Source organism: Poecile atricapillus, chromosome Z (genome assembly GCF_030490865.1).
Source record: "Poecile atricapillus isolate bPoeAtr1 chromosome Z, bPoeAtr1.hap1, whole genome shotgun sequence".
Taxonomy (NCBI): domain Eukaryota; kingdom Metazoa; phylum Chordata; class Aves; order Passeriformes; family Paridae; genus Poecile; species Poecile atricapillus.
Window position 1 is genome coordinate 62,008,994 of NC_081289.1, and position 144,179 is coordinate 62,153,172.

Genomic DNA, 144,179 nt, shown 5'->3' on the forward strand with positions numbered 1-144,179 from the left:
AACATGGTTTAAATGTATTCATCTTGCCATGATTTCATTTCCTCAAGAAGAACCCTGTGGAATTCACCTTTTCTGTCTTGCTGGACCATTCCACATTCCAACTTGCTATACCTGTTCCAGGAGATAATAAAGCATGTGTTTGGATGGGAGAAGGTTTCTAGATGTGTTACTCATGGCCACTGGTTAAGGTTTTATATACGAGTAGGAAACTCTAACAACTAAAAAGGAGCTTGGTGAGAAACAAACAAACAAACAAACAAACCAACCAGTACAATCCTTAAAGTTTTTTTATGGTTTCTGCAAAGGATGCACTTTCTAACTGAGTTGGAATTGCAGCTGGGCTGCAAAGTGCATTGAGAAACATAGTCTTTCCAGCCTAGCGTATCTTCTGGAAAATCTGAGCTGTCTTCTGGCTTGTCTTGTGCCTTAATTTTTAAAAATAATTGTCTTAATACACTGTGTTCCCTAACAAAATTTCTTTTTTTAACACAGACTAACTGCATTCTCTTTTTTTAAAATGGGAATTTGAAAAAATGTTCCAATCAGTTCTGGAGGTTTACAGTTCAGTGCTGGTTTAGAAGACAGTAACCCATCAAAATTATTTCAATTTTTATCAAACAGGGTAAAAACTTCCTCAGGCAGTGGAGAGAGGCATAGTTTGAAAGGCTGCTTTTATCTGCCCTCTCAGGAACTCTGGCAGATGCAGAATGACTTCTTTTGAAGTTCTCAAGTATGTTGTATTTAACAAACCTATATTAAATTTTCAGCTGCATACAAAGATCTTGCCCTTAATCCATCATCAGTGTTCTCCTTTCCATGTCATTCTTCCCTAGTACTGGTGTTTGTGAGCCTTTTGTGTTTTAGCAGATTTCTCAAGCCGGGCAATGTTGTCCTCTTGAGCCTGAAAAGAGAGAAAAAGGTGGCACCATTCCCAAAGCCTTTCAGTCACTCGGGAGTTTGCACCAAAGAGTTACCTCTGCACCCTTCAGAGCTTTCAAAGGAGGGAAGGGCCATCAAGGCTTCCTGGTGCTGATTGCAGAAGGATGTGGGACAGAAAACATCACAAAATCAGAAGAAACAAAGGGAAGGCTAAATGTGAAGCTCAGCAATTCAGTCCCTTGGCCCAGTGTTGGGGAGGATGAAACAGGGAAACCTTATGAATGTGATTGTTTGGCAGAAGATTCTGAAAATATGTAGCCTAGAATCGAAGTAGAAGTGAAAGCCTGCTTTGAGTCATAAGATGCTGAGTACTAGTTACTATATGACCAAAGAACAATAGCCTAGCCAGCTAAAGGAGAGTCCCTGATGATGAAACGATGTCCTTCTGCAGATAGAAAGTCCAAAGGTCAAGAAGCAAGGGAAGAATTTGTAAAGCTTTTAGAGTTTGAAATGCAACACTCTATGTTAATGTAGTAATTCTTATAGGCTGTATGTAAAATCTTAAGTGGGTGTATCTCATAGTGATTGGTTACTGGGAATTAGAATACTCACTATAGGAAAGCATATAATGGACTGTAACAGGAACTTTCCTCTTAGTCCTTCCCTGCCTTACCCTCTTAGATTTTCCATGCTCTCGCTCTCTTAGTTTTCCCCTGCTCTTACTCTCTTGTTTCTCCCTCCCTTACTCTCTTGTTTTTCCCTCTCTCCCTCTCTTACTCTTACCCTCTTGGTTTTTCCCCCTCTTACCCCTCTCTTGTTCTCCCCCCTCTCTCCTAAGCCTCCCCGGTTCTCCCTGCTCTCCCTCTGTTGCTCTTGTTTCTTCCCTCCCCATCTTTAACCTCACCTCTCCTGCTCTCTCCCCTCCCCCCGACCACCTGGATGCCGAAGCTGGCAGTGGACACGGGTCTCTCTCTCTCTTTACCCATGTAATAAACTGCTTATACCTGAACAGCATGACCCTGGAGGAGTCTCTCACCGCGAGCGAGTGTTTTGTACTTCAATAGCTCAGGAAAGTGTGGGTGACAAGAGTGGACAGAGTTTAAAGAGGGTGTTTGGAAGATCAGTGTAAGAGGAATACTGTTGCAGGTCAACTAGAAATGATGCTCATGAGCCACAGACTTAGACATTGGAAGAATATTGCAGAATTTTCCAAACTTGTACTCCCCACAGAGAAATAATTCTGGCTGTTGTTGAAGATCTTTGGTTTGACCCAGGATAGGTGATCTCACATTCCTGAGCAAGTAACCACACTAACCAGAGGAGACTGGGAGGGTTATTTTTGGCTTGGGTTCTTTTCTGGAATGGAAGGTCAGAGGCCAAAATGGGACACAAAGAAGAAGGGACTGAAGTTCTTCTTTGAGGTGTTTGGTTTTTCTTATCAAAACTTCAAACACCAAGTGTGCTTGGATTCTTTATACACAGCATGACTTCCCATTTCATCTTGCCTTTTTTCCCCCTCTCTAATCTAAACTTATCTATCTACCTAGAGAGTCCTGGATCTCTTTAAACTAACTTCAAGTACCTGGCTGAAGAATCTATATCTGGATTGAGGTCACTTGGAGGGTGCCTTTGCAGTCAGTGAACCTCCAGTGGGTGATTCATTTCTGAGGTGGGCTGCACTGAATTAACTATGTGGGAAACCTAACCTGACCTTGTTTCTAATTTAAGCACTAAGTGTCTAACTTGTCAGAGCCTCAAGTCAGGCAGGAACAGAATTTGCCACCCTTGTACCTTCTATCCTTTCAGAGATTTATTATACACATTTGTCCTGAAAGTTATCAGCTCTTTCCAATTTCTAATCCATAGAAACCATGGCACAGCTGTTGTGACATGGGTATAAAATCAAAATCTATGACAAATAAAAATAAAGCTTTTTTTAGGGATCCTCCTATTTCCAGATACTTTTCATATACAAAGAACATTATCAGGGTTAAAACAGAACAAGTTTAATTGGCAGAATGGAGATATTTAATTCCCTTTAACATCCACAATTTTGCAGTCTACAGCCAACAATGCAGGACCTGCCAGAACATGTGGCCAATCTTCATTTTCCAAGTGGAAAGGGGAAGAAGGAACCATCAGGATTTTATTTGCCAAACTATTGTTATATCAGTTTCTATTGGAATTCTTGTCTGATTTAGTAATCAAGCTAATTTTGCACACAATAAAATACCGTCATGATGACTTAATTTTGCATTTTCCTAGAGAAAAAAAAAAAGAAAAAACAGATGCATAAATGAGGTTTTCTGTAAGAAATCTAATGAAATGGGACTCTTAAAAATGAGCACTTAACAGTTCTTATTTGTAATACAGAGTACCACTATGGTTACCTCAGCTTTCCTTCTTGAAGCATGCAAGAACTTACAAAACTATTCCACCACAGGCAGCAAAACTCTACAAAGCATTGCTATGATTTTTAATTTTCTCCTCAAGAATTTCTTTAGATGAGCAAGAGCAGTTCTGAGTCTTCAGTTTTGGCAGCATCCACACAAACAGTGTGAGAGTTAAATGTCGTCTCTCAAGATTTTACAGTTCAGCTTTTATTTGATGAAGGGATGATTCATATATACTTCATGTTTTCAGGGGGGGTTTATCCAAAAGGGATTTTTCTGAGTGAGGTTTTCATGCTTCCTTTTTCTGGAAGGTTCAAGTATCATTTCACAGATGAGAAGATTCCTGTCTGAGCATCCTCAAATGTACACACTGAGGCTCATCCCTGTTTCTTTACCAGTTATTGTTCCTTTCCCTTGAGATGGTCACCAAACACCAACCAGCACAGGTCTTCCTACAAATACTGGTGGTCGCATGTTTATATTTTAGAATATAAAATATAAAGGATCTCACCTTTCTTTTTTTCTTTTGTATCAAAGATGAATTGGGTTATTATTTTTCATGGTGTCATGTTCCTTATAAAAGACAATGTGGTAATAACAGGATATTTTCACATTCCTATTTTATTTAGTACTTCTCTTTCTGAGTCATATAAAGGGCAGGGCAGGGAAGGGAAGGGAAGTGGAACCATTTCCTAAGGTTCTACTGCTGTTGCAATACTCAATGAGTATGAAACTTTGCACAAAGTATTGAAAATACTGGTAGCAAAATTGAGCAGTAGTGTCAAATATTAATTAACCAGACCAGATTCCTGCTTCTTCCTGGGAAAAGGCTCTTGGTGACTGAAATATGTCTCATACTGCAGGTCTGGTTTTGTTAGTGAGGTGCATGAGTAAGTTACTGCATAAGGCATGAGATGCTGCCTAAAAGAGCAGTGTCTGCCTCCTTGAAACAGCTTTTCACACACTTTCTCTGTGTCACTCTATATGTGATATGGCTCAGCTAGTTATCATCAACCAAAGACCATAAATAGAGAGTAAAAGTTAGTATAGAGAGTAAAAGCTTGCTTAAGAAAGAGAGAAAGATGTTGTAGTTAAAATTTATTTGTACACAATCTGTGCAGACAGAAGAAATTTCAGATACATTTTGGAGAAAGGGGGGCACAGTTCTTGGATCTGCCATCCAAAGACCATTATCTTACCAGATTATTTTCTTGTTAATTAAAATGAAAGGTAGGAGTCTAGCTAAATCTCCTTCCCCTACTTTTTTCCTCATGATCTCTCATTTTTTCTTTTCTCATAAACAGCTGGATTACTTTTATCAAGTAAGTATTCTTAAAAACAACGATATCCATTGTATTTGCATGCCAGCTAGAAGAAAAATAAATTATCTTTCTCTCATACTTCCATGTAATTTCTCTTTTTGAAAATAATTTTTTCTCCCTTTGTGACTTTCTTCCTGGGAATTTTATTGTACATCCATACTTGAAATCTTCCAAAGAACATAACATTCCCAATAGGAAAGAAAAAAAACAAAACTCATTATGATAAATGCCTTCCAAAGAGATTTCTTTTCTTTACAGGAATATAAATACAGACACTTTCATCAGAATATTATAACTCAGATCCTCACATTCCTCTGAGCTTGTCATTATTTGTAAAAAAATTATGTATCATTACTATACGCTCCTGATTTCAGCTGCAATTTAAGCACTCTAGGGAGGTACCAGCAGTGCCTAATCTTGAACTCTTTACTCAAAATGCTGTTTCATTTGGGCTGTTTTGTCCTGTCCTGCAATACACATGGGCACTGGGGTGATCCTTGGCTCAGCAGCTTTGCTACCCTGGGAGCTGGGAAAGGGTGGAATAAAAGGTGTGGTTAGCCTTTCCTAGCCAGGAAGGATTGGCCCATTAGAAAGGTACTGCAGAGGCCCTTGGGAGATGCTGGTTCAGTTTCTAATCTTTACAGATTTCTTGCAAAACGTGAGAAAATCATTCACTGTGTTTCAGCACTAAACTTCTGACAAAGCAGATTTTGGTCTTCTTTTACTCCTGTCTTTTTAAAGCACTCCTATTATGAGGGATTCTAGACAGGGAGATTAGCTTTATTTGCCCAAAATTTAATCCAGTGGGAGCCTCGTATCAGTGGGGAAGTACTGTAAAGCAATCATGGAAATATTAGTGACTATTCTTCAATTGCTTCTGTAATTCAAGGTTAGATATGCATTCAGAGCTTCACAAAGAGATGAAAGTCAGCCACATTTCTAAACAAAGAATGATCTTAGAAAATTGTGACAAACAATATTTTGTTTTATTCCACTAGAGTGGAGTGAATCAGACTCATAAATTTTACTAATCTCTTATCAAAAATGCATTTGTTGGACAGTCAGAACTCTTCACTGGTTTGGTTGATGGTTTAAAAATAGAAACAATGTTATAAATATAAATATGCTGAACTAAACAAGGTTTTTCAACTTTTGCCTTCAAAATCAGTTTGAAGTTGCCAATTTTTTTTTTTTTTTTTTTTTTTTAAACAGAGGGGATTAAAGAATTAAAGGTAGCACTTCTCTTCTGGCCAGTGAAAACATTCAGTAATTCCAAATCATTCCTTTTACAACCTGTGCTACTCCAAAAATTTAAAAAAAAAAAAAATAGGTGAGTTTAGACCAGTGAAAATGTGAGGTAGCAGATATTTAGCTCATCTGGCTTAGACAAGGCAACTAGCAATAAATTTGGCATTTTTTTCTTGGTTGAACTGTACAGCTGGCTGGATGTCCATGTATTTTTTTCATAAGCCAGACTGTTAAGAAATTGTCTCTACAGGTTTCCAGGGCTTTAGTGCCATGAATATAAGAGCAAATGTCAAGAACAGAGTCAATTTTCTCAAATAAACAACCAAGTTATCTCTAGACGTATAAGTAGCTGTGTTACTGTCTACATTTCTAACTCCATGGAGGATTTCAACTTTCTTTTTTTCTTTTGTATCAAAGATGAATTGGATTATCATTTATCATGGTGACAATGTGGTAATAACAGGATATTTTCACATTCCTATTTTATTTAGTACTTCTCTTTCTGAGTCATTAATTGTTTTTGACAGTCCCTGGTGTTTCAGGTCATAGAGGAAAAATTAGCAGACTCAGCTCACTTTTGCCCAAAAGTGAAACATTTCTACTGCCAAACAGATCCCACACATTTCAATGGCTTGTACTGATCCTCCAGTAGGAGACAGGACTGAATCCTGATCAGCAGAAATTGCAGGAAGCTTGTAGAAAAGGGAGGAAGGCCAGAGGGATGACTCTCCCAGGACATCTTTTTGGTGTCTTATTTCCCAGACAAGCACAAAGGCCTCATTTTGTGTGCCTTAAGATAATGTCCCCTCTGTGCCGTGACAATGACACACCAAAGATTCTCTCTCAGCATAAACCATCCTGTTGCTGACAGAGTCTGAGCAACTATGCACCTGCATAGTAGCAGCCTGGTAAACGGATATTGTTACTGCTGCCCATCCAAAGCCTCTCATGAGAAAGCTGCTCGGGTTGGCACAGACAGTTACTGTATCCAAAACTCACATTCACACCACGGATAAGTCAGCAAAGAAAGAGGAAAGGGTCTCATGTATGGTATTCCAGAGTGATGTACTGCAACCCCACCAAAGGAGTCCAGTGACAAAAGACCAAGATTTCCTGCCATGTCTCAGGTTAAGTATAGGGTCAGGAGCCAATAGTCCAGGGGCACAGGGGTGTCACAGGGGCTAGGCAAAGGTCAATGACCTATAGGGGATGAGCTAAATTTATCTAGTGTTGCATAGCACCATGGGAGAAGCATTTTGTCTCATCCTAAGCAGTCAGGCTTTCTTGAAACCTGTGGCAGACTCTTCCAGGGCATATCCCAGAAATTCCCCTAGTAGGCTCAAGAGCTTCCCCACTGCATCTCATGTAAATGAAAGAGATTATTTTGACTCTGTAAGAGGAAGGGAAGTCACTCCTTTCTCACTGAAGCATCACCAACCCAGCCAAACATTGTTCCTCTCCTCGCTGAGCAGTACAATGTGGAACAATGAATATGGAGTTATTTGAAAACTGCCTGCCCACCTTGTGGTCTCAAAAACCCCCACATCTCTCTGTTCCCTCTCTTTTAACGGCCACTGAGGTTTCTGTTTGCCTGCCAATACTTTTCTCCCAGTCTGTACAAGGTTTGACGTTTTGGCAAAGCAACTGTTTTTTTCTGCTGAAGGAATGAATTAGACACCATAGCAGCTTTTTGTCATGGGTAATCCAAGTGAGCTGCAAACTTGAATTTAGCATGAACAGCATGGACATTCTTCAGAGACCGAAAGGTCCAGCACTAGCCATGGCTTTTTGTTGAATTCCCATCTCAGTTTTCATTGTAATGCCAATTTAAGCTATTGCCAAGAGCAAAATGAAGGAGATCAGTAACAAGATTTGCCTCTAGATGAAGCACATGGTACAAGTCCCTCCTAGAGATAAACACCAGACTCACTGAACTATGAGCATGACTTATAAAAAATAATGATTTTGTATAGCCTCTAGGTCTTCCTGCTGCTTCTACATTAGTACTTGGATGTTTCCAAACTCAAATAGTATTTCAACTGGTGCTGCTCCGAAATGGCTTTATATGTGTGTCTTCTGTAAAAAGGAAAGAAATGAACCTTAAAAATACACTCTGTAATAAAGGATAGAAACTTCCTTCTTTCTGGTGTTATTGAAAATGTAATTATGAGAACTTATCATGAAGGGAAAACAGGAACATCATTTAGGGGAGACAAAGAACAGAGGATATCCTACTAATAATTCAATATAAAAACATCTATCATAATTGAGTCTGAAAGAAAATACTGACTTCAGTTTATGAATGCAGTGACAAAATAGGAGAATGGGGGAATCCTACTGCTAAAATACCACTTGTCAGGAAATTGAGGAACCTGACATTTGCTTTGGCTTCATGATGCATGCACTGTCATGCCACATCCCCTAAATAAAGCCAGAGGCATTCAAAAGTGGCAATGTGGCATGTGCTGCATGCATCGACTTTATGACAGCAGCATAATTCTACTCACTTTAATCTGCAGCTCTGGTCATATAATATCACTCAGACACACAGATCTAGACATATTGAGACAAAATCTGGATTTTTGGTGCCTTCCATCTTAAGTTTACAGCTCACCAAGCATAAGGTGCCAATAATCTATCAACCAGCTTAAGGAAAAAAAAAATAGCTGGAACCTCCTTGTTTGTCAAGGGAGTAGAGGGAAACTACAAAAATGGCAAGAAATTAAAGGACATTATTCTAGTTATTTATGTTGGTATCAGGTTGTTTTGAAATGCTAGTCATAAAGCTGAGCAGAAAGCTAAGACTGTTAGGTCTTATTTCTGTAATATGAGGTTTCAATATCAACTAGGGACCTTTTCCTTCTTTAACAACTGTACAGCCACCCAGGCTTCTGCAGCTTCAGCCCAATGTGGCCTTTGTTCCTTTTCCAGAAAGGTTAACAGTGCTTGCTCCAATGGGAAAATTCACACTCCCTGGAAGAAGCTTGGGAAAACTGCTTTTCCCATGTGGGACTTACCCATTTTCCACCTTTCTCAGTGGCCTGTGTGAATTTTCTCTCTGCGTGCTGGGGAGGTTTTCTTTTTTGTTGTTCCTTTCGTACCATTCCCATGAGCAGCTGGATGCTGGAGAAAAGATATTGCATTCTGGGGTTCAGGGACTTGGATGGTGTTTGTGGACTTGTGTTGACATCGTTTATACTTTTCATTCAGACACTCTTTCTTGTTCTTTTTGGAGTGTAATGGACCACAGCAGGCAATCTCCTCATTTTGAGTTAGGTACGCTGGGAGAAGGGCAGGCACCTGGAAAAATAGGAGAGGATGCAATTTCATTATGGGATCTTCCTCTTGAATTCATTTAATAATTTAAATTGCATGGGTGTCAGGCAAGGCTGCTCTGAGTGCCCAGTCAAGGGGAACTTTCTTTTAGAACACACTGGATTTCTTGCACAATATTCAGATGTTTCTTCCAAAAACTGTGATTGAACTGTTTTCCAGGGAAGTACATTAAATATACTGCTCCCTCCTTTCCTCCTCACTCATGGACACAGAGCTAGTTAAAAGGCACCTGGGAAACAGAATAAGACCTCACAGCAACTGAAAACATTAGGAAGATATAGACACACATACACATAAAATCCAGAGGAAGTGACTATCTTTAATAAATTCTTCCAGTATTTGCAATTCAAATGCTATATTGGTGCATGAATGTCAGAGAGAGACCTAAAATGAAAATGACTGGGAAGTCACTGTTTTTATTGCAGACAGAAAGAACAGTACAAGGTAATCAAACAGCATACACAATGAAAAGCAAATTAGATTTCTGAAACTCTTCCTGTTTCTACTGACTCCCATGTGGCACTTGTAACATGAGCAAGCAAACTTGTTTATTTTATAAGTAGCAGGCCAAATCCTTACACCATTCCCATTCTCCTCATGCCAATCTAACATCACAGGTGATGATAAATTGATATAAAAGCTTCTTTCTCGGTTGGCTTGCAAAGGGATATTACTTCCCTTCAGCCGCTTCCTGTGAAGAGGGTAAACTAGAGAAAGGAGGAGCGGTGGTCACAAACAGAATATAATTTTCTGGTTTGAGCTGGGTAAGGGGTAAAATCAGAAAAGAAAAATTAGGTACTCTCACATTTTGACTATAATTCCCAATTAGATGGGAGAGAGGTGAGAAATATTGCAGGGTTTATATCTTGGTAGGGATAAATATTTAAATTGATCACCCCAGACAGATTGCCTGGAAGCCACTTCAACTAATGGTTCTAATTTCTCACTATTCTTCAGCATTTCTGTCTTCTAAGTATTTTTGACTTTTTAACATCAGGGAACTTGGCAGTGGCTCGTAATCTGTGTTCTACCCCTGCCTCTCCCATCATTTCCCTGGGTGATCCTTGAACAAGTTACTTCATTAATTTTAATTGGATGCTGTCATGAGGAAAGACTTGTCGGGCTGGGCTGCGAGTCTGCACTTATTCAACTCTTGTTCACACAAATTCCTGTCAATTCTAGTGGGAATTTTCTCTGTGTGAAGACTGCAAGATTTGCCACAACTGCATGTGCTTGAAAGGTGACAACAATTGGATGTGGTTTCTGGTCATGTGCAGGTTTCTTAGAATCTGCTATTAAGACTTATCTTCTTGTTTGACCTTGAACAAATTCAGGCCCTTCCCTGGCTGATTCCAACCACAGCAGGCATTGCCAAGTGAGTCTGTATTTCTATTAGCAGCTCTTTCCACTCCATTCAAACTTTAGGCAAGTTCTTGCCATGAAAGAAAAAAGCAAAAGATTATGCATGATTATTTTTTAACCTACCACTGTGAAGCAAAAATGAACAGGTAGATACAGCTCCCACCTCTAAATGAAGAGAAGAGCCCAAGAGAAGGTGGCCAGGCTGGCTTCCACTGCAGCAGAAATCCAGCCAGATGTGATTCTTCTGCAGAGGAGAACAGTTTAAACAGCTCTTACAAGGTTCTTAAGAATACTGCAAATAAATGGGATGTGGAAACACTAGATCAGAATGTGAGTGTGCCTTATTTACATAGCTCTGTAGAGCAAATATTGCTATTATAATGAAAGCAGTGACAGCTTCTGATTAAACAATATCTATTTAAATACAGGAGTACTAGAAAAATACAGGAATCAGAAAAACTACTGGAACTGTGTAAAATAAAGACAAAAATAATAATAATAATGATGATGCTAATAATAACAGTAAGTAGTAGTAGTATTCAATAATTAATTATATTAGTATTATGTTCCACCTGCAATTCTTTCCCACATTAATTTCTGATCCTCAGGAGGCTGGGACAAGGCCCTGACATGTGGGAAAGGGGGAGAGGAGATATTCTTAAGCATTGCCTTCAACAATGAGAAATAGCTGTGAAAACACTTGTGACTTCTTTTTATTTACTCCTTTTCTTTGGAAATGTTTTTGTCCTAAGAGAATGTCCAGAATTCCCACAGGAATGACCAGTAAGGCTGGTAGCATTCTCTGGCTGCCCTGAAAGGGCTTCAGTGTGAGAGTCTGTGCAACAGGATTTGGAAACCCTGACATGTAAATCTGGGTAAGAGGCAACCATGGTCACTGTCACCATGATTGGCATAAAAGACTTCCAGCCCTCTAATTATGCACATACATTACACGGGAGCCCTGAGATCCTTATAACTTGGACAGGACAAGGGGACACGGCCTCAAGCTGTGCCAGGGGATGTTCAGGTTGGACATCAGGAGGAATTTCTTCAGTGAAATTTCTTCTTCTTGCACTGGCAGAGGCTGCCCAGGGAGGTGTTTGGGTCCCTGTCCCTGGAGGTGTTCAAGGAATGACTGGACAAAGCATTCAGTGCTCTGGGCTGGTTGATGAGGTGTGAAAAGATGGCAGGAGGTAAAATCAGAGGAAGCTGAGGAACTTTATTCATATCCCAACACAGCCTGTAAGAGTACAGAAATTTTAGGGTAAAATTCAGCTGCTGCTTCCTGGATGGAATGTGATTGGAATACTCAAAAGCTATTTCACGATGATTCCCACAGCCACAAACTGTATCCACAGCACCTGCTGAAGGGGATGCTGTTGGTGTGTGTCCCTGAATAAGTCAGTCCAAGCACCTTCTGATCCAGCAGGCCTGTCCAGGAAAAAGGTTCCCAAAATGGGATGGGACTGGTCAGGCACAAAGGGTCTCGGCTTTCCTGTGCACTGACAGACAAATTAAACACCAAGGATCAAGGAAATATCCCCTTTTCACATGACACAAGGGGGTGATGGCTCAAAGTTGGACCAAATGATCTTTGAGGTCTTTTCCAACTTAAATGATCCTATGATTCCATGAACTACTGGTTTCTCTTTCATCCCTTAAAATTCCATGTGTGTTATTTGTTGAAAAGGAAAAAGAAATACTTTATCCAAGAGAAAGCAAACTTTCCCCAAGAAGCAGCATGAACAACAGTCTTCTATTTTTATGAAGATTCTGGAATTGCAAGCCTAATATTATGACTTCAAATGCCTGGTGCCTACTACTTGCAGACAGTGATCTTGTGTAATGTGCTTCATCCTGAAAAGGAATTCGACCAGCCATGGCTCACAGAACACCATGGGTTTGCAACCATCCTTTAACAAGGCACAGCAGAACCACAAGACCTTATTAGGTTTGTGTTGAACAGAAAATCACCTTCATTTTAGAAGTCTCATTCACAAATCCCTTCATTTTTTGTCAGTGATTTGTGGTGTCTTAACATAGGTGTGCCACCCCTAAAAAGGGATATCCTCTTTATCCTCAGGATAAAGAGTGGCCCAAAATTTTGTGGTTAAGGGGCTGAGATACCAAGTAACCTATTTCTGTTTCTTTCACTAACAAAAAGGTTTCTGGTATAAATAAACAGGAAGTGAGGGAGCAGCAAGGAAGCAAGCAGATTTGTATTGAAGATGGACTTCAAAGTGAAGATAACATTTTCTAATTCCTTTCTGACCTGGATCCTCAAGGATATGGAGCAGTGTTACTCTGACGCCTAAATAACTTTATGGGTGTGGACAGAGATGGTTTAAGAGAGCATGTAAATTTGTGTCTTCCAATCTGCCCATGGTTGGTATGCTGGTTTTTGCAAAGGAGAAAATACACAAGTGAAGTGTAGAAGGGAGGATACAGCAGTACTGTGAGAGAGGGACATACCATCATGGGGGAAGTACCTATCCCAGCTCCTATTTCAGGCAGGAGAATAAATTTCCAGTGGAGTTTAAAATTTCCTTTTCCAGTCCATCAGGAAGAAATCCTAACCAGGAGGAGGGAATATGGCTCTGGATGTAATCACTTATTAATATAGAGGTAATTTTGATTATAAGCCATACCCATGCAACAATAAAGGCACATTTCCTGTCTGCAAATCCTAGCCCAAGGACAGCAATCTAAAACCTGTGACCGCAGAATATTGTGAAAGAGAAACCTATTTACATTATGGTTTTATAGGTTATTTTCTCTTGTGTGTATGTTCTGCACTGACAGAACCCTTGGAGTTGAATATAAAGGAAATCATAAGCAACTCTGCAAATAATGCTTCAGGCTCTGGGTTCCACTGACATTAAAACCCCTTTCAGTGAACTTTTGCTGTTCATTCCCACACAAGAGAAAAATCCCTTTGCTGGTATGGTTCAATGTTTCTCAGTTCAAACATTTTCTCTCATTTTTATTCCTTTTTCCTTTTTTTTCTGTGCATACTAACTTCAAGGACTATTTCCAGTGAACTGCTAAGGCATAAATGATGTAAATCTTTATTATAGTATAAAGAGTAGGGAGATCCAACATCTTGGCCTTTTCCATACAGCAGCATGTTTTGAAACTTTCCATGTTTGAGGTCCTCTCTGTAATAACAAGGATTAATATGATGTGCCTACAAAGAGATTACGCCAATGAATTACACAGAGGATTAGAGAGAAATCTCATTTCGTGCGCCCATCAAAATAAAACCTTTTCCGACTCATTTAAAAGCAGCCTTCCTTTCCTCCCTCATTGCACCAGATCCTTAAATATCCTGCAAGAGGACTGAAAGAGACAAGAGAACCCAAAGCTAAGCTATATTCCCAGCAAACTTCCAACCAATCTGTCCTGAAAAGGTCATTTATGCTGACAAACATGAGCATGAGTCAATCCCCTGTCTCATGTCCCACCCTGCAAAAACCCCCCAGTGTGAGCCGGTGGTGATGGAGTTGGCCATGGAAAAGTTCCTGCTGGTTTCTAGTAAGCAAAACACAACAATACAAATTCCTTCTCATTTAGAGAACCTTAAAATATTTGACAAACAGTATGTTCTGCAGCACATCTGGGAGACCAGATATTTTTGTGTTTATATTGTGGATAGCTAAACCAAAACATGCTCTACTTGTCAAAGACCCACTAAGGGGGAAAAAAATATTCCCAAGAACCTTGGGAAACTTCATGTCCTGTAAGGACATGGAAGTCCACCCTGCTGGCTCTCCTCCCTGCTTTGGTTAGTATCTTCCAGTAAAATATAGTCAGCACACATCTGCATAGCTTTTTTCCATGTCAAGGATCTCAGACTCCTTTAAAAATTGACACAATTCAGCAATAACAATCTCTCCCCTGAAGTGCAGCCATATTTGGAATGAAATGTAGCCACTGTTCAACAATCCAACCCTGTGTAACGATCTCTGACAGAAAGTGAACAGTGACAGAATTGAACTTGTGGAAAAACTAATAGCTGATATGTGTTGTACAATAATTTACACCATAAATTGTGGAGAGCATAAAACTTGATCCAGAATTTGCTCCCTTTTCTCTTCACACTTCTCATTTGGTTTGCATAGATCTACTTATATTGCAAGTGTTCTTCTACCACTTTTTTCCCCTTATTAAGGATTCTACATACAAGTCCAAATACAGCATCAAGCTGCATCTCTTTCTTTCAAAACTGGAGGCTTTGGCTGAACACCATGACCACAAAGATCTACTTTCATTTTATAGAGTCAAATCCTTCCTTCCTTCCTTCCTTCCTTCCTTCCTTCCTTCCTTCCTTCCTTCCTTCCTTCCTTCCTTCCTTCCTTCCTTCCTTCCTTCCTTCCTTCCTTCCTTCCTTCCTTCCTTCCTTCCTTCCTTCCTTCCTTCCTTCCTTCCTTCCTTCCTTCCTTCCTTCCTTCCTTCCTTCCTTCCTTCCTTCCTTCCTTCCTTCCTTCCTTCCTTCCTTCCTTCCTTCCTTCCTTCCTTCCTTCCTTCCTTCCTTCCTTCCTTCCTTCCTTCCTTCCTTCCTTCCGCCACTTCCTTCCGCCACTTCCTTCCGCCACTTCCTTCCTTCCTTCCTTCCTTCCTTCCTTCCTTCCTTCCTTCCTTCCTTCCTTCCTTCCTTCCTTCCTTCCTTCCTTCCTTCCTTCCTTCCTTCCTTCCTTCCTTCCTTCCTTCCTTCCTTCCTTCCTTCCTTCCTTCCTTCCTTCCTTCCTTCCTTCCTTCCTTCCTTCCTTCCTTCCTTCCTTCCTTCCGCCACTTCCTTCCTTCCGCCACTTCCTTCCTTCCGCCACTTCCTTCCTTCCTTCCGCCACTTCCTTCCGCCACTTCCTTCCGCCACTTCCTTCCGCCACTTCCTTCCTTCCGCCACTTCCTTCCGCCACTTCCTTCCGCCACTTCCTTCCTTCCGCCACTTCCTTCCGCCACTTCCTTCCTTCCGCCACTTCCTTCCGCCACTTCCTTCCTTCCTTCCTTCCTTCCTTCCTTCCTTCCGCCACTTCCTTCCGCCACTTCCTTCCGCCACTTCCTTCCGCCACTTCCTTCCGCCACTTCCTTCCTTCCTTCCTTCCTTCCTTCCTTCCTTCCTTCCTTCCTTCCTTCCTTCCTTCCTTCCTTCCTTCCTTCCTTCCTTCCTTCCTTCCTTCCTTCCTTCCTTCCTTCCTTCCTTCCTTCCTTCCTTCCTTCCTTCCTTCCTTCCTTCCTTCCTTCCTTCCTTCCTTCCTTCCTTCCTTCCTTCCTTCCTTCCTTCCTTCCGCCACTTCCGCCACTTCCGCCACTTCCGCCACTTCCGCCACTTCCTTCCGCCACTTCCTTCCGCCACTTCCTTCCGCCACTTCCTTCCTTCCGCCACTTCCTTCCTTCCTTCCGCCACTTCCTTCCTTCCTTCCTTCCTTCCTTCCTTCCTTCCTTCCGCCACTTCCTTCCGCCACTTCCTTCCTTCCTTCCGCCACTTCCTTCCTTCCTTCCTTCCTTCCTTCCTTCCTTCCTTCCTTCCTTCCTTCCTTCCTTCCTTCCTTCCTTCCTTCCTTCCTTCCTTCCTTCCTTCCTTCCTTCCTTCCTTCCTTCCTTCCTTCCTTCCTTCCTTCCTTCCTTCCTTCCTTCCTTCCTTCCTTCCTTCCTTCCTTCCTTCCTTCCCTCCCTCCCTCCCTCCCTCCCTCCCTCCCTCCCTCCCTCCCTCCCTCCCTCCCTCCCTCCCTCCCTCCCTCCCTCCCTCCCTCCCTCCCTCCGTCCCTCCCTCCCTCCCTCCCTCCCTTCCTTCTCTTCCTTCTCTTCCTTCTCTTCCTTCTCTTCCTTCCTTCTCTTCCTTCCTCCCTCCCTTCCTTCTCTTCCCTCCCTTCCCTTTCTCTCCACTTCCCCCCTCCTCTCTTTACCAACACAAAGTTATCCAGCCCCATCCAACTCAGACTCTTTTGGAACTGATAACTCCTCTGCTGTGCACAGAATGACTCAGAAGGATGGTTTGTCTTTTTACAGAGAGCTGCAGAGGCACCTTTGCTTTTAATGTCAGCCTGGAAGGCTACTCCAGCTCTCCTCTCTCTGCTTTATGAGAGCATGGTAGCACAGCTTAAGAGCACAGGTCTGTTAACCTTCTGGGAGCAATCACACATTTTCTCCTTGTCAATCAGACACAGAGCAAAAAGCATCTAAAAGAGAGTGTGGAGAGGGATGGCCTTGCTGAGCTAGGCAGGGACAATCCACATGCTGTGTAATATTTGTGTGACAAGTGTGAATGTGTTTTAAATGTCGGCTGCCATAGCAGAACCCACTGTCTACACCCAGAAGCAACCAGTATTTTTGATTTGCTGCCACAAAAACAGCTCTCTTCCCCTCTTGCCCTTCTGAGCAGCAGCTGCCTGGAGTGCATATGAGGGGGAGAGAGGTGCTGCAGTCTGGCTGGCTTAGGAATGAAGGGGAGGAAAGAGCATTGTGAATTTTTGGTAGGCTGCTCTGTGGGAGGAGGAATGAATGTCCTTCCCTCTGGGATAACAGGATTAATGCCAATCCCACACATTTGTGTGTGTTCTGGGATGGATCTACCAGTACAAACCCTTACCACCAGCTAGCATGGAGTAGCATCTGCACTGTGTAATATTGCAACCCACTCTACTTCCCTGGATGTGGGCTTGAAAAATGTGTATTTATGTATATGTGCCTATTATGTGTGCACAAATCACACAGATAAATGTCCTTACACTGTTATAATTAACTATTGTTTTGCCTCTGTTATTTTCCTTTTGTTTTTGTTTTGGAAACCCCAGCTAATTTAAATGATACCCAAGTATTTATGTTAGAGGTAGCCCTTTCCAAACTCACAGCTTCAAGAATGTTTTTAGAAGTATATGCCAGGGTTCTTGGTTCTGATCTACTTTTTAAATATAATTTTTTTCCTGAAAATGAAACATACATACATTTATATACACATGTACAGCCTGGACAGCAACAGTAAGGGCTGTCCCCAAGTAATTTCTTTGACATTTAGCTTTGAAAAACCATCTTTGGCAATCTTCAATGACCATGTGATAGCCAAGGCCATGTCCAAACCACCTGAGTTTGGACTGCCCTTTTTGCAGTCAGCAGTCTGACTGTTAATTCACTGCAGATGCCAACACTTTTCATCTGGAATGATCTAATGCACCTTGTCAGCATGTAAGTCCCTCACAAAAGAAAACCCATGCAGGTTTCCCCCTAGGTAATCTTTTACGATGAGTTATGAAAGATGAGTGAAACAATATTTGAAACACTGTCTTACAGTATTTTCCAAACACTGTGTGGAAACAGAGCATTTAATGTCATTATAGTCCAATGAAAACTACTAGGAATGCTAGAAGGTAAATTAGCCTTTTCAGAAATGAATCTGATACTGACATGCTGTACTTCTGTGCATATAATACCTTATCAAGATTTCCTGATGTTACCAAGGAAAAACTTTATGTTAAACATGAAGTTTTTCATCCTCATACAGAGGATGAAAGTGAATGGGATTCCCAGGATGGAACAATTAAGCTTTTGGCCTTCCATCTTTAGTGTAGAATACCTGAGAAATTTGGGGTCAGACCCACAAAGGCTTAGACACCTGCTTATCTTCATGTATAACTCATGCCTGCAGATCTTTGCAGCATTTGGCCCCTGACACAGTTGTTCCAGTACAGAATCTGCAGTGTAAAGCCTGGGGTGTGAACTTGTCCTTGCTGTAGTCAGTGGGACGTTCCCTGTGAGCAAAGTTAGTTTATGTGAGCCAGTAGAGCTGGCCTGTAAGGGCTAAAATAGCAAATTAGCTGCTCAGATATTGTGAACTTGAAAATACTGCCTTTCTCTAACTCCAGGTAAGAGAGAAAAAAGGTTCTTTGAATAACAGTTTTATGCTATTTTTCATTATTTTACTATTTACTGTGGTATTGTCTCAAGGCCCAAATGAGGTTCCTATTTAAGGTTTCTTTATACCACATTAAGCAAATGACCACTTCTTGGATTCTAACCATCTTCTGTATTTTTATATAGAGCTTTAACATCAAAACCTTGAAGCAGTATAGGCTGGATTGGGAACACTGCCACACTCAGTGGGATTGAATCCTAACACCAATTCCAGCACTGGTTTTGGCAAGAGTGATAGTTAAATCACTGTCTTTTGATTGGTGACACCTTCCACAGCAAGGCAGGTATTTGAAGTTTACACTGGGGCAGAAGTCATGATTTTGAACAGCTTTTATTTATGAAACAGGGGTGCTAGAGTGGGAAGACTTGTAGATGTTTTAGAAAATAGAAAGTGTCTACCAACTCGCTAAAATATAATATTTGTTTTATTTTATATTTACTGCAAAAAGAGCCACACAACATCAAGCAGATGATGAGGCTGTTGGGACACAAGCATTTGGTTGCTGCATCTGGTACAAGCATGGGATGACAGAATCATTGATCGGGATTAAATTTTAATATCTTGTCTTAATTTGCATTTCCCTATTACTGTTTGCTGTGTTTCAACCCTGTGGGTTTGGGATCTGACCAAAAGCCAATTGAAAGCTCAAACCATGAAAATCCCAGCATTTCTCTCTTCCCTCCAAAATATTGAGCAAAAATAAACATTCTTCATCCTGATCTTTCCCCTCACACATTTACCCACTGAAAAATGTCTGCTCCTCACAAAATAGGCATGAGTACCACAGAGTTGTTTGTGTCGTATTTAGAGGAGACTCTGGCCATAGCTTCTCCTTTGGTCACTCACAACAATGAAATGGGTGGGGGTGAGAGTGTCACTCTCGGAAGGAGAAGCACAGAACAAAAGGAGTAGCTGAAGCCTGAGTTCCTCATAGGAATGGCTTTGAATCTTTGTGTATGTGTGGGAAGAGCTTCCTTGATACCATCTGCTTGAAAAGAAAAAACAAATGAAGAACAGGGAACAGAACAGCTTATTGCCCTTGTACTCTGGAGACTTAGTGAAATGCAGGAATTGGCAATAGTATGGAACTGCAAGAAGGAAACAGACAGATGAACTGATGGTTCACCGTTTCTTTGCCCTGTAATTATTTTATGAAAAAATAACAGCAGCCCACCTAGCCATAAGGAGGGGGTTTTTTTTGGTGTCTGGAATAGAATTAGTCCCAATAGGATGGTGAAGCCTAGTTTAACAAAGCTGTGTAATAAGACAACCCAGTATGTGAAACTAGCACAAGCTGATTCTGTTTGAAATTGTTGAACTCACAGTTTTTATCTGCTAATGTGCAGAAAGCCATGGTTTACATTCCTGCCTGATCTGAGAAGTACATCTGTGATCATTCCTTTCCACATGCAGTGCCTGTGCAGAAAGAGCACTCCACCTGCTAGGAAATTCAAAACATGTAGTTCCACACAAGATTAAATTAAAATGTGTCAGGGCGAGAGACTAGGGTTAAGAAATGATGCTTTACTTTCTCCAGAACATAATTACAGGGAAGCAGTTGAGAACATTCGGATTAGGTTATCAACCAGCCTAATTTAAACACGGTCCCATCTTCGGACAATAAACAATGTACATGTGGTAGGCATGAGTCATCATTCTTGCAACAGCGTCTGGAGCTCCCTACTTTGCATTACATTAAAATGTAAATGAAAAATCTCTTTTTTCTTATAATGTGAATTCATGAGAGAGGTCACTTATAGACACTACTTAGATTAGCTTAGATCTTCTCTGAGGCTCTGAGATGCCAACCACCTGTTGAGCTCTGGAGGTGTGATGCAGAAGGAAGGAGGGGGAGAAGGGGAAGCTTTAGCCATTTTTTGAGGGTGTCTATCCTTCTCTTCCCATCTCGGAGTTGCTTCAGTCTTTGTCTTGGAGCCGCGGGTGCTGCAGCAGCGAGGGGCCGCCGGGTGCGCAGGTGAGCTCGAGGCTCTTTCTGGGAGCCAGGAGGGCTCACATCGCGCTGCCTGTCCGTGTGTCCGCTGGCGTCACGCCGTCTAAGAGCCACATTTCCACAACTCTAAAGGCGTGCACTTCCTCCAGCGTCTAAACTCCGGCTGCACGGCCAGCCCCTGCCTAGCCCGGGCTGGTTTAGTCTCCAGTGAGACGTGGGACAAACTCTGGGGCTGTTCTCAGGCGGAGGCCGGGATTCTCCCGGTGCTCCGTCCGTCCTTCCCGCCGGCAGCTGTGCGCGCACCTCCTTCCCGAACCGGGCAGGGCTCTTCCGTAAGGAATTTTCCTAAGGAGCCCCACAGCAGGCGGGCGTTCGGCCGCGGCTTCCCGGGCAAGCCCCGCCGGAGGCACCGGAGGACGCGGCGCCCGCGCTCTGATCCCTCCGATGCTTGGAGAGGATTCCTTCTTAACAGGCTGCCGGATGGATGCTCGCAGAGTAATTTAAAACCACCGAATCGCTGTTTATTAATATAATGCTCTTAAAATCGAACGTACACTTAATCCCCGGTGCCATCGTAACGCCTGGGAGGGAGGGCGGCGTGCGGGAAGGGGGGGGGGGAAGAAGAAGAAGAGGGGAGTGGGTCCGGGTCGTAGCCGGGCAGGGACCAGCGCCTGGCTGGGAGCCCTGGGGAAGCCGCAGAACTGTCGCCTCCTAGTCCGGCCGCCCGCTCGCTGGTGACAGAGCCCAGTCTGCCCAAGGGAAGCCGATCCTTGTGCCCCTCAGAGCGGCACCGCACGGCTCAGCTCCGGCCGCACCCGCCCTGCCAGCGCCCCCTTCCTCATCCATCCTCCCCCCGGCTCCGAAGGGCGGGCGGCGGCCACCGCAGAGGCGGCCCGGCAGTGCCGGCAGCGCGTCCCTCCCCGGGGAGCCCCGCAGGAGGAGCAGGGCAGGGAGAGGACAGGGGGAGCGCCGAGCGCCCCGCGCCCCCGCCAGGTTTCACCTCCATCGGTGACGCCGCCAGCGCCACGTCCACCCCCATCCCCGGAGGGCGCCGCCGGGCTTTCCTGAGGTGAGTGGCCACCTCCGGGCGGCTCTGCCTGTCCCCGAGCCGGGACAGGGCTCCGCGCTGCGATGTCCCCGGCCGAACAGAACAGGAGCGCCGGCAGCGGGGAAGTTTCCGTGCGGGACAGCGGAGCCAGCGCGGCGAGAGGCGGAGCCGCCGCCCCGAAGCTCCAGCTGCTGTAGGGGACGCGTGTGGGAGCAGGGAGGCACCTGGAGAGCCAGCCTAGGTGGAACGAGAGCAACTGGTTGGAGCGGGGGCGGGGGCAGGAAGAGAGAAGGTGGAGAAGCAGGCGGGGACAGGAGGGGATGGGGGAGCCGGGGAAGGAGGTTGCAGCAGCAGCAGCGGCAGCGGCAGCAGCAGCCGCAGCAGCAGCAGCAGCTGCTGCTCCTATGCATCGGTGCCTCCTCCCCCCGCTCGCCGGCTGAACCACTGTGCTCTGCTCTCCGAGGTCGGAGGTGCCGCCGCTGCCGTCCCCGGGCACAAGCCGGAGCCGCACTCTCCTTCGTGGATTCGCCGTGCGACTGTCAGGAAAAGTGGCTGTGTGCGGGCAGCGACTTAGCGCAAGGTGAGGGCTGGTGTGTGTGTGCGGGTCGCGGGCTGCGCTGCTCCGTGCGCTGCCGGACATCTGCGGGCACTGTGCCCAGCTCCAGGAGCGGGGCAGAGTGCCCGGCCCGGCCCGGGTTGTGCTGTGCGGTGGCCGCCGTCGCTCCCCCGCGCAGCGCGGTGGCAGCAGCGCTCGGGAAACTTTGTGCGGTCCCCTTCGTGCGCAGGGAGCCGCGGCGAGTGCGCGCTGCGCTGCTGCTCGCCCCAACCCAGCGGCTGCCTGTGTCTGGGCTCGGAATCAGTGTTTATTTACAGGGCTCGGGCATTAATCACTCATGCCGTGGAAAGCTCATTAGCGGCGACTTGTTTCCATGACGACAGGACCCCTCTGAGCCTTCGAGGTTGTCTATTTGCCTGATTTTCTCTCTTTTCATATTTGTACTAGCACCGTGTTTTGTCACCGGGGACAAAAACAAGCAAATAAACCTTGAATGAGTGATCCTGTAGCCCCTCTTCCGCTTTTCCTCCAACGCTCAACGATTTCCCCAGACTTAATTGACGATATGTGGATGTAATTAAGCAAGTGTGAGAGTTACACAAGGTTTCTGAGTACTTGTTCTGCTGCATTACCTCATTTAGCTATAAAGCTCAAACTAAGATGTGTTCTGACTTGTCTCGTGTTCAGAGTAGTCCTGAGAGGTGTTAGTGCTAAAAACTGTGATTCTGATCTTTTTTGCTTGTATGCCATTTGGCAGCACAGAGCCCTTTGAGGAGATTCGTTTTGCAGTCTCTGATACAGCTGAGCTGGGAATTAGTGGTGACTTCCCCTCTAAGTTTGTTATCGCGTTGTAGTGTGACCTTGACAGGTCTCTTTAACTTCTTCCTACCCCACTGTTCTCAACAGAAGGAAATGTCACTAACTTGCACCTGTGCTCAGAGTTAATCCAGCAAAACACTTTATCTAAGATGGAGTACTGTTAAAATCGAGTATACTAGTGTGTTGCCCTCTGTTACGAGGAGAGAATATACATGATAAGTTCCTTTTCCTTAATGGTAGTGATAAAAATCCTCCTTTTTAACTCCAGTCTTTATTTAACATAGTACAGTCTTGCTGGCCTTCAAAAGGGTGAACTGTTAGCATCCAGCTGTAAACAGTGGTTCTAATGTCATTTTTTCCTGGTTAACTTTCCTGGGTTAACTTCATCAGAACAAGGTAAAAATGAGAGTCTTTAGCATTCTGAAATTTGTAGGATTATCCACTGTTATAAAGAGCACACCTCCAGTGAGAAGATGTAAGAGTAAGGGAAGAAAATGCTGTGAAACTGAATGACAGTCTTGATCACTTGCCTTAGCATTGCAACCTGAGAGGGACTTAAAAGCTCTTTTTAGAGAGAATGATCAAACATACACTTTTAACTTAACTATATGTTAGGTTAAACATCTGAAACTCCCCTGCAAATTTTCATGGTTTTGCAAGATACAGTTTAATATGTAGTGTTACGTTGAAAAGCATTGGGAGTGTGTACGGAATCTTTCGGAATATTCAGTTCTGAAATACTGCCTGAGAGACGTTCAGTTGTGACTGTTTCAGATTACAGGAGTAGGAAGTTATAATAGTGGGGGAACTTCTATATGAAGCATACATTCTTTCTTCTTTCTTGAAACACTCTTTCTGAGTGAATAAACTGTTATAACTCATGAGGAGTCTATCTTCAGCTCATTCCATCAAAGTACTAAAACATCTGCCTCATTCCAAATGCATTGGAGTAGGCAAATCACACTTCAGGCTTTTGCTGAAATACCCTAAAGGTATTTTTACTGAAATACCCCTATGACTTGTGACCTTGAATTTTGTATTCTATATTTTAGCAACTCAGTAGTGAGATACCTGTCTGAAAATATTTCTTGTGATTTGAGGACCATTACCCGCCCCTAGTTACCAGTGAAATAATTTTATGACAATCCCATTAATAGAAAAAAAAAAAAAAAGAAAGAACAGAAATATTACTTTTTGTCTTGTCTCCTTTGGATGTCATTGACCTAAATTTCCTTGCTGAATAACTAAATTTTTACTACTTAGTGCTATACAGTCAATACAAGTAGAGAGAAAGCGATACAGGTTTTGCTGTGCGTCCTCTGTAAAGCTCAGCCTTTTATTATTGGTGGTAGTAAGAGCAGCAGATATTCCAGTTCATTTTCAGACCCTAGGTACCATGAGGGGGTAAAAAAAATTTCTTAGCTTAATATTTTAAGAGTGGTAGCAAGAAAGATAACTTGTAACAAGCTTTTATTATTTTTATAGATATTTTCAGAACAATAATCACTTTAGTTTGTGAGAAGATACCTGAGTATGTAAAGCTGTCACTGATAAAGGGGTTTTGTTTGAGGGAGTGGGGAAAAAAGTACACAGACATGAAGGCTAAGTCTATAAATATGGATAATAATATTGGTTTGCTCTGTGTTTTACTCAACATTATACCAAAGTAACTTGGATATAATATATGCTGGTTTTATAAACAGAAGCGCTTCTAATGGTGTTCATATTCAAGATACCTCAAACTGGTCAACCAGCCTATTGCTCAAATTTTGCTGTCATGTGGAAATAGACTTAATATTCTTTGTTTCTCTGGTGTTGGAAGTCCCACACCTGGGATGAATGATACTGGACCGGTATTTAGAGGAGGTGGCAGAGTTCCTTTCTCTGTAACTGATGTACTCGGGAAAAGTCATTTTATCCCTCTGTTTTAACTTTTTCATATCACCATTAATCATCATCCAGTGTTGCTTATTTGGAGTGTGGAGTTTTGCTGTGTGCCTATATTGTGCCCAGAAAGATCTCTGGAGAAGCAGTAAAATGTTAGTGCAGCACAATAACAAAGGGGAGCCAAGATTTTTCCTGTCTCAGTCCTAGGTCACTGGCATCTGTACACCAGTGGGATTGTTGGAGATCAGTGTGAAGATGTTGTGGAGGAATTGCTTCCAGTGCTAGTTCCTTAACATTCATCTTGCTGAATATATTTTAGGGAAATAGATTTCAGAGAAAAAGTTCACAGGGTATGTACTCCAAGGACTTGAAAATAAAGAATGGCTCATCACTGCATTTCCTCTTTGCTGTCAGGTTGAATGTACTGGATTTTCTGGGTGGAAAAATAAGTCCATTATGAATTTAAAATAGGCATACTGGCAGCAAGGGGCTCGTGAAGGGCAGAGATCAGCACTAAATATCCAAAGTGAAATTTTTAATTTTTTTCTATATTTTTAGGAGAGGGTTGAGCAGGTGAGTTTCCAGGTATACTTTCTGAGCTTATAAAATGCACAACCTCATTTGAAAGGAGTGAGTAATGGTGTTAGGAAGGTATGAGAGATGTTTCTGTTATTCCAGTTGGGTGCTCAGTTATGTTCTTCATAAGCTACTATAAAGGGTTTATACCTCAAATGGTGGTGTACTTGATTTAGCTATAGGGTTTTTAGTTTGGTCTTAATTTCAAAATCACCCTAATAATCTTTCTGATAAACCAATCTTTTAGATTGAGGCAGGATTGTTTTGTATGAAAGGTTTGCAGATGAAAAACTGACTTTTAAAATGGTATCTCTTCTATATGGTAGACTTACTTCTGCTTTTTATCAGAATTCCATGGCCAAACTTAAGATAAAACAAAAACTATATTTTTACATACCAGTGGTAATGTAAATCTCTCCTGTTTCTGTCATTTTATTCTTTTAAAAAGTGAAACTTATTAAACGTGAAGATGTAGAAAAGCTCCTTTCTAGCCTTTCACTTACTCGCCATATTTTTAATGAACAAAGTATAATAATTTAAAAACTACTTAGGCTTTTAAGGCCCATGTTTGAAACAACCCAAATAAATCTGTGTTTTAAAAAATGCATTCTGGAGAGATGCCTCCCCCCCGTCTCTGAGGTGCCTGATTACACACATGCAAATTCACATGCTCAAACTCCCTAGCCATTTTGGAATTTTTGGACCTGGGTGTGTTTTCTACTTATAAAATAGAGATGTCAACTCAAATTTCTTAGAAATTCAAGTTCTTCCCATACCTGTATCACTCAGAGGAGTGTTGGATTCAGCAGCACCTCAGCCATGAGATGCTGCTGCTGCTCTGCCTTTTACCTTCAGCTGCCTGGATGGGCTGGCAGGGGGAAGGAGCCGAGGAGTGGATTTGGGATTTTCTCTGGGGATAAGGCAGGGAGAGGCCTCCCCTCTGCGTGTGTTGGAGCCCTCCTGCTTCTCCTGTGGGAGTCTCTTGATTTGTAGGCTGACCGTCCCACACCAGTGAAGCTTAGCAGGCCCTCCCAATTTTCTCGCTTTATGCCAAGATGTCTCATGTTGCAGACAGGGAGTCTGTTCCTGCTCTGTTTGGAGGCAAGGGCAGAATTCTCACCAATTTCCATAGGAACAAGATGTATTCCTAAACATACTTCAGTAGCTAGAAAGAAACTTCCTAATAAAGAACCAGAGTCATATAACACAGAACATGAAGCATTGTTCTGAGCTTCACTTCAGAGCTCTTAGCAGTAACATGTCTGCAAGACCAAGCACTGCAAACAGCAAATCTCAGGGCATTCCTTGGAGCATTGTAAAGGATTATCCACTCTCATTCAGCCCAGAGAAACAACTGAGGCTTCAGCATGTTACTGATAAAATATTGTTTATTCTAATGGATGCCATTTTGAGCCCCTTAGGTCATATCAGGAGTGGAACTCAAGGAGCAGCAAAGTGTGATGTAGTAGCTGTGGTACAAAGGATTTTCTACATCAAGCAGAAAGGGCAGTGGGATTTCAATTTACCTGAACAAGCAAAATGCCATCTCCCACACTGATGTGGGAGACTTTTGGAAGCTACTAAGGAAAACTTTGGAATGCAATTCTGCTGCTATCAGTTGTCATACTCTAGCCAGATTGGTTCCTAACTAAAACTTTTCTTTCGTCTTTATTTGGATGTTATTGTTTTTAGGTGGAGATGTTCCAGCCCTCATTTTACTGACATTCCTGTATTGCTTTTTCACCAGCAGTGAATCCTTTACAGTTACAGGCTTTCTCTTTAAGAGGAGTCAAAATGAATCACCTAAAGCTTGTTGGAAGCAAGGATTTCCAAATGTACCTCATAGATATCTGCAATTCTTTTCTTTCCCAAATCCATGTATTCCATTCATTTTGCCACTAGAAAGGCACTGTTCCAAATGGAGCTCTATTCCAAATAGAGCTGTCAGGGTGCAAGGGAGTGGTGAAAAGATACAGATCAGTGCTTTTGCCATTTGTGTTGCATTCCCATACATGAGAGCCTCAGGGCTCTTTTTTCACACAATTTTCAGCTTGTGGTAGTCAGAGTATCATTTTCTCTGGTTATCTCCCATCTTGGACTGGTTTTTTTTTTGTGTGTTGAATGTTTGTGAAAATGCTTTTTTTTTTCCCCTTTGGTGTCTTAACAGTACCAACATTTGTTAAATTCTTCTTTACTTAGTCCCCTGCCCAATAGTTATACACTTATTAAAATTTAAGGAACATTTTGACTTGTAAAGCCTGTAGCATACATACTTCCCCTTATGTCACTTTCCAGGTAATTACTATTTTAACATTTGAACATATAGACAAAAGTCTAGAGAGAGAGACTTTTCCAAGGAAATTGCATACACTTTATCTTGAATGGCAAATATAAGTGTTCGATATGCATTAAAATCCAGAGTTAAGCTTGGGTTCTTTGTTCATGTCTTGTTTTTTTCAGTATGATCATTACATATGATTGGACAGAGGGCTGACAAGATAATAACCAAGCTTCCTATCAGCAAGACACAAAGCATTTCTATTTCCATTTCATATCCCAAAAAGCACAGGTTGAAAACAGGACTGCTTGAATAATTTACTTGAAAGCTGTGGCCCAAAATTTCACAGTCCTGAAGAACTTTTTGTCCCAAAGTGGGGAGTTGTCAAGCATGTGTAAATTGAAATAATTGAAACTGATTAATTGGTTTAATTTCTATTAATTAATTTAATTTCTAATACTTTCGAATAATTTATTTTCTATCTTGTCATGAAAACAAGACATTCATTCTTCTAACATTCATATTGTCAGTTAAAATCCCCTTACAGATTAGTGGTGAAGGAGCCCTGACCTGAATAAAACACCGGTGCAGTATCTGGCATCTTGAGAGACAGACAGTATCACAGATAGACAGGGCAGGAATATAAAAGTCATGGCAGGAATCAGTGAGTGACTGCTCTCAGTACCGAAACCATTCTTCAGAGGCAAGTTCAGTATAATGCTCATTACCCTGTTTAATTGTGTGGAGTTCTAAGAGTAATTCATTGTGATTTTGCTGTAAAGTGTTGTGATGTGGCAACATTTTGTTGATTAAGATATTGCTGGAAATTAATTTTGAGATACTATTGGCAGGGATTTAGAAACCTGGACCGCAGCCAGGAAGTGAACAATCATTGGAGCCAGCTCTACAAGGAGATTCTTTACACACACAATGGAGATTTTTTTATTATTATTTTGTGTTGCAGCCCCTCTCATCCCTGTTTGGGCAAGTGTGTGAATTCTTGTGAGAAATGATGTCAGGGGCTGGCAGAGGGATTGCTGTAGTGCAGGGACACAGGCCAGGGCAGTGGCACTGAGCAACGTCCTGACCCCCAGCCTCTTCAGGGCAGGTGGTGAATGGAAAGAGTCCCGTGGCCTTGGTGATGTTGTTCTTCTTCCCTGTGGGTTTTGACAAGCAGTTCCACTGCTGGAAGAGCAGCAGAGTGCACAAATCACTGTGCTCACCTCTGCTGCAAAGATCCCATTTCTCTTCTTCCTTTTCACTGTTCATCTCCCAGCTAGGGTCAGTCAAAGGCAGCTCCTTGAAACTCCTGAGGGTTTACCTCAGAAACAAATTTTACATAAGAAACCAGCTCATGTTGTACATTGCTGGTGATAATTGCTTTTTAGGAGCCTCACACATAGAACTATATTGTTAAATTACAAGCTTGTCTTGCAACAATTTGCCTTTGTTTTGGAGCAGAAGGGGACAAGTGAAGAATTACTGAACAGAGCTCAAATACATCTTTAATATGAAATAACTGTTTTCAAGACAGGTATCCTACTTTTGCAAGTCCATGGGCAGATTCTTATTTATTTGAATGGGAGCAGGGTCCCATGTACCTGAGGGCTGCTATTGTTAAAGTAAACCCTTGCTGAGTCCTCTCTGCTTGAATTGGGATGCACTCCTGGACAGTAAGCTAAACATAACAATGAGAAATTAATGAGGAAGGGATTTGGTAGCAGTGGTACTACTTTTGCATTTCTGCTCTTTATCACTGGGGCCATGGTCTCATTGCAGCCACAGAGACATGGTGGGAATACAGTCATGGATGGCTACATTCCTTCTAGGAAAGCCAGGGCAGCAAGGCAGGGTGGTGGAGCTGCTGTTTATGTGAGAGAGCAGCTGGAATGTGTTGAGCTTTGCCAAGAGCTTATGGGTGTGTGAGGGTGACAGAGCACTGGAACTAGCTTCACAGAGAGGCTTTGCAGTCTCCTTTTCTGGAGAGTTTCCAAACCCACCTGGATGCAGTCCTGTGGAACTTGATGCAGGTGACCCTTGAGCAGGGTGATTGGGCTGGATGATCTCCAGAGGTCCCTGCCAGCCCCATCCACTCCCTGTTTCTGTGATTAGATTTCCACACTTTTGTGCCATGCACTTCATTAATTCAGTCTTTGTTAGACAGTCTCCTCTTTCTCATAGTAACACATTAATAGCAGGGAAAGTTCTATCCATCATTAGTCATTTAAGCCCTAAGGCCAGAATCTGAAGTTTGCTGGTTTTTTTTCCCTATAATCTATTGGACAAGAGAGAAGTAAATATGGATCTACATGCACACATAGCTCTCCTTAAAATTAATTTGCATCACCTGTGTTCATTTTTTGCTTCTCTACTGGTTTGCTCTCTCTGTGATTAGAGTTGCAAGAAGGTTAATGCTGATGGCAAAGTTTAGTTCAGTTTTCAACCTTTATTGCTATCCCCTAACTCCACGTCTCCCTAAATCTTCTGAGTTTGGACTGCTGTGGGAAATTTTCAGTAGCATGAACATGAGTTCTAGTGACTGAGAACTATTAAGAATACAATTTATTCCTTTGTGTTGAAGCTAAGTAACATTGCTCCAAACTTACTGCAGAAATGGAAATGAAATACAGAGTGAACACGCTCACAAGGCTTCACAGTTTGAAACATTTAAGGCATTATTTTTCTCTTTTTATCACTGAAATTTATTCCAGTAGTGTTAAACCAATGGGTAATTATGGAGGAACCTTAGAGCCTCAAGCCAGAGCTCCCACCATGGTTTTCAGGAGCAGCCTGTACTGTGTCTGTGCCATAGAAAGCCCCAGTCATAGCTCTTGGTGCCAGTTGTTTTTCAAGGAAAGATAAAAGAGGAACAATATTCTCAAGGAAGTCAACACTTTTCTTAAGCAGGATGCGTTTATGTTACTGTGTTATGTTACTATGTTTTTTGATAATTAGGCACAGAAAGAAAGTATGGTTTTTGCTACCTCCTGTATATTACAACAAACAGTTAAAAACCCTGTATGAAATCAATAATGCAAATGAAACTGTAGTGCAATCACTCACCATGATCAAAGCTAAAGTTTCTTCTTAGTTTCTGAATTTGTTCTGCCTTCCCTGTTCCGTGTTGTCAGCCCTGTATCCTTTCTTGGGCGGGCTTAGGCAAGCAAATGGAAATCTTGTAATTTGCTTTAGTTACCAGGGTTGGGACTGACTGTGTTTTGCAGTTTACTGCTGGCATGGGCTGGCTGCCCAGCAGCTGGCAACAAACTTCCAAATGAGCTCAGCTTCTATCTCAGAAGTATTTGTTGGAGTCTTCTTCCTCTTCAAGTCTTCCATGGGAAGTGGTGCTGGGGCTGGTAGCAATGATTTTGTTTCAGGCAGTACTGATCAGAACTTGGAAAATAATTTTCCTGTTCCATGAGCCTAATTCCTCTTTCCTTTGCCTTTTCCTTTCTTCTTCCTTTCTGCCTGGCATGATGTAAATGTTCTGGTGTTTTAGTTTCAAGCATCAAAACCAAACAAATGTTTAGCCCGTTTAAACATTAATTTCTTTGCTAATTTTCTTCCAATTCAGCTGCCAAAAAAGCAAAAAACGCCTGTCAATAACCCTTATGGAGAATTTGTATCTGGCACAGAGCAGCCCTCCACAAGAACATGTTTTCTTCTGTGAATTGAGATGCTGTGCACAGATATGATCAATTTGTTTCCAGAGCCATCATCATCACAAGCCCTTAGAAATCCTATGCTCTTGGACAAGAGCATTTTCCATGATTGAACAGCCACAGACTTAGAGTTTGAAGAGTTTAGGAAACCACTAAAAGAACCCCAAAGCTTGGTTGAAGGGAGTGGATTACCTGTGTCCTTTTCTTGAAAACAAAGCTGAGACATGGTCCTCAAGGAATTTGGTATTTTCAGTTCTTAAGCCCATAACGGCTTAAGAATCACATTTTTTTTAATCCTCTTTCAATAAGTGTAAAGAGTATTTAGTGATAAATACCTCTTGGGTTATAAGGTGAAATTATCTTGCATGTTGTTTCTGTATCCAAGCTGAATGCAATCCATCAGAATGATGGTTTTAGTCATTTGCAGGAAGAAAGATGTAACCAAAATTGAGTTTTCTAGCTATGAGTAGCAAAGCAGACCCAGTAAAGCGAGCAGCATGCTCTACTGCTTGCTACTGCTAGCAAATGTAATGATACACCAAAAACAAACACAGTCACCCAGCAAGTATTCATAGCAAGGATTCAAAAATACAGAGCCTGAATTTTGAGGTACTAAATTACAATGGATGTAATGGGAATTAATTGGGATGTCAGTTTCTCCAGTCTTCCTTCTCCTGTGAATAGGATCTGGGATTTCCAGCAAGGCTAAGCAGAAAGCCCAGTGCCTTAAAATATGTAAACCAGCACCTAAACCTGAAGTTTGTTTTGTCACAAGAGTGAATGATCTCTGCAAATGTACTGATATGAGTAGTTAGGAGCAGTTCTGGCACATCAGAAGGAAGAAATAATGTTTGAAGAACATACTGTTTTAAGACAGAAGTAGTAAAGTGCCACTTGAAATTTAAAGAAATAAATTCTTCTTCATGGTCTGACTGTTTTAGTGGTGTGATGTGGCAGCTTTTAGTCAAAGATGAAGGTCATCAGAACACAAACCCTTCGTTGCTTTGCACCATATAAAGCACAGTGCAACAGAAGGTAAAGCTATCAAAACACAAGTGATCAGCAGATCCAGTAAGGCATAAATATCTATACAATGTTAGGTTCTTTAAAAAGAAAAGTGAGATATCATTTCTGTTTCATTGTGACAGCAAAAGGGAATAGCTGTGTTCCTATAAACAATTTAATGACTGGTGTGATTCTTGGGTCGGCCATGACCCAGGAGAAGGGTGAAGGAATGAATGTTTGGGTCAGTTAAGCATCCTTCTAGCTTGTTACTATTGCCTGGGCTAGGTATTTGTGGAGGAAGGCCAGTCCTCGGAAGGGCTTCCACCTTGGAGATCTGTTCCCTGGGATAAAACAAAACTACTTAGTCATGGTGATTAAGCTGTGGAGCCCTTCCTGCTTCAGCACCCCATGTTATCTCCTTGTAAACTATTGGTCATTTTATCCCTGTCTTAAACCATTGGTCCTTTTCCCAATTCTCCCCTTCCTATAAAACCCCAGCTTTTGCCCAGTTCAGGGGAAGACTGTCACTGGCCCCCTTTGCTGAAGCCTGCCCAGAAAGGACTCTGTGGAATGCTACATGGCCTCCCGTCTCTCGTCCACGCGTCAGCTGGGGTAACCCATGAGCTGACCACTACAAGAGCTGAAATCACATCTAAAAGAGCTAATCACTTGAAGCCTCAGGCTGAGCTCATAGGGGTTACCCCCAGCTGAAAACTGCCTGAGACCCCTGGACAGCCATTCCTTGTGTGACCCCTGTCCAGGAAGTGTGTGGCGGCAGCTGGGGATTGGACAGACCCCCAGAACCAGCCACCAACAGGTTATTTTATTATCTAAGTATGGGGAAATTGTATTTCTCCAGTTATACCCTCTCAGCTTCTGGCTGGCTGCCTCACAGGTACGTTCTGTCTGGCAGCAGAGTCACAGTTTTGTGTTTAATAGCTACTGGTGGAAGTTTTTATCCATAGAATTTTCCTAATTGTTCTTGAAAGATAAGCAACCTTCTGTCATAAAGAGAACTGTGTGGGAAAACCACCTCCTTTTGTTGTTTTTCATAGTCCTATTTGATAATTCTTGTATTATGAGAAGTGATGCAGGATTGCTGTCTATTTAGGTTGTCAATGCTGCTTGTAAATTTTTGTAGACTTTTATCAAATTCCTTCCCAGCTGAGTCTTCCTAGTCATTTCAAATGCTTTACATACAGAAAACATTTTGCAGCTCTTACTATCTTCGTCATGCCTGATCCCTTTCCAGCTCTAGAGATGTACAAAAATCATGCCATGGTATAATGAGCTTTTCTTTCCACCCCTCCCCACGCCTTTTTTTTTTCCCTCATCAGTTTCTGAAATGCTATCTGCTACTGAGTACTAAATCACTATCTGCATAGAATTGATGTGCATAATTTCATTATAGCTTTCCTAGCTCTCTAAGATGCAGTAGCCTCCCCAGTGCTGAGAGAAAGTAATTTCCTTCCTTTACTTTGCATTTACCAGCATGAATTTAATTTACTGTTATCACCCTCAGCTCCTCAGTGAGTGGTGGATCCTGTTAGAATAATTTCTGGGTGAAGGCAAGGAAGTGTTCTCCAAGCTGTGGATGCTTTGAGGAGGGAGTCAGCTCAGTGTAAGAGAAAGTGTGTCTTGGGACTTGTAGTTTTGAGGAATTGGAATGCCTAAATTCTCTGAAGTAAAGTGGGTCAAGAAATTCTGTTAAGCCTGTGCAGTTCTTTGCCATCTGGCACAGAGTCTTTGAAGGACTGAATGGGCAAAGCTTGACAGTAGCAGAGGGAATATGAACTGCTTTACTAGTTTTCAGCATCAAGTTCAGCAGTGGGACAGGAAAAGTGACCTGGAATCACAAAAAAAAAAAAAAATACAGAGGTTGGTTTTCACTAGAAATCCCTTAACTTAGAAACAGCATCTTGATGGCAGGATGACAACTATGGTACGTGATCCACTGACAGCAGAGACATTGATTCCCTACATGCACTCTGATCATCAGGATTCTGTCGATGTTTGGCATTTCTCAGGTGGCAGCACTGAAGCTCTTTTCCACTGTGGCATTGTGCTGTGCTCCTTTCACAGGTCTAAAGTGTCTGTGACAGAAATGGCTCTTGCTTTTTGCTCCCTGTGTAGTGTTTTGATCAGCAGTAGGAATTGGGCTCCTTGGTGATGAGAGAAGGGACCTTCAACACGATCAGATTTCCAATGTTTATTCAGGCTGCTTTAAAACTTTGTGTTCTCAGGGATGCAGTAGTTCCTCATATAAAAGATTCTTAAGATGTGTCTCCTCACCAAACAAGAAGAAAAACCTTTGAGGATGTCAAATCTTCCTTCTATAAACCATAAGTTTTGTTCATGTGGAAACTAGCCTTGTTTTCAGTGAGCCATCAGATATTGAGGGATTTTCCCTCCTAGTGTCCTTACCTTGGCTAGAGGACAGGTAATCAGCACCTCCTTTTATATCATTAAAATATCTAGGCTTTTCCTTTATTTGCTTTCTTTGATGGGAAAGTAATCTACAGACTACATTTCCTTAATGGGCACCCTAAAAGTATTCTGAGTTTCCAACAGTTTTATACGTGACCTTGTGCTGTCTTTAGGTCCAGCAAATACATGGAGTCATTTCTCTCTTCAGGTTTTTCCCCCACATACTCTTTTTACATATTTGGTTGGTTCATTTCAGTCAGTATCGAAGTTCTACCTCCTTTTGAGCTGTAGCGGCATTCGCTCTCTGCTTGTACAGGTTATTCTAACAGCTATATGACAAAAAACCCTCTGCTCTGTGTCCTAAGGCACAGACTGCTGAGTGCTTGAACTTTTGAGATCTGTTCTGTTATCATGGTAATATGGCCCTTAGACCCTGGGTTAGCAATTTGATATATTGCGGGAATGGCCTGGCTAGTGAACAACCAGTTAATCTCAGTGAGGGGTAATTCCTCCTCCACTATGTGCTATACCTTTCTCAGTTCATTTACTGAAGCATTTTATTCTGTATTCTGCCATGGCAAAAGCAAAGCGCTCTTGAACCTCAGTTTAACTTTTTTCTGTGAAGTGCTTTTTCTTTAAGTTTGTAGGCCATGATTTGGCTAACTATGCTGACTTGGGTATGCCAAACACAAATGTAATAAGGAGCCTGTTTAATTTCAGGCTGATAGTCTTATCTTCTCCTAAAACCTTGTACGTAACTCTGAAGTAAAATACTTTTGAATTAATTCTCCTACTGACATGGTTCTCAGCCACGTTATGTAAGCTCTGGTTCTTCCATGCTCTTGTTAAGCAAAGTAATCCTCTTGCAGTCCCAGCATCTGTCCTTCACATGGCGGGAAGTTATCGTGCTCTCAATTTGCCAGAGGTCCATGGGCAACTTTCAGCATCAGATTTCTTTTGCTTGTAACAGTCTGGGTTCTTTGCAGTTTGCATAGTTGCTGTCAACTGTGTATAGTTGGATTTTCTTCACTTGGCGCATCCTCATTTCCTCAAGAACGTTCAAGGCTGCATCTTCCAGTGGTCTTTCTGTGCTTCCCTGGTCTCTTGTCAGTGCAGTATTCCTTATTTACCTCTAATGATGGGGACAACCCATAGTTGGCCCCCTCTGTCACATTTGACTACAAGACAATCAACTGCTGGCAGAAATAAGGTTTCCTAAAGCTGTCTCACCCTTAGCTGGTGCCAGTGCTAAGTAGATGAGGTGTAACTCTTTGGACTTGATGTTTTCATGCACAATGGAGTCCTCTCCACCCAACGGAGCCAACAGCACCTTCTTTGTCTTCCAAATGGAGATATTCATATTGATTTGCATGTGGAAAGCCCCTCTCCACTGAACTGAGTATAGATACAGTTCTATGTGCTGCAGGAAATTTCTAAAGATAGGTGAGTGGTGTCCCAGGAATGTCTGAATATCTGCTGGAGTTCTGCTTAGGTACCCTTAATTCACCCCTCTTCTACTAGAGTCATTGTGTGGACAGCAGGTTCCTTGTCCTGGTGTAATTCTGGCATGGTTTGGTTAGCTTTGTTTCTCTTCCTAGAATACCATTCTGTGCTTGATTTTGGAAGTGAAGCACGGGGCACAGCAGTCTGTCCCCCAGAGCTGGGCCGTTCCTAGGGCTGTGTCTAGAGATGGGAAACGAGTGACCACATGTGATCAATTCATCAGCATGGGCCAGTAGGCAGCTCCTCTTAGGTAATGTGAGCTTATCCAGAAGTCTTGTTCCTACCATCTCTCTTATTACTTATTACTGTCAATTATTGGAGAAATACTCAGCCCATCCTTTTGATGAAGCTGATCTTGGCCAAGGAAAGAAGATGAGACAACAGAGCTCTAACACATAGAAAACTCGAGCCTTGTGTATTCACTGCTGCCTAACAATAGCAAGCTGACATTTTGAATAAGGCCCTTCACAGATATGTGCAGCATTGTTTAACTAGTAATTCATTAAGTATGTTAATAGTTTGTTTCTTAAAGTTTCTTAAGATCTGTAACTTGCTGATTGGTCATGGTTGTTTAACCTTTGAATTCTCTGGAGATGAGAGACTGGGGAGAGGTGATATATCGGTAAAAATCACACAGAGGTGCCTGTTGTGTGGTACCAATTGAACAGACGTGAGCTAAAACAAAGCAGACATCAGTTGTTTGGATCCGAGACTCTGGGCAAAAAAACGGATGCTGTTCCAAGTGCTCAAGGAATTCTTTCCAAGCCATTTGTAAAACAACTTTAAACTTTTCTCAATTACGAAGTATTACAAAGATGATTACTATGGAAATAAAAAATACTACCCTTCCTCCTGTTTTCAGTTACGTTCTCCCTTAGCTACACTGAGGCTTCAAATAATTGGAACAGGCTTTGATTTTTCATCCTGCATTACTAGCTTTAATTGTTAAGTGCATTTAGGACAGAGGACTCATTAACCATGGCAGTGTACGAAATACCTGTCCCATACCTGGCAGTCCAGTTATCAGTAGTAAGTGCTAGTGTTTTTTGCCTAAGTGCATTTTTCTAAACATGTGAAATGCTCTTTTGTTACTCAAAGGCAGATATTTGTTCAATTGTACTCCAGCCTGTGTTTTGCATAAATTTGCTTCCTGTGTGCAGCATCCTTTTCATTCCTGCACCCTTATCGTTGCTATGCAGCTTTCTCAGTTGTTGATCCGTCTTCCCACTGCTCATTTTTATTAATAACCTATCTTTTATTAGAGTCTTGCTTCCATTTATAGAGTGTGCTATGATTCAGCATAGTTAATAGGTGATTTTTACTGAAAGTCAGTAAAAGGGCTTTTGGAATAGCTTTTAAAACATATTATAGTAGATTTGAAAATAAGATTTGTCATGTTTAATGTCTTGAGACAATGTAGCTTAATCCAGGCAGATTGCAGAAAATACAGCTATTAAGTAGAAAATTTATATGGTATTTAAAGTTTTCACTGAACATGAGGTGGGTATTGTGGTAATTAAAATCATTGCTTTCCTGATCTTTCAGCGTTTAGGACTGCACAAGGTTGTGACTCATCTTTTTTTTTCTAAACCTGCTCCTTTTTCAAATACACAAAAAATCCAGAAAACAGGTGATCTTTGTCTGTTCTTAGGAGGATCAGTCGCTCAAAAAACCCAAAAGTCCTATTATATCTCATATATATGCCACATATATTATAGATGTGCTATTAATAATGTTTCATATTTATCACATATATTGTATATATATCACATATTGTATTTGCCATGACTAATTATATATTTTTTAAGTCATATTGTCATATCTAAGATGTCATGTGATGCATGTCACAGGTATCAAATCCTATGTATCACACTTATCCTGTGTCACATTTATCACATATTATCACATCCTTTTCAATCATTTTTGCACAAACAACTGAGGGCAGTTAAAGTAGAAAAGTCTAAAATGCCATTTCCATTTTAGTGTGAAGTACAGTGGAGGAAGAAACTTCTGTAATTCAGTTAATGTTGCAGTCAACAACCTCAGGATCTCGTCCAGGGAAGCAGCAGGATTCTGGGGACCAGCATGAAACACCAACGAGACGGGCTCCCAGTTTACGAAACTATTTATTCAGCATGAGAACAAACTCAGGTCCAGAACAGAGAGCTCTGAACACAGGCACAGCAGGGGTTTTTGAGGGACAGAACCCCCGAGCGTCTCCACCCTTGAGGGTGGAGTTCAGGGTCAGGGACCAGTAGAAGCACACCAAGGGAGAAACCCCCAGGGACTCAAACTCAATCAGAGCACCTGGGCCGCCCTTCACAAGGGGTTTCGGGTGGAACTCTTTGTCTCCCCTGAGGCCGATCTGCTCCTTTTTAATTTTTTATTTTTTTTCCATTCATTAATCAGGAGCTTAAAATGTTTCCAAACATACACCTTAAAATCTCACCTCTTCCACAGAGCACCCACTTTGCTTTGTGGGACACCAAAAACTCAGTAACAAAGCACATTAAGCAAACAGAAAAAAAAAACAAAATTAAAAACAAACACTTAAATCTCGGACCATGCCGGGCAAATTAAAGTGATGGTACTTAATACAAACATAATGGTTGTTTTAGTTCAGTCTCTTCCACTTTAGGATTCTCTGTTAGGAAGGGTGCAGCTCTTAGATCTCCTCTCACGAGGGGCAGAATTCTTCCATCTCCAGTTTCGGCTCTGGCTCCCATGTGGGCGTCGCCTCTTTAGATGATCTCCGTGAAACACTGGCTTTGGGACATCAGGTTAGTTTCGATTTCCCCGGAGGAGGTGTTGCCCATGATGGAAAAGGCACAGCCCCCAGGGGTGGAGCAGCTGAACAAAGGGGTGTGAGCGAAGCAGGAGTTACTGGGAGGTTCGGGAAGGGAAGGTTTGGGACCGGAAAAGAAGGAGCAAGGCGGGAAACAAGGGCTCTCAGACCGCATGGCCGGCGCCATCTTGGGAAGGGGGGGTGGTCTGGGACGGACTTTCCCGGACAGGGAACGGGGAATATGGAAAGACAGGGGGTGAAGGAGGACACGGAACGGCGGGCAGATGGCAGCAGACACGCATCCCTCTGGATGTTCTCCGTCTCTTGCCTGCCTTCAGGAAAACTGGGGATGGGATGGCAGAAAGACACCGGGGTGACGGGGAGTCGGCAGGAACCCCGAGCCATCTTGGCTTTTTTCACCCTTTGTCCTGCCCTTAGGAACAGAGGAAAGGGGAAGGTACAGGGAGATATACACCGTAAAAGAAAAAAAAAAAAAATTAAAAAATAACTTCACAGAAGACAAAAACAGTCCACCAGAAGAGCCATACCATCCATAATCGTCCATAATGTTAATATAATCGTCCATAATGTTAATATGATATATAATAATGATATAATGTTAATATAATCGTCCATAATGTTGATATAATTGTCCATAATGTTGATATTGTCCATAATACGTCTCATAGGGTGATGTAAGGTGCTTGTCCCAGCGTCTGGTCTTGGCTCCCCCACCTCCGTAAGCCCTTTTCTTCCCCCATGCCTCCAAGGCACTCCCAACCCAGCCTTCCTGCCAGGTACTCTCGAGTCCTCCTTTCCAAGGCAGGGGTCTCGCCGACTCTCAAGCCATCAGCCGGGGACTTACGAGGTGTCCATGGAGCCGGGTCCTGCTGTTCTCCTGGTGCTTCGCTGGATGCCACGCATTCTCTCACCACTTATTGTAGTCAGCAACCTCAGGATCTCGTCCAGGGAAGCAGCAGGGTTCTGGGGACCAGCATGAAACACCAACGAGACGGGCTCCCAGTTCACGAAACTATTTCTTCAGCATGAGAACAAACTCAGGTCCAGAACAGAGAGCTCCAAACAGAGGCACAGCAGGGGTTTTTGAGGGACAGAACCCCCGAGTGTCTCCACCCTTGAGGGTGGAGTTCAGGGTCAGGGACCAGTAGAAGCACACCAAGGGAGAACCCCCTAGGGACTCAAACTCAATCAGAGCACCTGGGCCGCCCTTCACAAGGGGTTTGGGGTGGAACAATGTTAACTCTTTGTCTCCCCTGAGGCCGCTGCCACAAGTTAAAGTCAGGAATGTTTCAAAATCTTTGGAATTAGTTTATGTTCCCAGGTGTTGCTTCCATGAAGTATTCTATCTTTGTCCAATACAGAATCTCTCTGGGTTGACCAAAAGGACTAACACAGTGATGACTTTGCAAAATCCAAAGGGTGAAAGTCAAGCTGCTGTACATGGGAAGTATTTTTGTTAAGGCACTCTGAATTTCCCTGTTAGTTTTTAAAACCCTTCAGAAATACTTACTGGAAAAAAGAATATCCAAGAATATTTCTTGTTGCTTAAGAGGAATGCCTGTAAATACATTACCTGGAAACACTACAAAAATCTTTCAAATAACAGAGGAAATCGCTTTCAGGTCACTTGTTGTCCAGAAGTAAAACTTGTGTTTGAGCACAAATCATGCTGCTTGTAATTACTGACAGAGTAATTTTTATCTTTAAAAAGTTTCACCTTAGAAGAGCTAGACATCAGAGTAGTCCAAATCCATTAAGAGAGGGAGGATTTTTGATTTTTTTTTTGCATTCTGGCTCTTACTCTGCAAAGAACAGAGGGGATTGTGTTGTTGCTCAAGGATTGCAATCCTGTGCCAGAGCTGTGCTTGTACAGGAGAGGAGAGTATGCGTGCAGTGGCATGTCAGTACTGTGGTGGTTATTAGATAAATCTGTTTCACTGATTAGCACACTTCAGACACAAATTATTGGTTGCTTTTGGAGTGCTGAGCAGCTAGATAGAGTTTTTTAGCCAGCACACAACTGAATAATAAAGTACCACTCCAGGCTGTTGGGTGCTGTCTGCAGACTGGGCTTAAATATTTGGAAATTACCTGTGTGCACACATTTAAATTGAATCATATTTGTAACAGTGAAGAAAATACTAATGTTTGCATCAGTAGTTATTTCTTATTGTAAAACTGCTGATTTTCCTGATGAAAAGCAGCTCTCTTTAATTATTGGATTACCTTTTCCTAGTAAGAAGGCTTTGAAGAATTTAAATACTCATTTTTGAGTTACATTTTGGGTGACTTTCAAGTGAATTAAGTTTCTCATAGCACTGAGTCAGTGGGAGAATAAACATATTTATCTTCATACGAATGAGCAATCTGAGCCATATGTTTGCATGGTAGAACAATATGAATTATACAGAATGTACGAAGCTTTTATTTTCAACAAAAAATGTTATTAAAAGCAAAAAAAAACTTCAGTCTCGCTTTTAGCAGTAAAAATAGGTGACATTAATATATAGATGATGCAATATAAATACTTAATGCTTATGATTATTTCTTCCCCTTTGGGCACAACAAAGCTCTCCAGAATGTTTTGTATGCTCCCAATACAAAGGTAATTTGAAATACAGTGCAACTGCTTTCCTGACTGGATAAAAGCTGGATAATCTAGATGCTTTTCCCTGATTGTGAGACCAAAATGGAGGCTTCCACTAAAGTGTTCCTGGTGGTTCTGGTCTTTGCTCCGTATGAGTAGCCTCAGAGAGCCGCTGATGTGCTCCTTCTTGGAGGAAGGCTTGTTCCCTTCCACATGTAAGACAAACAACAAAATAAACACTTTACTCAGGTTGGCTGCCACCACTTTCAAGTGGTATCACCACTGATACACTCTGAAACCTTTCCTTCTGTGGGAGATCTCCCTTTTTAAGAACAATATTTGCTTTCAAAAATACACTGATCACTCTCTTCCCGCGGAAACTTTGAAGATGTCTGCGGGTTGTCAGATATGACTGCCCTGAATTTTATAATTATTATTTTGTTTGCAGATGCTTTGTTTGTCCTTCACATGGACATTCTCCTGAGCTCACTGTGTTACACAGTTGCAATTGAGACTGTTCAATTGAAACTGCTTGTTCATCAGGCTGATATCCCCACAAGTCTCTTCTTGGGTGCATCTCTTCATCTTGTATTTCAGGCATTTAGCAGCCAGTCAGAGACCTTCAAAAGTCAATGTATTGCTGGCCAATGGCATTGTGTGGTCAGTTTTACTTGTCTGGATGCCAGACACCCATTAAGACCTTTCTATCACTGCTTCTCTTAGCTGCACAGAGGAGAGAAAAGGCTCTGGAGTTCAGATAGGAGCAGGGGGAGATCTCTCCCCCATCACTGTCATGGGAAAACCAGGGTAAACTTGGGGAAATTGATTGCATTTATGAACAGAGAACAGGATAATGAGCAGTAAAACCAGTCTTGAAAGCATCTGTCCCTCACCCCTCTCTCCTTCCCAGGATTAATCTCAATTCTTCCCCTCCTCCCCTCCCAGCAGCACAGGGAGGTGGTAATGGGGGTTAAGGGCAGTTCATCGTATCTCACTCATCTCTGTACCAAATTATCGCTGTGCAATAACTTTTTTTGTTCTTAAATCCATTATCCCCAAGGCATTGCTACCATCTCTGCTGGGCTCAGCCTTGACCAGTGGCAGGTCTGTCCTGGAGCCTGGGCTGGCACTGGCTCTGCTGGGCATGGGGGAGGCTTCTGGGAGCTTCTCACAGAAGGCACCCTGTAGCCCACCCACTACCAGAACTTTGCCAGGCAAACCCAGTATCTGTATGGTGGGTGCTCACCAAGCCACTCTATCACTCCTCAGCTGGACAGGGTAGAGAAAATGAGATGGAAGACAAGAGGATGAGATAGAGCAAAAGCCAAAATTGGATGTGCACAAGCAAAGGAAAAAGCCCAAAGATTTTATTCTCTATTTCTCATCAGCAAGCAACATCCAAGGGAAGCAGGGCTCCAGTGTTGCTCTGAAAGGCAAACACAGTAAATAATCAATGCTCCCCCTTCTTCTTCCTTTTTTTAGGTTTTGTATGAATCAATGTCACATGGTCTGGAATATCCCTTGGGTCACTGGCCTGGCTGTGTCCCTTGGTGGGACCTTGCCCACCCCCAGCCCAGTGCTGGGGGAATGTTGGATGCTGTGCCATCCCTGCCCAGCAGCACCAACCAAGTCGCCTTTAATTGTCCTACTGGTCTTCAGTCCTGGCCAGTTTTCCTTTCTGACTGCTTTAAGAAACAATGCCTTCTGGATTTCTTGATAACTTGCTTCATCTGTTTGAAGATTTCAGGTGTTTTCGTGCTAGAGAAATAAATGGGCTCACTCTTCCACATGGAGCAGGGATTCTTAGCACACTGTGGTGTTTCAGCTCTGGTTGCCACCACTTGACTTTGCTGAGGAAGTTACCACTTCTTCACATAAATCTTGCTCTCTTCTCTGAGCATATTTTACATCTCTCTTCATTTGAAGAGACCCTTTTTGACAAGGAGAGAGTTTGGAAGGCAGGCACAGCGCAGATGCCAAACCTGGTTATGACCCTTGCTGGGAGGGGTGACATGGAATTTGGTGCGCATAATATTGCAGTTTCAAGCTAAAGGCCTGATTAACTCAGAAGTGTTTCCCTAAGTGTGGTTTTTCTTGAATTCTTTTGTAATCAGTGCTGTGCTTCAAGGTTGAGTTTTCTTCTTAAACGGAGAGATATTTCTGTAATTTAGAAAGGCCTTCCCCATTACTGTTAATTACTTTGTAATACAAGGAAGATGATTAATTGCATGACTTTCTTTGGAAATTCATTGTTCAAAATGGCCTTCAGAAGCTGCTGTGCTTGGAGCTTATGAGAATGATGAAATTGCAGGTTTGTCCTTTGGTATGGCATTTTCAGTACACAATTGAGGTAAGGACAGCAGCTGGGGGAGGAAAAAAAGATGTGACAGAGAAGCATGGTGTGAGATTTCTTAGCTAGGAATACATCAGGTTAAGAGAAAGGCCTCCTTTTAATTGAATTTCTTACTCACTGGATGGTGTTTCTAGTTGATAAGTTTTCTGACCTAGTGTGATGTACCTTCTCAAAGAAAGCAGTATTTTCATCTATGTGTAAATATCAGACTACTGGGAAATATTTCCTTACTTCTTCAAATTAATTGGTGTTTCAATATTTCATTTTCTGAGTGCTTCTTTGAAATAAGGATTATGATCCTTATCTAAGACTATTGAGTTTCTCCCATATTTCTCACAGGACAAGTGATACAAGACTTGTCCCAAAGAGGAGGATACTGAGAAATGAAACTTTTTTGGGAAGTAGGATGCAAAAGCAGTGATACTGCAAGGGCAAATCAGCCCATTTGTAAAGCAAGAATAAGAGAATGTTAATTTGGTCCAGCAGCACTTAATATTTATTTACAGCCGATCAGTAGAAGTTATTGAAGTAAAATATATCCATGCTGATAAGAGCTCTGAGGAAAAGCAGACATTTATATAAACAAATAATTTATTGCTGTGATGATTACGTGAAGATTTTTCAGGAATTAATTTTTCCTTCAAAACATTTTTAGCCTTATTAGAGGAATATAAAAGAAATCTATCTCTAAGACAAACTTCTCCTCATGCCTACATATCTGGAAGTCAGTTCTGCAGGAGGAAGACTGGACTGATATGGTCTTCTAACCCACTGAACTAGAGTACAGCCACCTGATAGTTCTACCGCTCAGCAGAAAACTAGGATGGTAAACTAAAGTTCTAGCAGTTGTAAGGTGTATTTCTGCCAGCCAAAAAGCCCTGTTGCACTTCCAGTGATTAGTGTAATGCTTTGAGTCACGTGCATGTGGAATAAGATGCTATTCTGGGCTTTGAAAACTATGTAAACCATTTTTTGGGCAGATGACTTCCTTTAATTGGTAGGCTTACAATGCTTTTTTACTGTTGTGGCCAGGGCAGTCAAATTTCTGCATTGTATTAGTGCAGAATGGATAAGATTCTAAATAAAAATGAATTACATCTTTGCATGAAACACCTTGGATTGGTTAAGCCTTCTTAGGAGGGCTGTGTTTATTTGCTACATTTTGCTGTAACTACAAATCCAGATTATGTTCCTAAAGTACAGTTTACTGACAGTGTATTCAGAAGTTTGTTTGACTTGAGGCTACCCTCAGGATCTTCAGTAGCTCCAACAGCTACACTGACTCTTCAAGAGCCCTTGGAAAAGCCTCCTTTGCCACTGTTATGGTTCCTGATAAGGACAGTAATCCTAGATGGCAATTACATGGTAGAAATTACACCAGGCCATGCTGCAGTCTGTGCCTACCCTTTTAACTGATGTTGAAGCCCAGATATTAAAACATGGGATAAGTGGTTTACCCAATATAAGGATTTGTTTGAAGAGAAAAAAAAAAATAGGACAGCAAGGAGAGAAGAGAATGACATATGACCTTTGCTGAAATGCCACAAACCAGAGCAATATGTTTATTAGTGTAGAAGACAGTTGATTACCAAGGAAGTTGAGGAATGGACTGCTGACTTTGATTTTTAGTAAAATAATTATTTAGACTATAGTTCAAGAAGGGACAGGGGTTTTCAGATCTGATCACTTCTATTTGCACCATTTTTGTTGGAGGGACTAAATAATGATTTAAGCAGCTGAAAGCAATAGAAGATGGGAAGGAATAGAATCAGTTTATCTGGCTACCGTTCTCTTACTTGGACAATTCTGTTTCCCGTTATGCAGTCATTCAGTTTCTGTCTCATGTTGCAGTCTGCAACCTCAGGATCTCGTCCAGGGAAGCAGCAGGATTCTGGGGACCAGCATGAAACACCAACGAGACAGGCTCCCGTTCATGAAACCATTTATTCAGCATGGGAACAAACTCAGGTCCAGCACAGAGAGCCCTGAACAGAGGCACCGCAGGGGTTTTTGAGGGACAGAACCGAGGGCTTCCAGCTTTGAGGGTGGAGTTCAGGGTCAGGGACCAGTAGAAACACACCAAGGGAGAACCCCCCCCAGGGACACAAACCCAATCAGAACACCTGGGCCGCCCTTCACAAGGGGTTTGGGGTGGGACAATGTAACTCTTTGTCTCCCTGAGGCCGATGCCACATCTGCTCCATTTTTTTTTTTAATTTTTTTTTTTCAAATTTTAATTAGTAGCTTAAAATGTTTCCAAACATACACCTTAAAATCTCACCTCCTCCACAGAGCACCCACTTTGCTTTGTGGGACACCAAAAACTCAGTAACAAAGCACATTAAGCAAACAGAAAAAACAAAATTGAAAACAAACACTTAAATCTCGGACCACGCCGGGCAAATTAAACGGTGATGGTACTTAATACAAACATAATGGTTTTTCAGTTCAGTCTCTTCCACTTTAGGATTCTCTGTTAGGAAGGGTGCAGCTCTTAGATCTCCTCTTACAAGGGGCAGAATTCTTCGATCTCCAGCTTCGGCTCCGGCTCCTATGTGGGCGTCGCCTCTTTAGATGATCTGGGTGAAACACTGGCTTTGGGACACCAGGTTACAGTTTCGATTTCCCCGGAGGAGGTGTTGCCCATGATGGAAAAGGCACAGCCCCCAGGGGTGGAGCAGCTGAACAAAGGGGTGTGAGCGAAGCAGGAGTTACTGGGAGGTTCGGGAATGGAAGGTTTGGGACCGGAAAAGAAGGAGCAAGGTGGGAAACAAGGGATCCCAGGCCGCGTGGCCGGCGCCATCTTGGGATGGAGGGGAGGTCTGGGACGGACTTTCCCGGACAGGGAACGGGGAATATGGAACGACAGGGGGTGAAGGAGGACACGGAACGGCGGGCAGATGGCAGCAGACACGCATCCCTCTGGATGTTCTCCGTCCCTTGCCTGCCTTCAGGAAAACGGGATGGGATGGCAGAGAGACACCGGGGTGACAGGGAGTCGGCAGGAACCCCGAGCCACTTCGGCTTTTTTCACCCTTTGTCCTGCCCTTAGGAACAGAGGAAAGGGGAAGGTACAGGGAGGTATACACCAAAAAAAGGAGCTTCACAGAAGACAAAAACAGTCCACTGTAAGAGCCATACTGTCCATAATCGTCCATAATGTTGATATAATTGTCCATAATGTTGATATAATCCACAATACGTCTCATTGGGTGATGTTAGATGTTAGTCCCAGCGTCTGGTCTCGGCTCCCACACCTCCGTAAGCCCTTTTCTTCCCCCATGCCCGAGGCACTCCCAACCCAGCCTTCCTGCCAGGTACTCTCGAGTCCTCCTTTCCAAGGCAGGGGTCTTGCCGGCTCTCAAGCCATCAGCCGGGGACTTACGAGGTGTCCATGGAGCCGGGTCCTGCTGTTCTCTTGCTTCGCTGGATACCACGCATTCTCTCACCACTTGTTGCAGTCAGCAACCTCAGGATCTCGTCCAGGGAAGCAGCAGGATTCTGGGGACCAGCATGAAACACCAACGAGACGGGCTCCCGTTCATGAATCCATTTATTCAGCATGGGAACAAACTCAGGTCCAGCACAGAGAGCCCTGAACAGAGGCACCGCAGGGGTTTTTGAGGGACAGAACCGAGGGCTTCCAGCTTTGAGGGTGGAGTTCAGGGTCAGGGACCAGTAGAAACACACCAAGGGAGAACCCCCCCCAGGGACACAAACCCAATCAGAACACCTGGGCCGCCCTTCACAAGGGGTTTGGGGTGGGACAATGTAACTCTTTGTCTCCCTGAGGCCGCTGCCACAGTCTCATTTATATGAGATAGAAATTAAATATTTCCATAGTCTGCCTCTTAAAAGAATAGCTGTCTTTCCCCCAGAGTTGTCCAGAGATGTCTCTGTGAGTTGTCATTCCAAGTAAAATAAGGAAGGCAGATTTCAATCCTTCTTTCTCCATATCAGGCCTCTCTGTGTGGGGAATTCTGGTTTATTACCCGTAACTGAAATGGGTTAATTTTAAATATAAAAAGCCCCTCTGCTCTTTACAGACTCCATTAGATTCAGTTCAGTTACACTGAAGGTCTAAGGATTTCTCCATTCAATATATTTTGGATGTTGTTTACAGTGCCAAGACACAAAAGTGATTGTCTGGGCTATGTGACTTCATCCATACTGATAAATATATTACAAAGTGGGTATCAAAGGCCTTATGGTTGGTGAAAAGAAAATGATTGCAGAATGAGGATCTGTGGCAGCTGCCAAAAGGATTAGATTTTTATTTGACAAGAGGCTAAAAGTAGTGTTACAATAAGCATGATGTTTTGGGAACAGACCTTGAAAATGCCTTGACATACCAGGATTAAAATAACACTCTGCTCATAAAATTTGCAAGCATATCAGGCTCTTCCTGCATTGGATGTTGTACTTCCAGCTTTTTCTTTTTATTTTTTTTTTAATATGTTTTATGATTAGCTTTCTGTGCTCCCTATTTAAGGGAATTAACTAAAATTATCTGTGTTATATGGTAATAAAATTGCTTCTTACCAAATGTAACTAATTTCATGTTGCTAAAATACCCCAAAGAATGATTAGGAGAATGTGAGGAATTGGTCCCTGTATGAGTAAGGACTTTTTAATGTCGACTTTGATGAGGTAATGCATGTAATGTAGTATTATTGCAGAGAGGAAAAGCAGTTGTTCAGCTAAAATTTCCAGCAACAAACTATTGAAAGACCCCCGAGCTGTTCACCAGTCTTCACAGAAGTAATTGTGAATGCCGTTTATTTCTATCTTTGGCACACCTTTTATAGGGTTCTACGGGGTCTGTGGGCAGAGCAAGCTACTATTGGCTAACACACACAGTTTACATTTTTTCTCTTACACACAAGGATATTGTTTTACTTTACTCTCTCCTCTGCATGAAGGTTTCAAGGACTTTAGCCTTTAATATCACGACTTATGTCAAAGGCTGGTTTGTGCATACAGGCCTTTACTAATATATAAAATATAGCAACAATTCCCCCTTTCTCTTTTTGCACAAACCGGGCTTTGGATAAGATAACATACAACTTAGACTGTCATCTCAATTAACACTGTAAGTAAAGTCCATCCCCCTTCTAGCACAAGAGACCTCAACCATCCAGTGATGCCCCAGCTGGCGAACCAACCTCCGATGGGATCACTATCCTCCTTCAGGGCATGTAACCCATCCTGTAGCTGATGTAGTTGCTCATGGATGGAAGCTGAATGATCAGTAAGATCCAAGCAGCACATGCCTTCAAACTCCCCACAACCATGTCCTTGTGCTAAGAGCAGAAAGTCTATACTAACATAGCAATTACTACACAGGCTAAACACTTTATCTTAAACTATTATCTGACTACTTTTAACACATGTGCTTTGGTATATATGCAGTCCAAGCATGAAAGCAATTTGCTGAAAGGGTAAACACACAACTACACTTTGCTTTATATACAATTAGATAGAGTCTCTACACTTTTCTTAGGTCTTCTACAGAATTTCTCCAGCACGATTCAGTCCTGGAACGTTCACTGCTCCCGTGATGTCAGCTGGCAGCTGATCAGTGACTGAGGGCTTTGATGTTCAAGTTGTTCTTCAGATCCTTCTAAATCTTAAAACAAAGGATACCTGAAAAATTGGTAGAGACACAACATCATAATAACAACATAAAATTTCTGTTGGTAAACTGTCTGTGTAGTGTTCAGACACAACTGTGTCCTGACAGGTCCACTTCTGATCCATGTCTGGAGTACCAAGGCTGTGTGATGACATCTCTGTTCACTGGATCTCGTGTGTTCAGAGGCACACAGTCTGGTCAGATGAACAGGTGACCTTTTTGAATCTGCCAACAAATCACAGACACTTTTCCCTTTGAAGTTAATAAATTACACTAATTAAATCCTTTTAGGGCATCCATTTTCCCCGTTTTTCTTAAAAAAAATAAAATGAAATGTACTTCTGTTATAAACATTAACAGCAACACAAAACCATATACACAATTAATAAGAACTTATACTAGTTAAAAATCAATTAAATAATAAACATTATTAATAAGACATGTAATATAAAACTACTATTAATTACTAAAATACTGCACTAGCATCCCATAGTTAGCAAACAAACAGAAACAAAAAATTCAGTGAAGGATTGGATCATCACCTCCGGAAATTATTCTCCAAGCCCACTTCAAAATTGATCCAGCTGTCATATCAATAGGGTCAAATTGTTTAGTCAAAAAGTGACTCAAATAGTCTTTTGGTACAGAAAATATCTGGATCTGTTGGCAAACATTCTGTCCAGGTAAAGTCAAGGCTTGGCCAGGGCCTGGCTTTAAACTGGAAAGATGCCTCTTAACTCATTTCTAAAACAAGGTTCTCAATAGTAGCAGCTATAAGATGCTTACAGCACAGCAAACTGTTAAAATGCATTTGTACAAAGCAAATGATCAGAAGCCTCAGGTACCAGACCAATTAAACCATGCAGCAGTTGGTTTAATCTGAAGCCTCTCCTATAGCAGCTGATCCTCAGCAATGGCACACCTTCTTAAAATTCTGGAAACACTGAAAAATAAGAAAGCTATAACAAACAAAAACTGCAGAGATTGCAACAACCAGTAGAACTCCTGATGAAGTCGAGGGTGTCACAGACTGCATTCACTTTTATCCACAAGCAGGTGTTCACCAGTGTTCCATCACAGCTGTCTCAGCTGTGGCCGTCCTCCTCTCTCTAGGAAAACAACTATACTTTGCAGTTTAAACAAGTGTCTCCAAAAAAACACGAAACAGTTTCAATCAAACAATATCTAAACCCAACAATAATTATATATGACAAAAGGAAATAACAAACTTAACCTTAAAAGAATGTCTAAGTTAGAAAACTTAACTTAAAAACATTCAAGCCTAAACATTATAAAACTTGACTATCCTTAATTCTATTAACACTTAATCTATATTAAATGAAAACATAACTTAATCTTATTCTGTTACTACAAAAAAGCAACTAAAAGTTTGATATATACCTTTTAAACACAATATAACAATAACATGGATTCACTATAGAGATTATAAAAATGTAACAAATCCATCACAATTCTATGTCATCTAGCTTTCAGAATAACCCACAATAACTGCAAATGTTACTAAAAATACTTATTCATAACAGGAATTTGCCTAGTATATGTTAAAATTGGTTAGGATTTTAAAGTGTAGTTTTTCTAGAGAAAAACTACCACAACAACATGGGATTTGGCAGATTGCCATCCAGCTTTTATAGCACTTTTCAAGAACATCAAGTCCAATTTTTAAACTAAAACCCAAAATCCAAATTGGTATATATGCAGTTATATGTGTTTTATATAACAAAAGGACTCACATTAAAATTGCCTTATTAAAATTGTGGAAAAAACAAGCAAATAGATAATATATACTTTTAACTTAACTTTGTCTTGTACAGTAAAGATTTCTGAACTAATTATTTTTTAAACCACAAATCTCTTTTCTAGATAACACTAATTGGAAGAAGGTTTTCCTAGAAGCTGTAAATCATACCATGTTTTTTTGTTTTTTTGTTTTTGGTTTTTTTTTCAAACCTTCAAAGAACCACAATAATTTCTCTAGTAAAACTCTAAAAACTGCAATTGCATAAACTCATAATTACTTAAAACACAAAATTAACTCTACAATGGTATATAAAAACATTTTGAAAACCCAGTAAATCATGACTCTCCAACAAACAGCACCATCCCGGTGCCCCCCCCCAGAGAGGGAGCGGGGGGGGTCGAATGTCCACTCTGCTGCTGCTGCAGCTCTGCTGTTATCTTTCTTCACATTCTCCACATACCCTCGCAGAGAGGAAAAACGGAGAGAAAGAAAAAAAAAAGCCTCACAAAGTTAACTTTAACAAATGCAGTTTTTTTCTCTCAATCTCTCTTGTTGTTCGCCGATAGAGGAAAAAAGGCACGATTTTGTAAAAGCAGGCGATGTTACGCAAAAAGTCTCTCACGGCCAGGTACTAACAACGGCGATCATTGCAGTTTATCAGCTTCTAATTACAAGGATGAATTTTGAACTAGATACCATATAGTTTGAGATTTTTTGACTAGTTTGTCTCTCTTTGAAGCTGTCTGAGCCACCTGTTTCTGCTCAGCTGGTTCTGTAATTGTTCAGAGTGGCCTTGGAACTTTTCTTGTGCTGCTTCTACCCCCAGGATGCCTTTGTTCTCTGCGCCCACCTCGCTCCCCCATGTCCCCCTGGTTCGGGTGGAAACCAGTCCAAATCTGGCTTCTTTTCTTCCAGGGTGGTAAAGATGGAACTTAAATAAGATTGTAGTGCTAAAAGTGACTCCAAAAATGAAGCAAATAGTTCCGAATGTATCACATCCTGCCATAACTGAACAGATTCTGTTCATTGTTTCAGCATTTGCTGTGGAATTTCTTTCTCATTAGTTTCTTCTCTTTGACTCTCCCTCCCTCTCTCCATGGGCAGCATAGATAGGAGCGCTTGCCCAACAGTGGGAGATAAAGGCATCTGCCACTGTGACGCAGGTAGAATTACAGGGCTCACAGCCTCAGCATATCTCGCTTTCCTGTTTTTCAAGGTATTAATCACAATCTGCCAAATTCGACCGAGAAACACAGTGTCCTTGCTCTTTTCCGTAATTGCCGTTTCCCATACCAGAGCCCTTAAATCCGTCCGTTCTTTCACTGCAAAGAGCAGTGCTGGCACTACTAAATGCCCGTGATAATTAGCCCATATAATGAGCATATCCAGGTCCTTTTCCCGGGCTGCTTCGCCTCGTTTAACGAGGATGCTGAGAAGCAGTTTATCTGCCGCCGCAAATTCCACATCCATGCTGACGGCAATCCGCAAGGGGGAAGGTTGCGACCCTTCTACACACGCCCTTGCCTGCCTGGGCCCCCCCCCAGCAGCCCTACTTCCACGTCTAACCGCTCCGTGTCTCACCGCACTCAGGCTGCCTATCTGGTGCCGATCCAAGCCCGCGACGTCTAATGCCCAGATCCACTCCGCTGACTCCAAAGCCCCTCTGTCCACAGGGGTGTCTCTGGTCAGAGCGCCAGATATTGAAAGACCCCCGAGCTGTTCACCAGTCTTCACAGAAGTAATTGTGAATGCTGTTTATTTCTATCTTTAGCACACTTTTATAGGGTTCTACGGGGTCTGCGGGCAGAGCAAGCTACTATTGGCTAACACACACAGTTTACATTTTTTCTCTTACACACAAGGATATTGTTTTACTCTCTCTTCTGCATGAAGGTTTCAAGGACTTTAGCCTTTAATATCACGACTTATGTCAAAGGCTGGTTTGTGCATACAGGCCTTTACTAATATATAAAATATAGCAACAAGCAGTTGTTCAGCTAAAATTTCCAGCAACAAACCATCTAATTTTTAATATGGTTTTTGCTACTTAAAACTCTATGTTCTTATTTTGCTTCTTTACCTAATTTTGAGGGGTTTCTCTCTATCTAAATGTGGAGATTAAGTGTGATCCTTCAAAGATATCTAAGCTTGTTATCAGCAAGGATGGTTCAAAGTGATGATGGTATCCCTGTATCCTTTCACCACAATCTTTTATTAAGTTGAGGTGTGTATTTAATTATACAGAGGCATAATGAAATTTTCAGTTCTTTGGGTCAGAGAGTTTAAGTGCATCTCAAAGATGGAGTGGCTGGCATCTGGTTCCTATCAGAAAGTTGCAATAAACCTGTGACCTCCACATATCAGCTTTGCTAGTCCAGAAGCCATCACTGCACCTTACAATGAACTTGAGAGTTGACCATTACTTAATTGGATGTAGCAAAATTCCCAAACCATGCTCTCTTCTGTACATAAACTCAATGAAAATCTTTTAAACATCAAGTGAATTTGTATTCTCATAGGTGAAGGTCTTTTTCCCTACCCTGATTGTTTTTCCACATGGCTTTTAAAATCAGTATTTCCTGTCTAAAGCATTAGGTCTACAACCTTGATGTACAGTCCTCAAACCTTTTGTATTCCTCCTTTATGACTGTAAGTGCTCTGAGCATCAGCATCTTTTTTGTAAACTAGAAATAGTGCCACCCCTCCACTTGGTCTGGTTTTTTTGGGGTTTTTTGGTTTTTTTTTTTCATTTGTTTGGACTCCAAAATATCTGTGAGAAGGAACAGACTGCATGACTGCAGTATTGCTTGCTGGTAAATAGCTTTGCTATGTTATATATGTGATGAATGCCACATTTTCATCCTTACCAAATATTTGTATTTCAAAGGTTCTCCTGGTGGTGTTCTAGATACGGGGCTCTAAGGAAAATGGGACGTGCATGTCACTTTTCACTTTCAGAGGAACCATTTCAGAAAGTTCTGGCAAATTGTTCTCTATGTATTGCTGTAGTTAATGCACCTATTAATAGAAGTGTTTCGGATGGAGGCTGCTGTTAGGGGTGGGGCTGTTTGGAGCCAAAATACGGCATTGATTTTAGCAGCTGGAACACTGGATTGATCTGTGTAAGGGATGTAAACCTGCCCAGTGAGCATATATAAATAAATACTAAACAACTGTGGCTTCAATCTGCAGCTGATGCTTCTGGTACATTCCATTATGCTCAGCTGCACTGGGCTCGCTGAAGAGAGGGGTGTTTGATGCTTGATCTGCAGGAGGCCAAGAATCAGAATTTCTGTGGAATTCTGTACAAGCCTTTGGATGCAGCTCCTCTCACACCCACTTCTGTGCACAGCATAAAATCTACAGACACCCCAAGCTAGGCTTAAAAAAAGTAGTTTTTAAATCTTGTAAAATAAAGGATGTGAAACAAAGCTTGGGGCCATGTGATGTTACCACCAGCAGCACAGTTTTGTTTTACCTGGCTTTTCAGTTCCAAAAATGTCAGTTTTAAAAAAAAGGAGAAGATAAATTGTTGAAAGCCACTTTTCTGTTGCTCTGCATGCTTTATCTCCTTCTGCTTGGCAACCTCCACACCTGCTGTTCTGACTACTAAAAATTGTCCTTTCTTTTGTCCTGCAGGTATTTCTGCTTAAGAGGAGAGGACAAAGGATTCACTAGCATTTTCCTTGGTTTCTCTGCCTTGGTACTATCAAAATTAAGCTTTTGTTAACAATCCAGTGTTCTTGGGGTTGAAAATTCAGGGGTTTTAATTACAATAGCTGTGAGCTAGGAGGGTTGCAGTAGTACAGCCATGTACTGCCCCTGAAACCAGCTCTTTAATGTATTTATGTGTGCAGCAGTGAAAAATGGCATTTTCTCCTATAGTGTGAGGCTGGTTGTTCAGTCAGAATGAGGCAAAAGAATAGGTGAAAAGGAAGTTACTCCCACCTTCTACTGTGCATTTTTTTTTCCTTCCAGCAGTCCTTGGCTGAGGTTCCCACAGAGCTTCCTTTTTCCTTAGCTGGTGCAGTGACAGCTCTTCTTCCTGTTAGAGTCTGCTTTAGAAACAACGTTCATTTGTGATGTTACTGAGAGCTATTTCAGTATGGGAAACATTTGCAGACATTTTAAGAAGAGAGGCAGATTCTTTTGAACTTGCTGATGCTTGTGGGTTCCTTTCATCTTGATTCTCTTGTTTCTTAGTTTACTCCAGAAGGTCTTTCTCATAATTTTCTTTAACAAGAGGGTAAGGAAGATTTGACCAAAATGTTTGCAGGAATTCAGAGTTCTTTTCCTCTTGAGGGACTAGTTTCAGGTTTTAAAAACGAAGAGGTCCTGCCTTTTGCACAATAAGGTGTTATCCTTAGGAAAGTTGAAATAATGCTGCCAAAATACTTGTAGTGCAGATCCAGCTATGTCAGTGTGAAAAACTAGGTTCACATAATTTTTATAGAATTTAAAAGTTTAATAAAAAAGACAATTAGGAGAAAAAAATAAAGTAAAGTATACAGATACGGCCGGGTGTCTCCGCATTCAGCCAAGAGAGCACACCTTACTAACAAAGGATTGTCCCTTAAAAACAGAACCCTACTACATATCCATAAATTCTCATACATATTCATACATTCTTCTTAGGATCTTTGGTGTTCTTCTGTTTAGTTTTCTCTTGCCCCCTTCCCAACAGATCAATCTTCTTGGTGCCATCGAGATTTACATTCCCTGATACCAGAAATGCAATAAATTCCTCCCCTCAGAGTTCTGGTCACTGCTGTCTTCATCTGGTTAAGATAGTTTACAAATGCAGGAGTTCTCTAGCTATTTTTTTTTTTTCTCAGTCTTTGGGTTACACAAACAAAAGCAGTTTTTATTTTAATACTATGCCATAGCCTAACATATATGTATTATACTACTATTTCTAAGTTTCATCAATAACAGAAATAAAGAAAACTATATACAACAAAATTTCCCATTCTTATACACATAACATTCATTTTAATATTTGTGAAAAGCCGACAATATAATATATATCTATAACAGTCAGGTAAGCTACACTTTGTGTTGGCATGGTTAAATGATCCTCTTGAGGGGAAAAAAATGTTTGGGTTTTTTTTCATTTTGAAGTGGTTAATTAGATTGTAAAGGAATGGAGTCATTTGTATTTGTAAAAGGAAACATGCTTTCTAAAGCTGATGGAAAGAGGAAAAAGTATTTATGAGAATTCTGATTTCCTTCGTATTTGATATGATCAAATTAATGGTTTTCTGAGTTGACTTCAATTTGTGTTTAACTCACTCCTCATATTTTTTCACTTTTGAACATAATAACATTTGAAAATGTCTACAGACCAAGAGTGACAGAAGGTTAGAAACCCATCTGATTAGATACAGATGTTGATAATTGATGTTGAAGAATGTGAGAATGAAATAAAACTTAGATGCCACAGACTTTGCACTGGAAGGCTTATTTTTCAGGAGAGGCCATTTTGAAAGGAAAACATGTCAAAAATGTTCCCAGAGAGACTATAGGTAGTTTCTGCTTTCTATATATAATCAGCTGACAGCATGTTGGGGAAACCAGAAATGTGCTCACATTTTTCACTAGATAAACTGCTGATATATTACTTTTTTCTCAAATGGATATTAAAAATACACTAACCCTTTTTACAGGTACACACATTCACAAGTTTTAGAGCTATACTGTAAAGCAGAATGAGGGATTAGATATGGGAGTTTTGTAAAACCTGGCTGTTATAAAACCTCAAATCTTACCATCTAAACTAATTTTATTTCTTAGTGACATCCTTAAAATTACTTGGACAAACCGTTTCAGATTAAACTAGTAGAAATTGTGTTATTAATTTAAGACTTGGTAATATTTTAAATTAAAACACATTTGCTCTGGTACTGTACAGAAAGTAACTGAAAAACCACAAATTTTCCCTAGAGAAGAGCCTCACATTTCTTTGAAAACTGAAACTTGATTAACAGTAGAGATTTGTAATCAGTTAAAAATGTATCCTATCCCTTTCTTAAAGTCTTAGAATATTATTACACATTATTATTATGTATTATTACACATGATTCTTTATCATTCCTGCCTCGTGGAGACCCAAGAGCATTCATAATTTCAGAGTGAAAATTCAGTTTTCTTAGATTGCTTTTTGTGTATAGCTTGATAGTCTCACCCTCGCAGATTTATGAATTCATTAACAAAGCACTTGGTTGAGCTCCCACAGATCATAGATGTTGGGTTGTACAAAATCCCCTCGGCTGACTCAGTAATCCAGATGTACATCTAAACTGAGTTATTTCACTAAAAATTAGGGTTCTGCATAAAAAAAACCTTTATCAGCTGCCTATGCTCAGGCTGATAAAATACATGCAAATGAGAAAACACAAATACTTTAGTCTGAGTGGTTTCAGAGTATTAGGGAAGGTTGCAGCTCTTGGCTGCACAATGAATCTTTCTTAATGACAAGTGAGAAAGTTGCCACCAACTTGTAGCTGAAGTTAGTTGTCAGTGGCAGTAAATTATCACAACTGCAGCTGTTATTTTTACAAAGCTGACTGTCTCCACAAAGTAATTTTCCCCAAAAATGAGGTCTAATGTATACAGTGTAAGGCCAGTTGAAGGACAGACAACAGTCTAAAATTTTCTGACCTTTGTCAGCAATAAATCTAGGAAATTAAACATTTATTCTACCAAGTGCAAGTATGTAATGAATCACTTATTTACGCTACAGCTACATTATGGTATTATCCGTAATATTTCTAGATGTGCTACGGAGACAGTTTAGAATTTGGCTGTAAATAGTTTGTGCTTTGTTGTGGAATTTTCTCATCAGTTACATTTTGTGATTATAAGGTCTGAATGCACCACTGACTCTAAAATTAAATCTTTTGTGATAAAGGGACCCATTAATTCTGTATCAGACTCTGCTGTGCATTGTGCTTAGGGTGGAAATTGCTAAAACCCATTTCCAACTTGGATGTTTACGATGTGTCTCCCAGGATGTGGCTGTGGGGCCGTTCCCAACGACCAACAAAATGTGTTGGTGAAAAAGGGAAGGGGTAAAAGAAAGGCAAAAGGAGAGGGATGAGTGGCTTTGACAGCTGACACTTATGGCATGTGCAGGTTTCTTGGCCCCATCCTGTTAATAACAACTTGAAGTTCACAAGATGGGCTTCAGGCTGTACTTCAGAGCTTTATTTTTTAGGATTCATGCATATAACTCTTTGGAGAACAGCTCTGGAAAATAATAAACACTGTAGGGTGAAATAAAACAAAGCAGTTTATATTTTCAATTAAAAAAAATCATAAATAAGGGGGAAGAATTTTGTGACCTAGGTATGTAATATGCATTTCCTCACCTCTAGCAGTACTAAAGCTCTTGACTGCAAAGCCTTTATCTGCAGCTGGGTTGAGATTCACTTGTGCTTAACTTCCAGCATATGTGTAATGAGATGTTTTTAGGGAAAAGGCACTGAATAATGTCAGTGCTGCATAATCCAGAAGGTTCCTACCAGCAGCTCATTTTCATAGGTTTTTTCCAAGTAAGACAACTATCAATTGAAACCTAGTATCTGTTTTTCATAAATATTTTGTTGAGGTTGTTGCAGTGCAAAACGACATGTTTTCTTAGTAATCAGGTTTTCTTTCAGGCCAGTTATATTGCTTCCTTTAAGCCTGTAATTTTATTGTAATGCCATTCATGAGCACATACTGGATGCATTTTTAAGCCCCCTTTAAAATGAGAAGTGAACAGAGCTGGACTAGAAGTTAGGTTTGGATCACAGCCTTTTCCATCTAATTTTAAACAGCTTTCTCAACCACTGTCATGCTCTGGTTACGTTACTCATCCCCTTGCTGTTGCCACAGTGCACCAGCATTGTCTCTCTGTAGCCCTGATGATTTTTCACCCGTGTAGTTTTGTCTGTGGTAGATGTGCCTCTTTGTTTAATAGGGGTTTACCTGTGTGTCCTTTGAATAGCTGAGAATTAGCAGATGCTCCGTGGCTCTTTGCACTTTGGTAATGCTGTGTTTTTATTTCTCTTGGAAGAACTGGTAGCTATTGGGATGTTTATTGGGACACTAATAAACAGGGCACTAAGGAAATACCACTGAAGATAAAATGATGCTGAAATTACTTGCACAACCTTGCTACAAAGGATAGAGGCAGATAATAGAGGGGTCATAGAATGTGTAATCTTTCCTTAAAAAACATCCTTGTTACAAGAGTTATAAGCTGTTAGCCTAAGAAAAGGCTGAGTGAAGATATGACAGCACTTCTTGTATGTATTAATTAAAAGATTGATGCAAAGAGGTGTAACTAGTGTGTCTGTAGGTAAATCATTCTCCAGCTCCACTGCTGATAGAGAGGGCTTCCAACAAAGCAAAGGAGCTGCAAGTTGGGCATAGGGAAACCTTTCTAGGTTTCCACTCTAGGGAATTGCCTGAGAAGGTTAGAAAGGCATTGGTGGTGGGAATCCTGTGAACTTCAGCGAAGAATGGTTTAGATGTTCTTAATCCTGTGGCAGACAAAAGGAATTAAGTTATCTCCTGAATTGCCCTATTTTCTGTTCTAGGCAGAAACTTGTGAGGCAGTGCTGATGTGTTTAATAAATTCTCTTGCTCTAGCTTCTTTTAGTTCTTCATACTAACCAAAAAATGCAAAATGTGCATTGTTTTTCAGACATCTCTTCTAAGCATAACTTCTCTTTTCCTTTAAAGTCAGGGGAAAATAATTCCTTCATCAGAATCTTCCCTCATGAAATGGTTGTTTCTCTTGGCAGCTTTTCTTTACAGTGATTCACTGATTCCCTTCAAGACAGCTAGATAAAACCATGGGGATAACCAGAGCAGTGTAGGTAAGGAACACAGTGAGAGCTAAAATGTCACAGAAAAGTAAAATCTGGCATAATGAGTTCATACATTCCTATGGTCCCCTTGATCATAACATTACAGCACCTTTCCTTTGAGCATTGCTCTCTTTGGATTGTGCATGGCTGCGTCTTCTGCAAGGGAAAACAACATTCTGCACAGGATCCTTATTCATGAGAAGATAGCAAAAATCAGGAGTGAGGACCATATCTTCTATTCCAGATTAGACATAGTTTAATTCCAGCCTACAACTAAGTAGTCATGGCATAGCCATGCAGCTGCTTGTATAATAATAACGATAATAATAATAATGAGAGGGGAATAAGGACAAGATGTGGAAAAGTGATGAAAAAAAAGCCTTTAAAAATGTGATTCCTCAGCCATTTCTTTACTCTGCTTTCTGGGGTAGCTGCAGAGATACTTGAGATTGCCAGCAGAGGGGAGGAGGTGTACAAATTAAAGGAGGAGTAAAAGGACAGGCATCATCCTTACCTCCACAATGACCACAAATAAGCTTAGAACGGTGCATTAAAAATGAAAACTGGTGTGTTAGGCCACGCTTCTAATTGCTGGTTTTCTGGACTAGAAGGAAAGCATAATCACACAGCCTCCAGGCCCTCAAATTCTACTCAAAAAATAAAAAAAGAGACTACAACTAAATCTTCTTTTCCTCTGTCCTTCAGGATGTAGTGCTCTTGTTTTAAAATGCCATCAGTCTTTAACTAATAACAATAATAAATGCCAATTTATTTATCTAGATCATTGCTAATGACCATGTTTCTGCCCTCCTTATTCTGTGGCTGTGGAAATACTGTGTATGATTAGGCTGTTCCTTGTGGCATAACACCTATGTTGCCATGCTTATCTCCTCCAGTGGCTGGTTGGGCTCTAATAGCTCAGATATGTCACCATGGTACTGCGTGAAATATGACGGCTTTAGCCAGACAGTAGCATGTATAAAACTCAAAATAGTCAAGGAGTTATTTTTATTAATAGTCAAGGAACAGTAATTTGTATTTCTGACCTACGAAAAATAGTCTTACTCTGTGTAATTATCACTAAAGCAATAAAATTATTGTTTATTAAGTTATAAAATTGGCGCATTTCCCTACTGTTACAAATATATACCTCGATGCATGTGTGTATTCATTTACACAGATTCTGTCACTCTGCTGGTTCTTGGTGTGCAGCTCTCACTGTCTAGTCCCCCACTCTGATCCTCCCAGCTGACACTCAGTGAAATACAAGCAATGCATGATTTGGATTAAACTACCAATTTCTTTGTTGCCCATTCTGTTGGATATAATTGAATACATTTTCCCTCCCTGAAAAGATTTCCCTCCCTTCTAGATTTGTACCTACAGTGCTGCTTAAGAAATTAGCTGTGAGGCTGTACTCAGTTAATAACAGGATTGTACTTTCCAAGACATGTACCTGATTTCCAGACTGAGTTATCCTTCCACAGCTGATAGGAAGTTTTTTTTCATCGTTCTCACTGCCTGCTCAAATTTTGTGCTACTAAAGTGAAATATTTTACATTGGTCAGTGGCCCTGAGAGAAATAAAATTAACTTTGCCACAAGCCCATAGTGACCACATTAATTATATTTATCTCCTTAACTATTTATTAATTGGAAGGCATATTAACCATGCCATTAATTTTGTCTGGATTGACATCACACAAGCTTATGATTACCTGGATTATCTCATTTACTTCTACATTTCTTCAGGTCCTCTGAAAGTTGCCAATTTCCAACAAATGGAAAACATGATATGTCACCCCAGTGAGCTCTGCTGAAACAACTAGGTACAAATTACACAGAATTGCAAATATCAAATTACAAACCTTAGTATCAATTCATTAATGTCATCCTGAATTATTCTTGGTATGGAAATATTTAATAGTCTCAGCTATACTAAACATCTTTGTCGTCCCATATACACAACGGGAGTGCTTATTGATCTCCTTTTAATTTACTGTTACGAAGGCCAAGATTTCCCTCAGTAATGAATCACTACCAGAATTCCTGCAGCTTTGGTTTACTCAGGAAAATATCAAATTCCTTATATTCCCAATATTGGCAGTATCTTGTTATTTGTAGCTGGTTTTCATTATTAAATGCCTACATTCTCAGCCTCTGGTTTATATAATTATTATTCTTTTTTTTAAAAAAAAAATTACAATTCCAACTTTAAGTCTGCTTAATTTTATAATTAATATGATATTCCTTCTGAAAAAAGGAGGCAGTTTTTTAAACCGTATTAATGACAAATATTCTTACTTAGAATTCTTTGTTTCTTGCACTATTATTTTCTTGTTACAGTGTTATAGTTTCATATTGTTTTCCTCAGGAGGAACTGGCTTATTTTAAAGCTAGAAACACAGTGGTTTGGGTGTTAATCATGCTTGTAGCAAATTGTGTACAATGTTATGTTTTCTTGTACAAAAGTTACACTGATTTTTAGGTCTTTATGTGCTAAGGTAGTTCTTGGTGAATCTGCTTGTGCCACACACAGCATTTTGTGTTAGTGAGGAATCTGTTGCCTCCCAACACTTTGTAGGTATCACTGTGTCTCCCCTCCAGTGCCCACGTCTGTTACTCAGGATTCACTTACGGTGTGTTCATTTTCACCCACTCCCCCTTTTGTTACGTGCAGGTGCGATTGTTTGGGGATTTTCATTTGATTCAGTAGGTTGTAGGAAACACCAACTAGTAAACCATGTAGTATTTATAGGATACAGTGTTTATTTCATAAGCATTTGGCAAAAGGTGTTTCTTGAGGTGTCGGGAGCAGTGTAGTTTTTACAGAAATTGCAAATTCCCTTTCTTTTTTTTTTCCACAAGCTGCTCCATTGTAAACATCTTAGAGCAATTTTAGCAGTGAAGGAGTTATATTCATCACACCAGCTTGCTGCAGCACTCCCAAGGCCATCCTGTCTGTGCCCTAAGTGCTCACAGTGTTTGTGTGCAAAGGCAGAAATCACCTCTTGTGCCCCTGCTGTCAGTGTGACTTCAGGATGCTGGAAACCTCCAAGACCTAGAGTTAGTTGGATTTATCAGTGATGGCAGCACTGGGTTCCACCTGGTCCTGCTCACCTTGCTGGTGACACCTGGGACAGTCCCTGCTGCAGCTGCTGAATGTGCAGCTGCTGCTGTTGAACGGAGGGGAAGAGAAGAGCTGTTTGACTCACCCTGCCTGGGAGACACCAAGCAGAGCCTTTGTAGGAGGGCTGGCAGTCACATCGAACCACATCACTTCTCACTCCCTGTCCTTCAAGCAAATAAAAATCCCATGGAAGGCTCGGATGCTAATGAAAAGACTTTTTTTGAAGTGTTTCTAACCATCTCAGTTACTTGACCCACTTTCTGAGCGACTGCACCCTCTAATGGGATAAAACAGATTGACTTTCAAAGCAGCCAGTTTGTTTTTCTGTTGTTAATTCTTTTCTAGCCCTTACACATATAATACAATAACCTGTTTTTGTAACAGTAAGACAAACAGTTATGCTGGATGTAGATTACAGGGGACATATGAATGTTCAGTAAAGACTTTATATAAATCATCTCTACTATGGTTAATGAAAAGTACATAAACTGCTGTGTATATCCATGGTGAAATGAGAAAGTAACTTTAACTGTGGAAAGGAGAATTTATTTCACTTTTAAGGGCAGAAAAAAATCTGATTTCTTCCCCTACTCTGCGAAGCCATCTCATTTTACCAAAGCTTTGTGGGGAAGTGAACATTTGAACAATGAAAGGAGATTAAATATACATTTAATCATGATGTTGCATCTTGTCCAACAGGTAATTCTCTAATGGACCAATGAAAGCCAATGATGACAAGTTGTGGTCAACAGTCCTTGAATGTGCTGATGGTTCTGCTCTCATTACTCTTGTCAGCAGGTAACTTTTATAATTTATTTTTTACTGATGTGTGCCACAGCAAAAAAATAATTGCAATTTAATACTGGGTTCCCACAAAATAAACAAGACCAAATGATTGTTAATTTCATAATAAGTAAGTCATAGAATCATAGAATGGTGAGGGCTGGAAGGCACCTTCAAGATCATCTAGTTCCAATATAAATGAAGCCTCTTTGTATTTAAGAACTGGAAACTGGAATTTGAAATGGAACTGAAAATTCACTTTTAGAACAAAGCAGACTGGAAAGTTGGAAGAGTAGTGTTATTTCTTTGGATATGCTATTTTTTCAGCTCACCTTAAAGAACGGAATAATTTCTATACCATCAGAAAACACATCCAATTTGCTAAACAGCCATCCACTGGAGGCAGATCAAGTCAGATTCCAGTTGTGTTTTTCTGTGCGCACACCAGAGAATGTAAAGGATTGAACTTGGAATCTGTGTCATTTTCCTGAATCTAAAGAATTGACTGGACCAGAGTTGTTTCTCCTGATGCTTGGTAGTTCTGCTCTAGATGTTTGCTATTAGCACACAGAAAGGGTTTGTGTGGAAATGTGCTAGTTGTTTGAGAATTAGTTGAGTGCTGTTTATTAGTTGTATTTGTTCATCAGAAGTCATTTATGGCATTAGGGCTTTTTGTAATCATGAGTGAATATTTAAAATAAAATTTTGAAAGGTTCTCAGTCCAAACAGATTTGGTCTTACAGCTTTTTAGTTCAGTATCTTTTATCCTTCATTCTTGAGGCAATTTTTAGTAGAAAAAGATTTTTTTTTTTTCAATCACTGCTCCTTATTCTCTTGTACATCACATCCCCAACCACTGGAGTTAAAGCTTTACCAGGCACCATGTTTCTTAAAGTATCCTTGTGCTTCAGTTAAAATTGTTACTACTGAGTCTGTGTCTTTAATACTCTTAAAATATTAATATTCATATTCTCATCAGTCAGTTCCAGCATGTGTTTTGTTGCACAGAGTCTCATTGCTTGTTTGCAATGTTGCAGTTGATTCTTGCTAATGATGGTTCATTACTTAGCTCTGACACAGCCCTTTTGCTAACCATGTTATAATATTATCAATTAAAGCACTCCTCTGCTCGTGTTAAATCATTGCTTTCCTTTAGAGCCCTTCCCCTGAAATCCCATGTATGGCACTGCATTCCTAATTATGGAACTGTCCTCCTCTGATGAACTGGGATCAGGCACAGGGGCTGGAGCTGCTTCTTTGTCTTCCTCCAGGCTAAAGAAATTTCAAAAATCTACCTCTCTGCTGTAGCAATGAACTTGGTTATCAAGCGGTCTTCAATGAAGTGATCAAACGGAGATCCAACATCACAAAACTGTTCCAGCTGCTCCAGTCTCTTCTGTCGATTTTAAAGTTTTTTATACCTTTGCCACTCTTTATGGGAGACTTCTACTAGAGCTGTCCTGAGATCCAACTCCTCCAACCCATTTCCTCAAGATGATAAATACCTGTGTTGGAGTTGAGTGGGACACTGTGATTGCACTGTGTATGCAAATAGCTGTACTCAGCAACTGGAGCACACCCTCAAACCCCTATCCCCTCAAACCCAGTCATATTTTTTTTTATTTTTTTCCTCTCTTAGAAATACTGTCTGTGAAGTGCAATGCTTTTATTACAAACCAATTACACACAGCTTTTACTTCTTATATAATTTATCGATTATCCTTGATAACTATTGGTTTTGTAAATGTGTTTATAATTTTGTTGTTTCTTGGCTTTTGGTGTTTTCTTATCTGATGTCCTCTATTAGCATGTAGAGTCCAGGCTTAAGGCATCACAAATCTTTTATGCCAGCCAAACTTGCTCCCTTCTTGTTGAATTTTGCCACAGTCATCTGTAGGAAGGCATTTAGGTCATTAGGTGACTCACAACAGTCCAAAACAGGTAAGTTTCCATAAAGAAAAACTATTGGCTTTATGCAGTGAATGATGGGAGGGAGGGGGAAGGATGCTACTCTCACTGGAATGATATGAACCTCATTTTTAACCTGAGCTGAAATGAAAATCTAATGGCAAGGCTCCCTTTGAGTGACCTAGATATACAGGCTTCCATCTGTAAGATCTTGCTTAACTTCCAAGTCTTTGGTATACTAAGATTAACAATCTTAGTAGTCAATTTCTGGGTTGAGAATACTGAAACTTGAGGTATTTTATTTCAGTGCTAGTTACTATTGTGATGATTTATTTCATCACAGTGACGTTTTAGCTTACTGGTTTTTCTGGGCTCACAAGGAATGCGTAATAATGGGAGGAGCACCATGCAGTCATGCTGGAAGAATGACTTTCTGACCACTAACTCTTAGATTGGCTTTGCAAATGTTGATGCTTACTCATTTAAAGGATTGAAACACATTTGTAAAATCAGTGCTGACAGCAAAGTTTATATTAACAAGCAAAAATTGTCAGATTATTTGCACATTACAGCATTTTTTCTTTGAAGTAGGAAATAAACATCCACACAGCAAGTTAACATGTGGTAAAATGTATACATATGAATATTTCTGTGGTTCCATATGGAAAGCTTAATAAACACCAGCCATTCAGAGAGTCTTGGGGCTTTAAAGATTTTGTATCTAAATTAAAAATATACATTAGGTGGATCTCTAGCTGTGACCAGATAGAGAAGTAACAGTTTGATGTTTGCTGGCTGTGTAGTTTTTAAGGTAAAGTAGGTAATACTTTTTTGTGATGAAGAAGCATGACAGACTATTCTCTTGAAGTCAGTTGGAACAGAGAGAGGATCACCTGCATCAACTGTTCAATAACTGTTTTCAAAAACAGCGTGAGAATTTGCACTTGCAGCTCCACTTCAGACACAGCTACACCTTTGTAACAGACAAGGCCTTTACAGGTACAATACTTTTATCTAAAGTATTTCTATAGAAATAAGGTCCTTTAAACCTGGGGATTTAAGCAAAGTTATTTTCACAAAAAAAAAGATACTTGGAAGAAAATAACTCCTACTTTGTTTATTGGCTCTCTGATCCACAGCGAAGCAAAGACAGCAACTAAAATGACACAGATTACAATAAATGGAGAAGGTGTGATAGGTCTGTCTGGGATGGGGTCAAGGCTGTGTTTTAGGTGGGTGAGCAAAGTAGTGCTGATGTCACAGCACTGTTGTGGCTGGTGACAGGCTGGCACTACTGACTCACACTGGCCAAGGTGGTTTCCATACCATGGGATGGATGCTCAACAGTAAAAGTGGGGTGAGAATTTATCGAAAAATTGCTCAGGGACTGTCTGGACATCAGTCTGCTGGTAGTGAGTGATTGCTTCAGCATCACTTGGGCTTTATTTTTTGTTGTTGGTGTTGTGGGTTTTTTTCTTATTTTCTTATTTATTCTTCGGTGTTTATTTTAACCCATGAATTTTCTCTTTGCCCTTCTGATTCCCTGGCCCATCCCACTGGGAGAGGGAAGGGAGCAAGCAGCTGTGTGGTGTTCAGCTGCCCAGCAGGGGTAACCCACCACACACTGACTGCCAAGTTCAGAATGGGATTCAGTCATCACATCGTGCATTTATTTAATCACCCACACATTTTGCTATTTAAGGATTTGCTTAGAACTGTTTTATTGCAGATGTTCATCCTCCTAGGACCTGAGGTTATCTTAATTCTCCCTTCCTTCTGTAATCATTTTTTTCTCAGTTTTCATTCTCAGAGAACTTTGAGGATTATTTTAATTTTAAAATGTGCAAAGGAGCTATGTAGGGATCAGGGAACACTTCCGCTTGTGCAGTTAAACAAAACACTTGGCAGTGACAAGCAGGCTTAACCTGAGTGGTAGTGACAGGACCAGAGGCCATTGGCACAAACTACAACCTAGAAGGCTCCTTCCAAATGTCAAGAGGAGGTTTTTCACTGTGAGGGGGACTGAGCACTACCACAGGTTGCTTGTGGAGGATATGGAGTCTCCATCCTTGGAGATACTCAAAAGCCATTTGGACATGGTTCTGGGAAACAGGTGGCCCTCTCCAAGCAGAGGATTTGCATGAGATGGCCTCCAGAGGTCCCTTCCAGCTGCAAACATTGAGGTTTTTGACATCATAAGCTGTCCTGACACACTTTTATTATTGCTGTGTTAATTAGGAAGGGATGCAGCAAATTACTTGTTCAAACAAACTCATTCCATACTGTGTGGATTTTGTGACAGAATTTGAACATGCAGATTTGTTACAAGAGTTGCAGAGTGTGTTGAACACCTAAGTCTAAAGGAAGTTTCTTTACTGATGATAGTATCCTCACATTTAGAACACGTGTTTTTTCCCCAGGTAGGGCAAGAACAGGTAGGTAATTCGTTATCTCAATATCTGTGTTCCTTTAGAAATGGCTTTCTTCCAGCACTTTTAGTTCTTGACTGAATTAATCTACAAAAATTATTTCTTCTTTCGTGCCACTAATGATGCCAGGTATATTTATGTGCACACATAAATATTTAGAGTGAGCTTTCTTGACTCAGGCTGCAGAACAAGATAACCTTATTGTCAGTGTAGTACTCTGTTTTTTGTTCTTGGCTCCCGTTCTCTACACACAAATGAAGTGATCTCCACTGTCACAATCCTTAAATTTTGTTTTGAAATGAATGTATTTATAAAATTGACAAAAAAAAGTGTTAGGAATAGGCTTTTTTTTCTTTTTTTTTTTTTTTTTAAGTAAGGTAGAAAAAAAAGATGATTAGACAGAAAAGGTGCACCAATGCAATTGCACATCAACAGGTGCTCTGTGCAGAGTGGTACAGTGCAGTTCAGCTAAATCCATGCAAGTCATTATGTGTAAACTCTTGTAGTGGTAAACTGACAGAAAATTTAGGCACTAAATTACAAGCGTTAATTCTGTCAGTCCAAAGTGAATGTATCATTTATTAATTGGTGTAACCTTATGAACAGCAGCTGCCCACAGCATTGCTGAGCCTCAGTTCTCCAAAGGAAAAGCATTTCACTGCTAAAAGGATTCACACTCGGCTTCCACATTTCACTTTCCTCACAGCTTAAGCCCTTTGGGGTGTCTGTGGGGTACATGTACTCTTAAATGATGCTGTAAGGCCTACTGTAACACAAATTGTGAGTGTGGAACCAAATACTGACTCCTAAAAGTCTTTCAGGAAGCTGCATATGGTTGCTTACGACCATTTTGGAAGGGGCCTCTCTCCTGCCCCTCTGCACAATTAAAAAGCTTAGGGAAACTAAGATGATGAAAGGGTATCTATGGAAAGCTGCTTTTTTCCCCCAGTAAAAGTGATGGTGTAACACATGACTGTGAAAAAGAAAAATGTTCTCAGAGCTGTAATAAACACTTTCCTTGAGAACTTGTTAAAGAAGAAATGTAAGAACTCCCAGGAGCACCTGTATTTTATTAGTTCTGTCTATTTGCAAGTCCACAGTTGTTCAGATTTGTTATACTGTTTGTAATGACTGTTTGTAATGATAGAGTATTCCTTATCAAAGATTGATCTTTAGAGAAGAAAAGAAATCAGGAACAGTAAACCAAGTATAATCAAATTTTTATTGCAGTTTCTACATACATGTTTTGTTTTTATTAAATTGTCCCAGGAGAATCAAACATGAACATTGTTGTGTGTTGTGGATATCCCTACATTTAGAACAGGGGAAATGTATGAAAACATTTCCCTAAATACTTTTGTGACTCTTAAGGTGGACGGCATTTCTTCCCTTCCCTTAAAACAAACAACAGTAATCAGAAACACAGAAGCACCAGTCTGAACATTCTTACCTTTAAGTACTAAATTGAAAAAAAACTAAAACACTGAAAGTGCTGAACTACTCATGTTTTTCAGAAATCAACCAGCAATTGTGTAGTCTTGAAAAATGAGAGTTGATAACATACAGGTGACAGAAATGACTGACAAAGCCAATGTTGTTTTTGTTTTCCAGTGTTGTCTGCACATTTTCGGGTCTGCGAGCCATACACGGACTACAAAGGTCGCTACCACTTTGGTTTTCACTGCCCCCGTCTTTCTGACAATAAATCTTACATCTTTTGCTGTCACCATAACAACACAGTGTTTAAATATTGCTGCAATGAGACAGAATTTCAGACTGTTATGCAGATGAACTTAACAGGGAATGCAGATGGATATATGCATAAGTAAGTAAATGAATTTTAAAGTACTCTTCATCAAACTGTTCCTGGTCTGATAGCAGAGTCTGAGGTGCACTTAATGATGGAAGCAATTAGAATAATTGCATATAAATACAGACAATCATTACTAAAATGTTTTTTGTTGTTGCAGAGCTCCTAAAAGAAAGAATATTTCAGTTTTGCTTTCTTTGCTTTGACATGTGCTGTAAACATTTCAAGGAGAGTAAAAGTTTCATATAAAAGTTAGAAAAGTCATTTCCCTGACCCTCATTTGATCCAAACGATCCAAACTACGTTTAAATGTGCATCAGTAAAAATAAACCCCCAAGCTGTTCGTAGGTGAGAGAGGGAGTGAGCTGACATTTTCTGTATCAACGCAAATGGTCTGTTTGGAACCCCTAATGTTTTTGAATCTTAATCTCTTGTAACAAATCACTAGCCTTGGGGAACAGAATGTATTTACTTTTATACCAACATTGTGTGGTCTCTTTGCCTGTTACCTGGGATACTTCCATGTTCTGCTGAGGGCTGTCCCCCAAAATAAATGTCAGTAAGTTTTTTATTTATGAAGAAGTAGGAAGTAGCAAGTAGATCTTTGTTACTGAATACCTATTTACAGGAACAAAATCTTCCCTTGTGGTCAGTTTCCTATTTAGTACTGACATTCTGGCCACACTAATCTGCTGTGATATCCCTTGGTGTAATCCCCAAGATCAAATTCTGATCAGTCTGCTTTCCTTGCCATTTTATCCTGGTATTCAGCCCCTCCAGGACAACGAAGGGGAAGATTAAAGACAGGTTGAATCACAATGTATGGATTTCTGTTTAGAGCAGGATTTTGGTGTTTTCTGTGGTGCCAGTCAATTGGTGTCTTGTATTCATCCCTATGGGAGCAGGAGCAGGGCTGTTAGGAAATGATGGTGCTGGAATACTGATGCTGGCCGCTCTAACTCACTGTGTACAGCTGTGCTCAGCTCATGGAATCAGCAAAGCACTGCCTTCCTTAACAACCACTCCTCACACAGGACCTCACACAGACCTGCCCAGGGAAATTTCAGTCTTGCATATATGTAGAAGTTGCATTCTCGAAATTCACTGGTTGTTAAAGTATCAATCACCTTCGAAGACAGACAAAAACATACTCTACCCATATAAGGTATCTTTAAATCAATGTGGATTCTATACTGTGGTGTTACTTTATGTGCAGTTACGTCTTTCAGGAGGAATTTCCTTGCCTTGGCTTTGTAGTGCATCTGGGATCATGGGAAAAGATCACACAGAACACAGATCACTACAGAAGATACTGTAGTACCAAGCCCATTAAAGACCATCCTTTTTCTCACCTTTTGTGTAGCCCAGACAATCCAGCAACTTTCACCTGGGGTTCCCCAAATCTGGCAACATAAATAGTTACAGGTAACCTGGAGTTGATAGTAGAGTGTATAGCCCTAGTGGTCCCACACAATGTGTGCTCTACACGTGCTAAAAATTCAGGGTGTGCTGCCCCTTTGTGTACTGGGGTGGCCCTACTCCCTCAGCAGTCCTGGATGTCAGAGATCCTCACAGGACTCCCAGAACAGAAGGGCTCTGCAGGTAGTCACAGACAAAGCCAGAATCTGCTGCACACATGGAGTGATAAAATGAGCCTCAGGAAGGGCTTGTGAGGATGTTGCACCCCCACTTTTCCAGGTCTTTGTCCTGCACATAGCAAATTTGTTTATTTCTTGCCCTGCTGTTCTGTAAACCCTGCACCAGCCCTACCATCCTGTCTCACAGAGGTCGGGATGTTACCATCAAAGGCAGTTCAGACAAACACAAAGCCAATGCTTCAGGCTTTTCCCAGTGTCTCAGCAGCTACTCTGTCTAGTCATGGCCAGAGCTTATTCAGGTAAGGCTCTTCTGCCCTTCCTTTCACAAGCAACCAATGTAGAGGGCAACCAGCCCCTTTCCAAGGCAGAAGAACAGGTCCAGGCTGATTGCAAAAGATGCCCCAGGACAACAGAGCATTTCTCTGCCTCCAGCATTGTATGCCCGCTCACATCTGCACATGTGCACACACCCCCAGAGAAATAAACCCAGGGGTCTTCATATCACTGGACTGTTGTGTGTGTGAGCAGTTTGGAAAAAAAAAGGAGTTTGGTATTCTATGAAGTGCAGCATTTATTTTGATAAAAATATTTAGAGCAAAAGTTATTACATTAGTTTTCATGTTGAGCTATATTTTAAAAGTCACCTTATTCAATTGTGATGGAGAAAGAGGTCCCTGTGTAGTTTTTGTTTGTAGGATTTGTGGTTAGGAACCAGCTGCAGACCATTTACTATCCAGTCCAGGATTTCCTAGGGACATCAGCTGTGTGTGAACTTTTGCAAAGGTGTGTGACATATGTACGTATGTGACATACTGGATACAGTAAAAAGCCTCTGGAGGTGTATCATAGAGAAGTGCAGGAATAGAACCTTGTTCCTCAAACATCACTTCTGATAAATCTGACAGGACCAGGAAAGTGAGCTGAATTACTGCTTCCTACGTAAAACTACACCCATGGAATGAGACAGGAGACAGATCTCCTCACCCTGAGCTCAGTGACATTGGTAGAAGAATTCCTGGTATTTTTGGAAGGAGCAGAAAGAAGTGAACCCTACGTGCCTACATTAAAAACATTGTGAAAACTTCTTTCTTATTGCTCTGACTTTATTTATCATTCATGATAATTTGGATTCTAATGCATCCAGGCTTCAGTTTACAGTGACAGTCAGCTCTTTGTTTAGATCTAATTTCACACACCACTGAAAAGAAGTCTGATGAAACCTATTGTACTGTGGCAGAGGAGAATAATTTAAGATATGGGAATAGCAATGAACTGAAAAAAATGGATTATAGTTTTCAGGGAAGAGTGATTCAATATTATTGCTTGGTTTATTTCAGTATTATTATTTGGTTTATTTTTCCCCTTAGCCATTCTTGTGATCACCAAAACAAAGTTATTTTTTTTTATAATACAGTTGAGGGAAAAAGTTAATTAAGTGACTTGTGACTACTTTGATACAGTGCAGCTCCAAAGGCACATTTGTCTTCACCAGTCCCACAATGCAACTATGGTCATATTTATTTACATTTTTCCATTACTGTAGCACAATATTTATATGTTTTTATAAGAGAAAAATATGGGAGTATTATATCTTTGCAACCATGCAGATTAATCAGTCTCAAATATTTTTGAATGTGAATAATTCATTTAGTATTAAATATAGATACAGAAATGCTGACTAACAGACAGGAAAAGCTCTGTAATCCGAAGTATTTTCCCTTAGAACCATCTAAGAAATTGTTTAACTATTCATAAAAATAGTATCCACTTGAGTCTAATTTGTCTAGTTTTCATAGTCAAGTTTTCTGTTGTGCATATTTTGGTGGATTATCAGTAGTACTGCTGTGACAGGGTTTAGATTAAGGCTTATCCTTAATCTGATACTGGAGCAATGTTCTGGCAGCCTGTAGTGTATCCATGTTTTTCCTTATCTCCAAGTCCAGTTTGTCAGAGTGGAATGGCTTTTGAACACCTCATTCCAACACTGGCACCCAAAGCAATGTGGGAACAGAATAGCATCTTCTTTCTGCAGGTACTGAATGTCCCCTACAGAAATACTGTTTGCTTAAATAGCACTCAGAGAGTCATCTTCACAAGAAAGAAAAAAAAAAAAAAAAAAATCAATCTGACTACCAACTGTTGCAAAAGTATGTAATTTGGCAGGGAAGATCTCTCAGGTACAGTAGTAGGAGATTCCTTAGGAAAATTCACGATTGGACAAAGTCCTGGAGATAATTATAAAAGAAAAATAGTGGGGAAAAAATCCCATTTAAAGTGTAGATGGAAAAACTGCACTGGTTTCCTCAGTACCAAGGATTAAATCTTGCATACCCTAGGGACAACCCTTATTTTTACTACTGGAAGGAACAGCCCCTTTTAAGTAGAACCGGGGAAGGAACCATTTCTGTGACCATCTGCCCACATTTAAACTCTGCAACTGTAGAATTCAGCCCACAATTTTTTAGATTTGTTATTTCTTTTAAATCTGAATTTCCAAATGAGTTATTTTTTTATTCGTGGGCTGCACATAAAACCCAAGAAAATCTACTAAAAAGATATATGCTAGTCATAACCAGCTTGTTACCTGTCTCAAAGAGTGAATGAATGAGATGGATGCAACATGATACAGCGTGTAATTGAACAAGCCCAATAATTCAAAACTCAGCAAATTTGGCATCTGTTCACACTTTAGTTTTAGGAAAAAATTGAACTTCTGCCCAAAAGATCAGGAAAACCAGATTGCAAGAATAAACTTTGACAGTTAAATCATTCAGGTCAGTGAAATGAGAGTAAGTCCTAGAAGTTTTTGGATTCCAGGTTCTTTTCTGTGTTTCTGGCCTTACAGTTATTCTGTGTGAGTAGGATTGTTTATTTTCTAATGAGGACATCTTCTTGATTTGCAGGGTAATTTTAATTTTAAGTAGTAGCCATCAGGAAAAATTAACATTTTCTACCACCTTACTAGTTGGAGAAACAGAAGATAACAACGTATGGAATATCCTTCCGTGTACTAAACATACTACTTACTGTTTTTGCTTGTGATTTTTCACAAGGCCCTTTTGATAGTGCTGTTGTCCCATTGTCTGTTAATTAATATGAAGCAGCCTTTCATTTATTGTACTTGTGAAAATTAGATGTTTTTTAGGAGGAGCAGATGAATAATTTACATATTGGCATGATTGATAAAGTGCTGCTTTAAATTGAAACACTCAAAATAGCTCTGATTTTCACTAATCAAAATTTTCGTAGATGAAATTAAATACCTAAAATACAAACAAATTCTTTGAGTTAACTATAAGGAATGTTTTTGCCTCTCACATGGTTGCCAAAACAAATATGTTTTCTTAGTGTGGGTCAAATACAGCTCACCTGTATACAAAATGGATCCTGTTTGTATTAATGATGAGCAAGAATGGGATTTGTCCAAGTGCATCTCTTGCTGACTTCTCCAGCCTTTGCTTGCCTTTTATTTATATTAATGGAAAACAGAAGAATTCACCCCCAATGGAGCTAAAACTACTGTAAGAGTAGTTTTACAAGTACAAGAAAAGCACTGCTGAGAAGCCTGGATTAACCAGATCTTGTTCTACCTTCAAGGGCCTGAACTGCTGATTTTAGTGCATTACTAAGGCCTACCCTCTGTTATGTGAAGCTAGGCTTGCATATGTAAGTCTTTAGCAGAGGCAAAAACTGCACAATTAAGGGTTTTAAGAACATTAAATTTTGCCTACTTTCAATCCTCCTGGAAATTTTCTGATTTCTTTCTTTTTTAAAAATTTTAATTCTAGGCTTGTATAGTCCTGAAGTTCTACAGGGAGTGAGCCATTAACAGCTTGGACCTTCCTCTTGTTACTTAGTTATTTGAAATGGAACCTTATTTAATCTAAAGGCACTATAGCTGTGTAATGGAAAAATCATTCCTTGAAGGGACGAATCAGTCTCTTGAAGTGCTGACAGACAGTGACACAGAAAGTAAAATTCTGATTTCTTGTTGCAAATCCTGATTTTTTAAAAGTATAAAATGGAAGACTCATACAATAGTTTAAATAGAAATGAAAGTTCAAAGCAGAGACTTGAAATATTTTGATCCAGAAAGGCTGGGAGACATGTTTTTAAAATATCAAAATATCCTTCTGGCTTGCATGTATAATGTCTTCTCATCCTTTTTTTCTTCTTGTAGCGCTTCCATTTTGATTAATGCCATGATAAAATTTGATTTCCTCCAAGTTTCTCTGACTGGCTGTGAAAGGAGAGAGTGGTTGAGTGTGTGTTCAGTTTTGAGTTTAGCTCCATGCAGATGTGGGTTGCTCACCTATGACTTGGATATAATTTTTTTCTGAGACTGCCTTCCTAATGATATTTTTTTACTAACATCCCTCAGCTTCCTCTTGGTTTTACAGTCTCCAATACATCTACTGCCACATTAGCTCATGGGTCTAGATCAGCCTTTTTTTTTTTCTTTCTATCTAACAGTCTCATTTTTATACATTTCTTTCCATCTCAGTTCTGATCTCATCCTCCCCACTCACACAGTTTCCAATCCAAACTGCATTTACACCTGACAGTCATCTTTCTTTTAATAATACTTCATCTCCAGCAGGGCATTAGCACTTCTTCCCCTTTTTGATCTCCAAATTTTTGACCCCTCACACTTTTTCCTCCTGTTTTTTTCCCCTTTCTTTTATTATCTTAGTCATCTGTCACAGCTTTACAGCCCTTTGCACCATATAATTTCCATGTCCTTTATCTATCTTTATATACACATTACCTGTGAAGTGCATTGTCTAACATGATTTTGCCAATGTTCTTCCTTCCTAAAATTTATTGCCAGCCATATTAAGAGGTCAGTAGCAGCTGCTCTGGAAAGCCTATGCAGAGATGTGAAGGACAAAAATTTTAGTAAGAGTGGTGTCCTTAATTTATAAAATCATGCCTATAGCAGTATTCATATTGAAAGAAATAGCTCATTTTTAAAGAGACGTGCTTTGGAACAATATTTTGTTTCAGCCATCTACATATAATTAATGAAACAAACAACCTTGATGAAGTACACAGTGACCACTACTGATACCTTCCTTTGTCATCCCTTTTCTTCCTTTTACAGCAACTACAGTGCACTGTTAGGAGTGTGGATCTATGGCTTTTTTGTGGTGATCTTACTGATACTGGACCTTTTATATTACTCTTCAATGAACTATGATATTTGCAAATTCTACCTGGCCCGCTGGGGAATCCAGGGAAAGTGGATGACACAGGGACAGAGCCGATGGATTAACCCTGCTCAGGACCCAAGACAGACACAGCCTCAAACTCAGCCCCAGCCTCAAACATCGCAGACAGTACACACTTTAAAAGGAGATGCTTTAAGCCCACCCCTGGTATCTTTTCAGAGTACATCTGCCTGGTAAGTAAGCTAAGCCATACTGAGATACGTTATTTTGTTGTTTTGGAGTGTGAGCAATCACCTATATTTGGAAGTGCCCATGAATTCAGGCTGAACAGGACCATTTCTAGTACATAATTATTTACATAATGACCTGTCTTATCAAATTACTGCTTAGGAGTAATGTCTTACTCGGGAATATATTAAGTCATCTTTTAATCTTCTTCTTGGAGAAACAGGTGCTGCCATCTTTCAGTGCTGAACAATTTTACTACTGTGTCGTGCAAATAAACTACAAATCTGCATCAACCACTGTAAAAGTAGTTTGAATCTGGTCTCAAAGACTAATTGCTATGTGTACCTATGGCTCTGATTTTAAAAGACTGTATAAATCGCTACATTGGAATAGCTTCAACGTGAGATATCAAAAATCCTCTCTCTATTTGTGGCATGAGACACAGAAACAACATAAAAACCAGGTTAGTTTTTTATATGCACAGCCAAAAAAGCTTTGCTTGATCTCATTTGACAGAGTGACACAAGTAGGCTACCATAAGGTTAAATGCTATGAAACCAAGACAAAACCTCCAAAAAAACCCCTCTGACTAAAAGGGAGACAGATCTATGGAAGCAAGCAAAACTTGCAGTATAAATAGAAAAAAATCAAACACATGGGACAAAATTATGTCAAATCTTGTCATATTGGACTGGCTTTGCAAAGAAAATAAAAGCAAAGGGAGAGAGCGCAGTAAAACACTTTTCTGAAAAAGGTGTCAAGAAAGACAGGGACTTTTTTTCTTGGCAAGAAAGCATTAGGATTTGGAGGGCTGCAGAGAGACTACCGAGTCAGCAGTGTATTTTAGAGGAGTTCCAGAAGGCCGAGTGTTGAGTTTTTACAGAATAAAGTGATCTAAGAATGTGAAAAAAGATGACAGCAGCTCCTGGGCTGTGGAGCACATGAAGCCTCAGCACTGATGTCAGTCTGAAACCTTCAGGTATTCTTGCGGATTGGATGATAACAGTGATGGTCCTTGAATTTCATCATTTGCTCCTTAATCTTAAGTATAAATCTAGAGCAAATAGGGCTGAAGGTTTGTTGCAATAGGGAAATAAGTTAATTCAGTGATAGAGGAGGTTGCTTGGCACTGGAGCCAGTGTTGGATGTATCCAGTGCAGATAAGACTTAAGCACCATTCCAGCAGGGCTTGTTCAAACAGAAGAATCTGAGGCTGCTACTTGAGAGAGAATTCTTCCAGCTTTTTTGCACATTGATTTCCCAGTCTCCAGTTAAAATTGTCATGTATGTTAAGAACTATATTTGTAGTACAGTTATGGTATCCTGGCTTAATATGCATGTGTACGTGTACAAAAATGACTGCATCTCTAAATTTATATACTGCTTTAGTCTGCTCTAACATTATAATTTGAAACCATCCAATTTTCTTGAAGGCTTGATTTCTGGCCACCTCTTACAACTGACTCATGTTGTTCTGTTTCTTTGCTTTTCTGAAAGCATTAAGAGGACAACGTATGTTAGGATCAGGTGAGCACATCCCATATGCTCCTTGTCCTGTGTTGGCTGGAGATGAGCATTGATAAATCACTCCAGTAACCCTCACTTCTTCCCCAGTGAGCTGTTTGTGCTCCCCTCAGCTCCCATGAAATTGTTCCCTTTTTTCCCCCCGGTCCTTCCCTTGATCAGTGGAAGAAATAGAGGCTTCCCTATCAAACCCCTATTTATCCCCTGTATTTCAGCATGTAAAACACTACATGAGCTTCCATATTTTCATTCTTGTAACCTGCAACTTTTTGAACTCTGAGCCCATGGACCAAGAGCACAGATGCTTCAGTCTGTGTTGGATACAGAAAAAATAGCAATAGGCACTGATGATTACAGGCAAGATGTTTAGCATGCAAAAGAGGATTTTGAGTAAGCAGCTCCCTCAGAAAATGACAGATTTGTGTACTATAGCAATTGCTAAAACAGTGGGGAGTGGGTTGCCTGGCTATTTATTTCTCTGTTAGATAATCTGCAGGTTATATAGATGAAAGTATGATAATTTTGCCCTACAGAAATTAAGCTTAGTTTCAGAGTCTAATTTTCTGCTCCAGTCTATATTTGATGAATGACCTCAGTACTGTCTTCTCAAAATGTAACCATACTACTAGTGAAGAAGTGAACACTTATGGAATTTAAAATTTCCACCCCCATTTTCAAAACTACTGAGTCTACTAAAAGACCGGTTTTAAATTTTCTACCTGAATTTCCATTATTCTAGATTATGACACCTGCTTTGGTAATACACCACGTTTCCAGTCTAAAAAAATCAACTTTTCTGTTTATGTTGCCATTTTAATGTGTCCCAAATTTATCCCAGCTTTTTTCTGTAGGGAAAATAAACATTTTTCTTTACACCTCACAAACACACTATGTATATGTGTGTGTGTGTATATATATATATATATAGGTGATATCATACCATAAGAATGGTTCCTGTGTACAGATGAGCATTCTGAAAATGCAGAATAGATCATCTAATCCTGACAGGTATGAATATATCCCTAGGCATAAAAAACTTAAATACCGTTAAAAATATTTTCCAAAGCAGTTTTCAAATTTTTGTGATGACAGATGTTGTTGAAGTTAACTTCCTGTACTACATTCATCTGAGTGCAGCTAAAAATATGCCCATTCTAGAAGATACTACATGATGAAAATAGGAAAGTGATTCTTACAAATCCCTTGAGTACTGCAGAGAGCTGGCAAACTGCCCCAAGAAGCATGTCAGGATTAACCTGTAGTTTGTAAAGCAGTTTTTAGATTTTCCTGGATTAGAAAAATGATGTAACTGTTTTTTATTTCAGCATTTCTTTCCTTGCCTGGTTTAAGTGCTATGAATTGGCAGTGAATTGTGTATGTCAGAAGGAAAAATCAAGCAGGCAGTAGTATAGAGTGGGTAGAACCATCCCTATGATGTTTAAACATTTTGTCACAGTGGGTCACTTTGTTGTTTACTTGAGACAAAGAGAACCATGTATAGCCATAATATTATTATAAGTAAAGAGGTCTGGAATCCATTAGGCAAGCTGCTGGCTACTCTTGCAGTGTCATGCCAGGATAGGAAAGAAAATCATTAATCTCAGGAGCATCCAACCCCATTTGGACTAATGTTGCTTCATCCTGTAGTGTGTGGATTTTGCAGCCCAACTAATGCTGATTTCTTCTTCAGTATGAAAAGCATCTGAGGGCTGTCCAAGGCCTATGCGGGCTGAAGGTCACGGTGGATGCACCTTCTGCAAGCCCAGCACCATCACAGCCTGCCAGTGACTGAGCTCACACAGCGGTGGTTTCTCTCGGGGTGCTTCCTGCAGGTCACGAGCTGGGCCCTTGCACACTCCCTGGCCTGAGGGACAACCTGCAGCCTGGTTACCTGAGCAAGCTTTTATAGCTGGAGATGGAACCATAGCAAGCAGCAGGCAAATTATTTCTACTGCTCACCAAAGTAAAAGCCAGAGAAGTGATAAAATGAAATATTGCCAGTTGGGTCATAAAAATCCTGACTGCTGAAACAACTTGTTCTCACAACTGTGGGAATATTGTTAATTAACAGTAATTAAAATGATCAGACTAAAGAGGAAGATCACTTTAAGAAGCGTGGGCCAGGGCAGCCTGGCAGAGTTCCTCCAGATCCTCCATGGCTGTTTTGTGTTCTGGATGTGGGAGGGAGACCTGATCCCTGAGCCTTGCTCTGCTGATGTTAAACTCCTCCTCACCTCCGTCAAGGATGCAAATCAGAGGGAATAAATACTGCCTTGAAGTCCAAGATTTGCTTCTGTGTTCCTTGCCTTTCTGCACAACAGCAGGCAGAGGCACTGTCTGTGATCACACACGTGCTCCGTGACTCAGTTTCAGAAACCTGCTGCTTGTCTAGAATCAGGAAAGGTAGCAGCCCAGCAGGGTTAGCCCGTGTTATTTCCTTGACACAGCTGGAGTGGATTAGGGAAAGGCAAGTCTATTTTACTTTCCCTTATTAAAGGCTGGAATCAGCTTGTGCTGTGAATTCCTCTGGGGCACTTTGTCTTTGTGACAACAAATAGAATAGTTTCTAGCCTGCTGCTATTCACCTGCTACTTGACACCTCTTTAGATGACTACCAAAGCAGCAGAGAGAATATAGTCTATAAAGGTAGTGGCAGAGTTTAGGAGCCAGCAGGTAACTGAGCCTATCCACAGCAACTGAACAAAAACCACCCAAATATTTTGCTAGTGGCTAAAAAGACCATGTAAAAGACTTTGCTTTGATAATGAATTTTGAAACAGATTATCGACTATCACTGAAGTGCTTCCTTCAGTGACTAGTAAGAGCTGCAATCTTGCCTGTGTCATGGGATATTGGTGCTGCAGTGGGTCACTATGCACACAGTCCACCAAAATCCTGAGTCATTGTGGTGACAGGGGAGTTCATGCAGAGGCTGCTCTTGATACAAGTTATTTGCAAGTAAGCAAGGGGAAAAAAAGCTGCCTCCTTCCATTTTAAGTAAATAATATCTCAACTTTACATTTGCAGAATTATTTCACTGAACAGGAATAGGATGTTTTAAAGATGCTGCTTTAAAGATGCAGAATTTTGCATCATAGGGCCAAGCATAGTTTTTATTTAGAGCCCTGACCTAGACTTTTATGTTAGACTAAATATGGCAAGTCAGAGCACCAGTAGTTTGGATTTTTAAAAAAGATGAAAAGAAATAAAATTGAATACTTACACTGTACTTTCTTGAAAGAGCTGTCTGGGACTTGACATCAGCTGAAAAATCTCTTTGGTTACAAAGATGAGGTGTGTGAGGCTACATCTACCATTATCTGTGGGCCTCCAATGCCTTTGGAATATATTGGGTTAGAATAACAGATACTGCTGAAGGTATTTTCCTCTAAATATTCTTACCTTACTTGCTGGGAACGACATAACTGTAAAAATAGAAATTAGCTCTACCCCAGCCCAAACCAGCACATCAGGGCAGGAAACCAACACCACAAACACAAATCAGGCTTGGAACAAAGTACCTCAAAATCTGCAGTGCTCCAAGTCTTGTTTGCTTGCCTCAATACAACATACAAAAAATTGTGAGATTTTGGTTCTATCATTTTCATTTAAATAATTCAAGTTACTGAGTGCCCACTTACTTTCTTCTTTGTGTTTAGAAATTGACTATTAGCATGTGAAGTTAAGCCAATATGCAAGGTTTTTGTCCAGTTCAATCTAAATCTTTGTGTATATATGCACAAACTGCATCTTTTGTTGATACATATGTAGTACACATTGTTCATTTCATGCCATATTCTCCTTTTCCTTTGGCTCTGCAAATTATACACCCTGTATTGATTTCGCTACATTCTTAACTTCAGATTCATGGCCTGTGGGCTGATTGATATTCCCTGTTTCAGCTGTTTCTCAGCCTTTTCATTGAGATGGGACTGTTGCATTCATTAGCTTTAAGAAAATCTTCCTTTTAAAGAGACAATACAGTTGAAGCAATTTAATGTGAATTGTGAGAAAATAGTAATTAGGCTAGAAACGAGTGGTTAAAAGGCTGAGTACTATTGCTGAATGAAGCCTTCATGCTGAGAAATGAAATCTAGTAAAATTACTGGAAACCAGATCTGAACATCTTCCATATTTAAATATTCTCATCTATTCAGAACAGAATTGTTTGCAGTGAGATCATTACCTCATCGCCATGATGCAGATATGGAATGACACTACTGAAGTAGCAGATAGCAGCATAAAATTTATATGAAATCAGAACACTCCAATTAAGCCTACAATTTCACTGCTAATGTCACAGCACTGTAGCATCACAAGGAAGGAGTTTGACATCCCAAACTGTATCAACCAATTCCATCTCCTCTGTCACAACAGAAACTTTAAAAGACTCTATAAATATTTTGGTAGTTACAGAAGTCCTACCCCAGCATCCTCTTAGGTGCCAGATGCTCAATAGTAATTGAGTAATGTTTTACACATTTTAAATATGCACAGAAAAATAAAAGAATGTCCTCACTTGAGTTCTGAAGTATGACAGAGAAACTTTAGCATTAGCCAAAGATATTTCCAGGGGTAGAAAGAATAAAAGGGGAGGTGTTGAGGAGCTGGAGTTAATTATCTAAACAGACAATCCTTACTTTATGCAAAGTGGCAACAGGATTTCTAAGTAGGAGATTTAGTGTAATTCATAGTTCAGAACTGAAAGAAAGCACTTTTCAAAATTAAAAAAAATATAGACAAGATATTGCCCATCTTCAGTAGTTTATGCCCCAGAGAACTACTTAAAATACCTGTGGAACAGCTATCTATGTAGACTTAGTGCTTTTAACAGAAGTGAAAAGGAAGAAGAAGAAAAATCAAAATGAGAATCTTTGAATTAAGATGCCATTGCTTTCACCTTGGAAAACGAACTCCCAACATATATTTGGGATGTTGAAAAACAAGTAATTCCCTATACTCAAGAAGGAACAAGCAGGTAATAGAGCTGAAGATCCTATGCTGACCTATTTCTTATTCTCAGTTATTATTAAACAAAAAACCATGTGTCATAAATAATCCTTTGATGCGGTAGCAGAAGATTTTTTAAGTAAGCTAAAATTTCTGTGTGAAATGATGGCATATTATGGGATACCAGACATTAATTAAATCATCAGAGACATATGTGATAATGCTGAAGACAGGACTGTTAATGATAACATTGTCAGACAATGTTATCGTTGTTATCATTGTCAATGTCAGACGATTATTTTCAGTGAGAGCTGAGGTCAGGAATCTACCACATCATTACTTTTATTGTCCCTGTCCCCTGATGAGATCATGATGAAAACAACCACAGCAGTCATTTCATCAGAGAAGCGCTAAAACATGTGTGTATGGCCTTGGTTTTATAATGATTTTTCACTGAACAACTCAAGAATAGCCCAAAAATTACTCACAGTTTTTCATTATTAGCAAGATACCAGATATAGCTTGGTTGTTAAAAGTCTCAAAAGCAGAACAGATCATGAAGCATTGAAGTCTGAGTCATTTTACTCTTCATTGAGACATGAGAGTATGCTGATGTCAATCAGCAAACAATTTTCAGGAACTTAAAAGGTTTTGGGGAAGTTACATGACCAACACTGTCACATAAATAAATATGCACAGACATCATTCACTGCAGAAAAAAGCCATACCTCTGAGGAGCGTTTGAAATCCACACAGAAAGTTTCTCAGAAATTAGCAATGCTGAGGAGATAAAACCAGCTTAAGACATGTAATGGCAGGAATATGACATGTCACTGGAACACAGTTAGAAACACTGCTCATGTTAGTGCAACATTAGGTGACAACATGATCCCAAAATAGAACAAGTGAGGCACATCGCTTCAAACAACTTGGAAATGAGTTTAATCAGCACAACACGTTGTAGCCTGCACAGAGCAGCAGGAGAGGAGTAATTGGTTGGAACTACTGGCTGGAATTATGATGGCACCCATCATAATATACAGGAAGGTAAAAAAGACATGTAAAAAGTAGTTACGTGGAATTAAGCTACCTCACTTCCTAATAGGAAGTGTTTCTATGCTATTGGGAGCCTTTACATAGGCTCCACAGAATCTCAGAGGTGGAATGACTGGGGACACAGAACTGTTCACAGTAAATGTTAAAGGCAGCAATGGAAAGGTGTTTACACAGTGGTTCACAGCAGAAAAATAACTGTGGGGCTCAAATCTGGAAGGGAACAAGCTCCACCCACAATTTTCCCTCCTGAAGAAGTGGTGCTCTAGTACACCATGGAGGAGTTTATGCACAAAGGAGTCATCCTAGTTAGGAAATTGTGTGTATTAACGAGCTGATCTATCAAGCTGAGCATATCCTTGAGCTGAGTTCTGCTGAGCACATGGCACACAGGCTGCCTCTGTCTGCTGGAAATCACAGCTATCACATGGAACTGCAATGAGCTTCATCAGGAATTACAGTAAATTAATTAAACAGTCATTAACTATATTCTTTGTTGATTAGTGATACAGATTTTAGTCACTCACGCAGAGGAGGGAGGCAGAGTAATTTTCTGTTGCATTCACAGTCTTTGGAAAGTGGTGAGTCACAGGGAGCTGCAGAACCCAGCACCTGCTACCTGCTCATCGCCAGCACAGCTTTGCCAAAAACATTCTGAAGAAATTGTGACTGGAGGGCAGCCAGAGATCAGCCTTTCACTCACCAGAAACCTCCCAAATGTCTCTCATGCTGCTGAAGTCAACAGCAGCCAGAAAACCTGCCTGATTTGCATTTTAAGACATTTTAAAGAAAATTACACAATTAACTGAGATGTTACTCCATATTTTTTTTAATATTCACTGAAACCTCTCAGAGCATAACAAAAATAGGCATCCCAATTAAAAAGAACCCCAGTGATTGCATGAACAACAAAAGGAAGACAAAATGGGGATGTGTTTTTGTGGGTGTGTTAAAAATATTACCCTAATTGGGATGCTATTAAAAAAATAAATAAAGAAAAGAAGATTGGTTCAGCCTCAGAGGTTGACTCTTCCTGTCTTTTCCTTGGCAATACATAAAGCAAAAGTAGAAATACCTGAAGCAGTCCAACAATCATACTTGGATGCGGGGGGCAGGTTTTGAAGGACTTAGAGGAAAGCGAGATAATAGGAAAAAACCCACCTTGTTAAGCATTAGGATGGTGAGGAATAATCCCCATCATCCCATTCTGAGCCCTAAATCTTCCAGTGTTCATTACACTAATAAATTCCACCTGTGAGGGCAACAGCTGCCTCAGTTAATTTTTTTCCCTTTATTCTAGTTAAATAAGTGCAAACATGGTCTGGAATGTTTAAAAAAAAAAAGTAAAAATGAGCTAGGGGATTGTCTGGCTTTATCTTTCTCAGAGGCTACTGTCTGTAGCTGGAGTTGGTGCTGTTGTTACTGTAGGAGTCTGTGAGTCCTTAGTAGGTTGTGGTGTTTGTCCACACAGTGCTTGGGTGAGCCAGCCATCTCCTGCTGCTTCCATTGGACAGAGGAAAGGGAAAACTTGTCTGGGTACTGAGGGCCATGAAAATATTTGGCAATGTTGCCGTTGGTCTAATTCGTGTAAAATTTTGTACTGGGTTGGGTAAGAGTACAACTCCCTCTCCAGTGCTCTGCTGCAGGCACTGCTGATGGAGAATATCCTAGAACTATTTGAAACACCCAGTGGTACAACAGATAACTCCAGACCATCAGTTTCCCACACAATAGGATGCCTAAACAAGCAAACAGAATTCTGGAGCATATGGAGAGGAGATACCAGTTAGAAGTAGGGAACTGTTGTCTCACAAGTAGTGAGAGATTGCTAGAGTGAAACACCACCTTCCCTATGACCTGCAGCAGGAAAAATCGTAGTGACAGGTGGGAAAGCATTCAGGAAGAGCTGCAGAGCTTACCTGACTTCCAGAAAGTTTGTCAGACTAAGGAGTTTAAGAAGCTCAAGGCTAAAGGAACATTAAAAGGCAATTTGAGTTTGGTCTGTAAATACTTCATGGCAAGGAGATTTCAGATAGTAGGGGACTGTACAAAGAAAGACAGAAAAATATCCAATACCTAGAAGATCTAATTATAAAAATCTTTATTGGTGATAAAGAGCAGGATTAAAAGCAGTCAATTTAGCCATCTAAAAGTCCTGTATCTACTAGTTATCATCATTAACACATTGAAAGAAGCATTTCCAGGGGGTTATTTATTCCATCTATCTTAAGATGGATGAAATTGCTTGGAAGTCTGGCTTGATTAATTTTTTTGACATTATGCTGGAAGATGAATTTATAGAAGTCATTTACCCAGCTGAAATTTTCCAGTGGGACTCATCTCCTCCAAATGTGCATTTCTTTTAAAGTTGGCAGCTGATCAAGATAATGTCTTGAGATGCAGCAGAACACCCCTTACTTCTGATTTTAAGATTGGCAAGGGAGCCTGTGGAGCATAAGCAACAGTGGGAAGAATGGGAAGCTGGGTTTGCACAGCTGGCCAAACTGAAGATCCTAAGACAACAGCTCTTCAAAAATCTGATTTTTCTGGGGAATGGGTGAGGCTGCAGAAGATTCATACCAACATCAATCTTCTTAGAATCATTAGGCTGGAAAAGACCCTTAAGGTCATAGAGTCCAACCATTCCACCAGCACTGTCAACCCAAGTCCCCAAGTGCCACATCCACACAGCTTTGAAATCCCTCCAGGGATGGGGACTTCACCATTGCCCTGGGTAGCCTCTGCTAGTGCTTGACAGCTCTTTCACTGAAGAAATTTCTCCTAATATCCAAGCTAAACCTCCCCTGGTGCTATTGAGGCTATTTCCTCTTACCTGATCGCTTGTTATCTGGTAGATAACCTGTCCACCTGTTTTCAGCTTCTTTCCAGATAGTGGTAAAGAGCAACGAGGTCCCCTATTAGCCTTTTTTACTCCAGGCTGAGCCACCCCAGCTCCCTCAGCCCCTCCTGCTGCTCCAGCCCCTCAATGTCTGCTTTGCAAATGCTCAGAGCTGCCCCAGGATCTGAGGTGTGGCCCCAGCAGTGCCCAGCACAGGGACAGTCACTGCCCTGGCCCTGCTGCCACACCACGGCTGGCACAGCCCAGGTGCCTTTGGCCTCTTGCCCCCCTGGGCTCCTGTCCAGCCACTGTCCCCAGCACCCCCAGGGCCTTTCCCAGCTTTCCAGCCCCTCTGCCCCAGCCTCAAGCTGCAAGGGTGACCAAGCATCACATTTTCCCAGCATGGCAAGCTCATCATGCTCACTGAGCAGTCAGGAAACACAAACCAACAGCTGCACGTCAAAACTCATACGATGCTTTTCTCAAGTTGTATCACCCTCTGCCATTCAGGACTGCAGGTGACAAACATGTGGCCTTCTTTCCCCACCTCTTCCAATATATGCCTGATTATGCAGCTGCTGTATAATAGCTGCTGATGCTAGTGGGACTGTGCAGTGATGGCTTAATCGCTTCAGAGAATGGGAATCTCTGGGCAAAGCTTCATCCCAGCACCACCTGCCAAGTCCTCATCTCTCAGGTTCTGTGGGCTCAGAGAGCCAGTGGTGGTAGCAGCACTGAAGAGGTGAAAATTATTTTTGCATGTAAAAGGCAAAAATAACTTTTTCAAACTTTGCGTATGGAAGTACTGTGAGATTATAGTGGACATGAGAGCATCCAGCAATAGGGTCTGTTACAGTGTGTGCATGTAAAAGCTGTGGTGGAATTAATCATCCTGAATTCTTACAGCCTTTCTGTTTCTCGTCTAATGTAAAGGTGTACACATGATAGCTGCAGTTATCACTGGGCAGCTCTAGGAAGCTTAAATTTCTTGTCATAAAAAAATGAGCACACAGTAGATCCACAATATGAAATGTGTACACATATTAAAAAAAAAAAGCCAAATAATGAAAAGTACAATAAAACAAAACAAGAATAGCTCACCAGCTGGCAGTCACAATGGTACACAACAAAAAATCTCCATGCTTCGTAAATTATCATTCAAACCGTGCCATACCAAGTGGAATTCCTCAGTCCTGTGACACTAACCAAACACTGTTTTTCTTTCTCTGTGACTCAAGAAATGCTGCTCTGCAGGGCTCATACACTGTCACTGAGCCATGCAAAATGTTCCTGTTGCAGCCAAAGGACATTTTATGGCCCAGCATACCCATATCTAGATGCAGCTGTGAGACAATTTAAAAATAATAAACCAGTCACAGTTCCAGCGCTGGCGTCAAAACATGTTTCTGTGTAAAACCAGCCATACAGCTCAGATAACCACAGAAGATAAATTGTTTTCTTGCCTTTTGCACTCTGCTAAAATTGCCCAGGGTCCTTGGCCTCTTCTCTTTCCACATCACAGTGCACCTCAATTCCTCCTATCACTTCTTTACACGGGAAAGGCGGGGAGAAAAGAGGGAAGAAGCATTTCTGCATAAAATTGCCTTTCTAACATTGCTTCCAGTATGTAGTGCTGTAACCAGTGATGGTGATGTGGGTGTTGCCCTTCTGGTCCTAACTGCAAAGAAATAAATTTAAAAATTATTTATTGCTTGGATGATTATGTGCAAGGAAACATACACTGGATCTACAACAGGAAGCCAAACAGGAACCAGATTAAATTGCAAAGGCTTTACTCCTTTTGATTTTAGCTGTTGATACTTTTGTTAATGTTGAGAAGCAGTTCTGTATTGTTTTTTGAAGTATCTTCAGAAACTTATTTTAAAAGAAATAGTTTAAATTTTCCTGCCACTAGTAAAGCCATACAAATTCAGTTGTGAAAAGAAAAACATACACAGAAGGAACAGTTGCAGGAAACATGACTGGTTCCATCCTACAATGAAAGCTCTCAACACAATAATTACTACATATTTTCTCTTTACCTCTGACTCAGAGGACTAGCCCTCTTAATACTGAAAAGTGAGAGCAGAAAATAAAGCTCTTGGTAAAAGGAATAACTACTTTAAAAAATACTTTTTCTCACATGTCATTAATGTGCATTTCATTTCCAGAAATGACAGAATCTCCTGTATTGTGCGGAGGTAAATAAAAAAGTTAATTTAACTTGGAGCAAATACCCAACTCTGGGCTGAACGACGGGCTTGGTGCTCAACACTCAAGTGCTGAAACTGATTCCTCCCTCCTAAATAGATGGTTGTGCAGCTGGAGCAATTTGAGCCTCTGGCGAGGCATAGGGAAGCAGCACATGCATCTTGTCTCAGAAGATTGTTCTGAGAGCAGTTCCAGCACCCAGAGGGGCTCCCTGGTTGTTGGAAGCCAGCACAGGAATTGGGCACCTTCCTCCACTGTTCTGTCCCCCATCCCTGCAGTACCCACCCTCCTACCAGGGGAACAAGAGCCTGGAGTATTTCTTAGTGATCCAGCTGGGATCCAGTTCAAGCAATATACTCATTTACTCTGCGTTGTAAACCAACATTGCCACCCTCTTTCAGACAGAATCTAGGAGAAACTCCTGTCCTGCTTCTAACGTAAGTTCCCTGAAATCTCAGTGGCTTTCAGTTTTCTTGACAGAGTTCTGTGAGCCTCGAAAGAAGTCAGCACCTCAAAGATCTGCAGGTAGTACCAGAACACTCCAATCTAATGTTTGGCTGACCCCTTTTTCCTTGCAGCATGTTTCAGCAGTTCAATTTCCATGAAAGTGATTGGGGTTTAGCCCCTGTTAGACATCAGGACATAGTATGCAGCAATTTTAATAGATTGACTTTTGCTGATGCCAAGATGTTAGGGCAAAAAGAGCAGGTTATTCACCTGATGTTGTCTGGCCAGAGCTGTTCTTTAGTTCAGTAGATTATTTTTGAATTTTACACAGAAACGAAGCTACACCTATATAAAGAATTTTATATACAGAGATTATATACAGGAACTGTGGTTCAGATAAATAGATACATAAATAAATACATGCATTTCTTACATCTGGCCACATTTCTCCTCTACTCACTAACTTTTCCCTTCAATTAATGCCAAGGGACAAACCATATTGTCCTGTATAACTGAGCTGTATTTACCCTCAGCTGTAACTTGCAAAGACTGTTACAACACTTAGAATCCCCATAAGTAAAGATACTCTGAGCTATACTGAGTATAGCTTCCACAGACAGCCTTTTAAATTATGTCCTTCATATATAAATAGATTGATTAAAAAAAATAAAAGTTACCAGACTGCTCTATAAGTGCTCTTTCTGAATCAAGCAATACTGTTAAACCACAGTTTTGGTGTTTGTGAGTTTTTAAAAATCCCTGTCAGTATTTTCAGTGCATTAGGAGGCTGTGTAAGCAGGGAAAGGCAGTGCCCTAATAAGCTGCATCATAAATCACATGCCAAGTTTTACTGCTTTTTTGTTGTTGTTGGTTTTGCTTTAACCTCACTTTCAATTTCTAGAGGATCTGTTAAATTCAAATTGTCAGTCAGCATGAAAGGAGGCCTTATTCTCCTATCATATACCTGAATTTTAACACAAAAGGGCACACTCTTGTAAAGGCTCCTGTACTTTCCACTGTGCCCCCCTGGACATAAGATAAATGGTTTGGCACTGCTGTATAAGAGCTCAGCACACAGGTAGAACATTTGAGTGTCTGAGGTATGTCAGAGCCACTCTAGGAACAGATTTTGAAAGCTGGTGACATCAGCTTTTGGGAAATTGGGATGAGCTGAAACCAGAGACAGCTTAGTCCTTACCAGTGATGCAGAAATATTTAAGTTCACAGATTTTTTTAAGAGCTTTTACAGCAGTACCAAGAACAAATTGAGGATCAAGCCCTTCTCCAGAGAGTGCCCATCTCTTACCCCACCCCCAGCAATATGCAGCATCTTTTGGCATATCATGAGCCTTAGGGATTCACCTTTCCTGCTACTGAGTTTGTGAGATGGGGAAAAAAAATCTAGGACTTCACATGCAGATGTAGGATAGGAATCTCCTCTTTCCAGAGAAGTGGTTTTAAAACAGTAACTAAAAAAATTACTTATTTCTTGCTGTGAGATATGGATTAGAGCAAGAGCAAAACAGGCTTAAAACTTAAAAAGGAATAAAGAAAGTTTATTAACAAACTACAAGAATAAGAACACCAGAATAAACTTCCAGAAAACCCTTTTTATCCCCTACTACCCACCATTCCCTTGTTCACATGACAGCATAGAAACAAAAACTTTGGAACTTTGGTGTTTAAAACAGTCTCAATTCCTGCTAGAGTCTTTTCATCAGTCCTTGTAAAGAAACAGAAGTCTTCTTCTGCTAATCTATGGAGTTTTCCACAAGAAAGCTATTTCTGTTATAGCTTTTCTATTTTTCTGATGCCAGCTGCCCAGAAATCTTGTCATCAGTTCACTCTTCCCATTTCACATCACTCTGAGGTGTGTTATGGGTCAATGAGTCTAGGGATGTTATTTTTAAGGATGAGTTATTCAAAGGCAAAAGTTCTTTTCATCTGTTTCTGTGAGCTTCCCTGGAAACAGTTTTCTCATTGGCTCTCAAGGCCTCAAATCTTCAACTATGACTCTATCTCACGCTCTTCCAGCACCTCACTGTATCACAATTACTCCACCTTTTGCTCAAAATCCAAACTTTGAACACTCCATTCCTCTCTATATACTCTGTCATGAATTAAAGGAGTTTTTTCAAGACTCTATGGTCCATCTCCATAGCTTTAACAGAAAAATATTTCAGCTTATAAAGCATCTCCTTATTCTCTACCTTTTCTGAAGCTTAATTCTTTTCTTTACTGTCTCTGATAGTTTATAAAGTCTCTTTACATGTTGATTACTCTCTTTTTTTCTCTCTGGATAAAAGGATTAATCTGCAAGTCTCATCTGGGTAATGAAAGGGTTAAAATCTTGCCCAGGCTTTGTAGATGGTTCTGTGATCTCTGCTGGAGCAAGAGCTGGAGCTGTCTTCGATAGAAGATTCTTCATGGCTGCTCTGGAGAGTGTGGTTGCTGTCTCAGCCTGTCGCAGGTCAAGAGCTTTTTTTTTCTTTCTTTACTCGGCAGTCTCTGGTGAATTCAGTCACGGCAAAAACTGCAGCCGAGCCAGGGACCGGCCTGGCCCGGCCAGAGCCCGGGGCAAGCCCCGCAGGCCCCATCTCCCGGCCGGGAGCTTCTGGGCCCATGCGGCCTGGGCAGGGAATGGGAGGCCAGCCGGAGCTCTGTTACCTTTCACAGCCAGGAAACAAAGAGACAAAGAAATTCCCAGGCTTAGGTCTTAAGGTGGTGTTCACAGGTTGATTTCACTTTTCAATGGTCAAAACTGCTGTCAGTTCTTAGAAATGACCGATAATTGGTCAGGAGAAAAGACTCCCATCAGTCACCAGTCGCTTCAACTTCCTTAGCTCTCAAAACCACCTTAAAGGTGAAGTCACCCCATGACACTGTGTTTGAGGAAATACCTACAGGCTTTGGGTTTTCCATCAGAAGCTTTTAGGATGTTATAGGTCTGTTTTACATGTTCATCAAATCTGGTCATGAATAAATGTGAGGGAAGAAGGTTTCTAAGCAGAACATGGAGACTCCAGAAACCCTTTCACTTTGTGGTACTAGATTGTAAAACAGAGTCACGTATATTTACATAGAAAATTGTATATTTGCATGTGGCAGTATGAAAGTGAAGATGATGTTAAGAGAAATCTGTACCAGTGCTGCACATTTTTATAATTCAGTTTTTGGGACCAGTGAGGCTTCTCATTTCCTAAGTTAGGCTTGGGACTGTGAAGTTCCTGCACCATCAGTTTCTTTTGGAGCCTGTCTGAAGAGAAATGGAGTAGCTCTGCAGAGTTGCTTTCTGTTGACAGTAAAGGACCCTGAGGTGACTCTCTAGAAATGAACCCATCTTACCATTCTAGTATGTGCAGTTAGGTGGGATGGAAACCCACTTGGAGTATCTCTGCCATTAAATTACACTACACACAGCAATAAATCTCCTCTCCAAAGCAACCCACTTGGACCTTAAAGAAGCAGACAAAAAAAGAAAAAAATACTCTCTTGCCTCTAGCCCATCTGTTTTTAAATATCTTCCTTTATGACAGGAGTGCAATTAAAGCTATTTGGTCACTCCAGTTACATGAAAAAGATGTGAAAATGAGTCTCAAGTGGAATAATAAGTCTTGAGTTCCTCACGATACCCACATTCAGCTTGGCATTATGATGCCTTGGGGTCTTGAAAAAACTTGAAAGCAGCTCACAGTATTTATATAGAAAAAACAGGGTTGGGGATTTTTTGTGAATCACACAAAGAAATTTTGGTTCAGGTGTATCAGCTGTTGAAGACTGCCACATATTATCAGAAAAATTCATCAACAATCAACCAGATGAATTTCAGCCTCAAGTGACACATCTTATTCAGGCAGCTGGGTAGTTACATGAGGGTTTCATAAATATCCGGAGAATTAGTAAGTCAAATTTTCAGTTGTAATTTGCCATCCACTCTTTTAAGACACTTTAGAAGGCCTGGGGTGTTTTGAGTATTTTTTTCTCAAATAATCTTAAGAGGAGGAAGAAAACATTTCAGATCACGAAAAGTCAGACTTCAGCTCCTCAGTGAGGAAAACACAGCTTTTCAGTGATCATCTTTCAATTTACATCCTGGAATTTTCTTAATTCCTCCACTTAAAACTTGTAAATCAAACCTTGAATGCTTCAGATTTCCATTTAAAATAAAAACAAACCTCAGAAATTTTCTGGATGTTTTTGCTTTTCAGAACAGTGTTCAGGAGTATCAACCAATTCAGGAACTACCAAATGAAAAACACTGCTACTAATTGAAAAATACTTGACTTTCAGGAGCATAGAATTACTTCAGAAACCTTATTTACAGTAAGTAATGTTTATTTATGTTAGCAACCCAATTGGTTTCACATCACTGCAAGTGAGTATTGTAAAATACGGCCATTAGTAAGAAAATAGAGAAAATTGTATCCTGTGTAGTTTCATTCCTCTCCCACCCAACCCAGCTGATAGGACAAAAGATATATTTAATTTGTACAGTTATGGATATTCCAGAGACTCTACAGGAAACCAGTTTTCCCTCTTAGCTTTGGTCTGTTGGCCAGGCAGCCATATTAATAACAAAAGTTAAGCCAGCTGCTGTTTTAACACCAACAGTTCAGGGGAAGGAGCTGGACGAGGCCAATCCTTGTCTGCAGCAGCCCTCCAGGCTCACTCCAAGTGCCAGATCTCCTCCTGCATGCATTTGTAGGACAGGCCTTAGATCCAAGCAGATCCTAAGCCCTTCTTCCCAAAAGAGCAGCCAGATCTTTGGTAGAGTGACCACAGTGCTGTGCCAAAACCTGGCTGATCAAAATCAGTTCCTGAGTGGTTAAAATTTGTTTCCAAGCTCTCTGGCTTCCAGATCACGGCACTGCCCTACATATGAGTTCAAACCAGTGAGCCTACCAGTGTGAAGCCCAAACACATCCTATAGGCAAAGTGTTCCTATGAAAACCATCTCTGAACTCAACAACAGAAAGTCACGGAATCAACTTTAAAAGTAATTTAAAGAGGCAAACAAAGTTTGTCTACTGGTGGGATAACCCAGTCTCGTGGGTGAGTGCCTGCCAGTGGGGGCATGCAGCCGTTATTAGTTAGAAGGTCTTGGTATTAGTTTCAGATCTGCCTGGAAAATCAGCAGCAGTGGAGTTTAAATCTTTCAAGTTCTTGTCTGTCCCTCTGACACAGAGAGCAGCCCTACACCTCCCCTGGTTCACAAACCTTCCTCTGCAGGACAGCAGCATGACCTGGCCAGCAGGTACCTGCCTGACATCTGGCAGCAACTCTCTCTGCCCAAGCCAGCCTGTCCCTCAGGAATGCAAGCTCTTCCCAAAGTGTCTAAAGTTCCTCCAAAACCAGGAAGCAGCTCTCAGAAGTGATGTGATGCAATGTGCAGTTCAGGTTATATCCCCTGAGCCCTTATGGGAGTTGCACAAGCTTAAGCTGGTTTGTAGGTGAGATTCTTAAGAAATGCGGTGAGCGATTTAAAAAGCAGACTTACCAGCACTCATAACAAACTATCCAGATGTAAACTTCTTTAAAGTTGAGCTGCTTCACAAGTTGATTTTTTTCTAGTAAGCCTTTCTAGTAATTGTAAACAGTCAGGACTCCGATGTCTGAGACAGCTGACAGCAATCACCTTTTTAACACATGATGCCCTTAGGTGATAATTACCTCCCATTACACAGACAAGCGACTGAGCTGTGAAAGAGCATGCCTCTTTCCCACCTGCATTTCCTAGGTGGAAGGGAGAACAGCTGCACAGGTGACATTCACACCTTGTGTCTGACCTCACGGACACTGCTGATGTTAGCTCGTTGTAGCATGAGCAAATACACTGCTGTAAGCATAATGCAAGGGAAATTTAAATAATCCAAATTCTTTCTTCCTACCTGCAAAGCAACATTGTTTAACTCTGGTGAATCAGCCATGTATTGCACATTTATACTGTTTAAACCTTAACACCATCCTGAGGTATTTGCTTTCAAACATATTTTGACATTTCTCTCAATTTTTGCAGAATTGTCAGCTACAGTAGGAACAGAATTTCACAGCTTGAGTTGAAATTTTAGTCTGCTTTTCAAGTTGAACATTTCCAGTGCCTGACTTTTGTTTAAACTCTTAAGCACCACATGTCTGTTTTCCCTGAGCCAGCTATTGTTTAGAAATATTAGCAGTGGCTATCAGTGATGGTGGTCATTTTTACACAGTGGCTGTGACAAAATTGATTTGCCACCACTTAAGGTTCTCCTCTCATCTGAACCTCATGCAGGTGCTGGGATGCATTTCTCAGCTAGACGAGAGGAAAATTCATGATCCATCAAAAGTGAGGTAATTCAGCCTGGGAATGAAAATAGAGGCAAATCCAATGTTTCTTTATGGCAAGATGGCAGCATCCAGGGCCACTGCTTAATGCCGAGTTATTCCTTGTCAGTTCAAAAAATACTGAACATCCAGCCTCTTTGGTATTGAGCCAACCTGAAGCAAATTTTTCTTGTTGTTGAAATTTCTTCAAACCTGACTCATTCAGCTGTTTTGATGCTCCCAAAAAAAATAAAAAAAGTATAAAAAAAAAAATTAGGAGCCCCATCTAAAAAGTCTGAGACTTTCCATTTTCTTTCATGTAAACAAGATGGCCAAATTGAGATTGAACCAGCAGCATTCAGTCTGGAATTCTGTAACTTTTAAGAACTGGTAACCCAAGCAACCTTCAGTGTATATTTTGCATATAATGTTACATGCTCTGTATAACATAGCCATAGGAATCTACACATGCCAAACTATGAAAATTATTTCCCTGCTCTTTGGCAGACACCACAAGCAGAGGGATTAGATTATATTCTATTTCTTTCTGGTTTGAAATGTATTTAGACAACTGAATGGCTTTTCATTTAATGCTTGCCTTACAATTAATTTATCATGTCCTTCCTTTCAATCTGGTGAGGTTTTTACAAAGTCTAGTGCATTGTTCTTTGTCCTCCCTCATCCTTCCATTTCTGGGGAAGGAGGACACATTCCCATTTCCTGAAACAATCAGTGTAGCCACCAAGGGCTTCTAATTGCAGAAAGCTGTTTGTTAGCCTGGCATCCCAGCTCTGCCTGTGACCAGAGAGAGCAAAAGCTTTTCTCCTAATCCCAGTGACCAGCCTGGAAGGCACTGCAGCAGAACCTTAACAGATGCAGATCACAGCAGGCCTGCTCAGATCAGTGTAGTGCCATTTTATGTCAGAGTAAAGCCTGAGCAGTTGCAGAGACTGATTGCTTTCGTGTGAACTGTGGGCCACAACTCATGTAAGTCATGGATCCAGGGTGTATCTGAGGCCTGAAGGGATTGTGGTGATCAATGGCGCTTGTATGTCAACACCAACTTAACCAGAGGCCTTGTAATGGTGAATGTGGCAACCTCATTTGTTAGAAAAATGGCAGAAATCTCTGCAAAAACTTGCCTCCAGAGGCTCTGAATCATTCCTTCATTACCAATGGATGACATTTCATTCCAGCAGAAGTAAGCCACCAAGCAATTGTTGCTGTCAAAGAGGAGTCAAAGTCTTTTAGTTGGCTGCTGCCTTGCCAGGCATTAAAAATCACAGACTGATTTGGGTTGGAAGGGACCTTAGAGCTTATCCACTTCCACCCCCTGCATGGGCAGGGACACCTTCCACAATCCTGGGTTGCTCAGAGCCCCATCCAACCTGGCCTTGGACACTTTCAGGAATGGGGCAGCCACAGCTGCTTTGGGCAACCTGTGCCCAAAGTGCCAGGGCCTCAGCACCCTCATGGTAAAGAATTTCTTAATAATATCTGATCTAAAATTCCCCCTAGTTGATGTGGCTTGACTGGGTGCTGTTCGTTGAGCAGCCAGGTAGAGTAGCAGTGGCAGCCTGGGGTGCTGTATTGTGACAATGACCTCTACCAGGGAAAAGGAGCAACCTAAGCCACTTCCAGAGTACAAGCTTCAGCTCCAAGTGCATGAAAATGCTATAGAAGTGACCAGAAGTGACAAACACAGGGTTTCTGCTGCCAAGCACCCTATGTTGGGAGACTGGAAAGTAACGTTCTTGCACATGGAAATTAGCATTCATCTTTCTTAGGAAAATGCAGGTATTTTTATGGGATCCTGCTGGTGCAAAATGATCTGAAGCAGTACCTCTCAACCTTACTGGTCCAGCCCCCCAGTCAATCAATCAATCAATCAATCAATCAATCAATCACACAACTCAATTTTTTGTAGGGGAAGAAGAATTTTTAGCCTAGCAACTGTCCTGTCAGGGTTTGGTTTCAGGGAGAAGCTGTCGATTTGGCCCAGACTCATCCAGCTTGGAAAATGCAGGGTGAATACTTGCTGTAAGAGGCTTTCAGAAATGAGTAGGGTCTGTGTGTTGTTTGCTCTGCTGTCCACATCCTCACACTCATTCTCCCATAGCTTTAGACAGATGAGAGGAATTGGAAGGAGATCCAGGGTACTCACAGGAGTGATATTTTAGCTTCTGTGCTGCAGACAAATATTCATGAACTTTGCTATGGTCTTTGGGTCCAGGGACTCCAGTAACTCTCAGTTTACACTTGATTTTACATTAACCTGAAGAAGGACCTTCTTCAGCAGCAACTTTGGGACACTCAGGTAGAGGAAAAGAGCAACTTGCTGATAGGTCTGACATATTTAAAACTGCACTCTGTCCTGGGACACACAAATGCCTCCTCTGTCTGCATCATCTCTAAACATTTATTTAAAAGCAAAGACAGATAAATAAAAGAAAGTGCATCCTGTCAAACAATCTAGTGATGTAAATTATGCAGATAGCAAATTAGTAAATCATTTCACAGGAGAGGAAGCACACATGGCAATCTACAAAAGAGTGAGCAGAAACAACTGAAGGTGAAGGACAGAGGTGCCTGCAAGCTGTGGTATGCGCTCATCTCCCCAGGTGTTCTTTTAATTAGTTATAGCTAAGTCTCCTGGGACTCTCTTCAAGATATGAACAACTCAATTTAAACTTCATCTGTGTGCAGACCTTACAAGAGGCAGGTTTGCATCTTGTGTTAATATGCATTTCTACCAGTATCAAAAAAGGACAGTGTCAGAACAAAACAACTTAATTTTTTTTTTTTTTTTTTTTACTTCTAACATGAATAAGGCTATTTGATTATTAGAAAGGAATTAGCTGTCTTGGCAGGTCTCATGTGACTGAGTTTTGGGTGAGGGCTTAAACCCTCAGAGTTGTAAGAAAATCACATATTTCTGTTTGAGGTCCTCCCTGGCTGACAGTTCTGTGAAAAACACCTCAATCTGAATTAAGGTAACACTGTTGTGCTATGGTTGAGGTGGCTGCATACTCCACCTTGCACTGCCCAGCATTTCACACTTACCTGCTTGAGCAAACAGGTGTATTTCTTTAATTTGTTCCTATGATTAATGATTTTAGTCTACTTCAAAGCATTCCCTAGCTGACCTTCAGCCCAGTCCCCTGCACCCTGCCATAGCTGTCTGTGGGCGGATCACACAGACAGCTGCACATCTGCACAAGATTTAAAGCAGCAGATTTAAAGCAGCTGTAATGTCCAGAAGGTGCTGCAAGTAAAAAGCTTAGTAATACTTAAAACACTTGTGTGAGTGTCATGGGGTGACTTTACCTTTAAGATAGTTTTGAGAGCTAGGGAAGTGAAGCTGCTGGTGACTGATGGGAGTCTTTTCTCCTGACCAATTATCAGTCATTTCTAAGAATTGACAGCAGTTTTGACCATTAGAAAGTTAAGTCAACCTGTGAACACCTCCTTAAGATGTAAAGTCAGAGGACTCTTGTTCTCTTTATTTCCTGGCTGTGAAAGGTAACAGGGCTGGCCTCCCATTCCCTGCCCAGGCCGCATGGGCCCAGAAGCTCCCGGCCAGGAGATGGGGCCTGCGGGGCTTGCCCCGGGCTCTGGCCGGGCCAGGCCGGTCCCTGGCTCGGCTGCAGTTTTTGCTGTGACTGAATTCACCAGAGACTGCCGAGTAAAGAAAGAAAAAAAAAAGCTCTGGACCTGCGGCGGGCTGAGGCAGCGACCACACTCTCCAGAGCAGCCATGAAGAATCTTCTATGGAAGACAGCTCCAGCTGCTGCTCCGGCAGAGATCACAGAACCATCTACAAAGCCTGGGCAAGATTTTAACCCTTTCATTACCCAGATGAGACTTGCAGATTAATCCTTTTATCCAGAGAGAAAAAAAGAGAGTAATCAACATGTAAAGAGACTTTATAAACTATCAGAGACAGTAAAGAAAAGAATTAAGCTTCAGAAAAGGTAGAGAGTAAGGAGATGCTTTATAAGCTGAAATATTTTTCTGTTAAAGCTATGGAGATGGACCATAGGGTCTTGAAAAAACTCCTTTAATTCATGACAGAGTATATAGGGAGGAATGGAATGTTCAAAGTTTGAATTTTGAGCAAAAGGTGGAGTAATTGTGATACAGTGAGGTGCTGGAAGAGCGTGAGATAGAGTCATAGTTGAAGATTTGAGGCCTTGAGAGCCAATGAGAAAACTGTTTCCAGGGAAGCTCACAGAAACAGATGAAAAGAACTTTTGCCTTTGAATAACTCATCCTTAAAAATAACATCCCTAGACTCATTGACCCATAACACACCTCAGAGTGATGTGAAATGGGAAGAGTGAACTGATGACAAGATTTCTGGGCAGCTGGCATCAGAAAAATAGCTATAACAGAAATAGCTTTCTTGTGGAAAACTCCATAGATTAGCAGAAGAAGACTTCTGTTTCTTTACAAGGACTGATGAAAAGACTCTAGCAGGAATTGAGACTGTTTTAAACACCAAAGTTCCAAAGTTTTTGTCTCTATGTTGTCATGTGAAAAAGGGAATGGTGGGTAGTAGGGGATAAAAAGGGTTTTCTGGAAGTTTATTCTGATGTTCTTATTCTTGTAGTTTGTTAATAAACTTTATTCCTTTTTAAGTTTTAAGCCTGTTTTGCTCTTGCTCTAATCCATATCTCACAGCAAGAAATAAGTAATTTTTTTAGTTACTGTTTTAAAACCACGACAGTGAGGAAAGCACTTCAATGTATTATTTACCCACGTATATGTGTGGTAATAGAAGCACATTTATAGGAAAGGAATAGGAGTCAGAGTAAGCAGCCAGGACAAGTTTAATATGAGCAGGGAGAAATAAGCTTAGCCTCCCACTCTGGCTATACAGAATCAAAAAAGAGAAGGAGAATGCACCCATCCATAGCACACATAAGGTCATACCAGACCAAACAGAAATAATAAGGGAGGTAGAGGCCTCTTTACACCTCCTCTTCCTTCCTCATGCTTTTTCTTTGTCTTTCTTGCCTCCACAAATTAAATCTGCAGCTGAGAATACTACGAGTTTTTCTTTACAGGAAATACTTTGGTGTTGAGTGCTCCTGAAACATTATGGAAACTATTTGTGCTTTATGTCTTCCAGAAAATTATATTGATGTGCCTCAAGATGGGAGAGGTAAGACCAGACTTCAAGGAGCAGCTTTCAAGGAAACCAACTAAATTGCAAGAGCTGAAAAAATTATGGATAAGCAGGAAAGACTACAAAGAGGAAGATTGAGCAAGTCACCTGAAGACAGACACCATTCAAACAACTTCTACAGGCAAATTATATAGAAAGAGTCTCCAGGAGAAAGTAGTCTGTAAGCAATATTTTAATTCTAGACTGACACTATTGTCTCTGGAAGGAAGCATCATATTTGCAAAAATGCTCAATAGGAAGAAAATTAAGTTGCTCTGGCAAATCCACACAAAGGTGGAAAACAACCACAAGACAAACCTTTGGTAGATAACTTTTCTTTGCCTCCCCATCCATCAATTGCCATTTGAGCCTAATCTCAGCCTAAGTGTCAGAATCCTGAATGTGAGTTTTTCCAAAGTTCTCTGGTGAACATTTTGTCACTGTAGGGTAGCTGCTGGCAACCCACATCACTGTTCACCATATTGACCTATGCATTGCAAAGGTAAGCAGAGCCCTTTCATTGAGTTAGACTGCAGGGTAGCAATCATAATATACATTTCTACATCACTGGCAATGATTCTGCTAAGACATCCGAGCCCATCTTAAATTCAGGTTCTTGAAGAGGCAAACTTTATTAGGATGCAATACCATTCCACCCCCATACTCCTTGAAGCTGAAAGAAATGGAAAAAACCTAACAAACTGTATATTTCAAAAGCAATAATACCACTGTCCCCCTGCTTTACAAGGCAGTAGTTCAATTCTGTCAGTGGCTGCAGAGTTTACCCCACACAAGTCTCAGAATCCATTTGTAAGCCAGAAAGGCAATGACTGCCAGAGAAGTATGTGGAGCCCTTGATCACTGGGTTGCAATAGGTTGACGTAACTTTCCACAGGACGGGATTATTTTAAAATCATACAGTATCAATTACATGAGAAAATCCTGTGAAATTCAGTTATTTAAGATATTTGCATGGAGAACCTGGCAATGACAACCAAACAGAGGAGTTCATCTGGAAATCATAACACAAAGCCATGATAATGCCAATTTCATGCTTCATGTCTAACATTTTGTCCTGCAAATCTCAGTAACTTTAAAATAACCATACATTTTACCATGTAACCACAACATGAGGAACAACCTTGCTAATGAATAATCAAATGTTCCTTTTGTACCTCTTTGGCTGAATGAATTTTAGTCTTCTGTTGAACTCAAAGGGGACACTTTTCTCAGTGATTTGAGTTACTTCACGGCTACTGGAATTCAGGATGGTACATGACTAAAACCATGAAGGAATAGATAGTGTTGGAGTACCCAACAAGGCTGGAAACCACAGGAGTGGAAGCCCAGTCTTCAAATAAAGCCCAGTCTGACTAGGATACCAACATGCACTTGCCCCTTTTCTCTGTAAACCAACAGTTAAACATGCTAGGTACCAGTGAGTAAAGGCAGGCAGTGCCTAAAAGAACAAATTCACAGATGGGTGTGCCACACTGCAGGCATTAAACTCCATCCTGTCCCAGGAAAGCTCGAAGCCTGGCCCACTCTCACTCAACACAGAAGCTCCTGCCCACCCCCTCAGCTTGCAGATACCTACAGGAGCTGCTACAGTGCACCTGGGGTGTTACACCTGTGTTACACCTTATCAACTCTCCAAGAAAAGAAAAAGAAACTGAGTAGCTGGAGGTGATGCCATCCATGCCAACATCATGCCCCCTCCCCACTTCCTCCTTGGCTCCAAGACCTGCAGACACCCAAAAAAGTATCCACAGTAGATCCTTTTTGTGGTGCTCTGCAGGAACTGCTTGGGTTTTTTACCTTCTCCCAGCATCTACTTTCAGTGTGAAGTGATGACTGCCACAGAGAGCTTTGGAAAAAGCTTATGTTCATAAAGGAATTTGTATTAAATACTGGTTTGTGTGACTTACTGTATTTTGTAAGGGTTTTTTTCCCTTTGGGAATTGTGCGTTATTAATGAGCAGTTTTATGCTTTACTTCTAGCACATGTATACTTTGTAATGGATGTGCATTTTGTTTGTTTTCTTTTACTCTCTATACAGAGCCAGTTAATATAAGGTATATTATTCTCTGGCTGAAATTCTGGTTTGGCCTACCAGTTAATTTATGGATAAATCATGTTGTAGCTGGTGAACTATTTTTCATCAATTGTGTTGTTTTAATCACCTGATAGCCTCTCTACTTTAGCAGAATAAAAGATCCTGAATAAGACTAATGCTAGTTGGGCCTTAAATTAAAGGGAAATAATTCATTAAATAAAAGGAAAATTATGTATTTCCCTACCACCATTTCTATCAGCCCTTCTTTCTTGGTGTTGGGACACTGGAGAAGAGCACTGGCTACACAAACAGCCACCTGAACACCTCAGCCACCTCTGTAGCTGTGTTCTGATATCCCCCTTCATTTACTTAATCAAAATAATGATGGACCAGACAAACTGCAATGAATTTTTCAGTTATTTTTGCAGACACTGGTTCAAATTCAATTCTTCTCTAAAAGAAATTATCTGGACTAAAATAATTGTATTTTCCTCTATGTCCATCCTGATATGTTTGGAAAAATAAGGGAACTGAAATTAACACTTACAAAAGTACATACATTATACCCCTATGTGACAATGGCAGCTGTCTCTCTCGGTGGCTATTAGTGACCTTCCTGCTCCAGAAGCCTCTTCCCCTATCCAAATAATTTCCTCTCTTCTGTTTCACTGAGAACTGTGTCCAACTTCTTAGTAATTGTTGTGTATAATGTAGGACATAAAAAGATAAATTATAAAGCTTGTGCAGGACTTGGTGTCGTAATTTAACCATCTTTCGTGCCTGGTTATGGATTTTACAAAAAACAGAGTGAAAATAATCTGGCCTCTTAATGTATAATTCAGCATATTGTAGCAGCTATTTTAGACACCTGTTTTTTATAGTTTTACTATGGCTGTAATTACTGTATGAAGACTGTCCACTTGAAGAAGTGGTGTCAAAATGATTTTTTAAAGTCAGTTCTATGCCACCTGTGATTGTGTATGAAAAGTAAAGCAACAAAAACAAAACCTCAACCACTGGCCGTGAAGAAACACCTTTTCTCAGCCTCAAAAGTTCTCTTCTATAAGACAGGCATTTCTTCTAGTCCTCCTTTTACAAAAGTAGTAAATTACTAAGAAGATAATATATATACAGTGCAATAGTCTATTTTGATAGTCAGCAGACTATTTTAGGCTAACTAAGCTAACTAGAAATTCTAGGGTTGCAGTGATTTCTCTTTATTGATACATTGATGATGATACTGTTTACATAACACTTGATGTTTGAAATCAGTACGTGCCAGTGTCCAGTGATTTGCTAATCTAGTTTCTGGTCTAATCCTGTCCTATTTTTTGCAGCATTCTCTGACTTCATATTATGAATCATGTTGTCTTTCTAAAGTGATTGCCAAGTAAACCAAAAATGTGTTTTACACTGCTATTGCACTGCTCTCGTCTTTATATACAGTAGTTTTTATAAACATGTCCTTAGGTTTTAATAAATGAGTGTAACATAAACTAATCTCTAATAAAACTTGCTTTAGTGTTTCAAAGGCTGTGTGGAATAGCTGTAGAGATTTGAGATTCCAAGTATTTCGATAGCTTCAAAATTCATGGCTTCCTTTTCATCTGCAGGAAATCCCCAGATACCAGAACTCCATAGTCTATACAAGGGTACAATGAAGAGAATGTATTTAACCCAAAGAATGGATTTAGAAATGGGGGGGAAGGAGCCCCAAGAAGCCAAACCATACCATAAAAAAGCCATTAAGGCCATTGCGTAAATCAGGATGTGTTTACATTTAATCTCCATCACATTTCCAGCAGTTGCTAATACCAGATATTTAAGAGGGAAGTGTGGGACATTGCGCAGAGACTGATAAAAATAAATACAATATTTTCACTACTCAAGGCAAGCAGAGAAGACCAAACTGCGACTGAGCAGAAAGAAAGCAACATTTTGACTTTTATACCTAAAATGCACTGTCCCAGATGGCTCACCTCCCCAGCTGAGGCGTACACAGTTTAGTTTGCTCTGTACAAAAAGGCAGGGCCAACAGTTTTCAGGGAAATGGGATTTAATTTGCTCTTTGCTTCCAGACTGAGGATTTGGACAGTTTCCCCAGAAAGGTTTAGATTTTCTGAACACCCTCTCTAGTCTCTTTGTCACCTGTTGTTTAGGAGGCATCATTGCCAATGTTCCCAAAATACTGAGGATGCTGAGCTGAAATTTCAACTTTCCCATTTGTAGGGAATATTTTGACAACATCACCTCTTGGGACAGATTGCTTCCTTTTACAGAAACAGTGCTTGCTCTGTCCTGCTGCCCTCAAGCTTTAGTTTCCCTCAGCTGTTTTCCCGTCCAGCACTTGCTGTCCTCTTTGGTCCATCCCAACTCCTTGATATTCAACTGAAGTCCTGGTATTTATACACAGCAGATACCTTTTCTCATTAGAAATTATCCTTTCAGCATCAGATCTAGCCTTAGATTAGAGACTGTGCTAGGGAATATACCTAAACACTCGAAAATAGATTTTTAAAGCCAAATTTTAAAGGAAGGATGAGAAATCCTTTGTAATGTCACTTACTTCATGTGCCAGAGTGTATTTCTGGAGCTTCTATAACAAAGCACATCAGCTCTAAAGTAGAAAAGGATAATTTTCATTAAAGAAACACTTCAGTAATTCTTAGGGGTTTTGCAAGTGTAAGAGACTACAATTGCACTCCACTGTGCTAAAATTTATGGAACGTATTGCAGAAAGAAAGAGGACAAAAAGCAGCTTCAAAAATACATAAATATGAAAAAATTACAAATAGTTGCAACCCAGTCCCCTTCTCAAACTGCACCTGGAATTGTGAAAACAGTTAAATATACAAGACAAAGGAAGTAAATAGATGGATTGGGTGTGTTACAGCTTCCTCACAAAGTTTCAATTCAACAATTTTTTTTAAGTGCTTCTAGTAATCGAGGAAGGATTCAGCACATTATGCTCAGCAGGCACAGCTTTTATTTACCAAGCAGCAAATTAAATACCTCTGGAATTTTTATAGAAGATGTTAAAACACTGATAGTGGCTTACAGACTGCCATTATCACCAAGTCAGAAACAAACAGGAGCATCACAGCCAGTTCCTTTAAACTGTTTATTCTTGCTAGAAAGCAGAGACTTCGTTGATTTGCTGGTTGTTCACACATACAGAAGGACAAGGAGAGAAAATAGAGCTACGATTTGATTTTTATTTCCAAGAAAACAACAAAACCCTGTTACTCACCCAAGCTACTCCCAACAATTAATTTAATTTGGAAAATGAAAAAACATTACTTGGGGGGGTGGGGGGGAAACATACCAACACACTAGGTATGAATACTGCTGCTGGTTTGTTGTAGTGAGAATTAGCAGTGACAATCGAGAGTAAATTCTTGGCTTTGACAACATACAAACAAAAAAAAGACTGATCTAGGTAACATTTGAGAATACTCTCCCCTTAGCCAGCTACACAGATTTAATTTATTATATTTTTATGAATTATGTGGGTTTTGTTTGACTGCCTCATAGTTACTGCTTAACTTTTTTTTTCATGTAGGGCTACTGTAAACAGTTGAAACATCTGAAAAGCTATGTTCCATTTTACCTCAAGGTTTTTGCTCCCCAGCATAAGGCCTCCTTCGCTTTCCAGTATTTGCTGTCCTGAGAATTAAGAATATTGCATCATTACTACTATTACTGTACAGCATCAAACTGTTCCCTGTAAAGCCACCTTCCTCAAAGCATGCCTGGCTTTTGTTGGAAAAATTTATACTGCAAAATGCTGCTAGGGGGATGGGAGCACAGTAGGAAGTGCCACCTCCAGTGAGCTAGTGATAGCTGGCGTTTACTGTATAAACTCCATTATCATTTTACCAACAGAGTCCACCTCCTATTTCCTTGAGTGAATGTGCTCCCAGCAGCCACCAGAAAAAGCCAGATGGGAATTTATTTTGCAAGGAGACACAGTATCCCTGTGCTGGATCTGCTATTATTATGCAGATAGAGAAGCTCAAAGACCTTTCACAACCTTTCCCTCTTTTCTTTGCTAGCTGCATGGATGTTTGTTAAAGAAATCATCTCCAGCTAATAAAAAACCTTAGAAGCCCCAAACCCTAAGGAAAGAACTCATGCAATTCTGTGACACTCACAGATTTTGTTTTGTTATACTACCCACAGAAATGCCACATAAATAAAAGGTACTGCTCAAACCACAGTCACATTTTTATGGAGTTTCTAGGCTGTAGCTCAGTGGCACAGGAGGTGACTTCTGTTTGTGCTCTGCAGTCATCATTCCTCCTTTTCACATCTTCTCCCCACACTGCCCATAAACAAGGAGCACGCTAAGCACAGGCAATGCTTTGACCCAGCCATGCCTCACAGCCCTCAGCAAGCAAAGACTTTTCTGCAAGGAGCAGCAGCTTCACCTTCTGAAGCATTGCCCCTCCCAGTCTGTGCAGGGAGGTGTCTCTGCTCAGCCAAGGCATCACTGACCGCTGCCTTTGCCTGGGGACCTGCTCCTTTGCCTCAGGTCCTTCAGCATTACACCAACAAAAGGGGAACCACAAACATTTGGAAAAAGTGCCCAGAAGTGGAACTGATTCAGGACAGAAATAAAACAGGAATACTTGGACTACTTGAACACACTTTCTACTCCTCTTCCCAATCTCTGGTGTTCAGACAACAGGAAAATAGGCCATGGGAGAACCACTAGTATTAAAAAATCTCCTTTCTTCTAGGATCCTTCTAGGATTGTAGGCACTAAGGCTTCCAGCAACGTTTTTTAGAGACACACATGCCTTGCTGGTAGGAATGAACAATTTGGGCAAATCCAACTTTCTGTTTTCACACTTCTCCTTCGCAACATTTAAAGAAAGAATGTTTTGGCTGGACTGTGCTCTTTCCTAACCAGCTGCAAAATGCCATTCCCTGCTGCAGTGACCTATGTAGTCACTAGAGGCTCCCAAATGCAATTCTAACACCAGCCCACACTGGAGGTCCAGCGTGCTCTGGACCAAGCCTTATTCCTGAAAGAGACTGTCAGAACTATGTAAATTTGCAGCCTGATGCTATGGGCAGATTTTTACATAGCCACTTCCCAAGGTTTGACCCAGAGTCCCTTGTGCTGTTGTCTTCTCCAGGGCACAATCCCTGGAACACTGCCCTTCCCTTTGCTAGGTCTCCCCACGCTGCAGGTGTGTTTTCCAGCCCCACCACTCTCTGCCTCATTCCATCAGCAGGCATTTCCCTCTTTTCCAGGGAGCCAGGAACATCTGCATGCCCTAAGGAAAGGAAGCAGTTTTTAAAAACACTTTTAAGTGTGAGCTTTGCATCTGTGATTCAAACCCACACTCTGCTGCCCCAGTGCTGGCCAGTTTGCCCCACAGGGTTGGGCTTTGGCTTTGCTGCTGAGGTGAATTGAGGAGACAAACCTCAGGGAGCTGGCAAGCGGCAAATAAATTTGGAGCAGAGTAGGGTAAAAATAGCAGGGTCTGAAGGAAAGCCAAGCCATGTGCCTGGTTACTGTGAGCCCCTAAGCCAGAGGGAACCCCAACACCCCTGTTTGCATACACCCGAGCAGCAGCCTCATACCTCAGCCAGGCTCCTTTCCCAGGCAAAGTCAAACATCCAGAGATGTTTGGACCTCAGATCAAGAGGAGCCGCCACTCGCCCAGGGCATGTGAGCACATACCAAGGATTCATCTGCAAGCATGAAGAATCATCTGGCTCAGACCCATAAAGTTTTATCCCGCTTGGCTGAGAGACTCTGGCTCTCCTTCACTGTGCCATGTCCCAGCTCGAGACATTGGCTTGGCCATCCCCTTCAAGCCTGTCTAACTTAAATCATTAATTCCTCCCATGCTGCCATAGGAAAATGAGTGCTACAAATGGCTACTCACTGAAAGACATACAGAAAACTGCAGAACTAACAGGAAAATACAAAACTGGGTAAAAGGGAGCCTCTGCAAAAACATAAATCTTTTGCAAAAGCAACTGCAGGATTTTCTAATTATTTTTTTTTTTAATTTTGTTTTTTTGGCATTTCAGCCAAAAGTTTCTCATCCAAGAAAACCTGCCCTGGTCTACTTGAGGCCATTGGTTTTAGCTGAACTACTCATGGGTTTCCGTGTGCTTTGTAGCTCCAAGGTACAGATCAGAGAGGTTGGGTGGGATGCATTTGGTGGCAGCCAGGTCTTAGCAGGTCAGCATCATACCTGGAGCTTGTAGAGCATTCAAAAAGACAGTATGAAGCAAAAGTTTGGGCTGTTTCTTGTCACTGACTATATCAAAGAGAGGACACCAAGAAAATTTTCCTGCCTGCAGAATACTGCACAGTCTTATTTTCAGGCCGTCCTAGTAGGAACTTCTTGGGTGTAAATATGAGTGGTTTCTCCTAATACCTTCATCTGATCTCCAGGTCAAGACACATAAATAACAGAACAGCAAATTCAAGTTCTCAGGAAATCTTTATGAAAACTGCTGTGGCTAATACATTCCCAGCATCTGCCACTTTAATCCTCTCTTGTTGGAAAAGAAAGGAACTCAGTAACAGTTCTGCAACAATTCTCAATATGGAAAAGTTAGGTTTTAATAAACATAACAGAACTGCTGATTTAATGCAAACATATTCAGTTAGAAGGACATCTCAAAAATACTTATATTAGAATCAAGAACAATGCAATAATAACCACACTCTACAGGAAGTATTGCTTGCTGTCTGGTGATTACTAAACCCCAGGAAAGAATAAAATGGATGGTCTAAATTTTTCTTCCCTGTTTCCCATAAACTGAAACACACAAAGGAAATAAATGCCTATGGCAAAAACAAAGCAAAAATTTTGCTGTGAACTTATGTTGTTACAGGAATGTCTTGAGATGCTCCTCCCCAGGAAGCTCAAATGATTTCTTATAATGGTGATAGAGGAACAATGGGGAAGGCTTCTAAAACAGTGAGGACTTACCCAGATTTTATACACTGTCTGTCAAACAGAGGAACATTTGCTCCCCTGCTAGTCTCTGTGGCCACAGCTCCAGCAGAAAGCACTGGGACCTCAGGCACATGCAGCCTCAGCTAGCAGCAAACCAAAACATGCTCAAGAATGTGCTAAAATTCAATTGCAATATTTCTCATCAAAACATTTAGCTCAACAGGAAGTAAATGTCATACAGGCAGTAAAAGTTTTAATTTATTTCCATTATCCTTTGTGTTTCAATAAACTGTTAGAAAACAAGCTACAGAACACCCCTGGATACTCATCATGGAATACTTCTTTTATCTCAAGTATCCTCTCTCCAAACCTGCCTGGCAATATGTTCTGAGAAATCAATCTGTCATCAAGAATGTGCCAGACACATTTTACAACCCCAATGCCAGACCACAGCTGGAGGTCATGTGGGTTTTTGGCTGCCAGAAGCTTTCTCTGAGCCCTTGGCCTGCACAGTTCAGCTCTCACCATCTCAGGTCCTGTTGTGGTCTAACCCCAGCCACAAAGTCACTCCCACCAGTGGGATCAGGGAGAGGATTGGAAAGATAAAAGCTAGGATACTCATGGGTGGAAATAAAGACAGTTTAATAGGGAAAGTAAAAGTCACACACAAAAGCAAAACAAAACAAGGAATTAATTCCCTGCTTCCCACAGGCAGGCAGGTGTTCAGCACCTCCAGGAGAGCAAGGCCTCTTCCCCTGGAAGAGTTATTTGGGAAGACAAACACCATCACTGCAAACATCCCCTCCTTCCTCCTGCCGCTTTACACACTGAGCATGATGTCACAGGGTCTGGAGCACCCCTTGGGTCAGTCAGGATCACCTGTCCTGGCTGTGTCCCCTCCCAACCTCCCAGGCAGCCCCAGCCCCTCCCCAGTGCAGGCTCTGAGGGGCAGGAAAGGCCTTAGCTCTGTGCAATCCCTGATTAGCAATGACAACATCTCTGTGTTATCAGCCCTGTGTGCAGCACAGTTCCAAACCACAGCCCCTGGGAAGGAAACTAACTCCAGCACAGGTCCCTAAGATAGGCATATGTCCAAGTCTGACATTGCAGGGAAACAACCTGGAAACCTTTATGAAGTTTTTAAATGCTGTGATGAAGATGACAGAGAGAGACAGAGTCCATACGGATTTACAGTCAGACACTGGTTTAAAACCAAACAAAAATATTGCAGTAATTTAAATATATTTGTCCAGACTTCTCTTCCACATGCTATGGATACAAATCTTTCCCTTCCACCACATCAGGAAGTTTTGAAAGGAATCATTGAGCCATCTCTGTATTTAATGTGCCTTTTTGAGTGTCAGCTTTCTTTCCACAGGCAAAATCCCCCAAGGCCAGCAGCTCCTGCACTGCTTCCATCAGTCACTGTGGACACTGCTCCTTGCTTGCACCACAGCAGCTGGAACATGGAATCCTCAGCTGGCATGTGAAAGCTGCCTTTTCTAGACAGCTGGAATTGCTGTAACAGCCTCCTCTGCAACAAGCTCTTCTGGAGGCTGACTGAATTGTAGAAGTCACAAATATATAAAAGAGGAGGTGGAAACATTCAAGATCAAAGTAATGGGCAGAGGGGAGTTTTTTGCTTTTAAGTTCAGAGTTGGGGACATCCCTAGGGTTTTGCTTTGTTCTCCTTTGGTTTTAGAGCAGCACAAGGACAGTGGGGTCTGTTTGGCATGGTTCAAAGGCAAGAGTTGGCAAAGGTCCCAAGTGCCAGAAGAGGGGGAGGTTGGAGCACGTGGCAGTCATGGCAGAGCTGCAAACTCCCTTGTGTCCATCGATTTTACTCAAGCAAGTCATTCACCTGTCCCACACAGGCTTCTTATTAGCCCTGGACATGCTGCAAGTTTCAGTGCCAGAGTCAGCAGTGTGAAATGCCCAAAGGATTTGTGTCCAAAGTAGTTCCCCTGTTGGCAGAGGAACTACTGGCACACCTGCACAATACCATGAGAGCAAAAGACTGCTCTGAGTCCAAGATGAAAAGTGGTTTTTTACTCACTTTATTCTTCCAGTTTTCAGTTTCTGCCTCAAAAATGAAACTCTGACTCTTTATTTCTCATTCTTTACATGCTGGATGTTCAATAGTTACCCCTCATACCCTCATGAGGGCTTTGGCTGTGCTCCAGGACAAAATAGTAATAGATGGAAACTACAGGGCACAACAAGAACTTCGTGTGGCACAAACACCAAACCACACAAATGTCCCACACTCCTTGATTTTAGTCTTAGGTCTTATGAATTCCCAGCAAATTTGCCATAAACAGATAAAATACCTAAGAAATCAGAGCTACTAATGGTAGTCCAGGAGAGGGACAGGAAGGATTTGGGCAATATATTTCATCAACTGGACAGAAATAGATGTATACAGTAAGTTACTCTCATGACACTTATAAAGGTAAGTCTGAAAAAAAAGCAGGAAGAGATAATTTTGTAATTCTCAGTGTGAATCTCCAAAATAAAGAGATTTATTCTTTGAAATAGAAAACAATCATTTATTCCAGCTGTGTTCACATCCTTTTTGCCTTCCAGGGTTAATCTGCTGAAAAGCTTTTAGCAAAGATTAATGTATATCCAGCTGTCTCTGGATTTTTCTGTTTTATCCAAAAATTAACACACAGCAAACAAACAAATGGTGGCAATAACATATTAGCAAGAAAAGGAACATTCCAATTCAAACGCAATACCCACAGCATTGCCTTTCATTCTGGAAGAATAAAGCAAATTGAACTTGTTTTCTAAAGGGAAAAAAAAATTGAGATGGGGTGAAAAAAGGTACTCTGCTAATTTATAGCATTGCTCAGAAGACAAGGAGATTAAAGGGATTAAGAGCTAGGAGTTTAAACTTGCTGGGTGCCTGCATGGTACATGTAGAAATAATGCCAGTGGGGAAACTGGGGCTACCAATTCCATGATGGTTTAACCTAATACCAGCAAACCCCTTAAAACCTTATGCAGAAGAACACAACCTTCACATCAATGTGTTCAATCACTTCTTGGTGCCCCAGCCAATTCCCATTCTCCAGCACAGGAGGTTAATTAGGCAACTGTTTTCCCCCATGTAGCTGCTACAATTCAGTTATTAAAATGTTTAGAGACACCTCTGCCTGAATTAAAGTGCAAATGAGACCATATGCCAAAGTCAATACTCCGATTATTATTTAACAGTAAATCTGAGAGAGAGGGAGAAATAGAAAAGAGGTGGGGGAAGAGAGATAGTGACAGAGACAGACTGAGAAGAAAATATCACCACTCTGTGGATCCCAACAGTGTGGAGTCCGGGTAACTGGCCAGTTCAGAAATCCTGGCTCTCCCCTGGAGAGGTTCTCCTTAGGCGAAACACTTTATGTCATGCAGAGAAAAAGTGTCACTCCCAGAGGCCCTTGAGTTGAACATGTTAATTTGTTACACCCCATTGGTTTCCCTCCCTATCAGTCCACCCTGATACATGTATCCAAGTTTTCCCCGCCCCTCTCCTTCCCTATAAAAAACCCGGTTTTTTCCCCTGTTGGAGGAGTTGCTGTCACTGGCTCTGTTTGCTGAGGGCCCTGTTAAAATAAAGGCTGTTTCTCAGTGGAATGCCATACAGCTCTCTAGTCTCTCTCTCCGCGTTGCCTGCACGCTGCTGCTGAGCTGAGATCACTCGCCGGGCAGAGGACATGCCTGTGCCCCTGGGCAGTCCTTTTCAGGACAGCTTCTTCAGGGTAGTCGCGGCACCCCTGTCATCAACACTGCTGCGGCACAACAGTATCCCATTGATCCTCTCCATCTTGTCTTCTTGGTGGTGAGGGTCCCCTGAAAAAACACAGAGTTCAGTGGATTAATACACATTTGGGCCAGGTGGGAACACCCAGATGCCTCTCCTGGCGGGTCAGGTATGACACTGTCTTGCAAGACCTTGCATCTGTTTCATCACTTTGCATCATGTGCAGTCTCCTCCTGCAAGACCTCTGGAATCTGGCTGGGGGGTGCTTTGAGTGTCTTTCATGGATTGTGACCCCCTTAGCAGCTAGTTTTGCTGAAGAAGTTCTTCACCAAAACACCACAAACCAAAAAATAAACCATGGAAATGCACCTCTCAAAACTGAGAAGATCAGCATTAACATCTGTAACCAGAACAGAGAGAAAAAGCCAACCAAGACTGCTCCAACAAGCATTCCTTGAACTGGCCTCAACATGCCTGCTTTCAAGGAGTCTTTCAAGTTCTGCTGAATTCCTTGGTACACTGTAAATACAACCAGTGTGTATTTGGCTTACTTTTTTTGACTTGTACCTTTCCATTTAGTCACCATATGGAATTTTTTTTCAGGCCAAAGTTGCTGTCATTTCACAGCTGACACTGTATCACCCTTCCTTACAAAAAAACAAAAAAAAAACCCCAGTGCTTTTTTAAAGCACCTTTATTGTTCCTTTATGTTTAATTAACCAACAACAACAGGCTCTGTGATGTTTTTCTTTCTGAGATTATGAGGGACTCATTTCCAATTCTATGGAAAAAAAGCAAACAGAGGTTTAACTTTCCAGGTTAACTTTCCAGAGGAGCACCACAGAATAGTGGAGAAAGTCTGTAGTGTGGTGAGAGGTTAAATGAAGGCTGTGAAGAAATACTGGCTAGCCTGAATAGTAGGAATAAGATCAAGCCCATAGGAACCAAAGAGAATTCAACTTTTTAACTGTGTTTTTTTCACAGAAAAATGCTGCTTTAATTCTACCAAAACTGGAAGAAAAGAATCTCATGAAAATTAAGCTGGGCCATTTCTATCACAAATGCTTCAGAAAGACACATTCCAAAATGGATTTTTTTAAAAAAAACTCCAATCTTTCAGGCTGTATGTACCTCATTAAATTTTCCTCTGAAGCTTAAAATGGAAATAAAATAGATTATTGCACACAGTCTCTGAAAATACTGAACTTGGTGCGAGGAGTGGGAGCTCTCCCCAGATCTCAGCTTTTTTTCAGAGTAAACCAAGCTGTTCTCTGATCAGCACTGCAAGTGGATATATAACTTTAGATACTACTCAAGTCCTTGTCTGTGGTGATCCACAAAAAATGTGCATCTGTTACAGCAAAACGGAAGTTTAATTGGAGCTGAAGAAGCTCAAGTTTTCAGGCTGGGTGTTCTTCATGTCAGCAGCTAGTTCAAGAACCAGGATGAATTGAGTATTTTCCATCACCTTTTTTTGTGGGGTCATAGAAACATCAGTCTTAAATGTTACCACATACAAAACTTTTACTAGTGTTTTTTCTAAATAAAGATAGGAAAGATTTTTTTCAACATCAACTTACAAGGAAAATTCTTCAGGATGATCAGTTCTAAAGAGGTGTAAAGGCTGACAAGGAACAGGAAATTCAAACTTCATAGAAGCTGTGGAAATACACCCTGTTGAGGGTTAGGTGTCCTTTTTTTATTTTGTTTTGTGTTCTGGCCTGCCCGTGGAATTTTTACCCAGTATGTGCTGGGGCAATCTAACTACCGGTACTTAGGGGTGCTCGACAAAGGACAAAGAGTGGCCGGGCCCAGGGAGGGGGAAGGGGGCAGAAAAGGAGGGTGGGGACAGTTTTTGGCTGGCTTTCTTCGGCTTCGGCTTCGGGGGAAGGATGTTCGTTTGCTGGGTCGCGGAGCTGCTGCGGTGGAGAGAAGGGAATTTCGCCATCACCCAGACGGAGCTGCTGCTTCTTCTCCTTCTCCCCTCTTTGTTGGTGGCCTCGCACCCCCTGTCCTGCCGGGACGTGTGGCAGTGCCAGGCACCGCCGCGGAGCTGCTGATCCACCTCATCCACCAGCCCAGGATCTCAGCTCATCCCTGCTGATCCACCTCATCCACCAGCCCAGGATCTCAGCTCATCCCTGCTGTTCCAGCTGAGTGTTTCCTCGGAGCCCTGCAGGAGCACCGGGACTGACTGCCCGAGGGGTTTGTGAAAACAAAGCCTCTCCTCCATCCCGTCTCAGCTGAGAAAGCTGTCCTGGGGCCCCTGGTTCTGTTTTCTTGTTCATGCTGTAGTTATTGTTGTTTGTTTGCCTGGTTCTACTAGTAAAGAACTGTTATTCCTATCCCCAGATCTCTGCCTGAAAGCCCCTTGATTTCAAAATTATAATAATTCGGAGGGAGGGGGTCTACATTCTTTCATCCCAAGGGAGGCTCCTGCTCTCCCTAGCAGACACCTGTCTTCTAGAACCAAGACACACCCCTAATGTGTAAAAAGTTATCAGAGGAACCCTAAAACATGAATCTGTTTACTTTTGTTGGGTAACAACACCTGGTGGTGTTTACCTAAGAAAGCACAAGCCTTGCCACAACCAAACCAACCAGCCCTAAGGAACAATTGAAAAATGGTACACAAAGAGGGAAACATTCCCAAATGTGCCAAGGCACTGCAATATCCAAGCATCTCCAAATGGCATGGTAAAGGTACTAGGGCTAAGTGATAGTAGATGTATTTCAGACTGTACTAAAAAATCCAATTAAAAAAAAATAAATAAAGACAACAACAGAGTAAAGGACATTAGAATGTGAATGTCTTGGACAAAATAACATGTCAACATAGCTAAAACTAGTAATGACATATTGTTTGAATTTTAATGCAGGTGCACTGCACATGGAAAGCAGCAATTCACCTTTAAATAGCATTTAATTTCTAAAGAGAAATAAATGCAAGAACCAAAAAGAAAACACAAAACTCCCTTTCTCACAGACACCCAGGTTGAAAAGAGGCTCAGATACTGGTGCTATTGGATGACTGCTACAATACCACTTCTACCTCCTCCTTTTCTGTTCACTGATGGTTGCTGTTGCTTTTGCTTGAGTGCAGCAATTCAGCAACATATCAGACATCTCAAAACCACCTTAAAGGTAAAGCTACCCCATGACATTCATGTATCCAAAAACCTAAGGGTTTAATATGGATTAAATCATTGAACGTCTTCTCAGTAATGCCAAAGTCTGGCCAAGTATCAGCAGACCACTGAAAAAAAGAGTATTCATGATCTTCTAGCCTCCCCCAAGACACTGCTCCCAAATCTGTTAAGGCTCTTCAGCACCCTCTGAAGTGCTGTAAAATTTATCCTCAGGAAGGATTCCAGGCTGATGGTTCATCTTTTCTTACTTTCAGAAATTTGAGCCTACCCTGAAGCTGTGGGGTTTCCATTGTAGCACCCTCCCCTGCAACTGGCCTACTCCTCACAACATCTTCCAGCAATTTTGTCTTGGCAGATTTTCTGCGAGGAAGCAGACTGCAAGAAGTGAACTTGTTGTCCTAAAACACATCTATATAGAAGTATAGTTGGGGTCTTTTGAGTTCAAATAAATACTCCACAACTGTTTTTCTTTGCATGGAAAATTCAATAACTGGCTCCTCTAAAAAGCCAGCGTGCAGATGTTGAGGTATTGCTTGAAAAATTCAGTTTCTGCTGTATCTCAGCGTTGGGTGCCCATGCGACCTCATGGCAACATGCACATCCAGCTGAGGCTTCAGCAGCTTCACAGGTGAAAATAAACATAGTAAATCACAGAAAATTCAATATATGCTGCATGAGATACTTGCCTTTTCTTCAAGGGAAGCTCTATTTAACAGACTTTCTGCTTTATTTTCTATGACAGCATCTGTCTCATTTTATCAAGCTCTTTTTCCCAGCAAAGCACAGAGCCTTCTGCAGCTCGCTTTTGAGTCAGATTTGGTGCTCACTTGCACAGTTAAAACAACAAATCATGAAAATGAGATGCTGGCAAGAGGCTGAGACTGTCCATGTCTGCAGAGCTGAGAGGGTATCATTCCATCATGTCTATCCACCAAGGGCTTACTGGTGGCATGGAAGCACACAGGTATCACGTGGATGGGAAGCAGCACCTCCGATCAATGGGATTCCCAAAACTTGGGAGAGATGCAGAGATGCCCTGCAGTCTGCTGCTGTCCAGCATCCTCCATGTGGCCCCAGGATTTTCATTTGTGGCAGGCTCATTATCATCACTACCTTCTCAGTTTCTTCATCTTTTCATACCAGACTGCTGGCAGTATCAGAAAATTATAATTGCTATTTGCTACTTACTTCATTTTTCACCTTGTTTTATTTTCACTTAGTCTCTTTCTTCTTCCTCCCTTTATTGCCTTCTTTTCTCAACTGAGTAGCTGCACCAATATTTAAAGCTCTTAAAAGATTAAACTACATGTATAAAGAGAGCAAGGCAGCAGGCTAAAGATATATCAATTACTGTTACCTCACGATAACAGCAATGACAAAATACAGATCAGCTGCAGCTTCTAAAGCATTTCCCCAAAAAGGACAGGTTTTTCCTCTACCCGCATTAAAGGAGAATTTCATGCCCCCATTGTGGCCTGTTGCTTTCTTCTGTTTCCACTGTAACACAGAGCCTGACAAGACTGTGTAACCCAAAGGGCCACAGACAAAACCCCCTGCTCTGTCCGTCTGTCTGTCCACTGTGCATGCCCAGATTACCTGGAGCATTAATGAGTTCTCAGCTCAGGACTTGCTGTAATAGCATAACTTCATGCGGGCTATGAAATAATCTATAAAATACAGCTCAAACACACTTTTGCCCATACTTTCCAAAATGTTAATGCAGGTATAGTACATATAGAAAGTAGCACATCGCCTTTTAATAGCATTTCACTTCCAAAGGGAAATAAATACAAGAACAAAAAAAGCGAACAAACAAAAAAGCTCTCTCTTACAAACAGTTTTCTATTAGCATATAGAAAGCAAAATGGAACAAATAAAGCCAGTACCTTGGACTGAAATACATCCCATACAGCAGACAAGTGGAAGTGTAAATACAGGCAGTTCCAAACCCACAGGAACCTTGGTGGTCACCTCATCTCTGCCCAGGTCACCAGACCTACACCTTGGTGGGTCACCTCATCTCTGCCCAGGGCACATGATAGGACCAAGCCCAGCCCAACAGATTGGCCTGACCTGCACAGACCAAACCCCAGCCAGGGAGAAGCCTCTATCTCCCAAAGCCAGCTGCTCCTGTGCTCCTGTAGAGCCTGTGAAATTCTCCAGAAAATCGTTTACCATTCCCCAGCTCTGTACCTGGAATAAGAATGCATGGCCTAACTTGTTCCCTTTTTATACAACATTACTAAGTTGATCCCTCTGCCAGCCTGGGGATGATAAAATCCCACTGCCTGACACTTCACCATCAAGGAACTGATCAGGTTTTCACTCAGGGCTCCTGCAGAAAAAGGAAAGCAATAGTCTACATACATTAACACTGGCTCTTTACATGGTTTCACTAAACAGTTTTTCTGAGCAGCTGCCACCCAGGACTCCCCTTTCAAGAAGTGAAATCCTGCCACATCCCATCTTTCCAAGCCACTTAATCCCTCTGCCCAGGTCCACAGAATCCACTTGCCCATCCATGTTTATCAGCCAGTCACCAAACAGGAAGGAAACATTCAGCATAGGAGATGGAAATTTCCCCCAGCAGATACCAAACAACATCTGTACCAAACAAAATAATCAACAGAATGGCTGGGAAATGTCATCCCATACTAGTTTTGTCTAGAAATATAAATTCACATTAAAGAGGAGGCTCAATTCAAATGCCCTGCTATTTTCAAAAAGTCAGCTTGTGCTTCCAGATTGCTGGTACTGTCCATGCCAACCTGCTCTACTCTTCCCGACAGCTCTCCAGTCCTCACATCCCCACTGTGCTGCTCAGACCTGGCTCAGTTCTCTTTACAAGGTGGGAGATGCCTTTTGAAAGTCACTGTCACAGGGAGAAGGGACAGCCATGAAGCTAAAACATGCACAAGAACAGGCAAGCTACACACAATTTTTCTCAAAGGTGCAAAAATAGGAAGCTGGGAATAAGTTACTTGGAAGCTAAGCCTAACCTGAAGTTTGAAGACAAAAAGGGGCCAAATGCCAGTGAGAAAATTTCTTGAAGGCTTCCCACAAGGGCCCTTGGACCACTTTGGTCATAGTCTGGTGCTTCCTCAGGGTCACCTGCAGCTGCAACGACGGTCAGTGCTTTCCCAGTATTGTGCTACAAAATATTGTCACACAAGATTCCCAGCAGCCATGGGGTATCACACAGCTGTAGAGGCAAAGGGACACAGGCAGGACACAGAAGTTCACAACAGACAGGGTAACTGCTGTATTTCAATGAGCTGGGCAAAACAAAGACTCTTTGGCAGAATGAAATTACTGATGTCACTATGAGGGGTAAAATGAAATTGGGTAGGAAGGAAAGAAGTCCTCTCCAGACATGATTTTCAATGGGTTTGAGGTTAAGAGAAAAGGAGAAACAAAAAGGTTTAAAATTCTAAAAATCAATGTGTTCAGTATACTTACATATTCAGCTGGGAAGGCTTTGTAGCTGTGTGTCCTGGAATTCATCTTTATTGGAAAAAAGAAGGAGCTTTTTACAGTTAAAAGATGGGATCTGAATTAGCAATGTAGATTATGCCACAGACATAAGAAATAGGAAAACAATATAACATCAGTGATTTACCTGCCACAGCAGCGTGGAGGAAGAGTCTGTAGTTTCTTGGATCCTGGGGTTTCACAGAGGGTACATTTAAGCTTTTTGCCCTAACCTCTAACTTAAAAGAAAATCTACACTGCAGCCTCCGGTCTTCCAGAGCTCCTGATGGAAAAAAAGGCCACCAAGTTCACCAGTCTTCCCTGGGATTTTCTCCTGAGAGCTTAGAAACTGCAGGTTTATGTGCCTGGTTTGCACTAAAGCACAAGGAACCAAGTGCAAGAGTAATGCTCTGCAGATGGTGCTAGATGGATGCCAGACAAACTCTTCATTTTACTGTCCAGGACAACCACCCTGCTCAAACTTGCAAGGCATCCAAGAAGAGAAATTTACCAGCTACAGGGATGTGTTTATCAAGTGCCAATTAAGGTCTTAAGTTTGCTCATTCTCCTCACGTAGCACAGCTGGCAGAAATAACAGAGCGAGATCAAAAGGAAAAGAAACTACATGAGAAAAGATGAAGTATGAAATAATGCTGGTAACAGACAAGCTGCAATTCATGATCAAAGGAATGAATATGGCCTCAACTATATAAATAAAAAAGTATATTCCCCCATTTCTGAAAGGAAGAATTTGTTGTTTGCCCTCATATCACAGAATCCTTTTAAGTCCAGCTATATTTAGGTAGCTGAAAGGAAAAAAAAAAAAAAAGTAGCAGAGCACCTGAAATTTTGTCTATTTTGCTTCAATCATCATGAAAGAGGGTTCTCCTGGGATCTCACTGCTTTCCCATTCATGCTATGTATAATCCACAAAATAAATAATCAAACCCCAAATAATCAAAGAGCATTTTCCATTCCATCTAAACAAGGAAAGTGTCAAAACAAGGTTTCCTGACCATTACCAGCTCAAAGCAGTCAGATCAGCACTGCATGCCCCACACATTTCCCCTCCACAGTCACAGAGTGGATCTCTGAGACAGAAAATGTCCCACCAGCATCTCCCAGGGAAGACAACACCCACCCTGTGGGGCTTCCTGGTCCTCTGAATTTAGCTGGAGCAAGAGGCTCAGAGAGGGCTTGATGAGCAGGAAATGTGGAAGAGCACGGAAATAAATGGTTTTCCACCCATACAAACTGACCTCAATGCTTGAGAAAGGAAAAGTGCCTCAAGCCTCTCACCCTCTGACACGTGAGCAGCTCTGCAAAGAGAAAGCTGCCTCCAGGTCTGCTGCTGAAGCTCAAATGGGAAAAGAGGTCCCTCCCACTGGAGTCCTGCAAAACCTCCACCTAGGAATGGACTTTTGGGCCTCAGGGAAAAGAAAATGTTTTCACTGCTTGGATTAAAAAAAAGAAAAAAAAAGAAAAGAAAAAAGTGATATTCTACTATTCAGACAAAGGCAACTCAGAAGAAACCCCTAGAAATTTTTACTTCGGCTTTCAAAGTCTCAAACATCCATTACCTACCGTCCTATTGATTAAGTCCACATGACACTGTGGAGACTGCCATGCCTAAGATCAGGAAGCAGCAGAGTTTCTGTGACACATGCCAGGCCTGAACGAGCTGTTGATTTTCCCCCTCTCCCTCTACCCCACACCAGAAATGGGTCCAGACCCATCTCCCAGCTTCAGGAGAGGTTAATGCCAGAAGCAGCACCAGATCTGCCTTCCTTGGTGCATGCAGATGTCTTGCGCTCTGACCTTTTGTGTCAGAGTCAGAAAAATGTTGCAGCATTTCCTGCTGAAATGGATAGCCTCCCAGCACACCTGAGCAGGGAGATTTTGCATCAGCCTGACATCAGCAATGACTAATGGGCACTTTGAAAAGCTGAGAATTCAAAGTCTTTGTGTTCCTATGGGAAGGACCAATCTTCACAAGACCCGGACTCATACTTTTGTTTTACCAACAACCCAATGTGAAGAAAACTTTCAAAATTCAAGAGGAAATGTGGAAAATTTTAGATTCTATGTTGTTTTGCAGTGTCAGCTTTGAAATACACAGAGTGTCCTTGTGGAACAGAAATTTCCATGTAATTTTATGGTTGTGTGCCAAGAGTTTTCGGTGTGATTGTTCCTGAGCAGAAGGTGAACATTTGGAAGCACATTAAAAGGAAATGTGCCAGAATCATTGGAATTAGTTCCTCTGTTCCTGCTGACAATGGCCAAGGTATCACCACAGAAACCTGAATTTCTTGATTCTGCACCTCCAGAGAGAACCGCTCCTCCTGACAATCTCTGCTGTGCTATCAGACAGTTCATTTTAGTTCTTCTTCCCTCATATATTATCTCTCACCCATTTAAATAAACCATGCTGAGGCATCTGCTATTTTTTGAGGTTGCACTTGATTTGATGGGAGCACCCACCTCCATACAAGCCCTTTGCCAATTGTTGCAGCAATCATTCCAGCATAAATATGGACTGGATATGTTTTCATAAATACTTCCTTTATGTGCATTGGTCACCTGATAAATAACTGGTAAGCAACAAGTGACTCCTGGTACCCAGGCTGGTGGTTCTGCTCAGTTTTGAGGTTTGTTTCCTATGGCAGACTACAGTTACTGCTGTAGGATGATATTTTAAAAAATCATTTCATACTTCATAGGACTGAAGAGAAAATACTGTTCAAGCTCAGGCAGAGAGAAGACATTGTGAGACAGGAGAGAGTTGATGCTGGAGAAAGGACAATATGGAGGCAGAAGGTGGGAAATGGAATAAAGAAAAAATACAGCCTCCATTTTTCCCCTTTCTGTGTGCTGAAATAAAAGACACTCATTTTTCCTTTAATAATAAATGTTTGTACTTCACAACATGTCCTTCTACTAATGAACATTTTTAAACTAAACACCCTGATTTATTGACAAGGATTTTGTTCTCATCTAGGTTTTTTGTTGTCAATCAGCTTTTCTTTAAAAGAGAGAACACCAAAAATAGGTGTCTAGAGAAAGAAGTCCCTCTGTGCTTGATTATTGAGACCCTTCAGTTAGAACAGCATTTGCAATCTTCAACAATTCCTTCCCAGCTCATGTAAAATATTGATTAGAGACATTATTTTAAGAATTATCCTAGACACAACTGTATTTTTTCATTCAACACAAGTTTAATGTGTTTTCTCTAAGAAGCAACAAAATAGAATGATTTTTATTCATGGTCTTGTCTCTTTACCCACTCCTATTAAAAGTCCATGAAGTGTAATGTTGGTGCCACTGGTTTTAAGAAAAAATAAAACCAAAAAAAGAAAATAAAGCTGGACAGAAACCCAAAACAAAATCTGAGCCCCTTTCTATTGCTGACAACAATCTGAGCAGAGCTGCAGCCCCCACCCAGCAGCCAATTTGACCTGTGCAACAAACTCTGAGGGACTTGAGACATGTATCCTTCTGAAATGTCACATTTCCCCTTACCCTGGAATTTGACAGCATTATAGCATTTATAATTCCTCAGTTTTATATCTGCCTGACAGCTCTAAGACCTTGGAGATACAAGATTATAATCTTTGTTGCAAAACTGAACTCTGGAACTTCCTGCACCAAAATAGTCTGACCTCAATTAGCAACTGGTCTGCCCAGGGAAGGAACAATATTTTCTTTGCAGTGCAAGTTTGGGGGCTGACTTTTATGGCCTGGAATGTCTAAAGAAATATTCATAAAATAGAGAAATATAAGGCATATCCTGGCAGGCTAATTTTAGAAAACTAAATTATCAAGTTTTAACATTAAAGATGGAGCAGTACAGGATTAAGCAGAAACACAATAATGTCACCATTTTAAAATTTATTAAATATTTGCTCTTCAAAGTAAAACTGTACTTTTGTAATCTCTCCATTCAGAGAGTTTTGAGAAATATTCATGCACACAGTCTGACAGCTGAATCACTTCCTTTTGCTGTGCATCCCATTTGCTTTTTCTGTATTATTCACTACCACAGAGACACGGTGATTTAACATTAATTTAATTTACATATATTAAATGTGCTCAGCGTATTTGCACAGCTTGACTAAAACTATGGGACCAGCTTTCCAAATTCAGATAAAATTTCCAAATTCATGGCAAAGCCCACAGGATGCACTTATTTTGCTAAGCTGGCTGTGGAACACAGTCACTTCTTAACTCCTCAAAGTTAACTATTCATGGAGAGTTAATTACTTCTGTTCTGCATATCAGCAACAGCTGACAAGCCCTATGCATTAGCATCTTTTTTCTTTGTCAGACCCTTGCTCTGCATCTGTGTCTGCCTCAAAGCTTTTCAGAAAGTTTCTTGTTGATCAGTAAAGTTTTCCTTTTGAAAATCATACAATTGGATGATTAAAAAAAAAAAAAAGAAAGATCATCATGTTTTGAGAGCAGAGAGAATCTGGACTTTCACTGTCACCTTTTTGCTCCTTGCATCAGTGTAGGTCTAGATCTGTAACACTCAGTATTCCAGATCCCATTTCCTCTCTCCCTGCACCACTGGGGGAGGAGGTAGAGCTGGGAAGGAGGAAGGGGTGGGGGAGGGGTTTTTTAAGGTTTTATTTTACTTCTCATTATCCTGCCCTGATTGTGTCAGTGTAATAAATTCAGCTCATATCTCTACTTCAAGCCTGTCTTGCCCATGATGGTATTTGATGAGAGATCCCTCCTTCAGTCCATATCTCAGCTCATGAACCCTTGGTTATATTTCCTTTCCCCTGCCCAGCTGTGGAGGGCAGTGAGACAGGGGCTTTGGTGGGTGCCTGGAATCCAGCCAGGGCCAACCCACCACATCACACCACAACAGTACCCCCAGTGCCTGGCAGCCAATAGCCAGCTTTAGTAGAACGTTAAAGCCACAAATCTATAAGGAACGGATGTGAAGATTAGGGGATCTCAAGAATGTTGCATGGGTCCTGAGTGTCTGTATTAGTAGGAACATGCACGATTTAATGCACAGAACAACCTAGACTAGCCACACTCCATTTTAGAACAGAAAGCCAGAATGGAATTGGTGTAGTCTTTGCTAGTCTCACCTGAGGAACCTGTGGTTTTGGTCTCCACATGTGGTGATGTCTTTTACTCTGAGTCACAGTGAGTAGGACACACAAGCACCACTAATTCCTGGATTAAGTTATATGGATGCTAGCTCTGGAAAGCTAGCCTGAGAAATTCATGGGAGGATGTGAAAACAATCCTCACAGACAGAAAACAGCCTTCCAGGTGCTGTTTGTCTGCCCAGTGTTTTCTTGGCAAGAGAAGGTCAGAGGGTGGTGTTCACCACTGACCAATGATGGTGATGTAGTGATTTACTAACCAATAAGAGTTTCCTTTCTGTACTTTCCACGTACCAGTCTATAAAGCTAGCCTGAAGCAATAAACTAAAGGAATTCTCCTGTTCTGACTCCACGAGAGTCTGTGTCGCCGCTTTCCAGCCGTTCCTTAATAGAGCGACAAAGTTATAGCCCAACGAAAAATAAATTCCTTTTTAGTTTCAGCAAGCAACCAGACCCTAGAGCATGGATTAGTACAATATCAATATGATGCAAACAGCAAACCAGTCTGCTTCTGCAGCCCCTCAGAAATACTTTTACATGAGCCACAAGTTCTATTTTCTATTAACATGGATTACTCTGTTGTGTTATAAAATCCCTTGTATAAATTTATGTTCTAGCATAGATTTCAAGTCCTTTTCCTCAACAATTTGTAGGGTTCTGTGGTTCTGTGTTGTGTCCACCAAATCCCTTGAATTTTGTCTTTGAGACAGCTGCAAATTAGTGGCATATGAATTGAAGCAGTTCATTCTGTGCTGGTAGTACTCCTTCAATTGTTACTTTTAAAAAAAGTTTTTAAGCAGTCTGTAGTAATCTTAAAATTCCAGATGGGTGGTGGCCAGCCCCTTTCACCTCTTCCAGTAAAGAAAACTGGAACAAGCAGCAGAATCTGCTTGCTTAGCCAGTCCCTAAATTAAAGCACATCAAAACCACTTGGTGAGGGGGATCAAAACAAAGTGGTACAAGTACAGTGAGAGGCAAGCACTGCTATAGAGCTGTGTATGACTCATTGACTGACTACTGCAAATAGCAGAAATTTAACCAATAGTCTACTAAGGAGTCAAAAGCCTTAAAAGTCAGCTGCAAATAAAAAATAAATAAATAAATAAAAAAGAAAAGTATGAAATTTGAAATTCCTGTAATATGAGCAAAACCTGAAATATTCTGTATTGTCAAGTTTGCAGCAGAAATCCAAAACAAAGCACCATACTAGCTACTATGAAGAACGTTAACCCTATTCCAGAAAAAAACAGCACAGTCCTGAAGGAGAATACCAACATTTCCCTGCTCCCTGTATCTTTTTCAATAGAATCAGCTACATCAACCTCTGGTGAACCAATACACTTAGATGCACTGTCCTATCATCTTTTTACATTAAACAATTCATAAAGCAAGCAAGAAACCATCCCCTGTTGTACTGTGTAGGCATCAGAGAGGTTCCACATATTCCAAACATCCTCTTATGGCTGGCTTAGGAAGCAAACATTTAGGGCTGTGACTTCACCCAGAGGAAGGTCTGGGGAGGCAAACTTCTAACTCGTTTTAGGAAGAGGGTATGCATGTGAAAAGTGAAGAAGAGCATATATTAAAAAGAAACTGTGAGGGTGAGTAGGAAAGCAAGGAGAGCTGGCAGACAAAGCACCGAGAGGATTTGCTAATTAGCCATCAGCTGCTGCCAAGGTGAGTGGTGGAGAAAGCATGGCACCTCTGAGTTGTCACCATCACCTCAGCAGAGCTTGCTTCTCCAAAACTTCTTTATCTCCCCTCCATCAAAATAGTCCTGAGGGATTGCAAAGCAGAAACCTTTGCAGCCAGGCAAGCCTGCCACTGAAGCACTGACAGCTCAGACTCATACAAGCTTGGGAGACTGTTGCATTCCAGCCTGAAGCCTCACAGACCTTCTCCTTCACTAAGGCTTTTTCTCTGTTCACCTTTTTTTTCCTCTCATCTCAAGCTGGATATGCAGGGGAAACCACAAAATGAGAAATCTGTTTATTTAACTATGTTAATAAAAATTACTCTGTCACATGTCATCCATGTTTGTGTACTGAAAGCAAACAGTGGAAGAATTAAATTGATGTTCTGTAATGCCAGTTTGTGCTAAATAATACTCCATGGTAAAGGTGTTACTTAAAAAGTGATTGAAAGTCTGTTGCTAAAGCAGTTGACCAAGTTCTGTTTAAGCACCAGCTTAAAATTAGGAAATGAATTTATGATTTAAAATATATTTATAAAATTGTTTCATCTGTATTTTCCATTTAGCCCATACATGGGATGAAGAGCATTCTTGAAAGTTGAAATTACTGTCTACTAAAAGCATTGGTCTCAGAGAATTTTATCTAAGCACTTTTTTTAGATCAGAGTTATCACTCTTTTTTAAAAGAAAAATAGATCTAATTTCCCATTTACAAAGCCCAATCCCTGCTTGTTTTGCAGTCTAGATTTTGCAGCATTGTGCTAATTCATGAGAAGAGAGATAAAACCACCAGAAACAACTGGAAAACCAGATTTTTTTCACTGTACTAGGAGCGGGAAAGACAAGGAATTAACAGGAGAAATAGGAAAGGCAGGGCAGAGAAAGAGAACAAGAATTTCCCCTGGCTCCCTGCTTTTCAACGGCTATGAACAGCCCCTCCTGTCTATCCAAAAACACTGCAGAGAGACTCCTGAATTCCACAGGACATCAGCTGTACAAAGATGGGGCATGAACACATGGTGAGTGACTTTGTCTGTGTCTTCATGGATTCAAACAGCCTCCATGCCCACTCCACTCCCAGCCTGCAGGGCTGCATCCCAGACCCCGAGAGCACAGCTCTGGCCTTTCTGCCAACCTTCTTCTTCACCTGCTCTCTCCCCTAAATTTAGGCAGGAACTTACAGCAGAGCCAGCTGGATTGCCACTCAAACCCTTTTAGGAAGAGAGCCTTTAAAAAGCCATTGATCACCACCACCTGCCAGAGAGGACTGCAGGTAGACATTTTTTAAACAAAATAATGTCTCAGCTTCCCTCTGGGTGGTACTATTCTTCTGTCTCCAGGGAATGTGTGCACAAACCAAGAAGTACCCCAATTTCACTCTACAACTTCCATCTCTTTTATGATGTCAGCTCCCCTTACCTCCACAATGAGATTCCTTCCTTCCTTGGTGATTTCAGAATTCCTACTACTTTTATGATGCCAGACTCTTTTTTTCCTCTATGATGCCACACTCCCTTGAACATCCAGGATGGTAGAAACCCTCTTACCTCTGGGACAGAATCCTTTCTCCCTTCCTCAACAATGCCAGACTGTCTCAATCCTCTTTGCTTACCTCCACCCTCTATGAAGCCAGACTCCATCTTTTCTCTGTGATGTGAGATTACTTCCAAGATCCGTTTCCAAACTCTTTCCTTGTGCTATGGTGCCACATTCCCTCTATCATTTGTGATGACAGAACTCCCTCCTTTTTGATACCAGATTACCTCCACCCTCTATGATATCAGACTCCATCTATTTCCAAAACTATTAAAAAGCTAAATGCTGTTTATCCTCATTCAGAAGTGTGGAGGAAGCCCAGTCCTCTGACAGGCCTCCTCCCTAGAGATCTGCCCCCTAAGACAAGACAAAACCACCTAGTCACAGTGGCTAAGCTGTGGACCCCTTCCTGCTTCAGGACCCCATGTTATCTCCCTGTTAACTATTGGTCTATTGGTTTATCCTGGTCTCTAGACCATTGGTCCCTTTCCCAATTCTCCCCTTCCCTATAAAAACTCTGGCTTTTGCCCAGCTCAGGGTTAGATCATCACTGGTCCCCTTCGCTGAAGCCTGCATTAAAGACTTTCCGTGAAATGCTACATGGTGCTCCCATCTCTTGTCTGTGTTGGCTGGGGTAACCCCTGAACACAGCTGGCTGGGCTGAACAGGGCTGATCACAGAGCAGAAATCACTTCTAAAAGAGCTGGTCACTCAAAGCCTCTGGCCACGCTCCTAAGGGTTACCCCTGGCTGGAAACTGCCTGGAACTCCCTGGATGGCTGATCCTTCTCGAGACATCTATCTGGGATTGTTGCTGGCAGAGCTGGGGGTTGGACAGACCCCCAGACCCAGCAGTTACACAGAAGGATCGAATAAAGTTGAAGGTTAATTTTAGCTAACATCCCATGGCTACGTGCTTGCGGATGTGCAGAGAACCAGAAGCAGTGTGTTGACAGGGAAGGGACAAAATTACTTCAATAGTTTCTCCCCTTTTTTAACTCCTGTAATTATCTCATAAGGAAAATCACCTCCAGGATGTCTGAGTCAATGACAGCCATGTTCAACCACAGCTTTCTCAGATCGCTTTTGTCACGTAACATATTTATCAGACATATTTTGTCCTATTCTTCCCCATCTGTCTGGTGACAAAAAAGGTCACCAATGTGCAAGTTCAGCATAGTTCTAGTGACAGCAATTAGATCGGAGACTTTATTCACAAACAAGTAGGACGTTGATGGGTACAAAAATTAATCTGCCGGAGATTTGAGCACTGACTCTCAGGAAGCTATTACACAGCTGAGCACCACTTCATAAGCTCTTCTGCTACCCATAATCCCACTGAACAGTAGCAGCACCAGGACTGGAGGCTGAGTCTGAGTATCCAAACAGCACTAAAAGGTGTCCTTGCAGAGCCCATGGCACAGGGACTGTGTCGTGGTTTTAAACCAGCAACTAACAAAAGGAAAGAAAAAAAACTTACTTATTTCTTGCTGTGAGATATGGATTAGAACAAGAGCAAAACAGGCACAAAAATTAAAAGGAATAAAGAAAGTTTATTAACAAACTACAATAAGAACACCAGAATAAACTTCCAGGAAAACCTTTTCATCTCTTACTACCCACCATTCTTTTGTTCACATGACAACAGAGACAAAAGTTTTAGAACTTTGATGGTTTAAACAGTTCCAATTCCTTCTATAGTCTTTTCACCAGTCTCTGTAGAGAAACAGAAGTTTCTTTCTGTTAATTTATGGAGTTTCTCACAAGAAAACTATTTTTGTTATAGTTTTCCTTTTCCTTGATATCAGCTGCCCAGAGCTGCTGTTATCAGAGCTTATTCCTCCCATTCCACATCACTCTGAGGTGTGTTATGGGCCATGAGTCTAGGGATACTATTTTTAAGGATGAGTTATTCAAAAGCAAAAGTCTTTTTCATCTGTTTTCTGTGAGCTTCACCAGAAAACAGTTTTTCTCATTGCCCTCCCAAGGCTTCAAATTTTTGCTTTACTGTTTCTAGCACTTCACTACACCACAATCACTCTACTTTTTACTCAAATTTTACTTTGAACACTCTATTCCTCCCCATACTCCGTTCATGAATTAAAGGAGTTCTTTTCAGGACTTCATTGTCCATCCCCATAGTTTTAACAGAAAGATATTTCAGCTTAATTAAAGCATCTTCTTAATTCTCTGCCTTTCTTGAAGCTTCTTTTCTATCTTGTCACTGGTAGTTTATAAAGTCTCTTTTCATGTTGATCACTCTTCTTTTCTCTCTCTGGATAAAAAGATTAATCTGCAAGTCTTATCTGGGTAATGAAAGAGTTAAAATCTTGCTCAGGCTTTGTAGATAGTTCTGTGGCTTGGGCCGGTGCAGGAGCTGGAGCTGTCTGCGATGGAAAGTTCCTCATAGCTGCTCTGGAGAGCGTGGTCACCGTCTCTGCTTGTGGCAGGCCCAGAGCCCCTCTCCTTCTTCACTCGGCAGTTTCTGGTGAATTCCATCACGGCAAAACCTGCAGCCGAGCCAGGAACCGGCCTGGCCTGGCTTGGCCCGGGGCAAGCCCCCGCAGGCCCCATCTCCCGGCCGGGAGAACGGCAGGCCCAGCCCAGCCCCTGCCCGGCCGCATGGCTGGGCAGAGAGCGAGAGGCCAGAGCTCTGCTACCTTTCACAGCCAGGAAACAAAGAGAACTCAAGTGCCCTGACTTTACATCTTAAGGTAGGGTTCACAAGTTGATCCCACTTTTCAATGGCTAAAACTGCTGTTAATTCTCAGCAATGACCGATAATTGGTCAGGAGAAAAGACTCCAGGCAGTCCCCAGCAACTTTAACTTTTTTTTAAAGGTAAAGTAACCCCATGACAGACTGTCAGGAGCAAAGCATGACAACACGTTTCCCAGGACTGGGAAGAATCTGGGACAGCACCTTCACAGCTGGGAGCAGCCTGCAGGTATTATCTGGTGGGGAACACCAAATGGTCCATGGGGGTCCAAGAATTAACTTCCTCAGTTTTGTTTCTTAAGCCTTAAAGTTCAACCATGCCTTATGAACAGCAACAAAAGACTTCTGCCGTATTTTCAACACTGGAACTTCCCTAGGGTATCATCCAGATTTTATCACAGCACTATACCTTGCCACCTTGGATCCTACAGCTATTCAGATCTCACCCCTGGGCCAAGTGTTTCACTCAGGAAGGCCCTCTCAGAGCACTTCTGTGCTGAGCAGCAACATTTTTTTTTTTTTAGCACCTATCTAGTGAATCTGGAGAAGACTTTTTTCTTTCAGGATTACACAGCAATTCTGTGTGAGACAGCATTAGTCTGTTGCCCAAAGTCAAAGCAACAAATGGCAGCATCTCTCCTGAGGCCACAGCCAACCTTAATCTATTTTGTCACTCCCCTAACCCTTCCCAAGCACTTCAGGATTGTAATTTATCCTTTTATTCTTCCTTTAGGTGTCCCAATAGAAAGCTGCTTTTCTTTCTTCATAGGGTCGTCTCTTCTCAGCAGCCCCAGCCTCTGTGTGAGTTCTGTTTACTATAGGGAGCAGCTACTCCATTCCCTATCCTTTCTCCTGTCTTGGCTCTCCAGGTGGTGACAGCTGCTCCATCTTATTTTGGCCACTAGACAAATAGGCAAACTTTCCTGGAGCAGCATTTATTTTCCAGTGAAAGCAAGTACTCTTCTACTTGAATGTGCTGGATGTACTTAGTTTCTTTTTAAAGATACACTTTAGCATAATCTGTGTAGAAGAAAGGGAAAGAGACCAATAAATAAAATGGATAAACCATAAAGGCATCTTTTCCAGAGCCAAAGGGATGAAGGGGAAAGGGTGCCAAGGAGGTCATGGGGTTATTGTGTACTTCTCAAACATTCCAGAAACAGGCACCAAAATTAGGGAACATTGTATTGTAGGATGCAGAGGTCAGAAACATTGCTCAAATGCTCAGCCCCGGCATCATAGGAGTATATTGATATTTTAATATCTTATAATAAAGAAAGGTCAAACAAGAAAACTCCCCTACATTCCAATTGCTGGGAAAATAGCACACATTAAAATATGCTCCAAGAAGACACAGCACATAACTGTTAGGAGGTAAAAAACACAGAATTTTGTTTCTCAAATAAGATTTTTTTAGCCAACTGGAGCACATCAGCATCATACAACTAATTATTGTTGTGGGAATAGCAGTGTAATGCAATTAGCACTAATTTGGAAATGACTCAGCATGACCATGCATAAAGGATGAATGAATCACTCCTGCAGAGTCTCTGGCTATAAGTAGTCCAATCACAAGTGTGAGAAGCAGTGCGGTATGGATAACACTGAGATACAAACTTAAGCTGTTTTTTGAAGCTACCTGACAAAGTCAGTGCTAGTCTGAAGAGGCAAAGGCATTTAGGAATGAACAATCAAATCGACTGAACATGACAGAAGATCACTTGGATGAAATTACTTTGCACACAGGGGCTGAAATTAGAAAGCAGGGAGCAAGGCCATACAGGCAAGAAGAGCTGTCAAGGACTGGGATCCAGTCAGGCACAGGAAGAAAATAGCAGCTCGCACACTGAAGAGGTTGTGATCAGGAAAACAAATGGGTCCACCATTTACCTAAGAAGGAAGATGATTGTGAGGAAAAAACATGACTCTCAGAATCATATTTTAGCATTTTTCCATACTTCTTTTGAATTTGACGGACATGTCTTCAGAGCAAGGACCAGAGTTTTCCAACAGCTACCAAAGGAAGAGAAGTGGATTTTGAAGTTGCATATTAGACCCTTTCCACATGTAACTTGTGCAAAGCTTACTGCAAATACACCAGTGAACCTGGTTTCTTTCTACAACCTGGTTGATCTAGGAAAGCCAGGAGATGCAACATTTTTGGACCTGAGCCTCTCCCAGGATCCTTCTGGACAAACTGTCCAGGCACAGCTGGATAAACACACCCTGCAATGGGTGAGCAACTGGCTCAGGGGTCAGGCGCAAAGGGTGACAGTGACTGGGGTGACACCAGGCTGACACTGGTGATTGGTGCAGTCCCACAGGGTTCCATCTTTGGCCCTGTGTGTTCAACATCCTCAATAGTGATTCAAAGGAACATTCAGTAATTTTGCCAATGACACCAAACTGGGAGGAGTTGTTGACTTCCTTGAGGGCAGAGAGGCCCTGCAGAGAGCCTGGGACAAATGACAGGGCTGGGCAGTCCCCAGCCTGTGAGGTTCCACAGGGGAAGGTGCCAGATTCTCTCCCTGGGATGGGGAACCCCTGGCTATACGGAAGGACTGGGGAATGGGAAGCTGCAGAGCAGCTACAGGAAGAGACCTGGGGGTTCTAGGCTGTGGCCAGCTGGACATGAGCCAGCAGTGGCCTGGAGCCAGGAGGGACATCCCTCCTGGGGGCATCCAGCCCAGCATGGCCAGCCAGGCCAGGGAGGGATTGTCCTGCTCTGCTCTGCGCTGGGATGGCCTCACCTCCAGTCCTGGGGGCAGTTTTGGGTGCCAAAATGTAAAAAACATGAAAACCACATTAAGCTGCTGGAGAGTGTCCAAAGGAGACCACAAGGATGGGGAAGGGTCTGGAGGGCATCCTTATGAGGAGTGGCTGAGGGCACTACGTCTGTTCAGCTGGAGAGAAGGAGACTGGGGCCAGAGCTCATTGTGCTCTTCAACACCCTCACAAGGGGAGGAATTGACCTCTTTACTCTCCTGACCAGGGACAGGACCCAGGGAGCAGCTGAGCTGGAGCTGAGACAGGGGAGGGTTAGGGTGGATATCAGGGAAAGGTTCTTCCCCCAGGGGGTGCTGGGGCACTGAACAGACTCCCCAGGGAATGGTCACAGCCCCAAGGCTCCCAGAGATCCAGGAGCTTTTGGACAACAACCTCAGGGGTGCACAGGGTGGGACTGTTGGGGTGTCTGTGCAGGACCGGAGATGGAATTGATGATCTTGGCAGGTGCCTTCCAACTCAGAAAATTCTATGATTCTATGAAATTTGGCCCATGATACTGGATGATGAACATTTTCTCTTTTGCAGACATGTAAGTGACCTTGGAAATCTGTTTATGCTCACCCAATTTTTTTTCCCTTATATGTTCTGTATTTGAATAAATGACTCCCCTCAGTGACTATCTCACATAGTGTGTTTTTCAACAACACAGGCCGCCAAATGCTTGGACCCTTTCCAATCACAGAAACCAGACAGGGGTGGAACAGAACCCCTTGGACTGCATAGCTGCAGCACATCCCAGGATACTATAAAAATAGAGATGGTTACAAATAAGGAACTGGCCTCCTTTGCCCAAGCAGGATTCAATCACAGAGTTGTTAAATTTAACTATGGTTAACTCACCTCGTTCCAACCCCCTGCCATGGGCAGGGACACCTTCCACTATCCCAGGTTGCTCCAAGCCCTGTCCAGCCTGGCCTTGAATCAGCTCAATAAAACATGGACATTGCCCCATAAAGCAAAGTTACCAGAAGAATAGGACTGTAATCTTAATTGGATGTTCTGGGACTTGCTCTGTTTTGTTCAGTTCAAGGTCAAAATTAACTTATTTATCTTAAAAACAAGACCACTTTAAATTCACTTGAAATTCCTAATATCTAAAAATACCTCAGATCTATTAGAAAGCAAAGATAAATTTAATCACCACTGTAAAAAGAACAGCCAATTGTATTCTAGTTCTGACATCCTAAAAAATATTAAACCTAAGAATTTTATTCTGGTTGTAGTTGGCCTTTCTAAATACTCTGTTATAACACTTTTAGGATTTAGGGTTTCCTAAATATGTAAAATTAAGGCTTTTTTCCCTTTGAAAAATACAAGAAAATCCAGTCCTAAGAAAAAGCACACAGGGTTAATCTTTAACTGCAGGAGTCCATGAGAAACCAGAGGCTGAAATCAGGTGGATGCAAGTATAAGTGACGTGAAACTGCTCACATTCAACAGACCCATAAAGAGGCTTTCAGAAAGAGTCAGCATTTCTAAATCCTGGCTAGAGATCACCAAAGAAAAAACCCAAAAATCCTTCTGTTGCAGCCAGCAGTGATAGGCAATTGTTTTGTTCAAGACAGAAAAATCAAGGTCCTGTCCTGTGGTAGTTAAGATCCCCGGCAACCTTCTTAAAACAGGACTATCCAGCTTTCTGCTTTGCCTCTAATTTGACCATTCCCTCCTTCCACTGCCCCTTGGGAATCACTTCATGTAATTTCAGTTTGGAAAGACACTTTTACTCCCTGTCTTTATTTTCCTCTAGCATTGCAGCATACTAGCATATATCACATCTCCTTGATGCCAGGTATTCAGGTGCCACACATAGAGGTGGGCAAAATGCACTCAAAAACATGCATGATGACAAGCAAGTATAACCAGATTCAGGCTCATTCTGGCAACAGAAAAAAAATAGGGATCCCTTTGTCACATTGTTTTGATGTTGAAAAGCACATTTTTCAAAGGGCATCTCTACTTATGCTTCGTAATTATAAACACCATTACTGGGCACAAACGAGACAGTTCAACAGCCAGCTAAATGGTCTGCACACAGAGTTGCTTATAGATGCAGAGTTCACATGGGGAAAATGGATTCACTACACTCATGCCTCCTTGAAAATGTCAAGGTACTGCCCTAAAGCTCTAGAGACAAAACTCAGCCAGTGCACAGTGTCAGATCTGAAAATGAGCCCACGAGGACTTTTTGTTTTGACAACTCTGTTCACATCAACAATTCACAACTTAAAACCACAAGTCACAAAATAAAGACAAGGCAATACTTTCAGTTCAGAACATCCTAATATATGAGTAAGGAGGTCCCCCTTCTTTGCCCTTTGTTTGTAAAATTTAGTATAAAATGCTTGAAAAGCTTGAAAAACTGAAGTATCTTTACCTTATAAAGCATAATTTCCCCCATAATTATTTATCATTCTACTCCTGAATTGTAAGGGATAGTTTCTTCATGAGAATTTATAGTATGCCATTGTCTTCCTTTAAGTTCTGGAAATTTGTAACAGCAGAATACTTAGCCATTCATAAAGGCAGAACTGGATAATGAGTTATTGAAAATCCCTCTGAGTTTAAGGCCTAGGAAACCATACTTGCATGACAAAATATTAGAAGATGGTAGTTCTGTTTCCTTGCTATCTTCTGTTGTCCTGCAAATATTTCTACAATAGAATTACAGTGGTGAGTGAGCCAACAGCTGTAACGACAGATAGAATCTGCTCCACCGCAGAACCCTGACACCCTTTAGGTATATGAAAGATGCAGAATAGCACAGTCAAATGCAGGTAGCCTAGCTTGCCCTGGAAGGAACTCTATGCTGTGAGATGGGGAAAACACCTTGAGTGCTAGTAAGGAGTCAGAAGGCACGAATTCTATGCCTCCCTCGTGTGGCTGAGAACTATGTTTGGTGCTCAACAGCACTGGCAGGAGCAGCACACAGCCCACACTGCAGCACGGACTGGCACAACCCATGCAGCCCCAGGGTTCTCACACAGGAGAAGTGCCAGCAGCAGTGGGCAAAGGTGTAGAGGAAGGATTAAAGAGTTTGAGTAAGGCTGGGAACTGTGAAGTGTAGTTACACAAAAACAACATGTCTGTAGATTTTGGTAGTTGTACAAAGGGCATTTGCCAATTGAAAAGCTGAAAGATTTACTGGGGGCAATAGCATTGGCTGGAAATACTTCCTGCTAAGGAGAAAAATTAATAAAACAGGTGATAAAAAAGAAAATGCCATTTAATTAAAACCAAGAGCTCTGGCACTATTTTAGAATTAGCTGCACAGGTTCCTTCAGACTAAATACCCAGCTTAACACAAATGCGTATATTCAGTCTCTAACAATTTCATAATGTTTTATAACAGAAGCCTTTTTGTACTTCTTTCTTTTTGAAGAATAAGCCAGGTAATGAGAGTATTGAAAACCATTTCAAAGTTGAATAATGTGAAACTCTAAGTGACCCCTGTAGTGATCTATTGCCCTCCCATGAGAGGCATCATTGCTCAGGAACCTCATGCTGATCCACCTTTAGGATACCACTGCCTGCCCAAAGCTCACTAAAAGGTCATTGCTGGTCTCTACGGATGCAATTTAGAACTTAGCTCTGGAAATAACCTTTCATCTTTAATGATGTGTTATAATCATCCTGCAAAATACTAATAATTTGTAAGCCTTGTGGAGGTAATTGTGTTTACCCAAATCCCTATGTCTGAAGTATTGAAGTGCTGGGGTTTAGAGATCAGTGGCCAGGTCCCTGTGTAAGCACATTCATTTTAATTCAACATACTGACTTCTTATCTCCCCACACATCTTCCCCTGTCATTTAGAGCCCAGGAAAGTAAAAGATGTATCTGCTGGCCTTTCTCCCCCTTCCAGCTTTATTTCTGTCCTCTTTCAGAAAAGGTCTCCTGCGAAGGACCATATCAAATTAGCGTGGCAGAAAACAGCAGCTGCAGGGAAATTCAAAGAGTAGAAAGACTGTGAATTTGCCATACCAATTACATATAAACTCGCACACCGAAAATTAAGACTTTCAGGATACCTTGTTGCCATGAAAACAGGTGCAACTCTTGGCTGCTGTGATGACGGTCAGCACCTCAGAAGAACAACAGTTCAACAGAGCTGTGAGCAAAGGACTTGGATCCCAGACATCCCTCATGTGATGGAGTAAACCTGCACTCTCATGTAGCTCTCTCAGTATATCTGATGTCTTTCCTAAATGCCATGTCCTAGATATTAGCTTGGATAATGAACATGCTCAAATTCAAAAAAGTTCAGAGGAAGAATCAAGAGTTCTCGATATTTGTTTCTTAAACATCTAGAATTTTCTACATGTTCAGGGTTGAAAATCACTTTATTTCACTCCTTTCTGCCTCATGTTCAGACAAGCAGTAGTTGTTCAAAAACACATTGAACTGACCAGTTGGTTGGGTTGGGTTTTTGGTTTTTTTTATGCAAAGCAATAAATTACAGAAGCTTATGTAGAGCAAGAAGAGAGTTTATTGCGGTCACATCACCAGGAACCAAAGTAACATGGCATGAACAAATTGAAATTAGTTACAGTCATTTGCTACTATTTCTACAGTGTTGTGCCATCATAGATGAGATTAAATAATGTCCTGGTGGGGAGGGGGAGGGGAAATAGCTTCCTCTAATCTCTCCTCTCAAATTACATCCAGGTTAAGAAAAGAATTAATGGATCTCCTTTTGCATTTCCAAGAAGATAAAGGCAGCCAGATCACCCCACACTGGGGATAAGGAGGAAAGATGGGATTCTGGTATAAAACAAACATCCTTTGACAGTTAATGCAGAAAAATCAGGGGTTACAGTCTGGGGTGTCCTGGCAGAATTTTGGATGCCCACTGGAGAAGGCAGAGATGCATTTCCTGCAGAAGGGTCCTTTCTGTCCTGGCTGAGTAGCTCAAGTCTGGGCATACTTGGGCTCTTTAACCTAGCTGAGATCCCACCTCTGGTGCTTTCCAGGCTGTGGGCACAGGTTGCCAGAATCTGGAAGATATTTCCACAAACTCTGTATTTAGAAAGGGAAGACAAATCTATTTGAAGAACTAGAATCCCCAGCATATGATCTAATCCATCAAAACATCATAACGTTCACAGAAAATGAAGATTATGAAACCCAAACTTTCCCTGATGTTTTGGGGTCTTTTCCTCCAAGCACCCCAGAACAGTTATTCATATACAGGAAAATCATCATTAGGATTTCCTCTGTCCATATAATTTTTATTTTTTTTTTCCAAAAAGGCTCTTTGTAACCTGCACTGCAAAAAGACATCTGGGTCATTAGATTTTGAGGACATAATTGCCAATCCTGGCCGTAATTATCATAGATCACTTCACTTCTGGCAAAGATATGACCACCATACCTTCAAACACATTTGCTCTTTCATGTAAAACTTACCTGAAAATTTTGCCAATATAAATTCAGAACCAAGGGCAGAAAAAAAGGCCACCACTCAACTGCATCCCAAGGTACATGGTCTGTGCCGGATTTTCCATCTCTCTTTTTACCTTATTACAGAAAAACTAATCACATTGAGTAGTTGCTTCAATATGTTCAACATTCACCACTGAAATTTTCATTAGTTAGAATTCAGTCTCATCAATAAAAACACAGATGGCTCCTAAAGGCAGCTTCTTCTGTACCAAACTGCTCTATCCAGCTTCACCACACACTTCGCAGGCACTAAACAGAACACTTATAAAATCTGGGCTCCCATGAGGTGTGATGGTGAAGTAAATGCTGTCATTTGATTATCAGCAGGATTACAATGAGTTTGATTCAAGAGGTCATGTCAATGGGGCTTTCCAAAGTCTTTGACATGAGAGCAGCATCTCTAAAAGCTCTGGGTAATTCCTGTAAATTAATTCACCAGCATCTACTCTTTCACTCTTTAATGAAGAATCATTTGCTCCCTTAGGCTTCCAAATAGGAAATTTTACTATATTTTATGAAACATCACTAAAAATTGTAGTTGTGATGCAACAAGTTTGCCAGTTTGCAAAAAATCTCTACCACTGTCACTCCCTTTGCAAATGGCTTTGGATAAGGTGATGGTGGCAGATTTCCTTCCCTACCTGCTTGGGTGGGCAGCCTGCCCCATGGGACTGATGCAGGAGGTGTCAAGTGAGGCATGAAAGCTCAGTGATTTCCCTTTTCCTGGCCTTTTCTGCACACGTTCTGCTTTTCTGGAGATGTCTAGCAATGAGGCAAGCCCTCACAATACCAGCACCGGTAGCAGAGTGACACAGCACTAATGAAACACTTGGAATGGCCATTATTCTTATAGAACTAACGAGAATTAGAGTAGAAACCTCAGACTGAGTCATTCACACACTGATATATTTATACAAATGAGATCTACCTATCTCATCTGCTTTGATCAGCTGCTTTTGGCAAAGCTGGATCAGAAAGAAGATTGTCTTAGAGTGAAAAATGATAGGCAGAACAATTAATCCTCTTTTCCTTTACTTGTTTACAAAGCAGGTTCAGACCAAAAAAGCTCACTCTCCCTTTTTCTTATGTTCATACATGTTCTCATTCTTCTTTCCCCATCTAAAATATTAATATACTCAACAGCTTGTAGGTATAAAACATTAGACTAACATCCATCAGTTGTTACCAAAAAAGCTACTGATCAGCCAAAATTATCTCTGCTAGGATTCAAATTAGCATCAGAATGATAAATGTGTGTTAGTCTGAAACGGCTGGTCCTGCAAAGCATGAATGGCTAAAAGGTCACCACCTAAATTGCCTCTGTGCTTTCTAGCACATCAGCAACAGTCAGGATGTCATCCACTATAGGAGACAAAGTTTAATGCAATTTGAAGAGAGAAGGAATGGACTTCAGAAGAGGGCTTCATTTTCCATCAAAACCCAAATATTATTTAATCTTTACAATAAGGAACATTATAATGAAAAAAACCGTGCACATTCTATTATTTAATTAGGAGCAAAAATATTTCAGCACAATTTCTTCATCACAAAGACAAGGATAGAGGAGAATTTAATTACAATACTTATTGAAAATTTGTTAGCTTTACAATTCTCTTTCCTTCTGTTACAGTTCTCCATTAGGCATAACAAAACAGCTCACAGGTACTCTGATTAGAACAGCAGCTTATGAATATTATATAAGCTGTTGAACCTACTGCAAACAGCAAAGCTTTCAAAAAAATCTCTTTGTCTACATGACAAATTACCTCTCTCCACAATTGCACTGATACACTAAGTCCTGGCCTGATGAATATAATATGTGGCACATAGGGCTTTGCTAGTTTTCTTTCTGTTAGATATTTCCACCACACATAGACCCCTCACTCTCACCATCTACTGCTGTCATGTATCACATTCTGTCAGCTATTTGCAGTTCACAGTATATGACCGATTCTTTAAGTCACTGATTAATATTTCTCCTCTCAAGAGACCTTTCAAAATGGCTGATTAGCATTTTTAGAAGAATTTGGGAGATACTCCATTGCCTGGTTATTTGATGGCAATATTTTTTCCCCCCCACAAGCACAAGTACCTCCTACAAACCCTAGAAATGGAAAGAATTAAAAAGGTGAGAAAATAGTTTCCAATCCAGCAGGTCAGAATGTCATATTCACTTGATTTTAAGTAATAGTGATAATCTAGTAGCAACAAAAGCAAAGGTAAGAGTCATAGAAATTAATGTGGTAGTTGTGGGATAACTTGAAACAAATTTGGAGAGAGTGCATTGCAATAAAAATTATTGTTTTAAGAAGAATTTGGTTCAGGTATTGTTTTACACCTCTAGTGAATAAAAAAAAAACAAAAACAAAAAAAACCCTGCTTTTCTTTACCACTTTGTATTAAAAAAACCTTAGCTTCTTATCTTGGAATATTAATTTCATTCAGAGGGTTGCTGTGCTTTAACCAGAGATGATAAAATATATTAAGCCACATTAGGTTTTATGAAGTCAGAGACAAAAGCTCATTAAAGATTAAATTCTGCTGGCAATCCATCATGCTGCCTTGAGGTAATTTTGAATTGAGTTATTAGGCTTTGGGAATACATCTTCCTACCCAATTCACACACTGTCATTCTTCAGCTCCCATTAGAAGAGGTTACCAACATGTTCCCCTGATTACATGAGGAACCAGCTGCCTTGACAATCTTGAAACACCTCTCAGTCATACTGGGTATGAAATTGCTTTAGAATCCATGACTTGGGGAGCATCAGTGCTTCAGCTGTTTCACTGCAAAACAGGATTGACTGCACACTGTTTAAGACAGCACCTAAACAGATAAAAGAGAAAGCTGAGGAAAGATAAGATCAGAAATTCAACCAAAAGGGAAAAAAAGGTTGGAAAAAAAAAAAAAAAGCAGAATGTGTGATTTGCCTGAGTTCAGAAGGAATGAAAAGCAGAACTGGGAATTGAAAGTAGAAAGCAGATCTTCTGGTCTTAATTTTGAAAATATCTCTATCCAGCACTACCTTTCCCAAATGAGAATTGACAGAAAAGAAGCTGTTTGATTTAGTCTTCCTTCTAAGGAATATCTCCTTGTAAACATGATGATAAAGCGAGGCAGGGTGTAATCAGGACTGAGACAAGGTCTGGCAGGACTATCAGTCTTGATATTCCAAGAGATTTTCAAGGATTCCGTGGGAGGCATTTTCTCCCCAATCCAAGATTCTATCTCAAAATTAGCTTTGCCCAGCAGTTGTGTTAATTGGATAAAATAAATCCCTATCGGAGCTGTAAGAAGTGTTCAGGCATGCGGCAGGGAAAAAGTTAGCTTTATATGTGGCTGGGTTTCAAAATCCATGCTTATCTTCACCTTCATCCCTCCCTGCAAAAAAATTAAGGAAGGAAAAAAAAAAAAGTTTGAGGATAAATCAAGGTTAGGTTAAAAAACAACCATCCCAAAACCATGGAGAGGATACCCACAATTAGTTTAGGGCAATCTGATATTTGATGGGATTCATCCATTCATTCATGAGCCATTCAACATAGCAGCAAAGAGCATCATGGCAACAGAAATCCTTAACTCCATTTATGCTCCAGCAGAATTGCAAAATCAGTAATGTTCTGACTGTACTACAACAAAACTACATCCATCTGCCAAAACTTACCCAGCTGTGTCTGGAATAACCCAAGGTGCAGTCTGTCTCCGTGGGCACTGAAACCACTGTGTAACTCAGAGCCCTTCCCAGTTGTCAGCACCCACTGCAGCTCCTGCAAACAACTTGTGCAGTCACACTGCTCTAATGTCC

General features: G+C 41.2%; 1 protein-coding gene across 1 annotated transcript; it reads left to right on the forward strand.

Moving 5' to 3' along the window:
* Positions 1-21,846: 21,846 nt before the first annotated feature.
* On the forward strand, positions 21,847-101,862 carry LOC131572734 (protein shisa-like-1). The gene is made up of 5 exons (XM_058826041.1): positions 21,847-22,025; positions 63,988-64,086; positions 70,020-70,233; positions 76,921-77,220; positions 101,674-101,862. Coding segments are annotated over exons 2-5 (585 nt in total). The 5' UTR covers positions 21,847-22,025; positions 63,988-64,016; the 3' UTR covers positions 101,675-101,862.
* The last annotated feature ends 42,317 nt before the right edge of the window (positions 101,863-144,179 follow it).

Excerpts from the sequence above, each read along its gene's own strand:
- LOC131572734 (XM_058826041.1), top strand. The coding sequence starts at position 64,017 with ATGATGACAAGTTGTGGTCAACAGTCCTTGAATGTGCTGATGGTTCTG. Across the intron at positions 64,087-70,019 it reads CTCATTACTCTTGTCAGCAG|TGTTGTCTGCACATTTTCGG; the intron begins GTAACTTTTATA and ends TTTGTTTTCCAG. Across the intron at positions 70,234-76,920 it reads GCAGATGGATATATGCATAA|CAACTACAGTGCACTGTTAG; the intron begins GTAAGTAAATGA and ends TTCCTTTTACAG.